Source organism: Vulpes lagopus, chromosome 10, assembly GCF_018345385.1.
Source record: "Vulpes lagopus strain Blue_001 chromosome 10, ASM1834538v1, whole genome shotgun sequence".
Taxonomy (NCBI): domain Eukaryota; kingdom Metazoa; phylum Chordata; class Mammalia; order Carnivora; family Canidae; genus Vulpes; species Vulpes lagopus.
Window position 1 is genome coordinate 94,259,623 of NC_054833.1, and position 142,461 is coordinate 94,402,083.

General features: G+C 45.8%; 2 protein-coding genes and 1 pseudogene across 5 annotated transcripts; 1 reads left to right on the forward strand and 2 right to left on the reverse strand.

The window, feature by feature from the left end:
• Positions 1-6,932: 6,932 nt before the first annotated feature.
• On the reverse strand, positions 6,933-80,404 carry USP10 (ubiquitin specific peptidase 10). Of its 2 annotated transcripts, XM_041770566.1 has the most exons (15): positions 80,285-80,372; positions 46,265-46,333; positions 45,560-45,640; positions 38,949-39,009; positions 33,794-34,834; positions 23,275-23,366; positions 22,656-22,765; positions 22,206-22,261; positions 21,882-21,985; positions 19,239-19,338; positions 18,304-18,481; positions 15,495-15,660; positions 12,071-12,215; positions 10,274-10,339; positions 6,933-7,960 (listed from the first exon to the last, which is right to left on the reverse strand). In XM_041770566.1, the coding sequence occupies exons 3-15, from the start codon at positions 45,596-45,598 to the stop codon at positions 7,773-7,775; spliced, it is 2,346 nt and encodes a 781-aa protein (XP_041626500.1). In that variant the 5' UTR covers positions 45,599-45,640; positions 46,265-46,333; positions 80,285-80,372; the 3' UTR covers positions 6,933-7,772. The 2 variants fall into 2 exon arrangements, with proteins under 2 accessions (XP_041626500.1, XP_041626498.1); XM_041770564.1 differs by lacking the exon at positions 45,560-45,640 and having other exon boundaries at positions 80,285-80,404.
• LOC121499663 lies at positions 67,531-68,807 on the forward strand (annotated as a pseudogene).
• Positions 80,405-100,202: 19,798 nt separating the features above from the next.
• Positions 100,203-117,903, reverse strand: KLHL36 (kelch like family member 36). Of its 3 annotated transcripts, none has more exons than XM_041771689.1 (5): positions 117,753-117,903; positions 115,108-115,186; positions 109,383-110,456; positions 107,756-107,913; positions 100,203-105,627 (listed from the first exon to the last, which is right to left on the reverse strand). In XM_041771689.1, the coding sequence occupies exons 2-5, from the start codon at positions 115,168-115,170 to the stop codon at positions 105,072-105,074; spliced, it is 1,851 nt and encodes a 616-aa protein (XP_041627623.1). In that variant the 5' UTR covers positions 115,171-115,186; positions 117,753-117,903; the 3' UTR covers positions 100,203-105,071. The 3 variants fall into 3 exon arrangements, with proteins under 3 accessions (XP_041627623.1, XP_041627622.1, XP_041627625.1); XM_041771688.1 differs by lacking the exon at positions 117,753-117,903 and adding an exon at positions 117,559-117,715; XM_041771691.1 differs by lacking the exons at positions 115,108-115,186; positions 117,753-117,903 and adding an exon at positions 117,559-117,713.
• Between the last annotated feature and the right edge of the window lie 24,558 nt (positions 117,904-142,461).

Here is a 142,461-nt window from a genome sequence, read left to right on the forward strand (position 1 = left end):
AACTCTACATAGTCACATGGGTGTGTAAATTCGCAACAAGCCACCAAGCGGCACATTTCCAAGCGATGCGCTTGCTCCCTTGCTCGCTTGCTTGCTTCCTCGGGTGTTTGTGAGCCCTGCCTCCCTCCCTCTCCAGCGCAGCACAGCCTGGCTGTCGCCCCCACTTAAGTAGGACGGGACATTTCAGTCAATGTATCACTTTTACTCAAGTGAAATTAAAGGGCTGGGTTTTGGGGTATTCCAAGGCAAACACGAACCATATGAACATGCAGACTCACGGTAGCCACTTCGTTCTGTTTCTCAATACTTTCCAAACCACCGCCGTCGCAACAAGTAAAGCACAGAAGCGCCTGGAGTTGACGCTCCCCCCTCCCCCCTCCCCAAGATTTTATTGCTCTGGCACCATTGCCTGAGAGAGCTCATCATTTCCGTGAAAGGAAGGCCTGCCTCTCTCCATTTCTGCTGAAACAGACGCAAACCTGCTCAGGGGTGTCCACGCTTGGGGGGGTGGGTGGTGTTGAAAGACCCAGTGTGGGTCATTTGCTCCATGGGCTGGGGAGGGGTCACTTCAGAAGAGCCAGCTTGCAGCTCGAGTTCTGAGCCAGGACTTAATCCCATCCAGTCCTGGGCAAAAGGGGGCCAGCGATGTGCCTGCCAGACCCGACAAGGAGGTCCTGCTGTGGCCACTGCTCCAGGAAGAGAGTGCTGAGGCGCTGATCCAAAAGGCAGAGGAGCCATTGGTCCCATTTATTCATATTTTTCCCCAATGAATTTTATTTTCCCTTTGATTCATGCTCTACACTTTCACCATTAAGACTAACAGTACCACGCAGAGAAAGGTTTGGTGGTGGGAGAAAAACACTCAGGACTCAAGAGGACACGTGGGTTTCTTTGGGCACCATGGACATAAACCACCCAATGCCCCAATAAGAGAAAACCAGCAACCACTTTCTTGTGAACAAGGAACGTGCTTTCAGGCCAAGTAGATGGCCTCCAAATTGCTAAAATGAGTTTCTAAAATGCAAAGCATACTTCAGATACGGAGATTTTCAGAATTCACAGAAGCTACCTCCAGGAGAAATAGTGATGAGGCTCTTCCCTGCAGAGATTAGGGGGTTAGGGTTAACGAAGCTGGTTTCTGTGGCTGGTGGCAACCATTAACAGGCCAGAGCTCTGACCTGCGGGCCATGGTCAACACTGCCTCACAGAGGACCCGGCCACCCCAGGGCCCCCTGGGCCCATGCCCCTCCCAGCCTCCTTGCTCGTATTCCTCTCCTCTCCTGCATCTCCTCCTCCCCTCCCACAGCCTCAGCCTTTCTGTGCCCATAATTGGTCCCAACACAGAGTTAAAGCACATTTTAAAGTGTGTGCTTTGTTTATAGAGTGAAATGCGTGCTTTCTTCTTGTAAGCATAAGTTGAAGATCTTTGTTTATTTGAAAACAAATCTTTGGTTGCCCCACATCTTAGGTTGGACTAGTCTTTGGTTTATTTTTCCTGTGCTCTAGTGACTTGTTTTTTTTTAAAGTCCCATTAAAACTTTAAAGAAGACTAGACATAAAAAAAGAAAAGAAAAAAAAAAAAAAAAAACACGAGGCGTGTGTGCAGCCAGCCCTTGCCTCTGCATCTGAACCCAAGGAAGGCAGTGGGAACAATAAACTGTCTTCGGAGCTGTTCAGGATGACTTCCCCAAGGCAGCCTGTGATGCGGTTGCCCACCACCCACTCACACTATTTTTTAGTGGAAATCTAGCCAGCAGCAAACGTCTCTCTATCCTGGTGGGCTCTGACCAGGCAGGAGACACTGCCCAGCTGTCTGAGCTGGAACAGAAGCACCCAGAACTGACAAGATAGCAGAACTCAAATGAGGGAACGAGGAAAGAGTCAAAGCTGGAGGCAGGTCAAAGGCAGAAGTTCAAAGGTGAGTTGTGAGCCACAAGATCCTGGCCACAAGCCCTGCAGTGACCCTAGGAGGGCCGCCAGTGTCCCGAGCTCACTGAGCCAAGTGCCACCCCTGGCCATTTCACAGACCAGATGCTGGGCCACCACCCCAAGATCCGGTAAGTGGTTAGTACAGGGGTAGTTTGGAAAGCAGGCTGGGCAGCTTCGGTAATCATTATTCTTTTTTTTTTTTTAATGCTACAAGCATTGAGAGCTCAGGCACGTGTTCCCTTCCATTTCAAGGCCATATATATCCACTGGCCTCTGCCATTCCTGCTTACTCCCCAGGGCTGAGCTCAGTAAAGCAGGGCATGCCGAAGTGGGGAGCACCCGCGCACAGCAGACTCTGGAGCCAGCCCAGCTGGTGCCAACTCCCTGGCTGCATGATATAGATACAAAAAGCACTTGAGGGGTCGCCAGGGGGCCAAAATGTCTGTAAGAGCTCAGAAGCAGGCCTGGTCCCTAACAAGTCTAAGCTACCACGAACATCTTAAAAAGAAACAAAACCAAGCCCTAAGCCATAAGAGAATCAATGCCTGAGAGGGGAGGGGAGGCGGGGTAGCTGCAGAGAGGTGCTGAGGGGGCAGTAAGCAGGAGCACCCCAGGGTGACCACAGAGGACACTCCAGGGATTTGCTAGTCCTGGTACCCAGGGGTCACTATCAGCAGCCCAGGGGGGCGGCTCCATCTGACTGTGCTTCCTGTACTAGGAGGTGTGACCCAGTTGGCAGAGTGGATTTGAAGCCACAGGAAATAGGATATCATCCTAGAAAGCAAATGTCACTCATTTGCCAAGGTAATTTACACCTTTCCAAAATTAGAACACATTTCTTGTCACTGCATCACCTGCTAGGAGGACTCACCTGCTGGCCTCAGATGTAAGGGTGGGTATCTGCTGGGAAGTTAAGCCACCAACTTGTTTACCAGTGCACACAGGAGTATGCCACTTTAAGCTGCATGAGGCAAAATAAGCAGAAAAGCAAGTTCAGCTCTGAAAGTGTCAGAAGCTACTCAGACAGCCATCAAGGACTGATTACCTGTGCAAAGACAGACAAGCAGATCAAATGGTGCGGAGGTCCAGCGCCAGGCTCCATGGATGTAAACGAGGACTGACTGAGGACAGAGTCAATTCTCAGATCAGCAGTGAATCCACATCTTACATGAGAGGCTTTCAATCTTTTTTTTTTTTAAAGAGCAGAGGAATAATCACTAAAAATCCCCAAATTCTCAGAAAATATGTAAAGTGGTTTGCTTTCTTTAAAGGACAAGTAGGAAACCCAAGATCAGTTCACCAGACCCAATCCCATAATCCCTGGGTGACCCCGGACCCTGAAAACCTCACAGAAGGCCGACAGCAGAGACTAAGACACCTTCCAGATGCATTAAAATGCTAAAACAAAACAAAACAAAACACACACACACACACACAAAACCCTTGTTAAAAAAAAAAAAAAAAGGACAAAACAAAAAAACAGTGTTGAGGCTTCTCTAGTTCCCAAATGTGCCGAGAGCAATGTGGGCATTCCTTAAAGTCTGTCCGGGAACTCTTCAGATGCACACACGTTTATTTAGTGTGTTTCATACAGAATAAATGAAGCTCCCCTAATATTTTACTTGTTAGAAAATAAACAGTAAACTTTTCCAACAAATGACAAACAAGACAAAGGGCAAGCACTTAAATGGGAATCTCAGAGAAAAGTGGAGTTTATAAACAAACAAGAATATCTTTAGTACCCTCTGTCGGTGTAGAGTCCTGGTGTGGAGTCCTGGAGTCGACGAAACAAAGGCACTTCACAAATACCACAGCCGCCAAGACTGAGAACATTTCCTTTAATGCAAACACAGGGATTTAAAAGCTTGCATGCCAGTTGTTTCCAAGGAAAGATCACTTGACAAAATGTTCTTGTGTTCAGCAAATCAGCAAATGATCCCAATTATGATCAGTGTACAGCAAGAGACGCAACCAGGTCTGCGAAGCAGAAGGTGTATGCAACTGGGGGAGAACTATGTGTAACAACCTCTGGAAGTGAGGAAGCCCCCCACTCACCACCTACGACAGGGTGCCCTTCCCATGGGGGCAGAGAGCAGACAAGAACATGAAGGGGATGGAGCGCTTGTGAACTGGTTCATTGTTTACTCCTCAAAATTCAGAACAAACATTACCACAGAGTGAAGCCAGGCTAGAAGGTCAATTTCATTTTCCAAGCAAATAAACCTTTCCCCAAAAGATATAAATAAGATGGGAATGGTCAGTCCAGAAGATGAATAGCAACACTTAACACACACACACACACACACACACACACACACACACACACACACACACCCTAGGAAGCAAGAGAAAAAAAAGGCTTGCTGAAGGAAAGCCACACCTGCTTAGCAATGTACTGGACTGGTTTTAAATGAAAAACACGTCACATGTACAGTTGGCTGTAAACAGGTGATCTTGCTGGTCATCAGCTATTTTTAAAAGTCCCATTTTTTTTTAATGTTTTCCAACTCAATGACAGTCAAGAAACTGGTGAAACGGGCATGGTCTTCACTGAGGACAAAGAGCCAGAACAGTTAACAGAAAAGCCTTGGCTCTTCCATCCGTCCCGAGGGACTGAACAGACCATCAGATCGGTGTACCCAAGCTGGCACACCTTACTGATAATGCACATTTGTTTGACGGCGGTGCAGTAGTAAACCCACTGGTTTATTTGCTTAATCCGAAGCATCCCATTTCGATTGCCATCTTAGCTTCCTAACTAGTTGGCTTTGTCAAGTGCAAGCAGCCTATGAGAGCAATAAATAGAAACTTCCACTGAGGGAGGGAAAGACAGAAGATGGCACATCTGCCAATCACAAAGTTTTTGCTTGTGTTGCCCATGAATCAGACCATGAGGATGTGACTGAATGTGCTGAGAAATTAAAGCAGAATGCTTCTGTGAGCCACTCGGGCAACCGAACTGTTTGTTACAAATAGGACAATGAGATGAACGCCATGTCTCATTCTGAATGGAACTCACAGTACATGGTGCACTCTCTTGGCTACTGGGCAAACATACCAACCAGATAAGCTTCATGACATCCTTCCCTGTAGGAGAACTTCCAAGTCTTGTTAGTCATCATTGACACACTAAGGAAAAACCTCCCTGTAATTCACTTTCAACAGTCCCCTAGCATTCGTACTGGTTTCAAAGATGCCTGTAAAGATGTGTCAGGGTCTACTGAAGGGAAATCATTGAATCTGTATCCCCAACACCAAATTTAACGGTCCAAGTGCTCAGTGTAAATGACCCAACTATGAAACTTACAAAAATACTAAATATTGCAGCATAAAATACTGAGTTCAAACCCTCAAGAGCAGATAACACATAAATAACAATTCACTTGGTACCCTAGGAAATGTTGGATTCACTAGAATGACCTTATTCTCTCTCCAGGGGTCCATTACTCACTCCAGGGACAAAATGAGAACTCTTGATTCCAGGCTGGCAGGCTTCCCCTTGCTACACATATCCTGTCCCTTTGCAAGTTTGCCCTTCTGTCTGCGGCTGGGTGTGCTGATCTGAGGAAACACAATAGGGAATCTCCACCTCTGTCACATACACACACGATCGGAGGTAGGTGGTGGAGGGTTCCACACGCCTCCTCTTTCAAGCAAAGCTGCCCTCATCTTCCAAACCAATGACACACACACACAAAGGGTAACAGAGGAGCCCTTCACTGGCAACCAAATGGCTGAAAAGTCCACTGTCCCACAGCAGATAGCAACCTCAAGAGTGGATGCAGTACTGCTATACACTGTACACTGACCAAGACGCCTAAGGCCCCACTGGACTGACTCATCTCTACAACTCGAGAGACTGGAGATCTTTCACAATTTCTCAATACCTCAGTCATTTCCAAGGGATTTTGCCCTAGATGAAATACATACCTTAGGAGCCTAAAGATTACATACCCATGAATGATACCTGAAGGGACATTTTCTCAGCTAAACACACAGGATGTGTTCTGAGACTTGGAAGCAGGTACCAACAAAAATGTTCTTTCACCTCTTGTTCCCGATTCCTGGGAAAAGGCATTCTCAGGTCAGAGGGCCTTATTCTGGAGAGGGCACTAGTCTGCCTTACAGGGGACAGGCCAGCAACAGAGCCTCTTACCTGCTAGGGGTGAATGACCAGCACAGGTTACAGAGGCTAGATGTATTTCTGGACAGCTAAGCCATTCGCACAGCCAGGAACATGCCCTGGATCCCAGTATCACAACCCAGAACTTCATTAAGTACTCTACAACAGGGCTTTCTTCCATTTTCGCAGGTGAGGGGTTGCTTACCCCAGAGTGAATTTGGACTCCACACACCACGTGTTCCTAAGAACTGTACGTTATTTTAATGAGAACCTAACTATAACTTGGCAAGTCAGCCAAGCAAATCAGAGTAGGATGACCAGTAGATGATAGCACTGTGATTTGAGTGATCTCTCAATGTGTGTGGCACAAGGCTATGATTAAGAACACAAGCTACTAAAAGAGCTTAGTGAAAAGGCTCCAAACAGGTAAACTTGCTTCTCTGGGGATCCCAGTACATTACCATGAACTGTCTGCATAGGCTGGAGGCAGGGGCACCATGGCAACCCGCACATGGCCTCTCTCCTCTCTGGGAAGGCTTCCTTTCTACAACCCAAGGGTGGCATCCGAGTCGCTGCTAAGGTGCCCCAGCAGCACAATGTTCAGCTACAATCGAAAGCCACTACTCTGGTGATGCTGACCGCACTGGGAACAGAACAGCACAGGTGCACTTTACCTCCCCTGTTCTGCTACTGGAAGATTAAAAAACCCCATTTCCCCAAATGACTAGTAATTAATGTTAGAGATACTAAACAAGCACACAACCCAAGTCTTGGTTCATGTGGCCGGAGGGCTTGCTGTAATTCTGGAGGTGTCCTGGTGCTTACCGAAACTCCAGTGATTGGAAGAGGCATCTACAGTCAAAGAAACACCACGCACAGCTTTAAACCAACTTTGTGATTTTTATTGATGGGCGACAACTTCTGTACTCCTAGAGATCACTAAACTGTGTACAATTAGAGACGCAGCATTATAGAAGAGTAGACAGCAGAATTAAACAGAGCGACTTAGGGAAATATCAATCTTCATTATTTTGCCCATTTTTCATTACGTGTACACAGAAGCATGAATGCAATTTGAAATCTTTTAATGGCAATAAAGTTTACAATCACCCATCTATGTGGACTAACATCTTAACTCCAAATATCTGATCTGCAATGTGTACGTAAGCAGCTTCTCATCGCACAATTATTAAAATGTATTTTTCCTGTTAGGAACCAGCAACTTATTTTTTGTATTTATGTTTCTTTTGAAGTAAGAACTATTTCTTCTTTGATAACTGGCTCATTTTTATCATTATCAAAAACTAAAGGGTGGGAAGGAAAGTGTGATGGATTAAAAAATTTATTTTTTAAGGAAAGATAAAATTCATTTTCACAAATTTACAAGTGTTGCTGGTGCAGGATTTATTCTACTAAGCAATTAGACTGGGAATCAAATGCAAGTCCCCCTTCTTACTCAGGAATCAGCATTATTTCAGAAACATGGGTTTTGTGTATTTTCTTAAATCAAGCGACAGTCTGTTTGAACCGAATGATTTTGATTTGGAAGGTAGACGTCAATGTGAACTGTTGCGCACAAACCTCGAGGCGTCTGCTTTCCATTCTAGCCCATTTCTGCAAAGGAGAAAGAGTTTCTCTCTAGAGAGCCGCTAAAGAGAGGGAGGAAGTCAGAGGGAGTCAGTGTCTGCAAGCGGGCATTGGGCACACAGCGCACAGGCGGCTACAGCAGGTCCACACGGCGGTAATACAGGAGGTAGGCTGTGCGCTCCGCAGTGGGCTTCACCACTTGGTACTGGTTGATCACCTTGACCGCCTGGTCATCGATGCGCAGCCAGCCGTTGAGGCCAATCTGGAAGACGTCTGTGGTGTAGTGGCCACCCGTCGCACTGCTGCCATGGTGGTAGACCACTGCAAGAGAGGGCCCACAGGCGCCCTGGTGAGAGAACTGCACACCAGCAGCTGGGAGCACCCACCTGACAACCTCCCCTCCACTCCGCCAAAGCCATTGTATGTGACACACTTTATTGAGACAGGTGGGACAGAGATGGCACTACACAAGGGAATGTCATATAATCAAAAATCCTGCACAATTTACAAAAGTCACATGTGTGTATTAATGACATGTTTAAAATGTTTAATGCCTCACAAACAAAAGAGATGCCACTTCATTGGGGCTGTCCTACATGCCAGCCTCTCAAGTGAGGGGCTGCCCACCATTTCATATCCATCGCTAAAGAGAGTACATGGGGACGTAGTGCAAAAGACCCAGAAAGCTGCCAGCAACACACACTGACTAACCTCCAGAAACATCACCCAGAGAGCTAAAAGGCTCATGCCTTTGTTCTAGCCAATCCCACTTCTATACTGCTCTTAAAAGATCATGTAAATCTCAGACAAAGATGTCATACTGGTGAAAAAACAGAAAAACCTAAACACTCGCACTAGAAGGAATAATTAGTGGGTCATATCACAATAAGATGGGCAGAGCAAAAAGAGTAGGGAATGTGGGAATAGGCTTGTGAAAAAAACATGAAAACACAAGAACTCTAGGTTTTCTGTGACTCTCATCACAATGAGTGACCACACTGGCCACAGGAGGGATAAATAGCAGGGCTGTGATGTGGGCAGTGTGTGCAGCAGTCCCACTGACAAGGATCTAGTCATCACCCCTTTTCCTTTTTTTTTTTTTTAAGTTTTTCTTTTTTTTAAATTTTTATTCACTTATGATAGTCACACAGAGAGAGAGAGAGAGAGAGAGGCAGAGACATAGGCAGAGGGAGAAACAGGCTCCATGCACCGGGAGCCCGACGTGGGATTCGATCCCGGGTCTCCAGGATCGCGCCCTGGGCCAAAGGCAGGCGCCAAACCGCTGCGCCACCCAGGGATCCCCCCATCACCCCTTTTCCATTTGAAAAAAGTGCTAATTTTCTATGTTTTAACAAATAATGCCAGAATAATAATAAAAAATGTCACCTGTTATTTACTTAAAAAAAATTCTGGGGCAGCCCGGGTGGCTCATCAGTTTAGCGCCGCCTTCAGCCCAGGGCCTGATCCTGGAAACCCAGGATCGAGTCCCATGTTGGGCTCTCTGCATGGAGCCTGCTTCTCCCTCTGCCTGTGTCTCTGCCTCTCTCCCTCTCTGTCTCTCTCATGAATAAATAAAATCTTTAAGAAACAAATAAATAAAAATTTTAAAAATTCTGTAATTCAATCAAGAAGCCTTAGGCAAAGGCCTAAAACAATCATTGGAAAATCCAGTGAAGTCATCTAAAGACACCAAAGGCTGTGTCTTCCCCTCTGTGAGGAGGAGGGCTGAGAGACGCAGGCAGCAGACAGGAGCTTGGGTGAGGGAAACATCCGGGGGCCGGCAATGTGGCCAGGCAAACTATGGGCCACCACCACAGGCAAAAGAGACAGTTGACTGGAGAGCCACAATACTTGGCTGGTGGGAATGTCACTGGGCTCTGGTGCCTGGGGTAGCCCCTCGGGAGGGGCCAGCCCACTCCAGGCCTGTGGCCACAGCTAGTAGAAAGTTTCAATAAATGTGTGAGGGTCAATAAACGGTAATGTTATTTTAAATTACAAACAGGCTCACCAAAGCCAACACAAAAGAAGCTAGAAAATTCTAAAAGAATAGAAAGCACATGCGATTGTTACAAGCAATGACTACCAAGAGATACAAAACCTCAAAGGCCCAGAAGACTCAGGCTATAAAAGAGGAAGGAGGATGGAGGAAAGGACAGAAGGTGCCAAGAGAAGTGCTGGGCCAAGAGATAAGGGGTGTCAGGGTCCCTGTCCTGGGGCTAGGGGTGCCATCGTCCCCCTCAGAGGGCTCCAAGCCAGTGTGCAGCAGCCCAGGAGTCGGGGCAAGCCAGCGCAGTGTGGAAAGCCATGCGGCGGAGCAACAGCACAGACTCGCTCACCATCCCTCACAGGGAGAATGACTGAGGCAGGAAGGGGTCACACCTCCAACCACCCAGCACAGGGGCCTCACATTCACACGTCTAACTCAAAGACAGTAATGATGCCAAATGAGGACTGGATCCTGAGAGCCAAAAATTCTGTCCTATTCCAAACATCGAATGTCAAGACAAACACATATTTTCCAAAGATTTACTGAATTATCAAGTCCATGGGGACACCAGTAGAGGAGTCTATTCTCTCTGTTAGGTGGTATTTTATCACTACTTTAATAAGGAAATAATATACAAATTTACTTACCTGCAAATAGCCTATAGGTTCTGTGGCATTTAAAATTCTTATTTTTAACCCCTGGAGAAAGCAGTTCTGAAAAACAAAATACCAACAGCTGCAATCTATAAAAGTACTTAAAGAAAGTCTCAGAATGACAGAGCAAAGAGATGACAATGGTCCCCATTCACATCCGCCACCTGGCAGACCAGGAAAACAAACCCCACTGTATCCCCTCACGTGCACAAGCCCTGCCCGTGGTGGTGGGGGGGAACCAGCCTCATGGTACAGCAATGCACATAACCAGCAACCAGTCCGTTCAGAAAGAATATACCGGTCCCAAGGAGCTCATGCTAGAAACCCCTCAAAAGCAGATATTTGGAAAAGAAGAAAGCTGCCCGCTTAGAAATAAAACAGCCCCAGGAAACCTAAGAACGAAATGTTTTACACATAAGACCACAAAACTTGCACTGTGTGACAGTCCGACGATCTCACCAGAGAGGCAATGGCCCATCAGCTGGGCAGGTGGGCAGCCCTGTCCTCGGGGGCCCCCAGTCCCTCTGCAGATGGACCCTTGTCACAAGCCATGAGTGGCTGGTCCCTCCCATCCCCCACCCACAACCCACACCAGGGTCTCTGGTTCTCCCTTAACTCATTTCTCTTTCTAGAAAGCATTTAAGGTAGCAGATGATCTAAAAATACATCTAACAAGCAAGAAAAGATATAAACATAAAATCCGTCTAGTCAGTCCAGACAGGTAATCTGGGCGTGAGGGAAGCTGCAGGAGTACAGGGCACAGGCTGCCCTGCTGGGCTCAGCCTGTGCTCCTCATTCCCTGACAGCCAAGGCACAACAGCATGGACGACCCAGTATATGATTCTCAGCTAGCATTCCTTCTCCTTTGGTTCTCAAATGGGATCAGGAAAATGTGCTACCTTTGAATGAAGCAGTTCAAAGCGTGAAGGTGGATGGGACAATACCCTGGGACAGGAGTCAGAGCTAGCAGCTGAAGACTGGCTATGGAAATGCAGCGCCCCTGTCTGGGATTCTGGTCAGCAGGCTTGGGAAGGAGTGGAATGTGGCCATACTGTGTGGCAGGGATGGAAGACGAGGGGAAGGCAACAGCTTTGTTCCTCTGTAAAACCCAGAGATGACATCCCACAATCTCTTTCCTGTTTCCCAGTTGACTAGAACAAGCCTCTAGCTTGTTCCCAATCAAGCCCAGGACCACACAGCATCTTCTCCACAAATCCTGAAGCTTTCAAGGAAAGTTTTCCTCTTTAAACTGTGCTTTCACCAAGACAACCTGAACTTGAGGCTTTGGTGAAAATCATTGATGCTGCTGAGCCCCCGAGTACCTGACAGATGCTTGTGGCAGAGAGAATGCCACTGATCTGACCCAGTGTCACTGCAATGTGAGGTTGGAGGGACCCCCAGTGGCCTATGGGCAACATTCTCTCACTTCACTGAAAAAGTTCATTTCACCAGGCTGTTCTAGGCAGTTAACACTTAGTAAAAAGAAAATTGTTTTGTACCACTAACCCATAAAACATTTCTAGGAAAATGATGCTCACTTGATGAACAAAAATCTCCTTTTTCTAACTTAGTAGGATTATATGGTTTATTCATTTTTGCCTTTATTTTTCAAGAGCTACTTTGGTGCCGATTTTAATACCAAGGTCTGTTGTAAGTTGAGAAATTTAAAACCAACAAGTCATGACAGAGAACTTCCTTACTCTCGACATTACAGAGAAACGCTAAGAGCCAAGCTCACTGATTCCCAGGAGAACTGTCACCATGAATGCTTTCGTTCCCCACGTGTGTTACCTTTACTGATTTCCAAGTCCACAGGATATTCAATATTTTTTATGAGCTTCTGGCATCCACCAGTCTTCTCGTAAACAAACCGTTTCAGGTGCAGCACAAGAACAGGAGGGAGCTTCTCCAGAGTTACTCGTCGGCTTATCTCCACCTGAGGCACAAGGCAGAGCAGGACAGGACACACCTCACTTTACACTTCATGCAGCAGATGCATGCCTGTCACACAAGGCCCCGCTCTGAGGGCTCATGGCCTGAGGTTCCAGGGCAGCACTGCTCAACCCTTACTGGGTTCAGGGAGCTTCTGATAATCTAACATTCTGCTCAAGGGCCTTTTGAGAGCTACTGACATTCCTCTGAGAAAAAAGGATACATCCCTATAAACACAATTGCAGAAGATCCCATGGATCCCTGAGCCTGTGGGTGAACTCCACGTTCAGAACCTTTGTTCTAGGGATCCCTGGGTGGCACAGCGGTTTGGCGCCTGCCTTTGGCCCAGGGCGCGATCCTGGAGACCCGGGATCGAATCCCACATCGGGCTCCCGGTGCATGGAGCCTGCTTCTCCCTCTGCCTGTGTCTCTGCCTCTCTCTCTCTCTGTGACTATCATAAATAAATAAAAATTAAAAAAAAAAATACTCTTAAAAAAAAAAAAAAGAACCTTTGTTCTATGACATTCATGAACTGGCACAAAATTTAAAAGCGAACTTAGCAGCAGTATTTTGCATTATGTATGTATTAACGTGCTTTCTTTAGTAAGTCCCATAGCATTAATCAAACTAAGGCCAGAGCTCGAAATGGGTGTTCTTAATAACCAAAAAGCTATCAATTCTAGCCATTAGTTTTTATAAGTTTCAGTTTTATCAACTTATATGCTCCTTACATGTTTTCACAGGTCTAATGAATGCTGCTTTTCATTAAAATACATCCTCACAAACAATTCTTATTCCCCTTGTTTACTATCCTACTGTACTTATTTTTTTTTTTTTTAAGATTTTATTTATTTATTCATGACAGACAGACAGAGAGGCTGAGACACAGGCAGAGGGAGAAGCAGGCTCCATGCAGGAAGCCCGACGTGGGACTCGATCTCGGGTCTCCAGGATCACACCCCGGGCTGAAGGTGGTGCTAAACCACTGAGCCATCAGGGCTGCCCGTGCTCCTTGTACTTATAAACACTTTGATGCTTCCTGTATTTATATGAAGGATACTTTTGGTAGAAATATTTGTTTCAGTCACAATCCAAAAGAGATAAGAAACCAAGAAAGCTTTCAGAAGACCACATACACATCTGGATGGAGGGATCTTAATGGGCACCTGGCTTCCCACCCAGATTCCGATCCCAGGGGTGGGACGACCCAACATGCCTCCAGATTCCTATCCTGTGTCTGCATCCTGGGGTCTCCATAGCCAACAAGAACATGTGAACAATGAAGAAGTGTGGCTACAGCTCAACAGTTAAAAACCGGGATTCTGACAAGTGATCTCCAGCTCCCTCATTTGTGAATCAAGAGTTGGACACACGTGTCTCTAGGATGCTTCTCAGGACTGGCAACCCAAGATTCTGACCTCAAGCTTTCAGGCAATTAATTAAGTGGCTAATCTGAAATTCTTCTGTGTGTTTTCGGTTTCCAGACAAACTGAGACACTTCTCTTCGCCCAAGAAAACCAGACCTTTTCTATACAGCAAGTATTTTATATAATCATATTTTCCCATGCACCTTCATCATTCTCCCACAGCAAAAAAAAAAAAAACCTTATTGACCTTAAAATACAGGAACATTAAACTCAGTATTCTAGAAAGTAAATTTAAAAGAAATCACATTCCAGAAAACGTGATACTTGCTCTTTCCAGATATTCCCACCCCATACAAGCTGTCCAAAATCTTCCTCTCTCAAACATCTGCTTTTCTGAGTGTTTTCGCTCTTAATCTGGTAACACACCACCCTCATCATGGAGTGTTTCATTTTCTTCAAGGCTCCACCAAAATGCTTCTTCTCTCCTGCATCCTTCCTCCACCTGCTATCCAAAACGAGCCACTTAATCCACATCCTCATCTTCACACTCTCCCCAGCTATCTGATCTGTGCCCTCCCCAGAGTCCACAGCTAACTGCAGCAGGAGCAAGAAAGAAAAACTGGCATGTGAGCTGGCCTTCTCACAGCCTGGAGAAAGGTGGAGAGCTGCCCTGCAAGGTTAAGTGCTTACCAACCCCTATGAGTGGCCACAGGAGAGCGAGCAAGGAGAGTGGCACAGGGGCCAGGACAACGACTCCACCTTCAGAGCCACTGCTGCCACAGAATGAGCCAAGTACACAACTCAGCCACACCAACCAACCTCCCCGAAAACAAATACCCACTTTCTCGCTCATTAAGTTCCACCACCAGACTGCGCTTATTCCCTTAAGCACAGTGCCAAGAATCTGTCTCTCACTCCTACCACTTTTATGTTTTAAACAAAATTGCCCATGGGGAGCAAGTCAGAAAACACGGTGAAGGACTGGGCGTAATTATGTGTGGATCTCCCAAGAGGGAGATCAGTCCATGCAGGAGGCCCCAGATGAACTGAAAGTCTCCACCTCCTCCTCTGCTCTGCTCTCCTGGCACGAGCTGCCCAACCAGGGTAGCTCACACCATAAGGTGCTGGCACTCTCTACTCCTCGTGCCCCTTCAGCTGCCACACCTGCCTATTCACATCAGGCTCCCCAGGGATGCTAGAACTGTTCAAACAAGTGCTACCCATACCTTAGCCTGCATTCGCCCGCACGGTCTTGACAAAGGAGAAGACCCCTTCGACCATGGAGTGGAAAACGGGTGTCAGTGGGCACGTCTGGATCCCAGGAACCAGGAAGCTCTCCAAAAGCAGTGTTCTCCCTCTCTCCTGACTCAGCTGACAAGCACACCCCATGAAGCTATCTGCTTCCCCTCACTCCTGAACACTAAAAGACTCTAAGACTTTTATCTTTTTCAGATCAAATTAAAGACTAACAGGCATGAAAACAGCTTTCTATTTTTCGATGTCCCTGAAAACCCATAATCAAATGCAAAATAGATATATTTGGAATCTCTTTTCTATCCCAACTAATCTCATCAAACTGTGCTCTGACATCAGGGCTGTAAAGAGAAGCTATGTGGCCTCTGTCAGGGGTAGTACTGATGTTATCACATCATGATTAGACTACCAGAAAATTAAATGCAGCTCAGGATAAATAATCCAAGCGATCGTTGTCTTGGGTTACATGATTTAGAGGTAAAGGAGGTTGGCTGGGAGCATCCGCTTCAACCATTTCATTCTAAAAACATGGAAACCCTCTGTCTAAAACAGGCAACAGGCTTAAGAGGCAGACCAACACACTTCTCGCCCCTGCTTCTGTACGCTTCCCACCAGGCCGTGGTGCATCAGCACAAATGCTCACGATCAGCTATGAGTGTACCTCTTGTTTGGTTTTCGTGGTATAACCCTGGACAGATTCTCTTGCCACCAAGCTCTCCAATGCATCCTGGACCGTACGGATCCTGTCAGACTGGATGTCCAGCTGCAAGGTGAAGAATGGCTGCAAAGTGGCCGACTCCTTTGAACTCTGCTGGTAAACCACAGACCTGAGAGGCAGAGACAAAAACAGACAACCGTCAGAGACCACTCCTTCCCACTCTCCCTTAAGATGATCCAGCAGCAGAAGAGGCATTAACACTGAAAATGAGATTGCTCAGAATCATTTTCAGAAGACCAGAGAGAACAGAAAAGCCAAAAATATACTGAACTTAAAAATAATCCTGCCAAATACCACCTCCTAAGTATTTCTAGCAACTATCCACCAGTTGATAGTTTTCCCAGCACAAGCACACTAGAATAAAACAGACTTCATCTTCCAGATTCCTTCACTTCCACTCCACACTTTTAACACACCAGTTAATAAATGCACCTATCCTGCCATGGCCTCAAAATGCTGACACTCCACTTTCTCAGAGTATCAGAGCCTGTTCTAATAAAACAGAGGAAACCCCAAGGTAAACAGAGTATTTTTAACGGCATTTTCCCCCTACAAAAAATGACTTACAAAAGAAGAGGAGCAGGATGTGTAATAAAAAATAAGTTAACATTCCAGGAAACAAGGCTACCTACCACCCTCAAGAAGAAGGATGCCAATTCAACCTTGTTTTCTTAGCTGGTTTTTCATTTCATTTTTCTTTTTCTAAGTTTTTCTGAGTAAAACTTGTGTGCTCGGCCCATCTTTCATTTAGGCCCAGCAAGGAAACATTCCAGGAGCTCAACAAGGAATTCCATTTCTGCAGTCTGAGTGACCTAGTTTACGAGTGGAATCAATGGACGTGCATCGGTATCCACAGCCTTTATAGAGAAGATGCCGTGAAGAGCAAACTAAAAGCTTTCTGCCTAGGGCTTTGTGTCCACATGCTGCTTTCCTAAAACGTGGTATAAAGACCCATCTTCATGTTCCCTTCCTTTGAGTGTACAAACTTGGGAGCAACGGCCATTCCCCAGGTTCCAAGAATAGCAGTGCCAGCAGCAGTGATTAAAACTGGTAATGGAATCAAGAAGTGTCCTCTTGGCTCCAATAGCCTGACTTTTATTCACCTGGCCTGAGGGGAAAGGTGAAGAAAGGTGCTGGTTTTTCTGGGGGAAGTGAAAACCCAGCCAATGCAATAAGGGTGAATTTTAAAAAGAAAAACCTTCTGGCCGTCTGAATAAGGATATGTGCTTAATGATGGCTACTGCACACAGGAAAGAAGTTTCTTAAATCATAAAAAATAATTCCTATCTTTGCTTTATCATTTCTCAAAAATATCAACAATCAATTTCAAAATAAAAAGCCCACCGAGGCTAGAGGCCTGGCAGAGCCATGCAAGCCAAGCTAGAAATTTCTCCCAAGTGGATTCTGGTTTTCCCCCACTGGTTATTCACAAACTAAGTGTGGACTCTTTGGGAATGCTGGACTCAGGGGCCTTGCAATTTTGATATTCCACCTATGCACAGGTATGGCGCTGCTGTTATACCCATATATATATTCCTTCATCCGCTCTCCTGTCCCTAAGGGGTTGGCTCAAGAATGCTAACATCAGAGGTCTAATGCAGAGCTAAAGGTGTAAGACAGCCTTCTCTCCCTGCTGTCGCCTGACCTAGATCTCTCTTCCCTTCCCAAAACAGCCCAGCCCAAGGAATTGCATCTGGCAAAAACAAGTTACAGAGGCCGCGGTCTGGGGCTGGGTGTTCCCCAGAGCACACCTGACCACAGGGCTGGTGTGGAAAGACTCCAGAATAGAAAGGGGCCCACAGGCTCTAGCTCACAGTGAAGAGCACAGAAATGACTTGTTCAAGGTAGCACGACTGGCTTCTGAATCCTGTCCAACAGAGCAGTGCTGATGGCTTGTGGAGGAGCTAGTGGACGTCCTGAGGTTTATTTACCTACTGAACGGGGACTCAACCTAAGCTGTATCAGAGCAGAGAGGCCGAATTTTCCATGCCTGGAAAAGGGTGTTACTCCTGCACACACAGCACTTGGGATAAGCAAAGGCCGTCTCACCAGAACACCACCTTTGTAGGATACAACGCAAGGCCTTCTGAGAGGAAATCCTGCTCTAATGAGGCCCTCTGGGTGACTGAACATCCTTGGAGACGGCCCCAGGGCTCCTGAGTCCCACATCACAGTGGTCCTGAATAGCGCTAATGCAATAAAATAAAATCCTTCTAGAAGGACATCATGAAGAAGCAATGAGCAGCTGGCTGACAGGAATGAGAGCAGAGAAGAGCTCCAGGAGGCCCCATGTGCCCCTTTATTCAAAAGGATCCACTTCCACACTGCCTTACCTTTCTGGCTCACTCGGTTCTGGCCCCTAATATTTTTCTAGCCAGACACAAGACTTTCTTCTCTTAACAAAACATGGATTTCAATTTAACAAGTCCTTTTCTTCCTACCTAGCTATAAGCTGACCTGAGGGGATGTAGTGCCGATGCAGTGAGGGTGAGATGGGCTGAGGAAGCGGGGTTCACCGTGGCCGCCCAGCCCTGGGGGTGCAGCACCCTGCGCTGAGGGGCCATGCAGGGTGGGCTGGGAGTAGTCAAAGCACTAGGCAGGAGCAACACAGGGAAGCCCAGGGACAAACTGGGCACAAATGCGTGAAGGCTAGCCATCAGGTCTGAAATTTCTCAGACACGCCTTCCCCCTTCTGCAAAACAGCAAAATCCTGAAAAAGGCAAACACTAAAGTATTCCAGAAAAGCATAAACCTGATGTGTCCACCAAAAATGCCAGTGATTGGGGTCTGAACAAACTCCGCCTGGCGAGTGACTGAAGTCTTATTTCTGGGGCCCACTTGCTCCCATTCGTCCTCACTTCCTTCGCCTGGTTCTTCCTGGTCGTCTTCAGTCACCGAGTGACTTTTGGGTCCATTGGAAATAGTGAGTTCTGAAAAGGAGACAGTCTGCTTAGGCTTGCCATTGGCAACAACAGCAGCAAAAGAAATTTTTAAAGAAAGGTTCTACATAAACCACCTGCAGAGTCAGCTTTTAAAACTGAAGTCAGGATGCATCCTGCATTAAGAACAAATGCAACATGTACGTCCACCGGAGCCCTACTTGCATGAACCACCAAAGACGGTGTGTTTGGGGCAATTGAGAAATCTGAAGGTGGACGGCAAAGGGGGCGGTACTGTGCAACCACAGCCAGTTTTCCTAATTCGAGAAAGGGCTCTGGTCCTGCATGACAGCATCTTCATCCTCAGGAAACGCAGGCCTTGGCATTTAGGGGTGAGCTAAACTATTATCTGCAACTTAATTTGTGTCACTCAGGAAACTGCGTGTGGGAACAGAAAGAAACAGCATGGCAACAAGTGAGCTGCTGCAGAATCCAGTACTGATACAGGTTTCACCCAACTATTCTCTCAGCTTTTCAGGATGTTTGATCATTTTTCTAATTAAAAGCTGAAGGGGAAAAAAAAAAGGCAGAGGTTCTGGATATATTTTGATTTATCCAAGTAGAACATTCTCAATGGTCTATAAAATAAGCAATACAAAGATATCCAGAGTCGCCCTAGTGAGGAAGGGACACAAAGAGTCAATGACCTGGGGAAAAAGCAACATACTACGTGAGCAGGTGACATCGGTTCAAAAGTAATTCCGAAGGAAAGGTCCTCACACAGTGTGGCAAATAGAGTACAACCTACTTTCATTGTTCGGTGACAGGAGCTTCTTTAGGCTGAGCATTTCCTCATGAAGTCCATTTAGAATGAAGCCTAAGTACTCCTCAGCATCTTCTTGTCGACCCTGAAAAGGCCAGACGCAAGCATGTTAATTGTAGTGATCACCATGCGAGGCCTGCAGGGAATGAATGCTGTACCTGCATATTCAGACTAGGTCTCCCTTAAACTTTCAACAAGATTTAATGTAAAATGTTTCTGGAAATCACATGAGCTCTCCTTTGATCACTGAAATGGGTGGCTTGAGGCGGGAGGAGTATGGGGGAGGGACCCATTACACCTTTATGTAGGAAGGTAGAGTAGGAATTTTTATTTTTTTCTGGATTTTTGAGATTTTCTACAATATATATACATACATTACTTTTATGATAAAAAAGTTAACAGTTGTTCTCTTGTTGACACGAAAAAGAACAGGAACTAAAGGTCGAGGCCCTCACCGCACAACCCCAGGGGTAATGGTCACCCTGGGAGTTGTGAACAGCAGCCCTGTGTGCCTCCTATTTTGGATGATGGGCAACTATTATAGGGGATGGGGGAAGGACCTAAATTATAAGTGAAAAGCTCTACTGATTCATAGATTTAGCTAACAGTTTGATATACACACACATTAGCAAAATCATTTACAGATCAATTATTTGTCTCATAATCAGTTATTTGTCTCATAATCTCGGGATTAGTTCCTATTTCATTCTTTGGAGAATAACCATATGTTCCAAGGATTTTCAAATTCTTCTTGCAGTCTCCAGGTATGTCTGTTTGCTCCACACAGAACTGCAGCTCCACACAGCAGCTGTTTGGTGCCGAGCATGATCTGCATGTGTGGAAAACAGCAGAAACTGGCTCAAGAAGCATGAAGAGTGCTACTGTTCTTGGAAAGGCCTACTTGCTGGGCTGGTCCCTGGTTGGCATCTGGGAACTTGGCTTTGGGGAGGGTTCCCCCCCCCATTCCAAGAAGTGAAAAGGGACTGTGCCGAAATCATGCAGTGTGGTTTATGGTGCACATCTGCTTTCCCTCTGCAAGTCTGGAATTTTGGTTTGCGCCAGGCAGAGGATGCCTGTATGACCAGCCCTTGGTAAATCCCCTGGGCACTGAGTCTTCAATGTGCTTCTGTAGCAGACAGCATCTTCACATGTGCTGTCACATGCTGATGATACTGAGGAATTAATGTGTTCTCTGTGGTGTACTGGGAGAGGAGCTTCAAGGTTCCCAGTGGACGTCTGACCTCGCTTCGCATCCCTGCACTGTACTAAATCCTAACTGTGAGGATAACAGCTTCTGTGTCCTGTGAGTCCTTCTACTGAATTACCAAACCTGAAGGTGGTGTGGGGGACCCAACACAGCCAATATTCACGTAACTTTGAAAGACACCTCTGTCCATGAACATAACTACTAGGCAGGATCTCAGTGGGGTTCAACCACAGGATGCCCCCTGACCTTCACTCCTTTACCTCTGCCTCCACCTGAGCTGGGTGACCCTTCTCTAGCTTCTAAAGCATCGGTGTACACATCTATTTTAGTACTTCTCTTGCTGTCTGTCTTCTTAGATTACATATCTAATTCCCCTATTGGACAAGTGAGCTTTTTGAGGGCAGAATGCATTCCTAACATTCTCTACATTACTTATTACCTGCGAAATGTAAATTTTGAGCTAAGCACTGACAGCTACAACATGCCCAGTAAAGCATCCCTGGTGGTATCTTACTACACTGCCCTGGCCTTTTACCCTTCTTCAAAACAAGGAGCTTCAATATTACTTTATTTAGCTTCAGCGGGATTGTTTTTATGATTTCTAAATCATTTCTAAGTAATTTCCCTAAGCACCATTCAATTGCTTATACTGACTCATCATAAAGTCTGCAGAAGACCCTCCTTAGCCCTTGGTCCCATGCCTTCAGAAGCAAAATGTATGACCAAAGGTGCATAGAAGAAAGCCAAGGAGGGCAGCCTGGGTGGCTCAGCGATTTAACCTTTCAGCCCAGGTTGTGATCCTGGAGACTCGGGATCGAGTCCCACGTCAGGATCCCTGCATGGAGCCTGCTTCTCCCTCTGCCTGTGTCTCTGTCTCTCTCTCACATGCTCTGTGTCTCTCGTGAATAAATAAATTAAATTAAAAAAGAAAAGAAAAGAAAGCCAAGGAACTGCTAAAACATGTGAGCACAATGAAGACCTAGCTTTCCTGAATGCTGACATGACCCCAGGCCCCATGACCATGCTCTAAGATGCAGTGCAGTGCACTGGTTAGGGGGCTGTCATGCCAGGCCTTGCACTTATGAGCTGTGTGACCTTGGACAAGGATCTCACTTTTCTTAAAGGTAACAAGGAGACAATCATACTTTAATCACAGGGTTAAGTAAACTAATGGATGGAAAGCACTTTTATAAGAGTACTTGCTGTTGCACAGTAAATGAGGAATGAACTGGCTCTGATTATAATTATCATATTTTTAATATTCATTCAAGCAATTGACTCCATAACAAGCCTAGATCTACTGAACGCCCAGCAAATCCCAGGCCTGAAAGTGCAGGATGAGCGCTGATCAAGCAACAGTGCAGGCAGAAATTGGAGCGAGAGGCGAATTTTCTACTGGCTGCATGAGAGCAGTGCCAAACCTTTTCCGACAGGCTCGACTTGATAACTGTCAGAAGTCTGTAAATATACGTAGGTTCAAAAGCAGCTCCAGGGCGGATATCTCTCACGATTTTATCCCCAAGAGCTGCAATGGAAACAGAACACAGATTTTCATAAAATGAAGTCTTAAAACAAAAAGCAGCAGAATTGGGACTCCCCCTCCACCCCCACACAATCTGAGAATAGTGTAGCACCTTGCATTTTAGAAACATTTTTTTCCAACAAGACTGAATTCATGACATTCAGTCACCTGACCCCCTGCTGTCCATATGTAATGGGCATCAGAAGACCTCATTTTCACTCACCTTGTCTGGGTTTTGGAGGTACTGGCATATTAGTAAACTCATTCATTAGCCGAACACTATAAATACGGGGGGAAAAAAAGTTTAGTACATTCTTTTAAAAAGATCTTTTACTAAAGAGCCTTGATAGCTAAGTAGACTGTTAGTATGAGAAGATGGAGAATTTTAAGTAACCGATGCTATAATACTGAGTTCTTAAATCTTTTCTACATAAGGTTTTGGTATATTGTGAGTAATATACACTGGTAAACACTACATTTATGTAACTAAATTTGAAGAATACAAATAAACAATGCTCCAGTTCCATTTCTGGTTAACCTCCAATAAAAACATGAACAGTACGTTTAAAAAAAAAATAAAATTATAGGACCCATTTGCTTAACTATTTGAATTCAAATTATCAGAGGCAAAAAAACCCCAGCCCCCTAATACATTTGGAAGCACCTTACTTACAAGCTATCTATCATGGGTGTCGATGTACAAGGCCTTTGCACTTTTGAATACAGAGGAATGAACTTCATCAGGTGATACATCGGAGGGCAAGCAACCAGTGCCTGCAGCGTCTAAGTATTGGCAGTAAGGAAGTGTAAAGGAAATGAAACACACTCCAAATTTCTGAAAGACGCATTAAACCCAATGCATATAAAACTACATAAACCAAAGACACTGAAAGACTGACAGATGTAAACATAGAAAGGAATAAACCTAACAACCACGAGGATAACTGTCTTGTGATTTCGACATAGGGGTTTACTCTGCAATCAGCATTTACATACGGAAACTTGATTGGACCAAGATAAATCAATTAAAGTATTTCCAACTGTAAATGGACATGCTGCCCTACTAGTCAGGGCCATTCTAATGCAAATAAAAGTCACCTGATTCTGTCACTCACCAGTCAACAATTCATCTTTATTTGGGTCAGGAATAACTCTGTTTATAAGGTAGGCAGACTAAATAAGGAAGCAAGTCTTTGGACTCAAACTCCAGGGCAGCTGAATGAAGTCAAAGGCACTGGAGGAAGGGGAAGGTGCAGCCAGCCGGCCTTGGGGACAGCACTTGAGAAGGATACAGCATTAATGTAGCACCAGTTTCCTTTATTGATCAGCCCACGGGGTTGCAATGACACTGGTTTATGTATTAGGGTTACATTCTCCAGTAACTCTGAAAGAGTGAAGAAGAATATTTAAGAAGTTAATGACATCTAGTGAATAACATGGAAGTAAACTCTTATACTGTGGGAGTGTTAAAAAAAAAAAACAAAACCCTTTGAGCACATATTCAAAGAAAAGGCACACTGTTTTGAAGCTGCGTGCTGTCCAACACTGTGTACAATATTTAAGGATTAAAAATGTTTTAATGTTCTGTCCCCCCACCATCCCCCCAAACATCAACATTTACTTATCTTTCCATAGGAATGTAACTGGGGAGCACAAGAACTACTTTAACAAGAAACAGAAAAGGCTGAGATATGTTGGTAACACAGGTGACAGAGACATGAGAGACACAGGCTTCCCCCCCTGCACACTGCTGGTGAGGCAGGCCTTGCAAACAGCGCAGGTCATCAGACACCAGCTATGGAGGAAGGAGTTCACAGGCAGGACCCGAGCCCTCAACCAGTGCGTACTCCCAGCACCCACCATGGCACCTAACATATCACAGTGATCTCTGTGCAGTGAGGGACAATACACCTTTCTGGGACAACTGTCTCATACTAACTAAATTGTATTTTTCATTAGAATTCCAATTTGTGGAATGTTTTGTGTGCCAGAATGCCCTTACTCCATTGAGAAATACATTTATCCTCAGATGCATCCTCTGACATCCCTCTTCTCTACGGTCTTCTCTACATTCAGATGTGAATGCCATCTTCATATAATGCTTTAATACTTTAATTAGATGCTTTAAATATTTTTGTTCAGAAGTGCTTTAAAACAAGGCAAAGCTTCCCTGTGTCCCATTATGAGTCTTGTACCAGTGACAGCCACAACTTATGAACATCTTCCACATTCAGCAAGTGCTTTACAACTTATACTTGCTATGTGGCTACACCTAATCCCTACTAATCCAGAAGAACTACCATTAAGGAAACAGAATCTCTGAAATGTTAACTAGCTTGCCTGGGATCACTCAGGAGATATGCAGCACAGCCAGCACCTGAAATCTGTGATCTGTGGCCATTCCACACTGCTTCCCTTTACTTTTAAATTGTGTACCAGAAAAGAAAAAGTAAGTGTATATATAATGCCAGCATCCATTCAAGGCACAACTGAAACAAAAGCAGTTTTTCATTTATAAAATACAGCTGGGGGATCCCTGGGTGGCGCAGCGGTTTGGCGCCTGCCTTTGGCCCAGGGCGCGATCCTGGAGACCCGGGATCGAATCCCACGTCGGGCTCCCTGCATGGAGCCTGCTTCTCCCTCTGCCTGTGTCTCTGCCTCTCTGCCTCTCTCTGTGTGACTATCATGAATAAATAAAATCTTTAAAAAATAAATAAATAAATAAATAAATAAATAAATAAATAAATAAATAAATAAATAAAATAAAATAAAATACAGCTGGACTGGCAGGTCTCAGACTTCAGCGTTAACTCAAGGAATTACTTTGCAAAATTCTAATATCCACATGCACACACTCCCTGAGAGTAATGCCCTCTGAGAGTAAATGCCCCCTTTCCTCTAAGGAAGCACAGAAAATAATTTTCCCATTTACAAAGTAAAGCATTACAGGCTCAAGAAAACCCAATGGGATCTATTCCGTCAGTCTGGGCTTATAAAGCTCTTGTCATCTCTCTCCTACTATGGGGCACAGTAGTCGGCCTCAGGGAGGACCACATCACTTACAGAACTGAACTATAAGCTCCATTTGAGAGCCCCCAGTGCAGACAGCACCAGGTATGTGGTGGACACTGTGCTGGGGGCATCATCTGCACTGTTCATAATCATCCTCACAACCCTGTTAAGGAGACACTGTTACCCTCCTCACTTTACAAGAGGTGAGAAAACACAGGTCCAGAGAGTTATGGAACTGGTACAGGTTGTGCACCTGAGCAGACATGTGACCTGGTTTGCTTTTCCTCTCAATAGTTAACAGGCTCCACTCTACAACCCTTTCACTCAAAGGTTTCCGTACTAACATGCCCCGTGGACTTGAGACCTCCTACTTACAATGGAGTGGTACATTTGTCTTTGGGGCATGTTGTCACAACAGTCCATACTCTCCAGTGTGTGCCACAGATTGGTAATTATTCTGAATAAAAAATTCTGTGCATTTTCAAATAAGCACCAATCCCAAAACTCTAGCATGACCCCATGAATCTTTGCCATAGCACTTTTATAGGTACAGACAGCAATATCAAGTTTTCACATAACTGTTAAGACTCAAAATCAACTGCCCTCCTACCACAAGGACATGCTGCCATTCGCTGAGCCCTGCCTGGGCACCAGGTCCTGGAAGCACAGAGGTGGCTAAGAGATGGCCCTGCTGCAGGAGAGCCTATAGAGGGGTGAAGAAGGGTAAACCCAGTGCATGCTAAGCTGAAGGGGGATCAGTGGGGAAGATGCTCTCAGCCAAATGCACAGACTGGAGAAACCCTGAGGCAGCCAGGACCCAATGACAGCAAACCGTAGCTGATACCATAAGGTCCCTGGCTGGGGTGATAGTGTCTTCCACGCAGTGGAGTAGGTTTCTTTTTGTTTTCGTACAATGGTGAGATCACAAGTTCAGTTTGGGAGGCACTGATAAGAGGAACCCAGATTATACACACTCACACACAGAGTCCCACAGCTGGAGGCTGGCAGTGTACATCCTGACAACCCATACACCTCAAGAGGAGTGATGTGTCAGGAGTGGAGCACTAAGCACTACCCGTGTCTAAGTGGCAAGCCACGAAGCAGCTGTAACCATCATCTAGAAGGACAGGGCAGTTTGTGTTCACAGTGGAGGCAGAAGCAGGTTCTCGGGCCCCAAGGAGGGAAGTTGCCACCTGAAGCCTGCCTGAGGCAGGATGGGGTCACTAAGAGGCTCACAGGATTGTGGGAAGGAGAGAGCTAGGGAAAGGCAGACTCACCACAGTTTATGTTGGGGAAAGACAGGAAACAGCAACCTCCATTTCAGATGAAATGGAAGGAGGCAACATCTCTTAAGGTGGGTACAGGGGCAAAGAAAGATGTGGGGGTGGCTTAGTGACAGTAATCCCTGTTCAGTACAGACACTGATGGAAAATGGAAAGAAAATGACCAGGGACTGAAATAAAAGATCGGAAACTTCCGTCTCTTGTTAACTGTCTCAACAGACTCAAAACCATGTTTTTTGACTAACCATAGTTAGTCAAAAGTACTTTGAATCTTGTTAAATTTTTAAAAAAATCACTTATGACAAAAAACCATGTTTTTTGACTAACCATAGTTAGTCAAAAGTACTTTGAATCTTGTTAAATTTTTTAAAAAATCACTTATGACAAGGCCAATTCCACTCTCAAGAGGGAAACAGGTGCAAAAATATCCAGAACTGCTCTAAGCTCCACTGGAAAACTCATGTCCTCTTAGGTTTGTACTGAGCTACATGCCCAGAATAATGTGCACACCTGCAGGCTGAGATACTCGAGCCCTACAGAATCAGAGAAGATACCCAATTTAAAGTTGACTATTAGCTGACTTCTTTCCAACGCTGAACTGAGAAGCAGTGTGTATTGGTTGGACAGAAAGCTTTAGTTTCTACATCGACCCTTCCCTTGAAGCAATGCCAGCTTCTGGCCATTGATTTCGGTTCACTTATTTTAAGGAACAGGCAGGAAAAAAGCCATTTCAGATTAGCTTCTACAATCTTAAACTCAAGTCTCTCAGCATCACCCAGTGGTTTGTTCAGTAACTACAAGTAACAGAACATTCCAAATAGCCATCCATCCACAAAATGAACATAGCAAAAATTCACTTAATGTAGAACAAAAGGACACTCGGGACATTTACTAGAGAATGTACTGAACTAGCTTTAAGTCTTTAACATAAAGAGCCTCTGGTACAGGGGTGCCTGGTGGCACAGTCAGTTGAGCAGCCAACTCGATTTTAGCTCAAGTCATGATCTTGGGGTCCCAGGATCGAGCCCCTCTTGACTTTGCACTTGGTGAGGAGTCTGCTTGAGATGCTCTCTCTCCCTCTGCTCCTTCCCCTGCTCTCTCTCTCTCACATAAATAAATCTTAAAAAAAAAAAAAAAAAGAAGAAGAGTTTCTGGTACAATATTTATAAGTTTGTAGATTAGTATCTTTATAGACTCAGAACATATGAAGAAACACTGAACAATCTAAATTTTCCTTAATCATTATGCTGCTATTCTAGAAAACCTTTCTCTACACTGGCATAAGCTAAAATAGAGATAGAGTATTGCTCTGTCATTAGGGTCTTGCAAGGAGCCTCAACACTACTCTCAAGGTTAAGACGGACTGGCTGGAATGGAACAACCTTCCCTGAAGGCACCTAGAGCAGGACATGGCATCTCTCTGTGGCAGCAGGCACCATGGACTCCACCCTCTATCAGAGGCATCTCCTCCTTCCAAACAACTCCCTCACACTGCTCACTGCTCTGCCGAGTCCTCTCTGTCCAAGTAACAAACTTCCAGGTCTTCTTTGTCCCAGCTTCATCCTGCCATCCCTACTGGTTCTAGTGGCTCTCCTACTGGCCCCTGGCCCACAACTCCCTCTGCAAAAATCACTGCTCTTTCTGCAGACATCTGTTCCTTTTCTATCTTATTCCTTAGACAACACTCATAACAAGGCCAATCATTACTCACTGACTGAGACAGTGGGTGGCCTACACAAAGAATTTATTAAGAGCACTGGGGATGAATTAAACATCTGGAGACTAAAGTTGTTGGTTATGGTAAATGACCCAGTGGACTCTGACGGTCATTCTATCACATTGTTCAGAGAGCCTCCAGGTGCCCCTGTGAAGGAGACTCAAGGCAGGAGCCCAGGAAGACAAACCAGACAATCAGGGTTCAAAGCCTGGCTCTGCCACTTCATTCATTTTGCAACCTGGAACAGAAGATGTGGCTCCTCCCTTGTAACAGAGCCAACAAGCTGTACCATGCATGGCTGCAGCAAAGACACAAGATAATGCAACAAGTGTACAGAGAACACCGAGCAGGATGGCCAGCTTGTTATAGGTGCTGATAATCCTTATTAGAAAATGAAGAACTGGGACACCTGGTGGCTCAGTTAAGTGTCCAGTTCTCGATTTCAGCTCCGGTCTTAATCTCAGGGTCCTAGGATGAAGCCCCACATCAAACCCCCCGTTGGGCATTGCATCAGCACAGAGTCTGCTTAAGGGTTTCTCTCCCTCCCCCTCTACTCCCCCCCCCCCACTACTGCTTGCTGTCTAAACAAATCTTTCTTTTAGAAGATTTTATTTATTCATGAGACACAGAGAGAGGCAGAGACATAGGTAGAAGGCGAAGTAGGTTCCCTACGGGAAGCCCGATGTGGGACTCAATCCCAGGACCCCAGGCATCCCAATAAATAAATTTTTAAAAAAGAACTGATGCAGATAGGAAGAGAAGGAAAAAAAAAATTATGGAAAACTTTGAGTGAATCAACAACTTTCAGTACTCTAAGAAGTTAAATTACTTAAAATTAAGTATTGAACATTTTGTGAATATATACCGTTCCATTTCAAAAGATACAAAAGCTTGAAAGGGACGCCTGGGTGGCTCAGTGGTTGAGCGTCTACCTTGGCTCAGGTCGTGATTCCGGGGTCCTGGGATTGAGTTCTGCATCAGGCTCCCTATAGGGAGCCTGCTTCTCCCTCTGCCTATGTCTCTGCCCCTCTCTCTCACTCATGAATAAATAAATAAAATCTTAAAAAAAAAAAAGATTAAATATCTTGTCTAGGATTTTCTCTTAAGAAACAAATATCCAAACAATGTAAAGTTTTGGTTTTGTAACATAGTATACATTATAGGCCTTTCCTCCTAAAGAATTTCAATAACCATAAACTGAGCCAGACATCAATACTCGACAAAATCTGTCAGCGTGGGGATCCCTGGGTGGCGCAGCGGTTTGGCGCCTGCCTTTGGCCCAGGGCGCGATCCTGGAGACCCGGGATCGAATCCCACATCGGGCTCCCGGTGCATGGAGCCTGCTTCTCCCTCTGCCTGTATCTCTGCCTCTCTCTCTCTCTCTGTGACTATCATAAATAAATAAAAAATAAAATAAAATAAAAAAATAAAAAAAAAATCTGTCAGCGTGTTCCTCTTTTCCCACCTAGTGAAACACGCACACACACAGATAATCCTAATCCTTTTCCATAATCACTTGTCACTATTACTGAACCCTGATAAAATGAATGAATCCTTTTTTTTTTTTTTTTTTTTTTTCAATGAATGAATCCTGATACTATAATTCAAGTTGATCATTCTGGACTTGCAGACAAGCCAATATGAAAACTTAATGTTTTGGTAAACTCTTGCCTCCGGTTCCATCTACCATTGTATTCCTATCTTAAAGTTCCATAAGCATTGTAATTACTGAGGTCAAAAGAATTTAAAGTGAGCAGGGTGATGCCAAAGGAGAAAAGACAAGGTACATCCTGAGCTTGAAGTCTGAAGACAGATCTGTGCTGCAGTCATCACTGCTGGTTCTCTATTTTACTTTCTTTTAGGGCAAATATTCAGAAGTTGATTGCAACAACAGACTTCTCCTCCAGAGACCTTCTTTCCAATTCATTACTGTCAGTGTAATTTACCACTCAGACCCACTGAGACAGCAACCTCAGGAGGATGGCCTCCTCAATCCACCCTTCTCATAACAATATAACTGGAAAGGCACGGTAAGCCAGAATGACTCCATATCACATGAAAGGTACAAAACTGATACTGCTGTCTTCACTTTTGAAACAGCTTACGCATTAAGTGGCTGAGTTAAAATTCAACTTTCTTATGAAATCTGCCAATGTACAAAAAAACCTGAGTTGGTTAACAGTCTTTCTTGTATTTCAAGACATACTCATGTTGCTAACATATATTGCCACAAATCATTCCACTGAAATGATTTACAAACTCAGTGGAACTTTTAAGTCAATATAAGGTAAGAGTATTTTATGCATCAAATTTTGTTTTCCTAAAATTAGGATATAGAGATTGTATTACCATTTAAAATGTATGAAAATACAAGGTACAGAACTTTCCTTAATTCTTAAGGCCCAAGAACTGGTGTGTAATTAACATTCTGATGCTGCTGACTTGCTCTTCCAGCATCTTCCTCAACTATCCACAACATCCTGAGTTTTTGTTTTCCTTGTTATATTACTTTGAAAGAACACATGAAAAAAAAGAAAAAAAAGAAGAAAAAAAAAAAAAAGAAAGAAAGAACACATGCTAGCTTGGTTACCTAGTCAAGTGGAGGACAGCAAAGTGACCAAAATGTACCACTGTCCACTGGCTGTAGATCAACATATGCTCTATAGGTGGAAGGTTCTCAATTAGTTCTAGAAGTAGAGACACTAGAAATACTAACAAGAACATATACACACTGAGTCAGATATGGACTGAACTCCCCACCCACAGGCATGGATTCCTACAAACAGGTGCTGTGTCTTTTCAGCTTACGGTATGCTACACTATCACTACCATTGCTACTTTGGACATTCTGAAAAAAAAGGAAATGCAAAAGATTTAAAAAGTCATCTCCCAAGAAAGAGGGAAGTATAAATATGATTTATAAGCTACCAAAAAGTGATCAATCACAAGGTATATATTTCTTTACATTTAAAATAAATATGGATACGGGAATTCATTTTTCTGAGCAGATCCAACTCGTAATAATTTTGTTGCTCTCTCCAGGAACAAATGTTAGGTATGTAACTACAGTGCAAAATCATGTATCAAATAGGTTTTGACTAAAATCCATCCATAATAAATGGTATGAGCAAGTACTTTAATTTCCTCACAGATTTTCTCAGAGCTGTCAAAGACCTGTTTACTTCATCTCTTTCCACTGGAATTTTAATTCATTTTATTTGGGCTTTTAGCTCAGTCCTTCTCCTTGCCCACCACTGATTAATATTCCTTTAAAACAAAATACATTGATGCAACATATTAAAAGAAAAACATAAAATACAAAACAGCTCTATTTGTAATTCAAAAGCATTTGATAACAATTTAAGTTTGGGATATGACAAATGTTTCTCAGTAAAAACCCAGGAAAAGTTAAACGTTCACCACAAGGATGCAAACGCTGTATTGTGAAGATCACATGGGCCAAAAGAGCGTGGGCACCAATGACCCCCAGGCTATTTGTGTTCATCACACTTGCTCTTGAATGTGGCCACATCTAATCTTTTGCAACCACTTTCAAACATAAGCTACTAAGATTTTCAAATTTCTTTTTCTTACCTCCTGGTCCAGCTGTTCCTACTACAAAGTGGCAAATACTTCCTCTCAGGCTAACAATAACTACTCATTGAAACCCAGACCCCTCCGCACGCCAGGTAGGCTTCTGTGTAGGTGCCCATCTCCTGCATGGCTGTGGAAGGCACACAGTGTGTTGGGATAAGTGCTCTTCCCTTCCAATCCCTTAAATCAGAGTTCACACTTAAGAAGAAACAGCCAAGGGAACGAAATGTTGACAATCTACACCAGGAAGGTGAAAGTAGAACCTGCTAAAGTAACGGATAAAGTTACAAGTTACAAGTAATCATGAGATGGCTTATTTCTGTTCAAAATGCCTTATATGGTGTTCTCATCTTTATTTATAGCTGGTCTGTCCCCCAAATTTGTATTTCACTGGTGGTTATACAAAAATTAGTTGGCATTTATGAAGCACAGACTTAATGATAGGGCAAAGAATCCAGAAATATGGACGTCCAAATTAAATGAACCTGGGCTTCAAAAAAAAAAATGGATCAACTGTGGATACTGACATTATTCTAAAAATTCAAAAAAGAATAAACGCGATCCTGGAGACCCGGGATCGAATCCCACATCAGGCTCCCGGTGCATGGAGCCTGCTTCTTCCTCTGCCTGTGTCTCTGCCTCTCTCTCTCTCTCTCTCTGTGACTATCATAAATAAATTAAAAAGTTAAAAAAAAAATTAAAAAAAAAAAAAGAATAAACGATGTCTAAACTGCCCCCTCTGCCTCTTTCCCCAAAGTTAATAAATGTAATAATAAACATAAAAGTTACTCTTCTAGTAGAACCAGTTAGGTCCTAAGGCTAATTCTAGGATAACAAATGTCAATCAACAGATCTTTTAATGGAACTAGAATCTCACACAGTTAAATGTTGTTTAAAACAAGTGGGCCTATGCTTACAAGCATGCTCATTCAAGGGAAGTTTGTAGTGAATCTTATTTATAACAAACTGAATACTATTCATCACTTTTATAAATTAAACCTCTATGTAGGAGAATATGACAAAGAGGAAAAATCCCAAGCAGTACTACTTCACCTAAGCTGTGTGTGATCCCAAAAGGCATTTAGCCAGGGCCTCTGGTGCGTGGTTTTACAGGAAGCAACACTCAAAACTGTCAGCAGTTACGTTCCATATTCCTAAGCTTCCATAAAAAGGCTCAAAAGAATGAAGTATTTTTTAAAAACTACACTTTTGCTCAGATAATTAAAACATCTTCTTAACTGGACCAATCAAACTAGGATTAAGGAAATCAACCTGCTGGGAGGACCATCTCAATTCAAAAATACTTGAGACTATGCCTGGTGGTGCTCTCCCCCAATACAATTAACTGAGAGCCCTCCAGAGCAGTTTACCTGCACGTTAACAGATTTCAGCAGGTTAGATTTTAACAAACATACAAGATAGTAGACTAGGTGTCAAACCACATTTAAAGTTACAGGACTAAAAATATTTCAAAACATTTTAAATGAATTTTTTCTTACTTTAAATGAAGACTGAGAAAATTTCCCAGAAATCGGAGGTTTTTTTTCCTTTGTGAAATAATTTTTAGGAACAAAAGTATAACACCTTCATAACTTTGACCTTAGAAGGCAAATTTTTAAAGGAATCCCACAAATGCATTTCTCATATTGAGGTTAAAATATTGGCCCAGGTTGTTGCAGTTTTTCTTCTCCTGTCAAGGGCTGACCTTGGTGTTCTACAACTGAGTAATAAAATCCATTAACTCAATCCAAAATAGACAATAATAAGCAAAAAGCCCGAATGCTTTCTTACATCTAAGAAATACAGAAAAGAAACAGTGCAAAAGGAGTCTAAATCAAGGATTACATAGCAAATGCACACGAAGGTGTTAACACAGGACAAGTACATTCAGTCACCTGCTGGAGCAAAATTACTGGACCAAAAGCACTCTGTCAACAGAGAAGGACTGATGGTAATAGACATGGACTGTTCACCTAACATAAAGGTAGGAACTGCACCCCACCCCACCCCAACCCACACTATACTTAGACATCCTTTTCCTTCTAGACAGATAGCATTTAAGATACAGACATTCTTGAGAAATTCCTATGAACACACAGGTCACCGACTGCTGCTCTGGGTAACAATCTAGCACAAGTTTATCAGCCCAGACAGCCTCAGATCTGCGCCCATCTTCACTTCTGACCTGTATCTTTTGAACTATACCTGCAATCTTTATGGCTACAGGATCCTCTGAAACTGGAACAAGCCCTTCTTTGACTTCAATCTGCTTTTCAGAGACCAGGGGAGATGTGGCAGGAGGGGAATACTTAGTTTCCACAGAAGCCACAGGTGAAGAGGAAGAGGGCTTAGAATCGTGAAAAAGGCTGGCCCATGACTTAGGCTGGCTGGTGGGAGCAGTGCCCGCCACAGAGGCCGGGGTGTCGGCAGCAGGGGAAGCGCTCTCGGCCTTAGCTGGGTCCGAGTCCGTGCTCTCCACAGTGTGCAACTCGACTCCGTTGGCAGCTGAGCCCTCACCGGAGGATTCAAGTATTTGTCCGTTAGCAACTCCAAGGTTTTCAGTAGTATGAGTTCCCATGTAAGGCTGAGCCACAGCTGTCCTCAACAGGCTGTCCCTGCCAGCCTCCGTAGAGAGGCAGGACTGTTCCAAGTCAGCCCTGTGGCAGCCCTCAGGCTGCCCTGCAGTCCTGGTATCACCATCGAGGGCTCCAGGGAAAGGCCCACCAGGCACAGCGTCACTGACGAAGTCCGTGGAATCCTGAGGGCTGCTACAAGTCCTGGGCGTCCCCGATGGGGGCACCTCACCCACTAACTCTGCATCCTCTGAGCCTACGATGTTTGGGACTGCCGAATTGGCGTGGCCATTGACCAGGGCTTCCGTGGGAATACTACCCTCACCACCATCTTTCAAGTAACTGTAATATCCTGGGGGACGTTTTTTCTTCTTTTTACGCTCCCTTTGTCCAAGACCACCTGAAACACCATCACTTTCTAAAACTTCAACCTCTGTGCTAGAACTGCCATCCAGGGCAAGGGCAGAGCCTGGGTACTGGCAGTCAACTGAGCTGTAGGTAGCTTCTTTATCTAGGTCATCAGGGGGTTTTTTGGAAGTTGTGCAACTGAGAATAAATTCAGGGGCCTGAGGATTCAATGTGCTTGAAATACTGTAGTTGGGAGTTCTCGGCAAAGTGTCATTGGGTTCAATTACTTCATTAACACCAAATTCAATTCTCTGATATTCTTGTCCTGTTTAGAAAAAAAAATGATCAGTCAATATGCCATTAGTTACAAACACAGCTACACAAACTATAAAAGTCTCAATAATTATTTTCTTTCTGAAACTAAACCCTTAAAGTCTTCTAATTAACACAGCTAGGACAGTTCATTTCTGTGGCAAATAATTTGCCAAAAATAAACAGTAATTATAAAACCATATTTAATTTTAGAGCTAGAAAACCAGAAGACTGTATTCATTTTTCGCTCTTAGAGTGGCTAAAGGAGACTTTCAAGAGGTCAAAACATAAATGAAATAATAAAAAGCACGTCATATTCTGCCTAAAAACACCCCTCAATGAAATCTGATTTTATTGGCTTACTTTCTGACTGAAACTAGGGTATATGTATTTTGGACAATTTAAAAAGAAAATCATTACTAGTACCTTAGGCATTTAAAGCTATTACTCTATTTATGGCTTCCCTAACTAGTGATTGAGTAATGCAGAAAGTATGCATTACACCAAGAATTCCCCTCTCTATAAAGGTGTTCTTCAGAGGCACTCTCTGGAACCCTCCATCTCCTGATCTTCTCCACTGACAACCCTCCCTAAAGTCTGAAGAGGGCCTGACATAAGTGCATGTCAGTGTGCATTAATGAGTTCACAGTGGGTCAATTCCATGGGTAGTGGAAATACTTTCAAAAATACAAAGACAATTAGGACTGCAAACTCTGAAAATTCTCTTTGGAATACTTCGGTACTGGATACTGCTAACTGGCTATTGGGAGTACAGACAATCTACACATTCCACCCGTTACAAAATGTACATTTTTTTCCTAGTTCACATTTCTGAAATTTGATTAAGTTATAGAATCAGCTGCATCTTTCAAGAGACGTCAAGCATCAGTGTCATCAGATATCTGATGAAACAGTTAAAATTCTGAAGCAAAGGACACATGCCTTTTTATTATCTGTAATGCATAACTGAAGATCTCCCTGAGTCTAGCACAAGAGGCTGACTTCTTTTAATGGCAAATACTTAAGAGAAAAAAAAAATTCATACTACCAAAAGAACTGTGCTCTATTACAAATAACTGAGTATTTTTCACTTTGGAAGTCTTTTAAAAAGCAGCCCCCTAGAGGGGACCATTATGTGCAAGGTAGCTGCGGAAGGGATGCCATCAGTCTCCCAATTCTTCATCTGTTTTGTGATCATATGGGGGGGGGGGGGGGCAATAGGACACCTTCCCAACCACAAGAAGTTCCTGAAAAAGGAATACTAATGATGGCTATATCTAAAAGCACATTTTCATATAAAATCACCAATATGACTATTTGAATCCTTTGGCCTCTGAGCACTGTTTTTTTTTTTTTCTTCTTATTTTGAAGAGTCACCAAAGAGAAATGAATTTCTCTATCATTATACCTAAAAGTAAACTGTCCATTGTGCTTTCAGGCATCACCTATCTCACGATGCTTCGAGGGTGCAATGCTTCTACATGGACTACGTGGACGTACTTGAGGAAATGAATAACACTCCACATGGGGAGGCGACCTTCTGGAGACTATGGTGTGCATTGTGAAACCAAAACAGACATTAGTATGCGTTGTGGCATGCAGCTTGTACAAGATTTTAATTATTTCAATAGACACAGTGCCTCCCACATCTCAATCCTTAATCTTATCGTATCACAGAATATTGTAGAACGTGATAGGACATGGTTCCATTTCAATATGCTACAGTTATTACCAAAATATTTACCCTGTATAGAGTGTGACTGTACCACTGAAAGGCAGAGTATCCTACCCAGAACAGTTCTTCTCCACAACACGTTTCATGGACACACGTGTGCACTGCACTGCACGGCAGAGGAGTCAGCACGAAGCCCAATCTGTGTGGGCTGAAGGAGTGGTGAAAGCCTGCAAACCTGGGCTTTAAACAACACAGTCGATGTACGGGGTAAATGGGGACTCCGTGCTCAGGCCACGCAGACAGTGGGTGGTTGGGGGAAGGGAAACCAGCTCAAATAAAATAACACCATCCTTACACATCATTCTGCCAAGTGTGCTCCTTGCGGTGCCCAGAGTGCTGCATGGGCCCCATAGTTTGCAATGCTCAGGGGCCCCCAAAGACTGTGATGCCCACCATGCCTAAGAACTGCTGCTTCAGTGGCTTCCTCAGCTGATTTCTCCAATTAATAGAGTACCTAGCTATATAGTAAAGTGCTTATTACCACAGAGATTAGTAAGGCAAAGTCCCTGCCTCAGGCAGTGACATTCGCTGGTAGAAAAACACCTTGGACTAAAGCTGACAGTGCAGAGGAAGGGCAAGATAAGGCCTCAACAGCTTTACAGAAAGAATGTTTCTAGATACAGGAAGGAGTGACCAAGCTCAATTAGAAGCTATGGAGAAGTCAGGAGAAGTGGCAGGATAGCTGGGTGGGGGGGGTGGGAAGAGTAGAGGCTATTTCCAGCTGTAGGATCAGACTAAAAAAAAGCAGAGGTATAAAAGGCACATGGTGATAAGGAGACCCTGCAAAGAGCTTGCTGTAGCTGCATATGCTGGGAGGTAGAACAAATCATCCTAAATCATTCATCCAGAAACATACTGAAAGTCTACACCATTCCAGATACTACAGTGCATAGCTGCTGAGCACACAGATATGGATGATTATGATCCCTGAGACCCACAGCCTAACTCAGTCTAAAGAAGGAGGCAGATTCATTACTGGACAGCGGGACAGGCATCATAAAACAAATAAATGTCATAAAAGAAATAATGTCAATCTCATGTCACAAGAGAACAGAAAAGACCCCAGAGGAACAGGGGCTGTTAAGCTGTCCTGTCACTAACAGCGTGAGCAGGTGGCAAGATCCCATGTGGTGTTTTTGTCAAATTAAAAGATAGACTTGAGAGAAGAGACAATGGAGAAAAGGAGCCAAGAAGCAGGAACTGAGCAGGGAGGACAGCCTGGAAGCAGGGGTGTGGTGTGAGGGACAAGAGCTGGTGGAGCCTCCTATCTACAGCCTGGGCCCCCCGGGGGCCATGTGCTGATCAGGAAAGGAGTAACACAGAAGGGAAAAGAACGATGAAACACTTGAAAGCACTGAGTAGACATCTGCAGCATGCTTTCTATGTGCATAGTGCGTGGAGACAGAAATCTGACAGATTCAGCAAACAGCCACTCCGGAGGCTGGGCAGGGCATGTCCCCCCAGCTCCACTTCACTCTCATCCTGAGCCGCGACTAGAAGAGCTCTTTCCCTCAGTCTCCCGGATCACAGTTTCTTACAAAACTGCTAAAAATATTAGAAACTAGTGCTCTGATTTTACTGTACATAAAAAATCTAGACAGGCTCTTCAAGGTTTATGTTTAAATTATAACGAAAACCCCATTCACAGGTCTGACCATGCTAAAGAAACAGGGAACTAGACCCCTGGCTCTCAGAGCAAAGGCTCCATGTTCACTTCTCCAAGGCCAGCAAGGGCCTTCGGGGAGTCAAACTGTACACTAGTCCACACAGACTGGACCTACACACTGGGAGCCCACAGCAACCGAACCATCTGCTATTACTCCAGCACACAGAATCACCACCTCTCAAGAAGCACTGTCTCCAGTAATTAGCTCTGTATCTGTGACAGAGACCAAAAAAGGAACAGACCAGGAGGTGCAAAGGTCATCTGAATTCCCAAAGCGTTAAGTGACAAACAGGGATGTAAATGTAACCCACAGAACAGATCTGAGCCATCAGTGAGCCATGCAAAGAGTACATTCTTAGATAATCACCAGATCTGGCCCATCAGCCTCTACAACCAGACGGAAGGCCACCTAAGAACTTTTACAAAAAGCTCTGGCTACAAAGAACATATGTGGGTCACTGAGAATGATCAAGGAAAAACAGAAACAACTATTTCCTTACCTAAACCTTGAACTGCCACTCAGAAGCACAGACTATACTTTACCTCACTAATGAAAATGGTTCAGAGATGAAATATGCTATAGTTTACAACAAACACATCAAGCTGTAAGGGAATGTTTATTTGAAAGTATGAACCTGCAGGAAAACATGATTTCCAAATAGCCTGCCCACCCAGCACAGATGGCCAGAATGCACGTCAGGGAGATAAAAGAGAGAACCAACTTACCATCAGGTAGCTCATCTGTAGCTTGTGTGCCACACAGCACTGCTCCATTGTATGGGGGAAGCTGCAAAGGGAATTGGAAAACAAATTTTAATTCAATGAAATGTTAATACCCAACATATTTTTTTCATTAAAACTCTTTATCTGTTCAACTTCTCATAACATTTTTTCTTTACCAAATAACATACACTGAGACAGTAAAATTAAATCACCTTCATTTAAGAAAAAAAAAATACCGTAGAAATGGTCTTAAATATTGTCATTAAGATCCAGAAATGAGGCAAAAAATAAATAAAAATGGATTCCAATGGACATGAAAGTCGACTATAATAAAATGCCATGACAAACCCTTCATTTCATAGGATGTTAGAGATTACCCACAGATACCACAGCCACTTGTCTTGGGCCACTAGCAAAGATGACTGCTAGTGACCATGTGGCTTTCATGCTCGCCATCCCTGCATGTCCACACAGCCAGGGCAGGTCGGGCCCAGACCCCCAGGCAGAGTCCAGAGAGCCCACAGAGAAGTCTGGGAACCACGGCTCCCTTTTTAACACAGTGTCTTAAGTAACTCAATTAATGACTGGAAACCACATTTCTTGTTTGGAAGACAGCAAAATGGCAAGTATCTGACCTCTTTGTAAAAAAATTCCAAATATTTCTTCTTTTTAGCCATCTCATAATAATAAAGAATTTGAAATGTTTCAAACGGATACATTCAGGATAAGAAAGTTAGGACGGAAGGACTAAGGTAAGTGGACTTATAGAACAAAAGAACAAGGAATGACACCCTAACACAACACCTCTCCAAGTGCACCCCCCCTTCCCCGGGATGCCCAGGGTTCCTGAATGGGCCCCAGAGAGTCTCCTGCCTGCCCCTGCCTGAGAACTGCTGTGCAAGGGTCCTCCTCAGCAGATTTCTCCAATTAACTCTGAGCACGTGGATTCAGTGATCATGGTAACCAAGCTGTCTCCACCAGGGAGTGAATGAATCTAAGGAAACAAAGGAACTGAATTGAACAGAACGCAGGCAGGGCCTGAGAGCTGCATGTACTTCCACTGGGGGGCGCCCGGTGTTCATACGGCCGACACAAGAGAAGAACCCGTTCGGGGACTACCAAGGATGACACTTGGCCTTGGACCTGCAGCACAAAGAGCAGACACTTGCACGCAGTGCTCCAGCATTTACCGCTGGCACGGATACACGGAGCAAGAAAGGTGCATCTAACAAGCAAGCAGGTTCATGTTCCCCTGCAGTCACAAAAGAAGTTTAGCAAAGTCCCAGATGCAGAATGCCTCCCCTTGTTCTAACAGTGACACAAGGGTGCCCCCTGCTGATGGAAACATATACAATTGTGAGGGACTAAGTGCTTGTTTTTTTTTTTAATCATGCTACATTCACACAAAAATATATTAAGTGGTAGACGCCAGACCTGAAAACAGACTCCAGGGTAATACTGAAATTTTCTTTTTAAGATTTTCTTTATTCAGGGGATCCCTGGGTGGCTCAGTGGTTTAGCGCCTGCCTTCGGCCCAGGGTGTGATCCTGAAGTCCCAGGACTGAATCCCGCATCGGGCTCCCTGCATGGAGCCTGCTTCTCTCTCTGCCTGTGTCTCTTGCGGATCACTTGCAGCTTGATCGCAGGACCCAGGATCATGACCTGAACTGAAGGCAGACGCTTCACTGACTGAGCCACTCAGGCATCCCTTGACATTTTGCTAATGTTTACAAGACTTATTCTAAGTTACTAAGCTGGTAAGAGTCCAACTGTGGCAATTGGTGCTGGAATGAGTTCAGGCACAGAAGAGGGGTATGTGTGTGTGTATGTATCTTTTTTACACTATAGGCATATGGTCCCTTTAATTCAACACACCTCTACCATTTATAAGATGCCTTCTAATCTGTGGCAAATGTGTGTTTATCCCAGACAGAATGAAATTTTAAGAATTCCTCAAAGTTCCCTCTTTAACTATATAGCTACTTGTAAGAATATAAAATTATAAAATCAAAGCAAAAATAAAATCACACATATATGCAAAGTGAGCAATGTAAAAAAACTGGAATCTATTTACATCAGATACAAAGTCAAATCAACTGTCTGAAAACACTGCTATCATCTTGTGAAGTCAGTACTAGGGCTCTGATTAGGAAGGTAATGTTTCAAACAAATACTGTATGATATCTCTCTCATCTTTGGAATCTAAAAAAAAACACCCCACAAAACACAAAAACTCAAATCAAGAAAACAAAAGAATCGCATGGCACTAGTAAAGGCTGAAGCAGGGGATGGGAGAGCCACTGTGTCAGGGCTTACACTTGCATCCAGGAGATAAACCATCCTGGGAGTCTAATACATGGTACAGGGATTACAGACAACAAACCTTATTATAAACTTTAAGCCTGTTTAAGAAGCCAGATTTTAATTGTTCCCACCACTAAAAGAAGTGGTAATTATGTGACACGATACAGCTAAGCTACAATAGCAAGCTTGCATTAGAAATGTATCAAATCAACATGGCCTATATCTTAAACTTGCCCAATTTAATATGTCAGTTAGATTTCATAAAATAAAATGTTTTAAAATCTTTTTGGCACTACCAACTATTTATTCTGCTGTCTTAAAGACCCTCATGAACCTTAAATCTCTCCTCTGAAATCCCACAGATACATCAAACCACTGAGAATAATGGGCACCTGCTGCTGAACTATGCTCTCCTGGGCTTGTCATGGTTCAGTAGCACATTCAAGTGTGTATGTGTTGCCTCAAATGTGGAAATGCTGGAAGTCTGAAGAACAATGAGCATGCTGTTCATTTCTGAATACTAATGATGTGATTATGACTAGGGTTCAAATCATGCTTATTCAATAAATTACATTTTTTCCAGTTAGAGAAACTCATTTTTAAAAAAAAATTTTTAAAGATTTTATTTATTTGACAGAGAGAGAGAGAGACAGAGCGCGCGCGAGCGTGTGCGCAGGGGGAATGGGAGAGGCAGAGAGAGAAGCAAGCTCCTGGCTGAGCAAGGAGCCTGATGTAGGTAGGGCTCCATCCCAGGACCCTGAGATCATGACACGAGCTGAAGGCAGACACCTAACTGACTGAGCCACCCAGGCGCCCTGAGAAATTCATTTTTAAATCATGATGGCTTATAAATTAGAGCACAGCTTTAGAAAAGACATGTTACCTTTAAATTTATACTAATATTTAGGATCCCATTACAGAAGTCAGTTGTTTGTGTCTTCAGATTCTATTAAGCTGATGGCCAATGAGTGGCAAGCTTTCAAACAGGCAAACTAAAACAGAGTCCAAAACTCAGCTGAAAGGATCAGTGCTTTAGCAGAAAGGTAGAATGTTTTTACATTTTAACACCTTCTGTTTCTCAAATTTTGTTTTATCGGTTCTTGGCCCCAAGTAGACAGCAATGTTTTATCAAGTTCCTAATAGCCAAAGAAGTATATGAAAACCAGGGCGGGGTTTTAGTTCCCTCCAAAGGCACAGCGCAGGAGCAGTGCTGATAGGGGCTGCAGTGGTTCTCAGCACAAGATAAAAGCCCCAGCCAGCAACATCGCAGTGCCAGGAAGACAACATCACTCCCGCACCCACTAATCCAGCCACACATCACCCCATGAAACAGTCTGTCCCCCATGTGATTATATTATTAGTATACTCCAGACTCCTGAATTATAATTAAAATAGTGAGAAAGATAGCTTGGCCCAGACATGTTAATTAGCCTGCATTTCCCTTTTGCTGGTTACTGGATTGACTACATGTGATTTTGACAGACAACATCTGTTAATGCATACTCAAAAGCAGAAACACAGAAGATCCCCAAATAAGCCAGACTTACTAAGATTTCTGGTTATAATTCATTCTGATAAGACAGAGCCATTATTTCTGCAATTAGAAGTTTGACATAATTTTACCACCAACATCCTTATCTGCTAACATTTGTTACCCACTAGGTATTTCACCACATACTAACGATTTCCCAATATTTTTATGAGGTAAGTAGACATTCTCCATTTCCCCATTTAAGAAAGCACAATGATATGGAAGAAACTGTCCAAGACTGGTCAGCCTGCTTACATAGCAAAGGGAGGGTGGAGCCCAGCTTCTTCAGCCCTGAAATATGGTACAGTTTCCACTTTCACATCACGTGAAAACCCAAGTTTTTATTCTGACCCTTACTTGCAAACAAGCCCTCACAAACCCACATAAATGCACATACTTGAGAAAAGCTTTTGTAAAACACATGTCAGGCTTTATTGTTTTTTAAAACCGTAACTGCAAAGAGCACAGACAGTCCTATTCCTGGCAGGTGCCCCAAATCTTAGCATGATTCAAAGACAAAAAATGACTTAAAATTCAAACCATTAACAAAGTATATAGAGTAGAACCTCAGTTAATACTAATGTTTGGGAAATATGGGATCTGGTTATGTTTTGCCTAATTAACTATTATCTTTTTTGTCAGGAAACACTAAACTTAAGGTCTTATTCTATAGAATCTAAAATGCACAGATACATTTTACTGACTTAGGAAATACAATTTAGTTTCACTAAATTGTATCCTTATGTTCCTTAAAATCCTATTACCATCAATGAACACAAAGCAGACAGAGATGGCAGGGAATTGGATTTATTCATGTTCTAAAATAAAACCTGATATAAGCGTTGTCTTCTTTGATTTCTTCCCTTTTCCTAAAATGAAAGAGGAGAAACCAATAAATCTTTCTCTCATCTGTGCAGCTGAAATAACACTTTCAACATGCTGTCATTTAATCCTTCTCTATAGCTCCAGAAAGAGCTTAGAGTTCCAGAAGCCAAAGTGAAGAAGCGGGAAGGACCAGCCAAGGCCACATGCAACACTGGTCTGTGGCTCCAATTCTAAGGAGTCAGCCTCCCCTGCTGCACTTTGCCAAATAAAAGAACTCCATGCAAAAACACTTCACATGTGTGCAAACCTACCATGGATGTTTATTAAGGAATCTAAGTGGCTGGCTAGGTCTCATTAAAGTTAAGTAGTTCTACTTGACTCCTACCTACTCCCCGCCCCCTCCCTTTCTCCTCTTCAATGGAATTTCAACAGTTTTTATATTTACAATATGAATATGAACAAATGTTCCCAGTAAGCTTTTATTAAACTAAAACAGACACCATTACTCACATTAAGAATGGACATAAAAGACGACCTGAATGGAGAAATACACCAAAAATGTGTTTAGGAAAACTATCATAAAGATGTTAATTCTTATATAAGTTAACCCACAATTTTAACACAATTCCAACAGAAATTTCAATAGGATTTTTTTTTTATGGAGCTTGACATGCTGCTCATAAATTCCTAAGGAAGAGTAAGGATGAAGGAGAATCAAATACTTCTAAATAAATATAAGAGGGTGTGTACCCTCCCAGAATATGGGTTATACAGTCGCAGCAATTAAAACGAATGGTAATGATACAGAGATAAAAGGAATGACATTGGGACAACTCACTACTGCCATGGGAGAAGATGAATTACAGTCCCACTTCACATGCACAGCAAAGTCCATTTCAACTGTAGTATACGCTACAGTGAAAACAAAACCTTAAAACTTTTAGAAGAAAACCAGTATCTTTATTACCTCAGGGAAGGGAAGTATTTTTTGTTTTTTTAAAGATTTTATTCATAAAGACACAGAGAGAGAGGCAGAGACACAGGCAGAGGGAGAAGCAGGCTCCATACAGGAAGCCTGACGTGGGACTCGATCCCAGGTCTCCAGGATCACACCCCAAGCTGCAGGTGGCGCTAAACTGCTGCGACACGGGGGGGGGGGCTGCCCCGGAAGTATTTCTTAAAGACACTTACAAACCATGAGGAAAAAACCCAATACATTCGACATTGGAGTTAAAAACCTACTTCCCCTGTATAACAAAACAAAACAAAACAAAACAGTGCATCATATATGAAGTTTAAAAGCCCTCATGCTAGAAAAGATACCTGTAACATGCAAAGCCAGGGATTCTTAATCCTATAAGCAATAAAAAAAGACAAGCCACTTAACAAAAAACGTGGACAAGGGATATAGGGTTAATTCACAGAAGTGGAAATCTGTGTTGTCAATAGGCACATGAAAATGATGCAGCAGTTTTTGACTGTCATCCGGGAATTATAAATTAAAACAATGAGAATCCATTCATACCCATCAGATTAACAAAAATTTTAAGTATGCCTATACTAAGAATAAGCAAGAATTTTTTCTTTAAATGAGATGGTAAGAATGCTCATGCACTGCTGATGGGGATCCATCCAGACTGCTAAACTACTTCGAAAGCAGATCAGCAGTCTCCAGTAAAAGTACAGCCAATTACTCATTGCAGACTGACCTATTCCATTCCTAGGACCTGTATCCTGGAGAAACCCCACCAAGAAGCATGAGGGGACATGTAAAATATGTTTACTGCAACATTTTTGTAACAATGTAAGAACAGAAGACCTAAATGGTCCTCAAAAGGAAAAAGGTTAGTGAGCTGTGAGAGCTGTTGAATCTATGGTAATTAGCAATTAAAATTTTAAAAAAAAATCCAGCAGATATAAATATAAAGAATATGTTAGTTTAAAATAAACAAACCTCAAAATGATGAATATACAGTCGACCCTTGTACAACATGGGTTTGAACTGTGCAGGTCCACTTTACAGGCAGATTATTTTCTACAAATACAGTACAGTACTATAAATGTATTTTCCTTATTATTTTCCTAACATTTTCTTTTCTCTAGCTTATTTTATTCTAAGAATAAATACGTAATACTTATAACACAAAATGTGTTAATTATTAATGTTAGCATGAAGGTTTCTGTTCATCAGTAGGCTATGAGTAGTTAAGTTTTGGGGGAATCACAAGGTATACACAGATTTTCAAATCAACTAGGGCTGGTGCTCCTAACCCCTGTGTTGTTCAAGAGTCAACTGCAGTATGACACCACTTACCATTTAAACCACATAAATCAATAAGATATTACTATCTGTTGATACCCATGTATGTAGTAAAAGCTGAAAATCAGAGTAAACAATACCAATTCAGCAGAGCTGTTACTTCTGGCGGAGGGGAGGGGGTACAGGGAGACTTCAACTGTATCTGTGTTTTGCTATTTGTAAGTATTAATGTTATTAATATCAGTAAAATCTGGCTGGTGGGTTTGGGCATTTCTCCTACTAGTCTCTGTCCTTTTCTGTACATTGGATTTATCAAAAGAGCATAAATTTAAAAATCAAAACTAAAACATAACCATTAATTAGACTTACATATATAGTCAAGAAAATGTTTGGTCTTACCTCAACTGAAGAGCGAGGAGTCACAAAGAACTGATTGAATTCATCAGGGCTAAAATCTCCAAAAATATACTGGAAAAGAGAAAACAGGCCCTGATCACATAAAATATACAACTTACTTTCAGAAAAAACGCTACATATTATACAATCCTAAGATTGTATAATCATAGTCCAGGAGCCCCAAGATCCTTTCTTGAGCTCTACAAATCAAGGGCCTGCAAAGCAGAGATTTCCAATTAACAAGAAAATATTTAGCCTTTTCCATAAATTGTCAAAGAACACTCTGAAATCGATAAAGCTCATTTAGAAAGAGGCCAACTGTGTACACCAAACGTGGAAGCAGAGTCCTGCCTGAAAGAGAACTTTCTGGCTCACAGACACTTCCAGGTATACCCCCTTCACCTTTCTGCTGACTCATTTCACTACCTCCACGTCAATGTTCTGGGCCATGAGCTAATGAAGAATAGAAAACTTGGTTCTCAGAGGAAGATAAGGAAATTAAAAAAAAAAAAAAGGAAAATGGTAATGATCCTGATGAATGATCTTTAAGATATATATATGTACCTCTTCATCCTGGAATTTCATTTAAATGTGATGAATAAATTACTGAACAGATGCAAGTCTAGTTGTGAACCCTCACTTCACAGAATTCTGAGTGTAACTTTCTGGAAAAACAACTGGTTCAAATGAATGGAAGCAAGTTTGGTAAGTGCCTAGCAGTTCATATTCTCCCTGGAGCTTTAAAACTAAGTCACTGACAAGAATCAGAATGACTTGATTTCTACAACAAAGAACCAATCACTCACTAAATTATTCATTCATCTAATCAATGATTATTTAGAGCCTACTAACGCCATGCATGATGATCAGTATTGGGGATAAAATGGTAAGCAGAATTGTGGTTCCTCTGCTCTAATGGAGCTGAGTAACCTGCAGGGAAATTTCCAAGCATGTGATTCAAAAATAACTAATAACTACATATTATGTAAATGGATAATGCCCATTATTATCATAAATGTGAGTAAATGACAACTAACTCTCATTGCCTGTTAATAAGATTGCACCAAGGTGCACCTGGGTGGTATAGTCAGTTAAATGGCCAGCTCCTGATTTCAGCTCAGGTCATGATCTCAGGTCCTAAGATCCAGCCCCATATAGAGCTCCAAGTTCAGAGGGAAGTCAGCTTGGGAGTCTCAATTCTCCCTCTCCCTCTGCACCTCCTGCTCCTCTGCACACGCAAGCACACATGCTCTCTTTCTCTCAAATAAATAAATCTTTTTTTTTTAAAAAAAAAAAGAATGCTCTGATATTTAAGATTTTTAAAATTTATTTATTTTAGAAAGACTGTGTGTCAGCTGAGTGGAGAAGCAGAGAGGGGAAGGAAAGAATCTCAAGCCAACTCCCCAGTGAGCGCAGAGTTGATGGGTGTAGAGCCTGACAGGGGCTCTATCTCACAACCCTCAGGTCATGAGCCAAAGCCAAGAGTCAGACCCTCAACTGACACAGCTGCCCAGGCGCCCAAGTGTACCGATATTTCTCAGGAGAATACTTCTGGAGGGCTCTTTGGCAATAGCTACCAAAACCATAAATACGTATTAAAAACAAGAACATCATCACATAATATTCACACATACTCAAAAAAGATCCACAAAGAAATTGTGCATTGATAGTTATGGTAAAAATAAGCAGAGTCCCAAAACAATTTAGAAATCATCATCTGCAATACTTTCACTGTGAACTCAGACCCCCTTATCATCTCAAACACCAGGGGAAAAAAGCGTGTATTAATTGCAGCCAGGTGTAAAGCAAGCAATGGATGGGAAAGGTATCTTCCAAGAGAAAAGGAAGTGGCAGAAAGGGTGGAGGTGAAGAAATGACACTGCTGACTGGCATTCCTTTACAGGCCCACTCCAGATAGAGATCTTTAAGTCTAGATATAAAACCTCAAAATTTACTCAGCAGGAAATGAAAAGGCAAGCCATAAACTGGGAAAAGATAGTCCCAAAAATACCAAATGCTGATGAGGATAAGGAATGACTGGAACTTTCTACATGGCTGACACAGACTCAGAATGATACAGCCGCTCTGGAAAAGAGTTTGGAAGTTTCTTACCAAGTTATCCCACACCTACTCACTTACCCCAGGGAAATGAAGACCTCTGTCCACCAAAAAAGAAAAAAATAAAATAAAAAAGTATGCTGATGTTTCCAGCAGCTCTATTCATCATCACTAAAAAAACCCAAATGTCCATCAAGAGGTGAACATGGTACATCTATAAAATGAAAAGCTATTCAAAACAGCTCTCAAAAGCATCATGCTAAGGGAAAGAAGTCCAACTTAAAAAGCTACATGTGATATGATTACATTTATGTAACATTCTAAGGCAAAAGTATAAGGCCAGAAAACAGATCAGTGGCTGTAAAGGGCTGATTACAAAGAGGCACACAGGAACTTTTGGGGGTAAGGAAATTTTCACAGGAGAGCCTGTTGGAAAAGCAGTAACCATCCTAATTGCCAAGGAAACACACAATCCACTAAAACATTAATGATTTCAGTCTCCATACAGAAGTGGACAACAAAGAATCACAGGACATGTGAGGACAATAATGAAGAGAAAGCAAAGAAATTCTCATCTGTATCCTTACAGAGATTCTGACAGATGAAAGAAATCCAGACAGTCATCACAAAGGAGCAAGTAGAGGGGATCCCTGGGTGGCGCAGTGGTTTGGCGCCTGCCTTTGGCCCAGGGTGCGATCCTGGAGACCCGGGATCGAATCCCACATCAGGCTCCCGGTGCATGGAGCCTGCTTCTCCCTCTGCCTGCCTCTCTCTCTCTCTCTCTGTGTGACTATCATAAATAAGTAAAAATTAAAAAAAAAAAAAAAAAAACAAAGGAGCAAGTAGAGGCACCTGGCTGCCTCAGTCAGAAGAGCATGCTACCTTGACCTCAGGGTTGTGAGTTCAGGTCATGAGCCTGTGTTGGGCACAGAGCCTACTTAATTAAAAAGGGGAGAGGGGTGTGCCATCAGAGAACAATGTCGTGTTCATGCACATCAGAAAGTTATTCAACTTAAATTACTACACATTTAAAAACTCAGCAGAAGGTCGTAATATCAGAATCATCAATAAGACTATAAAGCAATGAAGTAATGGTTTTAAATTTCCAAGAAAAAGGTATTATGTCTCTAGAATTCCAAGGCATTTTGTTTTCATAGAATTCTATTCTACAATTTAAGATTACTCTTCAAATGCAAAAAAAGAAAAAAATTATCTTACATCCACACACCCCTCTGTTGAGGAAGGGGTCTTTAAGAATTCCAAAAAATGAATTCAAGAGATACAAGAGTTGTAAACAAAGAAGCAAGACCCAAGAAACTGCTGATACAGCAGCTGTGAAGTCTGATGCAGAAACCGGATTCCTGGTGCTTAATTTAATATAAATAGCAAAAACATCCATTCTATCTTCTCTTACAAGAAAGAAAGAAGGACTCCTATTTTATTTCAGAATGTGGAGAGGACATATAAAGATGAGAACTGAAAGGCTCGACAGGATTGTTAGGTTATTTTCTTGAGTCAGATTTTCTTCCTGGGTCTGCATCAGGAATCACATTTCTAAGCAGGCATTTTTACTTTGGTTTACATACAATCTAAAGTCTTAAAAAGATATGGGTAGTGCAATAAAAGAGCTAAAATCCCGGACAATTTATTAATGCCATGTCAGTAAAGAGGGAGAGGGAGTGACCAGCAAGTGCCATGTTCCTAGGCCAGGCGGCTGGGAGCAGCCTCATTGCCAGCCATGGCAGTGCTTAGAAAGGTTCCAAGGAAAAATTTTCTCTTCTGTTTCTTTCAATTTAACCATTTTTACTGATTTATTTTACAAGAGGGAGAGAGAATCCCAAGCAGGCTCCATGCCCAGCACAAAGCCCAATTAATGCAGGGCTCGATCTGACCTGAGCCAAAATCAAGTCAGACACTCAACGGACTGAGCCACCACCCACGTACCCCTAATTTCTTTATTTTTAAAGTATTATTTGAGGAGCAGCTGGGTGGCTCAGATGTTTAAGCATGTGCTTTCAGCTGAGGTCATGATCTCAAGGGTCCTAGGACAGAGCCTCAGTTTTGGGCTCCCAGCTCAGCGAGGACTCGGCTTCTCCCTCTCCCCCTGCGCTCCCTCTTGCGTGTGCCCACACACTCTCTCTCTGTCTCAAGTAAATACATAAAATCTTAAAATAATAATAATTATTTGAAAAACTTTCTTATAGATTTTTAAACTTTTTTTTCTTAAGATTTATTTATTTTAGAAAGCGCAGGGGGAGGGCAGAGAGAATCCTCAAGCGGACTCCCCACTGTGAGGAGCCTGTCAGAGAGGCTCAATCCTGGGACCCTGAGATCATGACCTGAGCCAAAACCAAGAGCCAGATGCTCAACCAAAAGAGCTACCCAGATGCCCCTAAATGCATTTTTATTACAACTTCATGCTACTAATTTCTCTACCAGATACATACCTTCGACCTGGTCACAAATCTAAATGGGGAGAAATGAGGAAGAGCTTGCTGTACAGGTGGGGAGAAAATCTCCAAGATACTGTTAAAGGAAGAGAACACTGGGAACAAAAGGGAAGAAAAGCCGGAGCCGAGGGAAAGCCATGTACAAGCAGTGCAGCCGCACCAGACTCCTAATGTGTCTTGTGTCAGAATTCTTAGTTCTGAATTCTTTATTCAAAAAATTACTTGCAAAAAGTCAATATGAACAATTCAGAAATCACCAATTAAAGATACACTCATTTTGCAAAGAAATTACAAGTTTGCACCTAAATTTGCGCTTGTGTTCAAGATTTTACTGACAACAGATTAGAACTTGATGAGAACATTTAATCCAAAAAAGCCGTCATAAGCAACTGCTAACTATCAACTATGCAACACTAAAATATCACTTAGCACTCAACAAATGGCTAGCTGGAGCTGTGTGACTCCACTGTGATTTCCTGAACACAGGCTCACATGCGTCAACAAACAACGCCATCAAAGTACCCGTGAATCACATCCTCCTGTCACAATCAGACCAATTTTCAACCTTTCAAATGCACCAGTCTGAAAGTGAGCAGTTACACCTCCACAATATAAAGAATGGTCGTTTCAGTTCTGTGACTGAGATGACAGAGGGGACTGCTAGGAAGCTGGTGCCAAAAATGGCAGCGCTTGTGCACAGTGCTCACCTCCCCAAGGAGTCTGGTTAGGATTCGTTTCCTCCAGAGTGAGTATTCCCCATATGCCCACAGCACATAAACGACACAGATCTTTTTCCTCTGTGCCTGTACACATACTGCTTATGCTTAACCAGAAATGCAAATGTAATGAAGGACTGCAGTAGAGGAGGGAGTTCATTCTCAGATCAGCAGAGTTCAAGCCACTGGGGTCTCAGGCAAGGGAAAGTTTCCCAAAAGAGAATCCCCACCCTTCACAGTGCATGCAACAAAAAGGACAAATCTTCCTTTCTAGGTACAGTAACAAATACCTCTTTGGTAACCATTCAAATGTTCACTTGGAACGATATAACAAAATATCCCATAAAAACTCTGAGGCTATGACATCATTTCAGAGTTTAACAAAATCACCTGCATCATTAAAAACTTACCACAAGAAGCATTACCAAGAATAAGTATTTATTATTCACACTGTTCCAGAAAGGCAAATAGGAGAGTTGCTTATAAAAGTTAGCTTATGGGGATCCCTGGGTGGCTCAGCGGTTTAGCGCCTGCCTTTGGCCCAGGGCGTGATCCTGGAGTCCCGGAATCGAATCCCACGTCGGGTTCTAGCATGGAGCCTGCTTCTCCCTCTGCCTGTGCCTCTGCCTCTCTCTCTCTCTCTCTCTCTCTCTCTCTCTCTCATGAATAAATAAATAAATCTTTAAAAAAAAAAAAAAGCTGTTTATGTACAACAGCTTACATAAATCATTGGGAGGAAGAAAGGTAATTTTTAAATGTCCTGTTAAAATCTACAAAAACAAAGGTCAAATATTTATTCGAGAGCAATCCCAGTGCGTGGACAGAGAACACTGTCCTGCATTTTATTGACAAGTTTTTAACTTAATATGCTTGACAAAAGGTCGAAGCCACACAGCGTTGTGATGCTGAAGAGTCTGTCATAGAAATTCACGATGGCCAAATGCCACTACGTGTTCAGGTTCTGTATCTTCTCCAAAGGCCTTCCTAATTTTCAATCACAAATTATTCTACGTGTTTGGCAAAATGAAGAATGTGGTCAGAGAAGGCAGGATTGTTTTCTTAAAAAAAAAAAAAAATCAGTGTTGTGAAAGGTTGTGGAAAAGTCCTGAATGACAGAAGCTAAAGAGACATGACAAGTAAATGCAGTGCCTGACCCCAGACTGGATCCCATCCTGGAGGGAAATGCTATAAAGATTATTAGGTCAACTGACAAAATTAGAATATGGACAGGTTATAAAAAGTATTGCACCAGTGTAGACTTATGAAAGCAGTAAACTATCTTACTGGTTATGTAAGAGAATATTCCTATTCTTAGGAAACACATTCAAGCATATGGGGGTAAAAGATCATGGTGCATAATCTCTCAAATCTGAGGGTAGAGGGAAAAGTGTGTGTCTGCATGTGTGCATGAGTTTGAGAGTATGTATGTGAAGAGAGAACTCAAGCACATGCCAATGATCGAGCAAAGGGCGTTAAATCTTAACTGGTCAATCTGGGTAAAGGAGTAAATGGGGGGGGGGGGTTCTTCATACTACTTTTAGTTTCACAACTTCTGTAAATCTGAAACTATTTCCGAGTATAAGACATTCTCCTTCCTCTGGAGGGTTTTTTTTTTTTTTTAATTGTTTATTTATTTATTCATGAGAGAGGGAGAGACATAGGCAGAGGGAGAAGCAAGGCTCCCTGTGAGGAGCCTGATGTGGGACTCGATCCTGGGATCCCAGGATCACGACCTGAGCCAAAGGCAGACAGACACTCAACCACTGAGCCACCCAGGCATCCCAAGACTTTACATGTATTAATAATCCTCCAGAGGGGAATGACTGAGTGGCTTGGGATGCCTGGGTGGCCCATTGGTTGAGCATCTGCCTTCGGCTCAGGGCGTGATCCCAGGATCCTAGGATCGAGTCCCACATCAGGCTCTCTGCATGGAGCCTGCTTCTCCCTCTACCTGTGTCTCTGTCTGTGTCTCCCATGAATAAATAAATTGTTTTTAAAAAATGTAAAGTCTTTTTAGGGAAAAAATATTATAGGAGCCTGGGTTAAAAAAGATAAAAATGATTCTGCCTGATTTCACATTATTTATAATTTAGTGGGGAAGAAAATGTCACAGACTGCATGAATTAGTTTTGTCCTATTAGAGCAAAAAAAAAGATAAAACAGGACAACTGAGTCTGCGTGGGAGAAGAAACAGTAGGAACAAGTGCATTATTTCTTGCATTTCCAAAGCCCAGTGCAGGGCCCAGCATAGATGCTCAGTTCACGGGTTTGGGGAGGATAAAACATAAGAAGATGCCTGAAGGCCCTCTTTCGGCCCAAATGCATTACAAAAACATTTATTTATTTATTTTATTTTTTTACAAAAACATTTATATTGTCATTTAGAATTTCACTCTTCTAATAGCTATCACAAATACTATAAGGCAAAACTGGAAACTCCCTCTAGGTTTTAAGCAAACCCCACCAGAGTTGGATGAATAATGGAGTCATAAGGAACAAGAAAGCAAAATGGGATGCTCCCTTCCCAGCTGCCATGATGCCCAGAGGAAAGGCATGTGGTCAGAGGGCACGCCCCAAGGGCTTTTTTAGCCTCTCCATTCCCGTCTTACAGAGACAAGCCTGTGAGGTATAGAGGCTCTTGCCCACTACCAGGGACACAGCTGACTTCCCCTTATTTCCAACTAACCCCAGCTCAGGCTTTCAGAACTCCTAGTGTTCACATGTCTGATTATTTTTTTATCCTTTCAGAGACGATATGATAAAAATAGAAGTTCTGCAAGAAAAGGGGGCAAGCCCACAACACAGGATGAACACAAGACACCTTACTGAAGTGCAGCACCAGGATGTGGCTACTCTGGGTCTCATCATTTGGAGACCCAAAGCCATGGCCCTTAGAGGGTCTTGCTCCGTAAACCCTGGGGAAAGGGTTGGGCAAACCTGGAAACACCATGTTCACGCTACAGGAAAAGCAAAGGTGCAATGTCAGGGCAAGGAAGGCCCCACCGCCGCCCCACCTACAGCTGACTGTGCACAGATCTCCAGAAGCGGCAGCCAGGAGAAACGGGGCACCAGCACTCCAGTGCGGCACTAGGGGGCGCGGGAACACAGCATGTCATTCCTCCAGTCCAACTTTCAAAACCTCATCTCTAAAAGCACAAAGACGTATGTAGGGTGCCACCGAAGCATATTCTCTGCCTTCAAAGGGACTCATGGAAATAGGAGATCGGCCTCAGAGGAAAAATTTCAGATAAAGGCAGCACAGTGAACGTGTGGCTGCACACCCACGGACCCCCTCAGTCTCCCGAGGCCGGCGATGAGGCTGGCAACTGGAGCCCAGCTCCCAGAAGCATCTCCTGCGCCCAGGCATCAGCTGAGCCTCGCAGGGACAGAAGCAGGCACCGCAAACAAGAGGCTAAGAGGCGCAAAGCCTCCTCCTCCCTGATTTCCCAACCCAAGAAAGATGAATTAGGGAGAGATGATGAAACAGGAAGGACTAACAAACTGTTCCGACGGTGAAGTGAGCCTTAAGTTAGTTCATCTTTAACGTGAGGGTGTGCTGAACTAGAAACCTCCAGAGCTCTCCCTGGCTCCAAAAGTAGATCTTGGATCTAAGAAGGACAAAAAAAAAAAACAAGGGTCTGGAAACATCCTCAGCATTCAAATCCATGCTACACATGGATGAAGCCTGAAAACATCATGCTGAGTAAAAGAACGAAGGGCCACAAGTTGTAGCATCCATTCATGTGAAATATCTAGAAGAGGCAAATCTCTAGAGGTGTAAAGTAGATTGTAGTTGTTAGGGGTTCAGGGAAAGGGGAAATGGGAAATCACAGCTATTGGACCTAGGGGTTCTTTTTAGAGTGACGAAATGTTCTAAAATTGACTTGGTGATGGTTGTATAACTCTGTGACCACACTAAAAATCAATGAAATGTACTCTTATCAAATAGGTGAATTCTAAATATGCAAATTTTATCTCAACAAAGTAAAAGAAGAAAAGTGCTTGCATAAAAAGTCTAATTTCTTCACTATACTTTTTTCTTAAGATTTTTTGAGAGAGAGAGAGAAAAAATGGGTGGGGCAAGGGGCAGAGCAAAAGGACTCCCCACTGAGTAGGGAGCCTGACATGAGGCTCAATCCCAGGACGTGGGGATCTCATGACCTGAATTGAAGGCGGATGCTTAACCGACTGAGCCACCCAGGCACCCCTTTACTAAACTTTATTGATCATGCCTGCTACTTGATGGATACTAACTGACATCTACTGAAAGTTCACAGCACACTTTCAACTCTACAAAGTGCTGTAGGTGGTTTGGGGACATGTGGTGGTAACACTGTACAGGCAGTTGATGCACAGCAGGAACTGCGTTGATTTAACCATACGTACTGAGCACCAACTATCCACACTGAGCTGTGCTAGATTATAAGAAAAAACTAAATAAAACAGACACTGGGTTCAGAACACCACGACATTTACAGTTTTGTCACAGCATGAGTGGAGTGCAAGCTGCAGTGAGTTTTACAAAGGGCAAAGCAAAGACGGAGGCAGAGGAAGGCCTGCTCCTCAATGGACTGGGTTGGAGCAGAATTCTGTTTTACTTTCTTGGGGCAGAGAGGTCCTGAGAAGGGGACAGAATGGACAAACTGTGTTACAAAGCCACTCCCAAAGGCATAACCCTCTTCTTACAATTCAACCATCAAAACAGTGCGGTGTACTGTCTAATTTTGTGTATTTTATGTGACTACTAAAGTTCTTTTTTTTTTTTTTTTTTTTTTTTTTTTGTGACTACTAAAGTTCTATCAGAAGATTGCCTCTCACCTTCCTAAGCAGGATCTGTAACAGACTGGCTGTATACGAAGTGCTGTAATGGAGATTCTCAGCTAAAACCTGTCCCCACCAAATGCATTTCCAAATTAGAAAACATGATTCATCTAATAGAAATCCATTTTTTACCAACTTTCCAGTCCTATGTCTACATTGGAATTAGTTACCTTCCACAAAGGCTTAAACTTTAACTTGCTTTGCTCTCAACTAATACTAAACAGCAAGATCAAAGAGTCCTCACTATTCACTAACGTGCTATCTAGAACTTTTATCACATGGAAAAGAGATGATAAATTATTAGGGAATAAATTTAGTGTATATAATCTGGGATAGCTCTAGAGGAAGTTCAAGATTCCACCTACTTTAATATTCCTTACAATCACCTATGTGCTAATCTAGGAAGGAAGGTTTGGTGAGAGAGAGGGAGGGAAGGAAGGAATAAAAAAAGATAAGGGAGGGATCCCTGGGTGGCGCAGTGGTTTGGCGCCTGCCTTTGGCCCAGGGCGCGATCCTGGAGACCTGGGATCGAATCCCACGTCAGGCTCCCGGTGCATGGAGCCTGCTTCTTCCTCCACCTGTGTCTCTGCCTCTCTCTCTCTCTCTCTGTGACTATCATAAATAAATAAATTAATTTAAAAAAAAAAAGATAAGGGAAAACATGCAGAACTCCAATAAACAAAATTAACAGTAGCTCTACTTTTGCTGGGGCCAAGGGTGAATAAGAGTACAGGCTGCAGGAGACATTTGGGGATATTCTGAGAACCACAGGAAGGGCTGAAAGGTATATTACCTATGGAGGTGATTACACAAATGTGTGCATTTGTCAAGATTCATCATATATACTTTAAAAGGGTGAAATTCAGTGCACATATATTATGCCCCCATAAAGGTCTTTTTTAAAAGAACAAAACCAAGTTAAATTCATCTTTGTATCGCCAGCAGTTAATGCAGTACTTGGCATAATAGCAGGTGCTCAAAAAAGCTTTGTTGAACCAAAAGGAAGAGGAAGATAAAGGGAAAACCCTATCACAAATGTAAATTCTAGGGATAAAGAATGAGAGCCTCTCCATCCTCCACATCAGGGAACTTCCCACATGTCAGTGCTAACAAATCATCTTGGCTGCTCTGACTGGTTTTTATTCTCCTGTTTTTAAGATCATCAGAGATGCTCCACCCAGAAGTGCAATTTTCACTTTTAAATATAACCAAGGTGTAACTTTTAATTTTAAAATACATTTTAAAAAAATACAACATTTAAACAACCAAAACAATCTGAATTAAGCTTTAAAGAAAACTTATTAAGAGCATGTATTTTAGGACCCCTGGGTGGCACAGGGGTTGGGCATCTGCCTTTGGCTCAGGGTGTGATCCAGGGATTGAGTCCCGCATCAGGCTCCCTATAGGGACCCTGCTTCTCCTCTGCTTATGTCTCTGTCTCTGCCTCTCTCTCTGTCTGATGAATAAATGAATAAATCTTTTTTTTTTTAAGGCATATATTTTAACCTAGAGGAAAATCATTCACAATTATCATGTGGCCTCTCCAACTAAAGAAAAATGAACGTTCCCATTTTAAATCCAGAAAGAAAAAAAGGGTAAAACACACCAAAACACACCATGGACGTGATCAGAAAGGATTAGGGTAGTATTACACTATCCTTGCCTACCAAATAAATCACCTGTGTCCAGTGTGAACAGGGCACTCTCAGTCTTTACTGTCCCTCTCTCTTTCTGGCTTAAATCCATTCCTCTTAAATTCCTCTCTCTTTCCATGTCCATCAAAGACTTGCATATGACCGAAGACCACAGCTTCAATCTCACAAACACCCAAACAGCAAACATTCATCAAGAGCTAAAGAGAGAACTTGGCACACCCATATAATGAAATACTACTCCGTACCAAAAGGGAGAGAATTCTTTCAGGACGGATGAATCTCAAAATGTTATGCAGAGTGAGAGAAGCCAGAGAGAAGAGTACACCCCGTATAACTGCACCTAAATAAAATTCTAGAAAGGGAGAATAGCCTCGACTGACAGGAAGCAGATCAGTAATGCCTCGGTTCACCCTCAGACAGGGTGAAGACTCCTGGCAGGGGGTACGAGGGAGCTTTCTGGGCAACAGTTTGTGCTGGTAGTTCCCTCAGCAGGTGTTTATCAAAACTTAAAATGAGTACACTTATTGTATTAAACTACACCTCAAAATGATTTTTTAAAATCAATGCACAATCAGCGCACATCTACAACTAAGGAGGATAAGGTAGCTGTACTATAAAAGCAGCTCCTGAAGACCAGGGACCACAGTATTAATCTTTCACTTACATAAGCAGAATTCTTAAACACTCCTTTTGTAAACATCCACACATCAGGATTTTTTTTTAAAGATTTCATGTTCCTTGGTCCAAAGACTCTTACTGGGAGAATATACCATCACCCATGATTTGGTTCAGGACATCTGTATTTTGCTGCCCACTCTTGTAGTTCCTCCATCACTATACCTCAGATTGTTCTGGTCTAGCTTGGCCGTTCTACTGCCTAGATCCCCCAGCCACCTACTCAAACCCCACACCATACACAGACAATTACTGCCAATAACACTGAGTCAAACCTGGAGTGTTTCATTAAACAGAGTGCTACATGGGCAGAAACTTGTAAGTGCATCTGTTCTACAGGATTTTTTTTACTTAATGAAATATGCTGGAACTAAACCAACAGAAGCTCGGCTACTGAAGGCCACCTGCCAGAAAGGAAAGTACATCACTAAACCAGAGCTTCAAGTTTAAACACATTTGGGAAAAAGTAGTGTTACTACATAAATGATTTTCTTCTAATTTGCTAGCCATTGCCAATGGTTTCTTAAGCATTTTGTAAGATCTAGGACTGCCTAACGTATCCCCCTGTATCCCATACATCCAGAGGGAGGAAATACAGAATGCTCCCCTTAATGAGTTGTTTTGGTTGTGTTAATGACAACCAAGTTACTTAGAAGAGTTGGTCCAAGCAGTAAAAGCTGCTAAATTATGATCTGCTGAAAATACAAGAACACAAGAATAGGTGCTGACAGCTAAGGTCAGCCGAGTCCACTGCTTGCTTTTTCGGCTTTACTTCCACCTAATGATCTGCTGAAAACAAGATTGCAACTATGCAGAAATGGTTTACTTTACCAACCGAAACAACAGACCGAATTATGTATTTAAGTTCATGATTTATGATTTATCTTTTTTAAAAGATTTATTTATTTGAGAGAGAGAGACAGAGCACATATGAGTGGGAGTGGAAGAAAAAAATCACAAGCAGACTCTGCACTGAGCATAGTGCCCAAAGTGGGGCTTGATCTCATGACCCTGGAATCACGACCTGAGCCAAAACCAAGAGCTGGACACTTAACTGAACAAGCCACCCAGCAGCCCCTAAAGATCTTTTATTAGAGAAAACTAAACTTGAGGCTTCAGCAGGTTCCCCTTGTTGTAAATATGTGCAGCTTAAAACTTGAGTATCCTGGAAAAGAGGTATTTCACCCAATGAGCTCACAATACTCTGTTCTCCATACAGAAGCAGAAAACCAACCGTTGGTGGGGCTCATCTAACAGGGAAGCAGAGTCAGTGAGGCAGGTTAATGGTCTATGGCAGTGGCTCTCAGCCCCTGCTACCCCTAGAACCACCCGAGGATCCTCAGGCTATACCTGAAAATTTTCAGGGTTCATGGGGGTAAGGGGATCCCAAGGCTTCGGGCAACATTTTAAATGCTTCCTGTGTAATTCTGATGAGCACTTAGGGTTCAGAATCACTGTGTAGGGGTGTTCCCTTGACCTAAGAAAAAGCTCTACCACTACAGGCAATCGAGAGGTGGGAGAGAAAAGCAAACAGGAGGATAGGTGAGCAGAACTGCTTCGTACTCAGTTCTGCTCCCAAGCAAGGCAGAAGCAACTATGAAATCATTTGAGACTATTATTCACTTTATAAAAGGACCTACTGCTTGATGAACAACATTCAGGGCAGATATTTTTAAAGTGGGAACTCTTGGGGAGCCTCGAGGGCTTAGTAGGTTAAGTGTCTCCCTTCTGCTCAGGTCATGATCCCAGGGTCCTGGGATGGAGGCCTGCACCAGGCTCCCTGCTCAGGAGAGTATGCTTCTCTCTCTCCCTCTGCCCACCTCCCTGCTCGTGCTCTCTCACACAAAACATTTTTAAAAATTAAGTAAGCTTTGCGCAGTGGCAGTATCATAGCCAATGAGGTTTATCCGAGCAATTATTGCTAATTAATAAATTAAATAATAAAATGGGGACACTTTTAGTGCTTATAAAGGTTTACTAACCACAGACAACTTAAAGGTAACAAAACTAAATGTCAATCAGAAGAAAACTATCATGCAACTGGAAATAATTTGGTAAAAAAATTCCACTCCCATGCAACTTCCTAAAGATTTTTATTTATTTATCTGAGAGAGAGAGAGAACATGCGCGCACAGAAGTGCACACACGATAAGGGTAAGGGAGGGGGAAGAATCAAGCAGACTCCTTGTCAAGTGCAGTGCCCTACATGGGGCTTGATCTCAAGAACCCGAGATCAAGACCTGAACTGAAACTAAGAGATGAATGCTCAACCAACTGACCCACCCAGGAGCACCCCCCATGCAACTTTTTAGACATGTCTTTTTCACAAAAACAATTCTTCATAACTGAGCTCATTTCCCATTTGCTCTAAACTAACCGAAATCTAACACTCACCTCCAACACCACTCACCTCCAACACTTTTTCAGAAATAACCTCCCATCCAATCCAGCATCCTTTTATACATCCAGCTAGATCAACCATCAATCTGTTAAAATCAAGAGCTCTCTCACACACACGTTTTCTGTCAGTGGATCCTGCACCCTGCAAGAGTGGACTCTGCTTCAAACCCCTTCCTCCTCTCCTTTGGGGTGGCCCATCAATATCCCCCACAAGAAGCTCTCCTGCTCTCTCTGAGCTTCAACTGTTTTGAAGTCCAAATTCACATCTTCAATGTGAATTGTTCAATCATATTCCAGCTCCATTTTTCAGGCTGCTAACCCCACAATACTTTCACTCTTATATTCTTGTTTAACCTTAAACTCAAAAGGTCCATTATTTTCTCAAAACCAGCTTCTATGCTTATGCCAAAAAACACACTTCATTGTTCTGCCAACCTCCTAGATGAGAAACTTTGAAGATTATCTTAAATTACGTACGGTTTCCATCCCAAATTTCTGGGACCCATCAACAAAATATCAAATGTTCAGAAAGCTCTGTTTGGCAAAAACATGGCAACTACATAAAGTGAAAGAAGCATTCTAATTGATGGATGCCTACTGACATCCCACACGACTGAGTCTCAGAGAACAGTATCTCAATGAATCAAACGCAAGAGAACTTTTTAAACATACATTATATCTCAATAATATTATAAAAATAGATTCATCTTTTCAATCCTGCTGTTTCTCTCTCTTTTTTTTTTAAGATTTTATCTATTTATTTGACAGAGAGAGCACGACAGTGTACAAGCAGGGGGAGTAGCAGAAGGAGAGGGAGAAGCAGACTCCCCACAGAGCAGGGAGTCCAATGCAGGGCTTGATCCCAGGACCCCAGGACCATGACTTGACCTGAAGGCAGATGCTTTACTGACTGAGCCACCCTCAATCCTGCCGTTTTCTTTTACTATCCACCCTAAGCCCTGATGACCCTCCCTCCGAGCCTGGCTATCTGCAAGAGTAAACGGCAACCTCTAAATACCTAATAAGGGGATCCCTGGGTGGCGCAGCGGTTTGGCGCCTGCCTTTGGCCCAGGGCGCGATCCTGGAGACCCGGGATCGAGTCCCACATCGGGCTCCCGGTGCATGGAGCCTGCTTCTCCCTCTGCCTGTGTCTCTGCCTCTCTCTTTCTCTCTGTATGACTATCATAAAAAAATAAATAAATAAATAAATAAATAAATACCTAATAAAATACTTGACACATAAGAGGACCCTCAAATGCTGTCAGAATGGCTAACGGTCCTAAAAGAGTTCGTCACCAAACCAAATAGATGTCTCTTGAACGCTAATAGTATAATAAATATCAAAAAGTTGCTTTAAATGTTTAAGCAACATTTCCTGCCTCAAAGAACTTGGCCGGGGGAGAAGTGGGAAGGAAGGAAGAATGCATTCTGAATTACTCTCACGAGGTAGGCACTTCATTAAAGACATCTAATATATAGATGTCATTTCATCATTACATTATTTCTAAAAGGCAGTGACTTCTAACTGTTTTATGGTGGTAGCAGATTCCCTGAGAATCTGATGTAAGCAAATTAGGCCCACAGCCTGAAGAAGGCACACAACCACATCTTGGCGTATGATTCTAAGGACCTCAGAGACCCTCTGACACTCCTAATGTCCTATACTACCCTCCTACTCAAAGGGTGATCCCCAGGCCAGCAACAATGGCACCACTCAAGGGCTTATGCAGCTCTCAAACCCCACCCCAGACCTACTGCAGCTAAATGTGCCATCAAAAAGATCCCCAGCTGATTCTTTCTGTAATTTAGGTTTGAGAAGTATGCTATATTTCATGTAATCCCAGGGAAGTACTGCATCCTGTACACTGCTATCACATGGCTCTGAACAACCGCTTTAAGTCAGGTGACCATTTATCATCCAAACTGGAGGCACAGTTCAAGTAAAACAATCACATTAATTGGGATGCCTGGTGGCTCAGCGGTTGAGCGTCTGCCTTTGGCTCAGGACGTGATCCCAGAGTACTGGGACTGAGTCCCACATCAGGCTTCCTGGATGGAGCCTGATTCTCCCTCTGCCTATGTCTCTACCTCTCTCTGTGTATCTCTTGTGAATAAATAAATAAAATATTTGTTAAAAATCACATTAATTATTCTGGAACAACAGGTGTAAAACCAGGATGTATGGTCAATTTCTAATTGTACAGAATATAGAGATGGAATCTAAACTCTTTAGCCTGGTATAATGGCCATCCTTGCCTAAACAATCTAGCCTCATCTTGTTGTGCATCTAAAACCCCAGTTATTCTCCTGGCCTGATGCCTTCACGCAAGCAGCTTCCTCTTCCCCCACTGCTGTGACTACTGCTTGCCTGTCAAGGGTCAACACAGGCAACACCTCCTCAGGGAAGTACTCCCAACTCCTTATTTCTGTCAAAGCAACATCACATCTCATGGTAATTGCTCATTCACCTCTATGTCTCTGTAAATGAATTGTGATCTCCTTGTGTCTTTCAAGCTCTGGATCCTAACCACTTAAGTGCTTAAGCACAATACTTAGAATCTGGCAAATATATATTGATATTTACCTAAACAGTTATGGTACAATAAAAATTAAAGGAAGACTGAAATACAGTAGAATGCCATTAGACTGTACAGGATGACTTGCCAAGAAAAAAGTCACAGAAGCCCAGAAAGAGGAGGAACTGACAAACCTGGAAAAGGAGAGTGGGAAAGAATGATGCTCCCAGATGGGACTGTAAAGGACTCTGCAGCCATCCTCTGAAAGTTCATTTTCCTCCTCCCCTGTTGGTGAGTGGTTACCCAGCTCAGAAAACTGACACACACCCACTCCCAGCTCTAAAGAGGAGCCCCACCTGGCATGCTACCCACCCCTGACCCCAGTGCTTGGTTCAAGGGTGGATCGAAAGGGCACCAACCCCAAGACACAAAAACTCTGGAACATACACACACTCTCTTGTTCTGGTTGACATGGTGCAGGCTGGACACTACTGTGAAGCCTGCAACTGCTGTGACCATTGTGTCATTTGGAGGAGAACCAGCCTTAGGAAAATGCTGACACAAGTGAGAAGAAACCAGGTCCTCAAAGACACTGATTCAGCAGACCATCCCTAAAGCCTGGCCTCCTTCTGGGATTTCTAGTTCCATGAGCCACTACTTATCTCTCGTGTATGGTATAAGCCAGTCAGGGCTGGCCTTTCTTTTACGTGTTATCAAAAGCATCCTAAGACACGAATGAAGTGAGCAATGAAGGAGATAAAAGTCTTGTTCCAAGTTCAGTAGCTGCAACCAGGGGATTCACAGAAAGTAAGATCACTCCCACTTGCCCCTGATCAAATCAGTATGCAGTTTTAAAATCCAAACATTAGGGATCCCTGGGTGGCGCAGCGGTTTAGCGCCTGTCTTTGGCCCAGGGCGCGATCCTGGAGACCCGGGATCGAATCCCACATCGGGCTCCCGGTGCATGGAGCCTGCTTCTCCCTCTGCCTGTGTCTCTGCCTCTCTCTCTCTCTCTCTCTCTGTGTGACTATCATAAATAAATAAAAATTTAAAAAAAAATAAATAAATAAAATCCAAACATTAGAGGTGCCTGGGTGGCTAAGTTGTGAAGCATCTGCCTTCACCTCAGATCAAGATCCTGGAGCCCTGGGATAGAGCCCTGCCTCGGGCTCTCTGCTCAGCAAGCAATCTGCTTCTCCCTCTTCCTCTGCCACTACCCCCAACTTGGGCGTGTGCACCCACACACTCTCTAATGAATAAATAAAATCTTTTTAAAAATTGAAATTAAAATTAAATGGGAATGTGATTTTGGTCCTTAGGAACAGCCTTCCACAACTCTTCAGAAGAAAAGGCTCCAGCAGAGCATATAAGAGCTCAGGGTTTTGCACTTACCTATCTTTCCAGACTCATCAGCCAAGACCTCCCATCAACAGCCCAGGCCACAGCGCTCTCTGCGCACTTCTGCACAGCTGTGCACACTGGGTCTCTTGCACCAATGGCCTTCTCTTTGGCTGGCTGATTTCTCAAACCCTAGAACTCAATCACTTTACCATTTTCCCAACAAACCTGCAGAATTATTTACTCTGGGATCCCTGGGTGGCGCAGCAGTTTGGCGCCTTCCTTTGGCCCAGGGCGCGATCCTGGAGACCCGGGATCGAATCTCACATCGGGCTCCCGGTGCATGGAGCCTGCTTCTCCCTCTGCCTATGTCTCTGCCTGCCTCTCTCTCTCTCTCTCTCTCTCTCTGTGTGTGTGACTATCATAAATAAATAAAAATTAAAAAAAAAAAAAGAATTATTTACTCTGGATTTTAACAGTTGATTAGTCTCTCCCATGTTCAACTGTGAACTTGCTCAATAAATGGACTGTCCTACATCTTTCACCAATTTTTTCATCAATACATACTTATTGAGCACTGATCATGCTCTAGGCCCTAGGGGTGTATCAGTGAACAAAACAAAGAAATCCCTGTTCTCATCAAACTTATCCTCATCTCTTACATACAATTAGGCTCTACCTGGGAAGGCTGACAGCTCTTTAGCTCTTGAGAATTGGGGGAATTAAAGGCATTTGCTCTGACCAGGTCAACAAGTGATGGCTGCCATGGCCTATTAACAGGGCATGGGAGAGGAAGGCTGAAAGCACTGTATTGGAGTCAATAACTGTCCTCTGATCTCAGGATTACATTTATTGAGAAACAGCCCAGAAAATGAAACCTTATTATCTGATACAAAGGTCAGTTACCTGGATTTAAGAAACTATATACAACAGAGATAAAGAGAACAGAGAACATGAAAAACCTTACAAGAAGCTTAGAGGTCACCCATGCATTCTTTTTTTGTTTTGTTTTAAAGTAAACTCTATACCCAATATGAGGCTTGAATTCACAGCCCTGAGGTTGAGTCAGAGGCTCCACCAATGAGACAGCCAGGTGCTCCACCAACTCATTCGTTTTCTTTCTTTCTTTTTTAAGATTTTATTTACTTGACAGAGAGAGTGTGTGTGTGTGCACACAAGCAGGGGGAGCAACAGAGGCAAAGTCAGGCTCCCTGCTGAGCAAAAAGCTCAATGCAGAGGCACTCGATCCCATGACCCTGGGATCACCTGAACCAAAGGCAGATGCTCAACCGACTGAGCCACCCAGGGGCCCCTCACCCACTCATTCTTAATGAAGAAATTATAATCAATCTGAATACTTCATGGGCAGCCTATCTTTCTTATTCAGATCTCATTACTACAAGGTATTTCTACAGAGGATGAATCTGTCCCTCAGCGTTCTGCATGCTGTGATCCTAATCTTCATTTCCAGAATGAGAAACACCAAAACAAAACCATATGCGAGTCCTGAACAAACTGAATGACAAGTATTTTCTTTATTGTTTCCTCCAACAGGTCCCTCCCTCAAGTAACTTATTCACTGCACACACTGTGGAAGCAAGATGCTGTGCTGACAATGGAGGTGCTGGAGAAGACCAGACCTCAAGAAAGACTTCCTGGGCCACCAGGTCACCCCCAGGGTCCTTATGCTTACTTCAAAAACACCCACCAGGGCTCTAGTTAGACAACCATGGGTGTGGTGTTCACTCCACCAGGCAGGGCCCTCTCTGGGCACAGCACCCATGGAGGGCCCAGAAGGCTACAGGCTTCCTTCCATCAATAGCTGACTCTCAGAGGAAAGACAGGGAGGGCATCTACAGAATCAAAGTTCACAGGGGCCCCAAAGCTCACTGCGCACATTACACACAGGGCATTCCTTTCCTTTTTCATAGGAAAGTGAAGGACTAATTAACAAAACTAATTCAGATCTATGTTGCAGCCAAAAGAATCAATATCAAAGAGATAAAATGACAATGTATTTTACTTTCTGTCTACCTTAGAAAGAAAGCCTATTTGTTCAACATGTGCTATGGGATAAGAGGCCAACTCTTTCCGAACTCAGCTGTGGTAATTCTGCGTCCAAGACTAGTCACTGCTAGGATATTGCTACAGTGTCATTGTTATGAAGTTCAAGTTATAGTCAGCTAAGCTTTCAGCCATAGCTATACAGAATGCTTCTTGATCCAAACAAAACAACACCTTTATCTTATCTCTTTCTCACTGAACACTAGTCAAGTTAAATTTTAAAATTTAAAATTTGTGTTCCTGGCACTTAACCCATAATGTACAGTTGCTGCACAGGAAAACCAAGTGTTCAATAAGAAGGCCGAACCAAGAGTAATTACTTCAGGGATGTCTGGGTGGCTCAGTCGGTTGAGTATCTGTCTTGATTTTGGCCCAGGTCATGATCTTGGGGTCCTGCAATCAAGTCCTGCTTTGGGCTCCAACATCTGTGTGTAGTCTGCTTGAGATGCTCTCCCTTGCTCTCTCTGTCCCTTCCTCAGCCAGTCTGTCTGTCTCTCTCTAAAATAAGTGAATAAATAAAATCTTTTTTTAAAAAAAGTAATTATTGGGACGCCTGGGTGGCTCAGTGGTCGAGCGTCTGCCTCTGGCTCGGGGCATGGTCCTGAGCCCCACATCAGGCTTCCCTCAAAGAGCTCCCCACCCAGGCCGTCTTCTCCTCCATTGTGGGGCGCCCCTAGCACTAGGGCATGATGGTCGGCATGGGCCAGAAGGACTCCTACGTGGGCGATGAGGCCCAGAGCAAGAGGGGCATCCTAACCCTGAGTATCCCATCGAGCACAGCATCGTCACCAACTGGGACGACGACATGGAGAAGATCTGGCACCACACCTTCTATAACGAGCTGCACATGGCCCCCAAGGAGCATCCGGTGCTGCTGACTGAGGCCCCCCTGAACCCTCAGAGCAACTGTGAGAAGATGGCCCAGATCATGTTCAAGACTTTCAACACCCCAGCCATGTACGTGGCCATCCAGACTGTGCTGTCCCTGTATGCCTCTGGCCACACCACTGGCATCATGATGGACTCCAGTGACGGGGTCACCCACACAGTGCCCATCTATGAGGGGTATGCCCTCCCCCATGCCATCTTGCATCTGGACCTGGCTGGCCGGGACCTGACCGACTACCTCATGAAGATCCTCATGGAGTGTGGCTACAGCTTTACCACCACTGCCGAGCGGAAATCATGCGTGACATCAAGGAGAAGCTGTGTTATGTGGCCCTGGACTTTGAGCAGGAGATGGCCACCGCAGCCTCCAGCTCCTCCCTGGAGAAGAGCTATGAGCTGCCCAACAGGCAGGTCATCACTATTGGCAACGAGCGGTTCCGCTGCCCAGAGGCTCTCTTCTAGCCTTCCTTCCTGGGCATGGAATCCTGTGGCATCCATGAAACTACCTTCAACTCCATCATGAAGTGTGACATCGACATCCACAAGGACCTCTATGCCAACACAGTGCTGTCTGGTGGGACCACCATGTACCCCAGCATCGCTGACAGGATGCAGATCACTGCCCTGGCACCCAGCACAACGAAGATCAAGATCATCGCACCCCCTGAGCACAAGTACTCTGTGTGGATTGGGGGCTCCATCCTGGCTCACTGGCCACCTTCCAACAGACGTGGATCAGCAAGCAGGAATACGACGAGTTACTTTAGTTGTGTTACACCCTTTCTTGACAAAACCTAACTTGCGCAGAAACCAAGATGAGATTGGCATGGCTTTTTTTTTTTAATTTTTGTTTTTGGATTTATTTTTATTTTTATTTGTTTTGTTTTGGCACTTGACTCAGGATTTCAAAACTGGAATGGTGAAGGTGACAGCAGTGGGTTGGAGCGAGCATCCCCAAAGTTCTACAATGTGGCAAGGACATTGATTGTACATTGTTCTTTTTTTTTTTTTTTTAATAGTCATTCCAAATATCTGAGATGTTTTGTTACAGGAAGTCCTTTGCCTTCCCAAAAGCCACTCCATTTCTCCCTGCAGGGAATGGCCTGTGCTCACCTGAGTCCACACAGGGGAGGGTGATAGAATTCCTTTTGTGTAAATGATGTAGTCCAATTTTTTTTTTAATTTTCGCCTTAATAGTTGTTCTTTTTGCTTTATTTTGAATGGTCTGCCATCAGGGCCCCGTTTTTTGTCCCCCCAATTTATGAAGGCTTTTGGTCTCCCTGGGAGTGGGGCTGAGGCATGGAGGCATCCAGGGCTTACCAGTACACTGACTTGAGGCCAGTTTAATAAAGTGCACACCTTAAAGGGAGAAAAAAAAAAAAAAAGGAGCCTGCTTCTCCTTCTGCCTATGTCTCTGCCTCTCTCTCTGGGTCTCTCATGAATAAACAAAATCCTTTTAAAAAATAAATTAAATACATAAATAAATAAATAATTATTTGAACATGTTTGTGAAAACTGGGGTCAAGGATTTCCTAAACTGACAAACCTATGACCAGCAACAAAAAAGGGCAAGAATTTTAAAAAACAAATTGATTTAATACTGTACCTCATTTCTCTGACTACATTCAGGCTTCAGGATGAATTAGAAAGTTCATCCCAGGGGCGCCTGGGTGGCTCAGTGAGTTAAGCGTCTGCCTCCAGCTGAGGTCATGATCCCACGGTTCTGGCATCAAGCTCCCTGTTCAACGGGGAGTCTGTTTCTCCCTCTCTCTCTGCCCCTCCACCCACTTTTGTGCACATTCTCTATATACATAAATAAATAAAATCTGTTTTTAAAAAAAGAAAAAAAAAAGTTTCATCCCAGCTCTCTGGGACATCAGATGGTCATGTCACATTCGAATGAGCCATGCTGAAGTCTGGGCCGCTCCCACACTGTCCACCACTAGGTCCTACCTGCAACACAAGAGTAGAGTGGCCACACACAGGGCATCTCTATGGCTCTGGGGAATGTATCTGTACTTAGATATTTTTTGTAATTGTGTTTTATAATGTACAAACCCCAATACAGGCACCGGCATACAGCAAGAGCTGGACAAATGCTGCTGAAATGGAATTAATCAGAAATCTCAGTCTGAACACCCAATGTGACAGATCTTCTAAAGGGCAAAATTTTCAGGCTTCTCATGCTGGTTCTTTTCCCACAACTCATTCCACTCAGTGCTAAAATTAAGTAATAGCACCTCTCACAGCAGGGTACATACATGTATCTTTGTTAATGTTCACATCTAACCTAGACAAGTTAAAAATTTGTATCCAAAATATGATTTAGTTAATCCTCATCATGGTTAAAGTGCTCAACAGGTTAAGTGAAACAAGCTGGAAATAAAGCCATGTGGTGGCTCTGAAACCTGAGGGTAGCTGCAGTATCCAGGAAGAACTGCCTAAAACCCAGATCTAGGGGCCTACCCACAAGAAGCCCTATACCCAGGAGGTCTTGATGGCCATCAAGGTGCAAGATGATTCCCACATGACAAAACTATGATCAAGGGTCACAACCTAAGAAAATACTGTAAAATAAAATGATTCCAAATTTCTAACATCTGTGATAAAAAGGACCAAAGAGAAGCTTTTCAAATTATTAACCTCAGAAGTCACCTCGGGGTTGTGGGACACCATGGGTGACATGTCTTTCTTCTATTTTATTTCCTAGGATTTAACAAAGGAACAAATACTTGTTCTTATAGGTGCCTGCTCCCCCCCCAAAAAAAAAATAAATAAATAAAGGGACTAGTGTCCCCAAATAGCCTTTTCTAACAAATCTATCCAATTATCACTAAGGACAGTCAAGAGCTACTTGCCTTGCATTAATCCACCTCAGATGTCCCCAAAAGAATCCCCTACTTTTTTTCCCCTCAAAGTTTTGGGGTTTAAGATGCCTGGGGTGCTGAAGTGAACAGAGAATACATTCCCATATCTGGAGGACAGCCAAAAGAGTTATATAGTCCTTTGACAGCCCATGAAGTACCTCAACTAGCCCCCTGGAAACCAGCTCCACCAAGCAATGCTAACACAACCTGGTACTACCACTTTTTAAAACCTGTGGTTTTATTACAAAAAAACTGTGGGCTCCCAAAGACCTCCAGCTGCTTACAAGATTAAAGGCAGTCTTCACCTTGGACTCTCTCAGGGCCCTTCACCTCTTCTGACTCCTGCCCCACCACTTCACCCTACACATCACTCCAGCCACAAACCTCTCCTGGGTCCCCAAATGTGCCTCAGATTTTGAGACTTCTTCCTCTGCACACTCACTTTCCCATAGGCCTTTGTCCTCGTGCTTCTCTGCCCAAATGTCACCCTTTAAGAAGAGACATCTTCCCAGCTTCCCCTGACACTCAGTTACATTCTCCTGTTCAATCCATCTTACATCTAAACATCTCTTGAATCATGCACTCTCTCCACTGCACTCTCCCCTAAACCAAAATCCAGAAACCCTCCTACGTGATCTTCCAATGGCCACTGTGACCCCATTACTAACAAATCTCTTCTGCACAGGGCAGTCAAAGAGTGAGCACACACTGCAACGTGATTACATACTGCATGATTCCCTCCTTCTATGTTTTTCTCAAGATAAAGACATTATCACCTAAGAAAGCCTACCAGGCTGGACAGACCCAGGTGTGCCTCTCCTCTCCAGCACTAAGCTCTGCATATATAGGCTTTCTTGGAGTTCTCTTAAGTGCTCTGAACTCCCTGAAGTCACAGGGCCAGTGCACAGGCCGTCTGCACTGTCTCACACTGTCCATCTCTGCTAAGGCACCACTTCCAGGGAAATACTTTCTTGACTTCCCCAGGCCATGCCAACACACCGTGTCCCCTTCCTTTGGGACGTGCTTCTCAGCTTGGAACGACACATGCATTACTGTGATTATCTGATCAGCAACTCTCCCTCGCCAGACAGTAAGCTCCCTGGTAGGAGGGACAATGCCTGTTTTTGCTTGTCACCCCGTCCTCTGTGCCTGGTACACAGAAGCCACTAAATAACTATTTGCTGAATGAATGAAAGTTCTTGACAATGTTCTTCACACTTGTTACAGGAACTACCCCCCTAAATCAGGATTCACCAATTAGCCTGTCTCTCTCCCCTCTACTACTCTGTGAACTTTTTCTAAAGCACAGCAACTCCCTTCAGCTCTATATTCCTAATGCCCAGGCACCAAAAATTTTTGTTTGAACAATCACAAAAGATACAAAGACCTTTATATGTGGTTCTGAATAAAAGTGTCTGATAGCCTACAAATTAATTCCAAATGAAACAGAGTGCTACCCTTGGAAGACCTGATTCTACATTTTATTAGAGTCAGAAGTGGTTGAATGTGGTTGTCTCTGGGGAGAGGGACCTGAGGTGGGCAATGGGAGTGTTTTACTTTCTGCCATTGTAGTGCTTTGATTAAAACAAAGGGAAAGAGAAGAAAACCTGATTTTAGTAGAAGATAGGGGAAAACCCAAGTTAACCAATCCCCCCACTATTCACTCATCCTCTCAATTTACTATATAAAAACTAGATGGCATGGCTGCTGTAACTGAGGGTTTGAATTCTTCAAACTAACTTTTTTTTTTTTTAAGTGTTTGGGGCATCTGGGTGGCTGAGTGGGTTAAGCGTCTGCCTTTGGCTCAGGTCATGATCCCAGAGTCCTGCCCACATCAGACTCCCTATGCAGCAGGGAGCCTGCTTCTCCCTCTCCCTCTGTTGTTCCCCCTGTTTGTGCTCTCTGCCAAACAAACAAACAAGTAAATAATCTTTTTTTTTTTAAGTGGGCATTTTATTACTCAGAAATTTCTAGGGCACTTCCACAGTTCTCAGTATATTTTAACCTCCAAAATATGTTTCATTAATCTCAGTATGCTTGAAGGGATGCCTTCAATAATTTTAAAACAAGATTTGCTCCAAAGGTTCAGCTCAGTGACCTGAGCGAGCTGATTAAACAGATCATACAATGGAACAACAACAACAAAAACATACAGCAGAAAAAAGCATGAAACACATGTATCAAACTGAGCATTAAGGGCCATAAAGAATATGACTTCTACTTTTTACTTTCAATACTTCTGGGTTGTTCATATGTTTTAGAAAGAGCACATCTGTAGTTTGTGTCTTTTTTTTTTTTTTAAGATTTTATTTGGGACACCTGGGTGGCTCAGTGATTGAGCGTGTCTTCAGCTCAAGGCACCATCCCAGAGTCACAGGACTGAGTCCCACATCGGGCTTCCTACATGAAGCCTGCGTCTCCCTCTGCCTATGCCTGTGACTCTCTGTCTCTTAAATAAATAAATAAAATAAAATAAAATAAAATAAAATAAAATTAAATAAATAAATAATTAATTAATTAAAATCCTAAAAAAAAAAAAAAGATTATTTACTCAAGAGAGAAATAGAGGCAGAGAGAGAAGCAGGCTCCCTGCAGAGAGCCCGATGCAGGACTCAACCGGAGCTAAAGGCAGATGCTCAACCACTGAGCCCCCTATAGTTTGTGCTTATTTTTATTTATTTATTTGAGAGATAGAGGAAGAGTGCATGAATGAAGATTAAGGCAGAGTGACAGGGAGAGGCAGACTCCATACTGAGTGCAGAGAACAACAAGCAGCTCAAACCCAGGACCCTGGGATCATGACCTGAGCCAAAATCAAGCCATCAGATGCTTACCTGACTTCACCATCCAAACACCCCTGTAGTTTGTGTTTAAAAAAAAAAAAAAAAAAATCAACAAGGCCATGCCACACACACAATTTAGTAATGAGTAACATATTTTTAACTCTTAGTAAGATTACGATCTTTAAATGTTTCAATGGGGGGTGGGGGGGCACGCGTCTGGGTGGCTCAGTCTTTTGAACATCAGCTCTTGATTTCAACTCAGGTCATGATTTCAGGGTCCTGGTATCAAACCTGGCATTGGGCTCCATGCTAAGCATGAAGTCTGTTTCTTCCACTACCACTCGCCCTACTCGTGTGCATACATCCTCTCTCTTTCTCTCAAATTAATAAAGAACATCTTTAAACATTTCAATTTTTATTTCATGCATTCACTCATTCCGTAAACTTTCATTGAGGAAGTGTTACGGCAAAGTCACCATGTGAAGCACTACGCCTTTACCAGTCTCTTGTAGAAAAGCAGTTTGGCAAAGCAGAAAAAAACAAAGCATCCGGCTTGCAAGCCCCTGATCACGCACTTAACAGCCATGGGACTTCAAGTCACAAGCTGCCAGGGTGTCACTTCACTCATTCGTAAAATGGTGATGACAATAACATACTGCATAGTAGCCATAAGGATCAAACAAGCTACGGCAGTTTATAAACCATGAAGCTTATGCACTGCACAACATTTCTCAAATGTTGTCTATTGCAATATTTAATGTTTTATTATTATGTTCTTCCTTGTCCAACTATGGGATCTACTTAGAAAGCTTAATTTCAGGTCTCAAATAAGTATACCCATCTTGGCAGCCATCTAAAGTGGAATTACTACTTAAACTATCAAGAGACATACTTTACAAAACTGGGCAAGATTCTCAAAAAACTCCAGAATAGGGATGCCCGGGTGGCTCAGTCAGTTAAGCAACTGCCTTTGGCTCAGGTCATGAACCGTCCTGGGATCAAACCCCATGTAGCTCCCTGCTCAGCAGGGAGTTTTCTTCTCCCTGCCCCTGCTCTTGTGCTCTCCCACACACACTCGCTCTGGCTTTCTCCCTCTGAAATAAATAAAATCTTTTTTTTTAAGATTTTATTTATTTATTCATGAGAGACATGGAGACAGAGAGAGAGAGAGAGAGAGGCAGAGATACAGGTAGAGGGAGAAGCAGGCTCCATGCAGGGAGCCCGACGTGGGACTCGATCCCGGGTCTCCAGGATCACACCCCGGGCTGAAGGCGGCGCTAAACCGCTAAGCCACCGGGGCTGCCCTGAAATAAATAAAATCTTAAAAAAAAAAAAAAAACTCTAGAATTAATTTTTACCGTCAAATACTCTTCTATTTCCTTTAAAGCTTCAACGTGTCCTATCAAAAGGAAAAAAAAAAGACTTTCAGAAAGAACAAGGAGAGTACTTTAATGACATAAAAGTCTCTCAAGAGAAGCGCTGCTTCACTCCTCCAGTTATAAAATGTCTCAAATAAGAAAACCCCCCCAAAAAACACACTAGAAATCCTAACAGTTATTAGAATACCAAATAAATTCACACGTTATATGGTCCTAACTAAACTTAAATGAATATAATAAAACTTAAAATGCACTCCTTATATCCAGGGCAAAAGACGTCATCATGTTTATGTGAGAACAAGTAAACAATGTAGACTGTAACCCATCAGACCAAAAGGTAAATCAAAATTTTCTACACAGTCATCTTAAATGCTCTTGAGCAGTTTCATTTCACAAGGTCTATGGCTTGCAAATGTAACTTATAAAGATATCTAGCTTTATTTGATACATTTTACAAACCAGTATTTTTGACATGTACTCAGATTAATGCAAAACAACTGTTTTTGTGGATAGTGAGGAGAACTAAATAGAGAAAATGGTCTGGAAAGCTGTCACTACCAATTCTAGCACAACCAGCAGGTTTCATCTCAAAAGGACAGCTCCAGAAGGTGCACCATTCAAGGCATTTCACCCTTCCCACCCCAATCTGCAATTTGTCTGCACACAGTACAGAGAGACGAAAAATTTTTCTTTTTTAAAGATTCTGAAAGACAGAGACAGAGACACAGCATGAGTGGGAGAGGGAGAGAGAGAATTTCCAGCAGACTCCATGCGGAAAGAGGAAATGCAGGACACGCTCTCATGACCCTGAGATCATGACCTGAGCTGAAATCAAAAGTCAGACATCTAACCAACTGCACCAAGCACCCCAAAAAACTTTTTCTCAAAAAACAGGGACAAATGCGGAAACAAAATCTGCTACCATCATAGATGATAAGAAAGAAAGGGAGAAAGAAAGAGGGAGGAAACTGCATGACGGGCACTGAGGAGGGCACTTGATGTTATACTATATGTTGGCAAATCAAACTTAAATAAAAACAAATGTAGAAAGAAAGAAAGAAAGAAAGAAAGAAAGAAAGAAAGAAAGAAAGAAAGCCAAAAAAAAAAAAAAAAAAAGATGGAGGGAGGGGGAAAAGGCAACTAGATGTAAAAACCAAGTACCAAATGTACAAGAGTGGGGTTACCCGGCCTTTCTACTAGGACATACTTTCACCTGTAGCACACCAGTTAAGAGACTCTTGAATCAGACAGGGTAGGTTTAGGCAATGTCCCTCAGGCCGATCCAAAAAAACATAAATTAAGAATCTGAAGAATGACAACCAATAAAACTGCAGACAACCAAAAGTGAGGGGCCAATGGATCACAAGAGTAGTCAGCATGAGAGTGGACACTTGGTGGCAGGCACTGGGTTAACACTATATGCACACTACCATCTAACAATTTTCCAGTAAGACAGAAAAGGAGACTCTGGGAAAATATGCTCTAATCCTCTCTGCACTACATTACTCTCCCCCAGCCTTAACCCATACCTCTATCTTCTCTGCACCTCACCTACTCTATTCCCAGGAGAGGACAACAGGAGAACCGTATGTCAAGACAGAGGGCAGAATGGAGTTACTGGCCAACAGCTTCTGATTTCTAAGGTCTTCTGCTGGAATGGGGTCACGACCGAGGAGCTTCCAAATAGAAAAATCACCAGCTCATGAAAAGTCTACATTTTGAAGATACACATTCAGGTTTATGATAGGCTCTACAATGTCTGATCCTGGAAACAAATATTATGAACATACCCCACGGGCTACCTTTATGTTGCCTATACTAGTTCTTAATCCAGCCTGTAGTGACAGAAATGGTCACATAAAGACCTCTGGGGGAGATCACTTCAATAAACAGGCAAACTGCAATCCAAGCACATGTAAGTCTTTGGAAATGAACATCTACACTGCTGAAGTAGCATGAAAGTGACAAATGACAGTAATCCAATGGCCCAAGGCCAATAAATTCCATTGCAAACAGATTTATCTGTTTTGTGCCACTGTGATTCTTGCATGGGAGGCAGTAAATAGAAATGTAACAGTCTAATTACAAATCCAAAAGCAAGCTCTTCCTACAATTTCTCATATTGTAGTATATTGTCAGTAAGAAGTGTCCTCAGCTACCACCTTTAATAATCCACTTGAAAAACCAGATCCACTAAGAGCAAATACTCACACGTTTGAAATCAGTAAAAACACAAAAATGAACAAAAATGATCTTTGATGTAACTAATAATTCAAGTAGAGATGATACCATCTTTCACATTTACCTGAATATTACACTGTGAACATGGCACAAAGTAAATGTGCCACTAGGTTTGTCCTTAAATAATAACTAAACCTTGTCATCCTTTCCTCCTTTCAGTTTTCGTACATGAACACTATTGAAATCACACAGGTTCCAAATAAAAGTGCACTGGAATGGATGTCCTAACTTTTGCTCTGGAGATGAATTTGGAGTGAGGCAGGTCCGCTCAGCATTCACTGTCATTTCGGTAAACAGTGGTCCCAACAAGATGGGATCAAGAGCATGAGCAGGGCCCTAGATACACCTCATCTGCACTACCCTCTATAAACACTGTGGTGACCATCAACTCAAAACTTTAAATGGCATATCTAGTCTTAGGACATGTTTCGAATTTTGCTGTCACTATGCAAAGGAAAATCAAGATCTCCAAATATCCTGCATTTCAAATAATCTTATTTACTTCAGCTGCTTCCTATGTGAGACTCCGATAAAAATGTATCTTTTGAGAATTACTAATATAGCTGTCAGTTATAAACAGATATTCAACGACACAGTAACACTTTGCCATATGCTGTAAATTGGATCCAAGAAATTCCATAGTATAAAATGTAGGAGCCCCACTACTGCGAGGTAATGAAGACTGAAGTGAGCCGGCTTCAGAGGACCAGGACAGGAGCAGCCACCTGAGAGCCAAATGGCAGGTAGGAGGCGCTGTTGGGGAAATTTCACTATACAAACAACTTCAATGACTACAAAAATCTCTTCTGGTTTAAGGAAGAACCGTTCAGTTCAAACTAATTATCCCAAATCATTTCATCAGACAACATATATTCATAAATTAGAGATGTACTTACTTCAATTGTCAAAGTTCATCCTTTGTTAAAATGTTGAAAGCTATCAGCATTAGAAATGTTTCCAAGTTCTGCACTGGTTCACTTCAATCCAGGGAACCGAGTTCAATCAATAATATGGAAACTGAATATACTCTATATAAATTCTCAAAATTATAACCGTAACAAATCAATTTTAATATAAAATCCTTACTGTTAATTTGTGGTTGTTACTCCCAATTGTAAACAAGTATACCTGTAACACTGTGCTTTAGCAGGTGGTAAGTGATCACTATTTGTTGAATTAATGAATGAATGACTACTTATGCTGCAGGACCCTTAGGACAGAAGGTAACTGAATGACGCAAATTTCTTAAAATGCTCAGCCTGACTCAAGGAGGACACAATCATGAAAGCCTGTCACATGATTTCATTACTTGTTTTCATTACTATTCTTTTAAAAACAAACTTATGAGAAATCAAACTAATCCTCTGCCACGTTCTCCATGCTAAAACTTAAAAGCAGTTAAATCATTCTTAAAAAACAAACCCAACAAAAGAATACACTCAAAGAGTTGCTAACATTTATGTTTGGCTGACTTCTGCCACTGAACTTCTAAAGACTTGTGTAGGCAATATCGTAGTATAAAACGTTAAGTACCAGGACAATGAACAAAAACGAAATTACAAATAAATTTACGTATTATCCGTGCTAATTATCATTTCAATCAATTGGCATTGTTACGGGTGCTTATAACAACGCGCTGAATTGGGGGGCGCCTGGCGGGCTCAGGCAGAGGAGCCTGCAACTCTTGATCCCAGGGTTGTGAGTTCGAGCCCCACGGTGGGTGCAGACGCTACTTACAAAAATAAAATCTTGGGGGGGGGGGGGGCAAAGGACTGAATGAGTTATCCCTAAGCATGCTTTCTCCGTTTCCCAAAATCACTATGAATATATTACACGTTAGTCCACAATGAATCTTGTAGCCGTTCTCACTGATTTTAACAAACTATTCACGTTAATACTTAAACGGCAAATACTAAGTCTCTTAAGAAGAGAACTCGATTATACATGTGTAGAGATCATTCAAACACGAAGCCCCTTTCTGCGTGTGCAAAGAACCATACTAAACACTCACAAAAGTAGATGCACAAGAGCGAACGGAAAGTTAAAGGGGGAAACTTCTGCGGAATGCAGTATCAATATCTCACAAAATTCCAGCCTCCTGTAGAATCTCATTTAAAGAAAAGAAAAAAACAAAAAACAAAAAACGGTTTTCGCGTGTTACCATTTCCCGACACATGAATTACATACAGCAGCTATTTAAAGCGACTTCGTTTCCAAAAGAGCGAGGAAAACCAACAGCTTACGGAGGGTTAGTATGTATCCGCCACCAGGTTTCCCGGGAGCTACTTTGTTTCACTTTGCCATGTTTAACACGAAAGCTCTCCAGGAGAGCAAGAAGTGCAGTCATTTCCAGGGATTAGCGGTCAAAAAAAAAAAAAAAAAAAAAAAAAAACCAGGGGTGTAGTGCAAACTAGAAAGATAATAACCGCCTGAGTAATTGTACCGGGGGGTGGGGGCGGGGGCGGGGGCGGGGGCTCAGGTCCGCACGGACGGCGCTCCCCCCCACGGCGTGATTAGAATCGGCCCCTAAACTTTAGCTGCGGCTGTGACTCGGCGCCTCGGTGTCAGCCGGGCTGAAATGGATTCGTGCAAAAGATGTCAGTCCGACCGAGTCAAAGTACGGTCCCGGGGACTCGATTTCCAGGTCTCTCTGCAGCAGTGACCCAAGGCTGCTGTTCGGCGAGTGGGGCGCACACGCCAGGGCCGCCAGGCAGCCCCCCGCGGCCGCTCGGGCCGAGGAAGCAGCCCCCGGGGGCGCGGGGCGGGGGCCGGGGCGGGGGCCGGGGCCGCCCACGCCTCGGGGTCCCGCCGCGCGCCCGCACGGCCCTGCCGCCCGCCCCCGCCCCCCCCGCCGCCGCCGCCGCCTCCCTGGGGGCGCCCGGGGACCCCTCCGCGCCCCCGGCTCCCGCGCGGTCCCCCGGGGGTCAACCCCTTGGCGCCCCCCGCGGGCGGCCCGGCGCCCAGCCCCGCCGCTCCCCCCGGCCCGGCGCCCGGGGCTCCGCGCGGGGCGGCGGCGGCGGCGGCGGGCGGCCGGGGCCTAGTCCGGGGCAGCGTGTCCCGGCGCCCTCCCCCACTCCCACACGCTCGCTCCGGGCAGGGCGCGCCCGCCCGCCCCCGCGCCGCCCGCCGACGCCCGGGGCTGCTCCCGCCCGGGCCGCGGGCCGCCGGCTACCTGCGGGTTGCGGAGGGCCATGGCGGCCCGTTTCAATGAGCCTCGGCGCTCGTCCGACTCCTCACGCTGCTTCCCCCGCCGCCGCCATCTTCTCGCCCGCACATACACACTCGCATCGGCCGCCGCGCCTGCGCACTGGCCGCGCGCCGCGGGGCGCGGGGAGGCCGGGCGCGCCGGGCGCGTGCTGCGCATGCGCGGCCGACAGGTGGGCGTGCGCGGCGGGAGCCGGCCTGGAGGACCGAGCCCGCGCCCCGCGGCGGAGCGAGCGGGCGGGCGGGGCGCTGGGGGCCTCGGGCCCGGGGCCCCGGGAGGCGGAGGGGCTGGGACGGCGCTGATAACCGCGCAGCGCCCGACCGGCCGGCCCGGGGTTCTCACCTGCCGGGAGGCCCCCCGGGTGCTGGGCGAGACGCGGGACCGTCCGGAGCCCGGAGGCGCGACCTGAGCTCGCCCGGGGCCGGAGCCGCAGGGTCTCTCTGCACCCGGGTCTCCCGGGAGAGCGCCGGAGGCCACCGGGGCGCGCTCCCCTGTGGGCGCCGAACACCCTTCCGTCCATTCATTCCTTTAGTCACTCCTCATTCCACAAACATTGCGCGCCCACTCTGCGCCACGCCTATCGCCAGGCGGTGCAGAAAATTCCAATAAAACACGCGTCGAGCGCTCGGCGTGGGGGGCCTGGCAAATAGCGAGCGCTCAGGAAGGGCCACCTATTGCACACCCACCTGCGCATATGCAGGCAGGTCAACTTTGGGGTCGCTGACCCCAGAAACACGGAGCTCCCTCCTTGACCACGCAGGTTGCCTTCTGATTGGGTGCCCTTTCCTGGTGAGTGACTTCAGACATGTTCCTTCTCTTTCTTCAGCTTTCTTTTCCTCACCTGCGAATGAGACTAATGCGATGTATCAGCTCAAAGGATTGCTGTGGGGATGTTAGATGAGTGTGAACAAATTGGCCAAAAGAGCCAGCCCTCAAGAAAGAAGGAAGAAGGAAGGAAGGAAGGAAGGAAGGAAGGAAGGAAGGAAGGAAGGAAGGAAGGAAAAAATGTAGCTACTGTGATTATTAGTCACACCCCTTATCATTGGTTTCACTTGTTCAAAAAACCTACACAGAGAGCCTACTATTGCCAGACCCTGTGCTAAGCAGCAAAGATCAACAGTAAGATCCATTGCTACATTCTGTAAGACAGAGGGCCTGGTCTTTTCAAAAATAGGGCACCATGAAAAAAATATCAGGGGGAGGGAGGAAATTGCTCTAGAATAAAAGAGCTAAAAACGTAACCAAATACAGTGGCGAATCTTGATGGGATCTTGGTGTGTTTTTGACAATCAGAGAAATCTCCAAGCCATAGGTGAGTTCAGTGAGTTATTGGTCATTGTAATGGTACACAACGGTCATTGTAATGATAGTGTGCACATGTGAGAGAATGTTCTTATTGTTAGAATGTGTCTGAAGAATTTAGGAATGAATGTCATAATGCCTGTGAAACTTTTTTTTAATGGTTCAACAAAAAAGTGTTTAAAGACAGGCAACTCTACATAGAAAGTAAATGAGGCAAATGTTAACAATTGAATCAAAGTGATACTCTCAACTTTTCTGTATGTTTAAAAACTATATAACAAAAAGCTGGGGAAACAGTATAATATTGTATCCATGCTATGGTTACAACAACAGAAAAATTGTATCTGCATGTGGATGAAGACAAAGGCATATGAAAACCCACTGGTGTTGGGGACGCCTGGGTGGCTCAGTGGTTGAGCACCTGCCTTTGGCCCAGGGAGTGACCCTGGAGACCTGGGATCGAGTCTCACATCAGGCTCCCTGCATGGAGCCTGCTTCTCTCTCTGCCTGTGTCTCTGCCCCTCTCTGTGTTTCTCATGAATAAATAAAATCTTAAAAAAAAAAAAGAAAGAAAGAAAAGAAAAGAAAACCCACTGGTGTCTTATGGTGGTTGATGTCTAATTTTTATCATAATGGTGCTTGAACAAAAAATTAAAATTAAATAGGACCTAGTTTTTCAAATTTTCAATCACAGAGATATTTATACATGATTTCAATACAAGAAGATAGATGGTAAAGGGAAAAGATCAGTAAGTACTACAGGCCCCACAGTGCTGAGCAGGCCCTGCTATATTTAGGGGCATTTGAAGAACCCAGAGTCAACATGGGCCTGAATTAAAATCTTGACTCCTTCACACATCGGTTATATAATGTCGGCAGGTTGCTTAACCTTTCGGTGAATCTTTTGTAAAAAGAGGCGTGGCAGGCAGAGTAATGCCAGCCCTCCTCCCATCCCAAAAATATCCATGTCCTAATGCCTGGAATCTATGAATACCTGACCTCATATGACAGGACTTTGCAGAGGGGATTACATTAAAGAACTCAAGATGAAGAGACCATTCTAGATTACCTGGGTGGGCCCATGTAAACACAAGGATCCTTATAAGGGAGAGAGGGAGGAGGTCAGAGAGGCAAACAATCAGACAAGGACATGTGGCAACAGAAGCAGAGTGTGTGTGGGGGGGGGGGGGGTTGACCTGAAGATGCTGTGCTGCTGACTTTGAAAGTGGAGAGTAGATGGGGCCAGGAGCCAAGGAATGCAGGCAGTCTCTAGAAGCTCGAAAACACAAGGAAACAGATTTCCTCCTACTTCTTCCAGAAGGAACATGCCTTGCCCACACTTTGACTTTAGTAAAACTTCTGACATGCAAAGTTGTAAAATAATCACTTGCAAATCAGTAAATTTGAGGTCATTTGTTACAGCAATAATAGGAAATTAACACAGGACATAATATCCCCTATTTTGCAAGCATGCTGTCAGGAAGAAATAAAGTAACGCTTCAGGACATGGAATATGGTGCCTGGCAAATTTTAACTGCCTTTCCTAACCACAAAGCTGGATTTTCTTCATATACCTCAATCAAAGCAACGTATCGCTACAGACTGAATTTAGTGACAGATGTGAGATGTGAGAACCCGGCTGTTTTCCTTTAAGCCAGACATTAGAGAGCTTTATAAAAATCCACCATATGGGGTGTCTGGGTGGTTCAGTCTATTAAGCATCCAACTCTTAATCTCAGCCCTGGTCTTGATCTCAGGGTCACACGTTCAAGCCCTGCATTGGGCTCCATGTTGAGTGTGGAATCTACTTAAGAAAAAAAAAATCTACCATAATGCCACTCTTCTCACCGAAATTACTTGCTTTGGAAAATAGTTATTTTTCATTAAAAAAAATGTTATGGGTCACCTGGGTGGCTCAGGCAGTTAAGCATCTGACTTCGGCTTAGATCATGATCTCGAGGTCCTGGGATTGAGCCCAAGTCAGGCTCCCTGCACAGTGGAGGGTCTGCTTGTCTCTCTGCCTCTCCTATTTCTGCTCTCTCTCTTTCTCAAATAAATAAAAATCTTTTTTTAATGTTATGTTGATGTGCAATGTCTCAAAATCTCTTAAAAATGTTATTTTTATGTTGACATACAATGTGCTTGTGATTAATACATTACTATACTTATTTTTAAATGTCTCAGGGTTCATTCCTAAGTGGTAAATAAGACATAACATACAAAAGAAAGGCTTTCTGAGGTCAGCAATAATTCTGAAGAATGCAAGGAAGTGTGAGAGTGACAGCTCCCAAACACTAGGCAGGCTGCCTCTTTGCTTTGCTCATCTAGCTGGAACTTTCTTTCCTCTTGCTCACTCAGGTCTCTGAAGGCCACCATTTCTGAAAGGAGGTCTCTGGCCACTCTGGCCCTAATAGCCCTCTCTCCACCTTCCCACCTGTTATCCTGCTTTATTTTTCTCCAAAGCACTTACCACTAGCTGCCAGTCTTTGGGATCTTTTCTTTATGTGTGATCGTCTGTTTCTTCCCCTAGGACCCTAAGCTCCAAGAAGCCCAGTGCTTGGTCCCATTCCCTGATATTTTCCCAGCATCTATAACAGTTCCAGACATTTTCCATCCTCTCAATAAATATTTGTTGAACGAATGAATAAATGGTCTCATTTAATTCTCACAAGCCCCAGTGAGGTGGATGCTATTGGCTTCCCCGTGTTAGGGCTGGGGAAACTGAAAAGAAGTGACCTGCCTAAACTTGCACCTCTAAGAAGTGGGGCAGAATGAGATGAAAAACATGGGTGTGTCAAATGCAGAATTGGGATGTTATTTGGAAATTGAGTCAAGCCAAGTACCATAAAGAGACATTTGGGGGGCAATGTGAGAATATAAGGAAAGCCTGGAGGATACCATGGAATTACTTATTGATAAATGTGTTAGATGTGCTAGTGGCATCATGGTTATGTTCGAAAATACCCCTTCTGGGACACCTGGGTGGCTCGGTAGTTGAGGGTCTCCCTTCGACTCAGAGTGTGATCCCCACATCCTGGGATCGAGTCCCACATTAGGCTCCCTACAAGGAGCCTGCTTCTCCCTCTGCCTATGTCTCTGCCTCTCTTTCTGTGTCTCTCGTGAATAAATAAATAAAATCTTAAAGAAAGAAAGAAAGAAAGAAAGAAAGAAAGAAAGAAAGAAAGAAAGAAAGAAGAAAAGAAAAGAAAGAAAGAAAAGAAAGAAAGAAAGAAAGAAAGAAAGAAAGAGAAAGAAATTAAGAAAGAAAGAAAGAAAGAAAGAAAGAAAGAAAGAAAGAAAGAAAGAAAGAAAGAAAATACCCCTTCTGATTTCAAGGGATGTATTCTCAAGTATGTAGAGGTGCAATATGCAATGTATGATGCTTTAAAATATTTGAGGAAAACACAGAAAGAAGAAAGGGAAGGATGAGGCAAACATGCCAAACTTTTGGTAGCTGTTGATTGTGAGACGTGGGAGTGTCCGTTCAGGTCCTCTGAGAAGCTAGAATGAAGATGTGCTGGAGGGAACCTCCTGCCCAGGGAATGGGAGGGAGCTGGCCTAGGCGGGAGAACCATCAGACTGGGCTGTGGGGCTGTCCCCTGGGAGCAGAGGGGGACCAACCAGGACTGGGTAGGAGTAGTCTTTGACTACCTCACCATCTTTGAAAGTTTCTGTGGGGCAATCCAGGAGTCCCTAAGCCACATTTCCCATCAGAGGGGTCCCCTGTCTCTCGGGAAAGGAACCTGCCTAGTAGGAGCATCCTAGGGCTGCTGTAACAAAGTATCACAGACCAGGGGCTTAAGGCATGAATTTGCCCTCTCACAATTCTGGAGGCCAGAGTCTGAAATCAAGGTGTCAGCAGCAGGTGGGGGCTGCTTCTGGAAACTCTGGGAAGAATCTGCCCCAGGCGTCTCTCCGGCCTCTGCTGTTGGCACGCCTCGGCTTGGGGCTGCATGGTGTCTGCCTCTGCTGTCACGTGGCCTTCTGCTCTGGGACTCTGTCTCTGAGTCCCTTAATAAAACCAACAAGGAGGGGCAGCCCTGGTGGCTCAGCAGTTTAGCGCCACTTTCGGCTCTGGGCCTGATCCTGGAGACCCTGGATCAAGTCCCACATCGGGCTCCCTGCATGGAGCCTGCTTCTCTCCCTTGGCCTGTGTCTCTGCCTCTGTGTGTGTGTGTCTCTCATGAACTTAAAAAAAAAAAAAATCTAAACAACAACAACCAGGAGGACTTTTCATCCTGAGCCCCATGAAACCTCAGAGTGTGCACTTGAGCCCGATTGCAGCTTACTCAGCAGGACACATTATGTGAAACCTGCTTGGTGCTAAACAGGCCACACTCGGCCACAGGCCCTGGGAGCACACGGGGACCCAGACTGCCACCTCCCACCCCGTGCACTGGCAGTGACATCCTGATGGAGTCCACTCACCTTTTTATTGCTCCTCATTCTCTTGCTCTCCCTCTTGTGTTTGGTGGCAGGACTCCTAAGTTGAAGTGTCTTAGGTATCCATCCAACGCAGCTCCTCGCTCACACCTTGTCCGTATGTCCTCATCCCTGACCTCCCCGCCGGGGCCTGACACAGCTCCAGACAAGGACGCCCCCACAGCCAGGGGAGTGACAGTGAAGATGGGCTGAGAAGCACCGCTGGTCTCGACTGCATCTTCTGGGCTGAGCACAAGCCACCCTGAGACCGCGGCGGAACCGCTGACTTTCTCGAGCTCGGGTCCCGGGTAAGGAGGGAAGGCCGCGTGTCCAGCGGCCTCAGAGGATGGATCCCATGACCAGCCGAGACACGAACACGACTCCAGCTCGTAAAATGAGTCATTAACTGCAGTGCACTCGCATCAGTAATAAGTTGAAGTGGAGACTTTGCAATTTGATGCCTTTCATTTGTCTCGGTCCAGTCCCCCTTACAAGCTTTCCCTTCCTTTTCCCACTCAGCCAAGAATTGCTTATTTTTCATGGACTTTCAGCTAACTTAGGTTTTTCTTATCTGCCAGACAGCTCAGAGAGAAAAAACTACATTCTTCCAATCTCCCGTAGCCTATAAAAATAAGTATATTTTCTACTCTAAAGGCGAGGTTAATTATTACAGCAAAATCGAGAGATTTGGGGCAGGGGGGAATAATCCATGACCCCAGCACTCTGACACAAAGATATTTTTTCTCTTTTCTTCCTAAATCTGTGGTTAACATGTGTGGAGCAGGATTCTCCAGAGTGGATTTGGAGTCCCCCAAGTCTAAGCTCAGTTCCCAGCTATCTGCTCGGCCAGCCGGCTGCTGGAAGCCTCTATTTCCTTTCTCGCATGGTCAGTGGGATTCAATGAAATCATATAAATTGGCTATAGTAGGGTAAGCTGAGGATCCGAGAGAGGACCACCCAAGCAGCCGATACCAACTGACCCTGTAAGGGTTGTTCTAGGGCGTAAGCAGGTGCGGAGGAGTTCGGGCCAGGAAAAACTAAAGGAGTCTACACAGTACCTGGAAAACAGAGCTGGACTGTCAGAGAGTCTTGGCAGAGGGAATGTCAGAGAAAAACAGGAAGGGGGTGGTATATAATGCCATATGATGACATATACCATGTACTGAGGGCTGTGTGCTAGGCACTCGGATTAAATTTTTTATGTGCATCAGCTCATCATTTATTCATGTATTTATGCATTTGGCAAGAGTGCATTGAGCGGCTACCATTTGCAAGTATTTTTTTTTAATTTTTATTTATTTATGATAGTCACAGAGAGAGAGAGAGACAGAGACACAGGCAGAGGGAGAAGCAGGCTCCATGCACCGGGAGCCCGATGTGGGATTCGATCCCGGGTCTCCAGGATCGCACCCTGGGCCAAAGGCAGGCGCCAAACCGCTGCGCCACCCAGGGATCCCCCATTTGCAAGTATTAATTTAGATGCTAGAGATGGAGGGAAAGTGACAATAATGTATCCATTTACCAACTCTATATACAGGTACATGCAAGTTCTTTTTTTTTTTTAAGACTTTATTTATTTATTCATGAAAGACACAGAGAGAGGCAGAGACATAGGCAGAAGGAGAAGCAGGCTCCCTCCAGGGAGACTGATGTGGGACTCGATCCCTGGGATCACACCCTGAGTCGAAGGCAGACACTCAACCGCTGAGCCGCCCAGATGTCCCAATACACCCATGTTCTCATCTCATATGGTCCCTGTAGGCTGTTCCCAGCGTTTCACTGTCACTAAAAACCCTGCCATGAAATGTGGGTTTCTTAACACATTTCCTTCTGATTTTATTTTTGATTATTAATTGAATAAGCAATCACTTGGTGGCTGGTGAATATATTCCAGCTGGGGATCACCCAAGGGTTTCCTGGCAGGTGTGACACCCTATAAAGGAGGCCACTTCCTGACACTGAGCTGATGACACTGAGCAGGAGCTGGATTGTTTTTGCCCTATTGCACGCTGATCAGCCAAAGCCACAAGGTTTCCCCATTCTGCCCCAATGATTATGAGTCTGCTCTGGGGAAGTGAGATCCACACACACCTTGCTTCCCATTAGAACCCCAACACTAGGCATAATCCCTGACACGTGGTGAGTGTTCCACTAATATTTAGTGAATTAATGAACAAATGGAGCCCTAAGAATATTCGAACCATACATAGCTAGAGTCTCCAGATAGGGAGGCAACAGCTTCGAACTTTCAACCCACCCTCACGTTTTCTCCAGAGTAGAGATTCTCTTTCTTCTGATTCATGATCAACTAGGTCTTCTAAACATAACAAGGTGACCCAGCTAGTTAGAAACAGAAAAATTAGCGCCTCACACCTTGCCTGGATGATAGCAATGCCCGACTAATGCAACATCCTCCCGCTCCACCCTACCACCTCAGTCCACTGTCCACACAGCAGCCATAGAGCCTGTTAAAACTCACACTTAATCCTGTCCCTCCACTGGCCCCCATCACTCTGAGTACAAGTCCATACAGTGACCTACAAGGCCCTCTACGATCTGGTCCTGCCTTCCCCCATCTTCTCCTCCTTTCCCTGAAAACCTCTCTGCTCCAGCACACTGGCCTCCCTTCTGTTCCTCCTGCCCCAGGACATTAGCACTTGCTCAGCCATCTGCCTGGAATATCCTCCCCACATGCCCATGGCTATTCCCTCACTCTCTCACAAGGACTTCTCTGGTTGCCCTCAATAAAGTGGAACCCCCCCCCCAAAAAAAAACTGCTTATTTTCTTTTTTGTTTCTTTTTTCTCTTTAGGTCATATCACTCACATGGCTATATTTAATAGGTTTTCTTTAATGTATGTCTTGACCCCTAAACTGGAAGCTCCATGAATGCAGAGATACTTATATTTTGTTCATTCCAATATCTTTAGAGCCTAGAACAAGCACCTGTCATGTAAGCATTCCGTAAATATGTGCTGATTTAATTAAGTGCTTGATAATGAACCCAAATGGGGTCTCCTGAGAGCTGCAACAAGTCACTTTCTTCATCTGGGGTCTTCTCTAGGGACATATGGAAGATGTCCCCGAAGCTCTAAGATTTTGACTACTCATCTGTTGGTTCCAAGACATTTTTTTTTTTCATTTGAAATGTGCTCCAAAGCATGCTGGCCTTTGGTTCCACCACACTCAAAGTCACCCTGGGGATTTCTTCCTGAGCTAACACCCCCAGAGCCATCTGTGTGGAAGATTACAGACGCCTGCCAATTCTTTGACACTCTGCATTGAGAGATGGAGCCTGCTTCCCTCCCCTTGAATTTTTGACCATGTGACTTGATTTGACCAACAGAATATAGTGGAAGTGACACTGTCTTAGTTCTAAGGCTGAGCCTTTCTCTCCAGTACTTGGAGTGTTACCTCCGGTGGTGTAGAAAGCCCAAGTGACATGGAGAGGCTAAGTGGGGGACGATGAGATGTTCCTGCCCCCACCCTGAGCTGGGCTTCCAGCCGACAGCCACATCTACTGGCAGCCACGTGTGTGAGCCACCTGGGATGTCCCCCAACCTGGTTGAGACCCCAGATGCCTGCAATCCCAGCTGTTGCCACACATAGAAAAGAATGGCCCAGCTGAATCCACAACATTGTGAGAGATAATTTGTGGTGGTTGTTTTAAGCCACTGTATTTCAGATGATCTGTTATGCAGTCATAAATAATAAAATGCCCTGCATTGTTGGGGCTGCTATACCAGAATACCATAATCTGGATGGCTTATAAAAAAATGGAAATGCATTTCTTACAGTGCTGGAGTCTGAGAAGTCCAATATTAAGACACTGACAGATTCAGTATCCCAGGAGGATCTGCTTCCCAGCTCATAGATGGCATCTTTACTCTGGGTCTTCACAGATGGAGCGGGAGGGATCTCTCTTATGGGGGGAGGTCTCTCTGATAAGGGCACTGCTGCCACTCATCAGGCTCCACTCTCATGATGTAATCACCTCCTGAAGGGCCCAACTCCTAGCACCACCCTGTTGGGGGTTAGGATTTCAACATAGAGGTTTGGGGTAGGGAGTGGGACACAATCAGTCCATAGCATCAAATAATCTTTAAAATGCATATAAAGGGGATCCCTGGGTGGCACAGCGGTTTGGCGCCTGCCTTTGGCCCAGGGCGCGATCCTGGAGACCCGGGATCGAATCCCACATCAGGCTCCCGGTGCATGGAGCCTGCTTCTCCCTCCGCCTGTGTCTCTGCCTCTCTCTCTCTCTCTGTGACTATCATAAATAAATAAAAAATTAAAAAAAAATAAAATGCATATAAAAACATATTCCTGGGGTGTTGGGGTGGCTCAGTCAGTTGAGTGTCTGACTTTTGGTTTCTGCTGGGGTCATGATCTTAGTTAGGGTCAGGATCTCAGGGTCCTGAGACAGAGCCCCAAGTTGTGCTCCACACCCAGCTCACAATCTGCTTGAGATTCCCTCCCCACTCATGCTTGCACTCTTTCTCAAATAAATAAATAAATACATAAATACATAAATAAATAAATACATACATACATAAATAGAATCTTAAAAACAAAAACAGGTGCCTGGGTGGTTCAGTTAGGTTAAACGTCCAACTGGCTCAGGTCATGATCTTGATTTCGGCTCAGGTCATGATCTCAGGGTCATGGGATAAAGCCCCATGTCAGGCTTTGCACTCAGCGGGCAATCAATCTGCTTCTCTCCCTCTCCTTCCACCCTTCCCACTCACACACTCTATCTCTCTCTCTCTCTCTAAATAAAACAAATAAATAAAATCTTAAAAAGAAAAACTTCTGAGAAAATAAATAAATAAATAAATAAATAAATAAATAAATAATAAATAACATCCTAAGGAGTTTTGCCTTTTGTTTTTACTTTATTTTTATTTTTAAAACGCTGATGCCAGACTCAATCCTAGATGGATCGAAGTCCCCAGGTATGGGCCTGGGCAGAGGTGTTTTATGAACCCCATCCTACCCCACACTGTGCTAACAGGTAGCCTGAATGGAGAACCACTGCCTGGGCCCTCTGGCCTTGCCATGCTGCCTCACCAGGTGGCTGGGCCCTAGATGCAATGTGATCTCTCACGGCTCTATAGCTTAACAGTGCCCTTCTCTCTGTCTAAAACACCCTTCCCTAATCCCTCCAGGCTAGCAAACTCCTACTGACTCACCACATGCATCCTAGCATCCGCATTGCTGGAAGCCACACAAGCTCTGGATTCAGGTAGATGAGAGTCACAGCCCTGCCACTTATTCACTGCGTGAACTTGGGTAAAGTATTTCACTTTTCCAAACCTCAGTGTCTCCATCCACGAAATGGAGCTAATGCCAGGGGGTATTACGTGGAGCTGTTTGTGTTGAGCATCTGGCACAGTGCTGGGTCCTTAGCATAAGCTCAATCAACACAAGAGAGAAGTAGTGCCAGGGAGGAGTACTTGTCGCTGTGGTAGACATAGTAGTAACATGAGTAATAGTCTGTCACAGCAGAAGGAAGATGCTGGTCTGCCCTGCACCCCATCCCCTTTCCAGAATAATCTTGCTCCTTCCAGTGGGTGGTTTCCACTGGCATGGGCCCCCGCTCATCAGAGGATGATTCTCATCAGCTGGGCTCCATGCTCAGTGCATGGAGGCCCTTGGTCCAAACTGGTCAGTCAAACTCCTCCCAGGATGTACCAGAGCCATTGAGAGAGGTGAGCACTCTAATGGGGTCACATGCTCAATGCCAAGGCTTCTAGTGTGGTCATGTTAGGTACCTGCTTTAGAAGAAGCCAAGCAGGTATCAGCAGAGGCAAAAGATGTGGAGAGGCAGAGAGATAGACGGAAGGGAGGGAGGGAAAGAGAAGGAGGGGAGGGAGGGAAGAGGCCGAGGCAAAGAGAGGCCTGATGATGTTACCAGAGCCCCCGCGTACGCCGGCCTGAAACTGGAGACAACTCACATTCCCATATCAACTGAGACCCTCCCACCCCATATCTTTAAACTTTTGCTACTTTGGATCAGGATCTTGTCACTTGCCACTAAGTGAATGCCCTAAATATGCTGTTACTATTGTGCAAGTATCATTTCTGGAAAGTTAAAGCTGTGACCTCATGCAAATACATGGTGAGCAGGGTCAGAGGTTCATTTAGCCTGTGAGTGAGGGAAGCAGTAGAATGGGATGTGGGTTCAGGGTAGGACACAAGAAAGTGTAGTAGATAAAGTTTATGAAAGGAAGGAAAATGGTAACAGCCAGTGCAAAAGGGTCAGCGCCCCATGAGACAGTAAGATGCAAACAGGTGGGGCTACATATTCTTCCAGATGTAAATCATTCTCATCTCTACGGGACAAAAGTCATTGGTAACCTACTAATGCTCTACAAGTTAACATCTCACCCAAAGAGTCGAGGCCCTAAGAGTAAATAGTAAGTCAAACAGAGTCTAGTGTATTTCCCTAGAGCAATAAACTGCCATCGCTTATATGGACTGAATAGGCCCCTGCTTGTTTTTGTAAATAAACTTTTATTAGAACACAGTCATGCCCACGCATTTGCATATTATATGTGGCTGCTTTCCCATTGGAACAGCAGAATTGAGTAGTTGCAACAGAGACTCTGGCCCACAACATCTAAAATAATAAAATCACTACCTTTTTTTTTTTAAGATTTTACTTATTTGAGAGAGATGCGAGCGAGCATGCATGCCTGTGCAAGAGCAGGAGCAGGAGCCAGGGGCGGGAGCGGGGGACAGAGGGAAAAACAGACTCTTCCCTCTAAGCAGTGAGCCCGATGCGGGGCTCCATCCCAGAATCCTGAGATCATGGCCTGAGCCGAAGGCACTTAACCGACTGAGCCACCCAGGCACCCCAAGTCTAAAGTCATTACTATCTGATCTTTTCCAGGAAAGTTTCCTGACCCTTGGCCTAGAACTATGGTTGTCAAAGTGTGGTCCCTGAACTACTAGCAACAATAGTGGGGTACTATTAGAAATGTAAATACTCGAGCTTCATCCAGATCCAGACCCACTGAGTCAAAAACTCTAGAAGCAGACACTCCAGATTTTTTTTTAAAGATTTTATTTATTTATTCATGAGAGACACAGAGAGAGAGAGGGGCAGAAACACAGGCAGAGGGAGAAGCAGGCTCTCGGCAGGGAGCCCGACATGGGACTCGATCCCAGGACTCCAGGATCACGCCCTGGGCCGAAGGCAGGTGCCAAACCGCTGAGCCACCCAGGGATCCCTGACTCTCCAGATTCTAATACCTTTGAGAATCAGGTGACCTTTGGGTAGAACTAAGGATGTTGCTTTAGTAGTCTGACATGACATCTAAAGGGCATTCAGTGTTCCAAGTTTAGAATAATATTTTTTAAGATTTAGGCTTATTTATTTATGTATTTAAGAGAGAAAGAACAATAGCACAAAGTGGGAGGATCAGAAGGAGAGGGAGAGAGAATCTCAAGCAGACTCTGCTGAGCCCAGAGCCTGAGGCAGGGCTCAATCCCAGGACCCTGAGATCATGACCTGAGCTGATGCCAAGAGTCAGACATTTAACTGACTGTGCCACCCAGGTGCCCCAGGAATAATTTTTCTTTAAATAGCATATGGGGAAAAATGGTGGAAGATAAGATTGGGGAGCTAGGCAGATGGCAGATTGTGCCAAGGTAGGAAGTTAAGCTATTACCCTGCATTGAAGGCTTTTGACATAGGAATAGTGACTAAATTTTCATTTTAGAAACTCAGGCATTAGCATATAAATCAGTGGGGGTAGGGGTGGGAAGGGGGTGAGAGTAGATGAACACAGAAAGGTGAGAGGACTTGTAGCTAGTTAAGAGCCTGTAACTAAATCCCAGGCTGGAGTCACTTTGTGAACTCCTGGAATACAGCCATACCTGAAGCTAGGGAAAATTCATAGACTTCCCAATTAAACCATCTTGGATAGGATGCTGGGGAGAAGCTGGGGAATAGGGGACAGAATTGGAAGATACTGAGGTAATAGTGTCCAACGACTGGTGTGCAAGGTGAGAGTTAGGCACTGGTATCCAAATGCCATATTTTTGATTTGTTGGAGTGGGTATATGGGGCAGCCCAGGAAGAGGTGTTTAACTGCATATAGAACCTCTCTAGTTGCTTTCAAAATGGTGAGAGAGAGAAACATAAGCCAGGGGAATGACAGTGTTCCTCTCAAAGTCACTGTATACACGTCTTGTCTTACTCTTCATTTCCATCAACAAGCTTTGTGAACATTGCAGCAGAAGTTAAGAATACACGGCTACTGGCAACAGCATGGTGGCTGAGAGTGCCTCGCTTCTGAGTTAAATGCTCCTGGGCTTAAATTCTAGCTCTGCCCCCACAACAAGCAATTTGACTTACTCAGGCCCTACTTCTTCATCTATAATCTTGAGGTAACAAGATCAGTCTCCAGCAGTGAGGAACACATATTGAGGCATTGAATGCAAACAGCTTTGCACGGTGCCTGGTATGCAGTAAGTGTCTCCTCAGAGGCTGGGTGTTATGATGATCATTCCAGGAATTGCAGATAGACATTTTAAAAAATATATTTTATTTATTTATTTGAGAGAGAGAGCAAGCATGAGTGAGGTAAGGGGTAGAGGGAGAAGCAGACTCCCCACCGAGCAGGGAGCCTGATGAGGGACTCGATCCCAGGACCCAGGATTGTGACCTGAGCCAAAGGCAGACGCTTAGCCGACCGAGCCACCCAGGCGCTCCAGACAAACATTTTTTGACTAACCGGCTTCTGACATGGATTGTTCCTTTCCAATTTAAGATGCTTTTTTTTTTCTTAAATGGAAGTTTAAAAAATAATAAAAGCATAATTACCATTTATTGGGTAATTACTATGCTGTGCTTGCTAATAGGATTAAATAAAAGTGATTTGCATATAAGATAATATTGCTCCTGTTAGCGCTGATACATTAGTTATACAATAATTTTGATTTAACTTCATAGGTAGATTCTGGGGATGGTAGCCTCCCAGAAGAGGGAGAGGGGTCCCTGCGACTTGCCGTTGCTGTGCTGTGACCTCAAATTAACAGGAAGAAGAACCAGAGCCGAGAGACTGAGACTCCATCCTACCTTTAAAAATCCAGTGTGAAAATAAAAATAAAAACAAAAATAAAAATAAAAATAAAAATAAAAATAAAAATAGTGTGTTCTACTTCTTTCCAATCATAAAGGCAATTCAAGCTCAGTGTGATAAGCAGGGTAAAGCTAAGTAGAAAAATAAACGCTATTGGCTTTTTGGTGTATAACCTCCAAACCTCTTAAAAAATATTTATATTTTTTAACATAATAGTGAGAATTTCATTGAGTTCAAAGGTGTATAGAAAACATCCAAGATAGTGCCTGACACTTAGGACTGTTCAGGAAATAAATGTTAACATTATTATTATTGGATATCTGATTTTGTATCCTGGCTGTTCCCATGCAACTCTTTCCCCATTTTATTAAAAGGGAAAAAAAAACCCATAAACATTAAGTGATTGTACAGTATTATGTCCTGTACTCATTTCCTGTATACGTATTGCTTTAATCGTTCATGCTTATGAATATTAGTGAATGTCTTCACACTTAAGTTCATCTCTATGTTTCAAGTTATCACATTGTATTAGGGTTTTCCAGAGAAAAGGAGACAATAGGGTGTGTATATACAGAGAATTTCTTTTTTTTCTTTCCATGCCCCGAGACAGATATTTATTTGAAGGAATGGGTTCACATGATTATGGAGGCTGGCAAGTCCCAAATCCGCAGGATGGCTGGCAGGCTGGGAACCCTGGGGATGGGCTGGTGTCACACAATTCAAGCCTGAAGACAATCTCCTGGAGAATTCCTTCTTGCTCTAGGAAGTTCAGTCTTTGTTCTATTAAGGCATTAACTTGATTGGACAAAGACCATGCACACAATGGACAATCTGCTTTACTTACTGCTCACCAATTTAAGTGTTAATCTCATCCAAAAACACACCTGTGGAAACTCTCAGTAGCATTTGACCAAATACGTGGACACCGTGGCTCAGCTGAGTTTACATATAAAAATTAACTGGCACAGATGTGTTAACTAAATCAAGATTCTAGACCTGCAAAATTGAAAGCCAGACCTTAAAACATAGTAATCACACCAAACCCCTGTCCCCCGTGGAGGAATATGTCTTACAAAGTCAGCTGACCATCTCTTTGATATCTTTGTGGCATCTTTCCAACGTGGGTGACGAAACAATCACTTGATCTTTGACTGTCAGAGTTAATGGGACACAGAAATCTTTCAGTTTCCCATTTCCCAAACGGTGACGTGCTGACACACAGTCCCTGCCATTATTAGTAGAGGGGGCCAGGGGCAACCAAGCTTGGAAAATACTGGTTTGAGCAAAGCTAGATGGGCATCTGATGGGACTTTCAGAGGCTGTGATATACAAATGCAGACCCTGGTGTGAATCTCCAAGAGGTGGGTATCATCTCCAGGATTTCCCAAACTTTTCCTTTCCAGAACTCATTCATTCATTCATTCATTTTAAAAACCCATGAGTAACTTTAGTCACCTTCATATATCTGACCTTTTCATGGAGCATTAGCAAAATTCAAAATTGTGCAAACAGAGCTCCTTTAGGGAGTTGCAGGTCACACCAGAGAGACACAAATTGCCTCCAACCATCTCCTCTCATGGCCCAAGAAGATTTAAGATGAGGTGCCTTGTCCGGGGGCTATGTGACAAACCTAAGGCTCAAATCCTTGTTCCTGACTCATAGCCCATGCTCTGTGGACATCAAGGAGATGTGATCTAGTCCCCATTTTACAAACAGGAGATTCTGAGCAGAGCCTTGGTTGAGGTGCGTTTGTTATGGACACTGGAGTAGAATCCAGACTTCTTGAACCTTGGCCTGAGACAAAAAGGCCTAGAGCTTAGAAGTTTGGAGCTGCGTATGCGAGTTCTGTATTTTTAGTGCCTTTAGATGGCTGCAGGAGTGAGACCGTGGCCCCCGGGGAGGATGAGTCACTCCTGTGGCGTGCCTGGTCAAATGATTCCGTTGAGCCAGAAGAGGCTGGAGATCATTCAAAGGGTTGGGCCACAGCAGAGCTTCCTGCCCACGTCAGCAGGAAGCCCAAAGACGAGGTCCCCTTCTCTGGGATGCAGCAGGTGTGGGACCCTGCAGAAAGTTTGCTCTAAGATCTTTCCCAGGCTTTGAAGCTGGAAGCTCAGCTACCCCTAGACAGGGTTGTGCTTAACCGGAGAGAAGCCCCATGGTTCGGGTTTTGGCCAGAGCCAACTGATTTGGCAGGGCGTCACAGCCAAGGAAGGCCTGGGGCAGGAGACAGGAGACAGGAGACAGGAGACAGGCACCTCTAGAGAGCAGTGATCCTCAAAGTAGCACGCATTACACTAACTAGGAGGGCTTGCAAGAACATGTATCGCCAGGCCCCATGCCCGAAGTAGCTGATTCAGCAGATCTGGGGTGGGGCCTCAGAATCTGAATGCTGAGCAAGTGTCCTGGGATGGTGATGGAGATCACAGTCTGAGGACTATGCTCTAGGGTACTTTTGGAGGCTGCCCTGAGGCCCCCCTCCCATGCAGAGTGGCTGTCCCACAGGCCTAGAATGAATGCTGCCTCTATTCTCATCATTTTGTCCCCTATTTTAGAACCCAAGGAGGGAAAAGCTCTCAGCCTGTAGCTATCTTGGAGATAAAACTCAGTCTCAGAAAATGGGCTGAATTATTGCTTTAACATTTTAACCAGCTCTATCAAGATATAATTCACATTCCATACAATTTGCCCCATTAAAGTGTACAATTCAATGATTTTTCATGGTCATAGGTATGCACAGCCATGATCACAATCGATTTTAGGACATTTTCATCATGCAAAGAGAAAGCCAGTACCTGTTAGCTACAGCTCCCTATCCCTGTCATCCCCACCCCAGCCCTAAGCAACCTTAAATCTACCTCCTGGCTCTCTAAATTTGCCTATTCTGGCCCTTGTGTGTAAATGGGACCCTACAGGATGGGGTCCCTTGTGTCTGCCTTCTGTGACTCAGTGGGGTGGTGGCCAGGTTCATCTGTGTTGTGGCCTGGATCAGAGCTTCATTCCTGCATACAGCCAAGTAACATTTCATCGCATGGTTAGAGCCCATTTTGTTTATTGCTGCATCCAGGGCTGGGCTTTCATTTCTGCAGGAAATAATTGATTGGTTTTAAAGTTCATGGAACTGTATACACAGAGTACATCTTACTGTATGTTAGTTTTTACTTTTTTTTTTTTTTTTAAGATTTATTTATGTATTCATTCAGAGAGTGCGAGAGAGAGGCAGAGACACAGGCAGAGGGAGAAGCAGGCTCCATGCAGGAAGCCCGATGTGGGACTCGATCCTGGGTCTCCAGGATCACACCCCGGGCTGCAGGCGGCGCTAAACCGCTGCGCCACTGGGGCTGCCCTGTATGTTAGTTTTTAGAAAACAGAGGCACCTTCCACTCCCCGTCTCAGAACAGGGTTGGCCTGAGCCACCAGGTGAAACCTCTGAGTGGGAAAGGGCAGGGGTGAGGTAGGCAGGCCCCACAGAGGCCAGCCTCCCATCCAGAGCAGGTGTGGAGTGAGGCCGTGTCCCCAAGAGTCCCTGGCCAAGGCCACGCAGCTGCAGGGAGCAGTAGAACCTCCTCGGTGGGCCTTGGCCACCCTCCTGCCCTGCGGGGCTGTAGGGTACAACTAAGTTGTCCTCATGAGCCACCACGTCTATGTGCCGTTTGTTTCAGGGTGTGAGGTGACAGGGCAGCCGCAGTGCTTCCCTAGGGCGGACTGGGGTGGAGGTAAGGGGGGCAGGTCTGTCAGGGAAGTCTCCCCAGCCAGCACTGCCCACACACAGGCAGACAGCTGGCTCCTCCTCCTCCCCTTCCCCCTGTGGCCCTGCTCTCCACCACATCCAGGCTTTGCTTGGAAAACAGAGGGGTCAGGTCACTTCCCTCCTCTGTCCAAGCCCTCTGGACAGGCCCCAGCTCCCAAACCTCACCTCCTACCTCACTCAGGGCCTTGGTTTCCGTCGCCGGCCATGCACACTCCCCATGCAGAGCTCAAAACATGCAGAGCTCTGCTGACATAGAATTCGTCTCTCCTAAAACTGACCCCTTTAAAGAGTAGAGTTCAATTAGTACATTCGGATCGTGTGTCCCTACCTGACCCGCGTTTGTTGGTCCTTGTTTCCCCACTAGGATGTAAGCCCTTGGGGGTTGAGCACCACCGTGTTCCCGGCCCCTGCAGTGGTGCCTGGCGGGCTCAGGGCAGAAGCCTCGTGAATGTGTGTCACCTTCATCAACACAGACTTGCTTATTATCGTTTACAGCCACTGCTTGGGAGTGGTTTCTTACTCAGCTGTAGATAAAGCTCCTTCTCATCAGCCTTTCCTCCTTCCTGTCTCACTCCAGCTTCCTGGGGACCACCTCCCCATATAAATCACCTGCCTTGTCTAAAGCCCTGGGTTTGAGAGAACCCAAGGCAAGACAAGCACTGACCAGCTGGGTAGGTAGGTAGGGTAATTCAACTTAGGGAAGATAATGTAACCCAAGCCTTGGATGCCTCACTCAGAAAATGGGAAGACTGCCAATTCTAACACAAGATGCTTCTAGAGTTGAAAGAAAGAATCCTGTTGTATTTAGCATCTGGTAGCCAGGGTCCTGTTTGTGGTAGCTATTGGCTCAGAGGCAAATTCTGGTCCAGGTTCCAGGCACAATGGGCATGCCAGGAACTGCCCATCGTCCTCCCAATGCTGATCTGCTAAAGGTATAGGGAAAAGGTGTCCCAACTGTGACTGGGCTTGTCTGCTGGGGTCGCTGTGAAACCCCTACAGGGCACAGTGGGGCCATATGTACTTCTTTGCCCCCATGGGACATGGAGCCAACCTTGTTCTTATAGAAATGTTATGCTGTTTCTCTGATAAAGATCATAAACTGCTTGTCATAAGCTAAGTTTCCCCTGGTTTCTGTTTTTCTTCTCTAATCAAATTACCCCAACTGACACAAATTTAAGCAAATAGCTTCATTTCAGGTCACAGGACTTTGTGCTGCAATCAAGGATTTGAATGAAATTCCTGGCAAAATATAGTAATTAGAAGCACAATGAAAGCAGCCTCGAAATGTCCCAGCCTCCCACAGCACTAAGAGGCAGTCTGGTTAATTTCCAAAATTATATTTGGGCTCAACATGCAAAGGGTTCTTTTTCATTCGGGCAGAGAAAACAGGCCTGAAGATCATTACAATAACCACACAAGACTAGGAATGTAATTATAAAATAAACCATACCCTAGCAGGCAAATCATTTTAATGTGTTTTGAGGATTGAATATTCTGTATGGAATTAAAAACAAAGAAAAAAAAATCAACGTGCAGAAAATTAATTAAAAAGAGGTAAGACACAGAAAACCTTCGAGTGTCATAAAATTACAAATACAAAAGCAACAAATTAAAACACATACACACACACAATTACAGGTTTTGGTAACATTAGTAGCCAGAACATACTCAGTGAATTGCATACTCGTCAAATATCTTACTGATTTTGAAAGGGGGGTGGGGGACTGGGTGTGATGATTAACTGACCCCAAAGGATCTGAGTCTTCCTTCCGCTGCTAGCAAACCTGTAAAGGTGGCATCAAGTCACTTTGCAAAGTGTTCCTTTGCTCAAAGAAAACTGACCCGGAAGGTTGATTCCCTCAGCCCTGCCCCACCACCACATCTGCACATTCGTTTACCTCTTTTAACTAAGGCAACCAAAAGACAATTTCTTGAGACCCCAACACACCCTCAGAAGCCATAAATTCCATTCCTGTTAAAAAAGAGAGGAATTAACGTCCAAGCTGAGGGCAGGAATTCTGTAAAGTGTGGGATGGTTCACTGTTACAGAGTGTGTGTTGAAATGTCTCTAAAAGGGGTGGATGGCAGTGGATGAAGACCCCGGCAAGCCCTGGGTTGAGCAGTGACCTGGTATGAGAAAGGTGACACACGGGTCAGTGCTCAGGGATGGTTTCACCTCTGTACACACCGCTGAGGTAGGAGCTTCGGGAGAAAAGCAGAGTATCTTAAGGGAATGAGAACGTCATCTTGGCAAATCAGTGGCCTCTTGCTCAGTTGGGGGCCTAAGGCGGTCAGAGTCACAGGCCACGCAGGGCCATGCATGACCTTACAAAATTCAAGAGTTGTATCAGAACACAGCCACAGAAGGGAGTGAGATCCAAGACAAAGCCACTGGAGGTGGGCGAGACCCACAGGGTATCTGCTGTCTAGTGCAAGTTCAAGGGGGTAGAGTGGGGAACAGGGGGGTGAAGTGGAAAACCCTGGCAGCAACCTACAAAACTGTTATTAGCAAATGGTATCAAAAAGTATCAAAACATTTCAAAAAACTTTAAAAACTGCCAGGCTTGGCAGACGTACAGGGAGGGATCTCCAAGTGCCCAGGGAGCTGCCCTGCACTCCAGAGGTTTATTCTGGAGGCCAGAACGCGGCCCCCTCTGCTCCCCACTCCACTGAAGACACTCGGAATCCATGGAGATGCCAAGGATGGAGCTGGCCCTCCAGAGGTGGGGGTGGTGGTCTGAGATTCCAGCCAAAAGCTTTGAGACACAGAAAGCCCGTGAGGTACTCCTTAGGCAGGTGCTGGCTAAGCCACATGCCATGGAGAACCAGAAAAGATGAAGGCTGATAACTCTACAAGGGGGTGGGGGTGGAGGTCTTTCACTTCCCACGTTGCTGCAAACCATTGAAAGGTCACCCTGGCTTTGGGGCCAGGTATTGTGAACCGCAGGTTAATACACCAGAGCTCACAGCGTGGGACCTGGGACCTTGGACCTCAGAGCAGGGACTGGGACCCCATTCCCTTTGGCATTTGGGCTTCCACCCCAAACTGAAAACCCCTTAGGGTTAGCTTCTGGAGTTTCTACTAAGTCACCGTGAGGTCACCTTATCGTTAAAGAGCAAGGGGAAGGGGCATTTAGAACATAATTACACACACAAGCCTTTCTGCTCAGATCAAGATCTGAAAGTCCTACCTGGCAGTCTTTCTAAAATGCTAAAATGTTAACACTCAACATCTAAGATGTTAAAAATGCCGATTGAGCCATACGCACAAACAAGTTGCTAAGACAACCCCTGTATATTTAGCAGGAAGACCACTCTAAGTAACAAGGACTCCCCAGCTTTCTAGTCTCCTCCCTTCTGGTATTACATTTATGTCTTAAGCAAACAGGGCTCCAACTTGGGTGACGATCAAACTCCAAGCATACAATGGATGCGAAGCTACAACTCTAGTTCTTTAAAAGTGAGAGAAAAATAAATCCTGAATGAAAGCCCACTCTGCTTATTCTGAAAGATCAAAAGACACGATTTGGGTGTTCTCAAAGTTCTCAAAGGCAGCAAATGGTGTTGTTGCGTCTCAAGATGATGTCCCGTAAGAACCCAATCTTAGTCACTGGGCTTGGAAACCACTACCAGGATTCTTCAGTTCAAATGGCCACCTCCAAGAGTACACCCCCAAGTTCTGCCCATCTGGGTTAAGAAGCATTTCCTTCCATCCTCAGTTGGACAGCACAGCAGAGTGATTGCCATCTTAACAACATGGGCAGCAGATACCCATCATGGGTCCCATCACGGTGCAAATGCTGCTCACCAGTCACAATGTTCCTTTCCATCAACACAGATAAGCTCAAAAACCTTTCTTAGCATGGGGAAACCACCTCCAATTATGTGAAGCTCATCCATGAGAAGAAACTCATCAACCTTACCTTTAAAAGAGCCCTAACGATATTAGATTCCAAGCCACATAAATGACAAACTGCCTTCACAGTGACACCACAAAATATGAGGAGCAGGACATGGTATGGAATCCACAAGGCACAAGAAAATTTGAATAGCGACCAGCACTGCACCCGTATCTGGGGATAGGTCACGCTAGTCAAAAATACAATGGCTGGCTTCAGCTAAAAACTGAAGGCTCTCCTCTTCCCGAGGTCAAAGCCATCCTGCTCCCCAAAGCACACATGGAATCTGTGTGCTTTTCCCCACCTGCCCCCAGACTCTGATTCAACAACCACCTCTTTGTGACTTAGACCACAGGTACCATGTCTTCTAATGGGTCCTCTAATAATAAAATCTTTCCTGGAATAGGAAGAGGGTAAGCTATACCAAAGTTGGCAGAAGTTCTGCAAAACGTGGTTTGTGGAGGGCTGGACAAGGTATGAGACCAAAAAAAAAAAAGTTGCAGGCTCAATGAAGTTTGGAAATGCTGGATTGATAGAAGGTAAACTGTTAAGTTACCGCAGGACTTCTCAGAGCCTTTAATACTCTCAAGTATTGTAGAGCTCCAAGAGTATTTTTGGTTTGATTGTTGGCATGCCTTGCAGAACCTCTAGGGACTTCCATGTGCACAAGCAGGCTCAGTCAGCAGAACCCTTGCTCCGCTGACAACAGAGGGCAAGGATTTAGGTACTGAAGCTTTCAACACCCCCTCCACTCAAAATCACTGTAATCCCTTAAAGGAAAGAAAAAGAAGTACAGTAAAGAGATAGTTTAAAAAAAAAAAAAAGTAAATAAGTTAACTGGGATTCATAGTCTAACATCAAGGTTAACAAGAGATCTTGAAGTGTTCTCTGCTATGTGATCTTTGTCAAAATGGAGATCACGAACACCTCCCTCGTCCCTGTGTCCACAGCAGCTGGGGCAGGAGTCCCCAGCTGGCCTCTGAGGGCACATGCTACTAGGGGTTCCTACAGAGATCAGCGCACGGTGCTCACACATGGCAAAAGGAGGTGCCAAACACACGTTAATAGCTTATATGTACTGAATTAGCTCGCTGAGCCCTGGGAGGCAGTGGCTTTGACCAACTGCTCGATGAGTGAGGAACAGCTAGGACTTGGTGAAGAATTTGCTCAGCAGACGACAAAACGACTTAGCAGCAGATGGCTGAGTTGGGCGGTGGGGAGGGGTACCTGACATCCTCCTTCAGGAGCACATTGTGTGCTCGGCTTGCTCATGGAGGTGCTCTTGAGGGCTTCGTGGAGCCAAGCCAGAGAAAACAATGGCAAATTCTAGGATGCCCACTTTTTCTTTCCTGAGAAACAAACATAGATTTGGGGGGCTCAGTATGTCGGTAACATAAGGAAGTGAGTTCGGGGGAAAAAAAAAACAACAAAAGGGCACAAATAACAGAAAAATGTAAGAGCTTCATGCCCCCCCCCCCCCCCTTTTAAGTTCCTTGATTACCTAGACCCTTTCAGAACTCAGGAAAATAACCAATCAGGAAAATGGGACTACTCAGAAACAACAGTCACTGTTTCAGGAAATCCTGGTGGGAACATCTTCTGGTGAGAAGTTTCAGGTCTTGCCTGACTGTCCAGGGAGTGGGCAACCCACTCACCTTGCCGGGGTCTCTGTGTCCCCAAACATAAACACAAAAGCACATGACGTTGCCCAGGATTGCCAAAGGTGGCTCATGCTGTCATCCTGGGAACTGGTTATAGTTTCCAGGCACCACCCTCTCTGCCCCTGCTCCTGGTAGTTTTAGGACGGATAATTCTGAGGTGGGGCCCAGGAATCTGTATGTTTAAAAGATCAGCCAAGTTGAGGGAGGTGGGGACTGGGGATGGGAACTGTCCCACCAAGCCCCCTCATTTTACTTACAAAACTTTCTGCATATCCTCTGCCCTTGGAGACTCTCAGGAGGACGGCTGCAGGGGCACCCTCAGGGACTCATAATGAGGGAGGAAGCCTCACACAGATACAAGGGGATATTTCCTGCCTGGGCCCGGGTTTAATTATTCAAGCAAGATGATATGTAAAATTATATAGAATATTTAATCAGTTACTGTGATATCATAGAAAGACCAAGAATCATAAAAGTAAAAAAAAAGCTGCTAAGAAGTCCATCATGGTTCCGGGATGCTGCGAAGTCGTGGCTGGTGGAGACACTCCGGCCAGTGGGGGCAGGGAGCAGAGCCCAGCCAGGCGCAGGTGCAGGCGGGACGGGGTTGTGGGGAAGGGGGGGAGAAGGGCGGTCACTGGCCCCGGTCCTGGTGCCTCTTGCCCTTGCCCTTCTTCTTCTTATCCTCCAGCCGTGGCCTCAGGGCACACACGCAGGCGGACACACCAGCAATGGCCTTGGGCAGGTCGACGCCCTTGCTCCACTTGTCTTTCTCACGGTCGTACACCTGCACCGTCTTGGAGAAGGCTGTGTTCTCCCAGCTGTAGCCGCCCAGGATGTAGATGCGGCCCTCCCACACGGCCACTCCTGACTCGCTGTTGGCATGCAGCAGCGGTGCCACGCGGGTCCACTGGTTGCACTGTGGGCTGTAGGCCTCGACACCCAGCACGTCGAAGCGCTCCATGGACTCGATGCTGTCGTCGCTGCCGCCGATGGAGTAGATGCTGTCTTCCAGGCTGCACATGCTGTGCCAGCCGCGTGCCGTGGTCATGGGCCGCCGCTCCTCCCACACGTCTGTTCGGTGGTCGTAGCATAGCAGGTTCTTGCGGTAGGGGCCAATCTGGTAGTCGTGGCCTCCCGAGATGTACACGAAGTCTTTGTAGATGGTGCCTGCATGGCCGTAAGTGAACCTGCGGGGAGATGGCGGGACAGACAGAGACAGACAGGGAGCTCAAGGCTGTGCCAGGCTGGCACTGAGGCTTTGTGCTTCTCCCCTGTGAAAGAACAACCTGCAATCTTGGGGGCTGTGGGGATCTGATGAGATCACATGCACACTGGTCAACAGCTGTCGCTGGTAAGAATGGCAGAGTCGGGGGTTGGGGTGGGGGGTGCAGTAAACGTGTATGCAGCTCAGCAGTCACACCGCTGGGGCCCAGCCCCACCTCCGCTCTCCTCCAGTTCGGGAGTGGCAGTGACTGTGGGGCTGATCCTTCCTACAAGAGCTGAAAACAAGGACACTGTGGGATTGAGGCACACACAGGCACCTGATCCAATTATAAAGCAAAGGGAAGGAAACAAAGTACAATTCCAACTCTGTGACATTCTGGAAAAGACTACAGGGATGGTGAAATGTTCAAGGGTGCAGGATGGGGGGAGCTTGTGGTGAGGGTGGGATGAACAGGAGGAGTACAAGGGATTCTTAGGGCCGTGGAACTACTCTGACACTGTAAGGAAGGGTGGACGAGCGTCCCCACACATCTGTCCCGAACCACGGAACATACAGCACGGACAGCGAGCCCTCAGCGTGGGCCTCCGTTAGGGCAACGTGGCCACTTGGGTGCATCAGTTGTAACAAACATAGCGTGGCTACGTCGAGATGTTAACAATGGGGGGAAATACCCTCTGAGAAGGTCTACAGGAACAATTTATACTTTCTGCTCGATTTTCAATTTTCTCTGAAAAGTGCAGTTTGTATAAATACAAAAAAGAAAATTACAAAACCTAAGTGCAGAGCAGGTCACGGGGAGGTGGGTAGTGGCTGCAGGTGGGGAATGTCTGGGAGGGCAGCCCCAGGGAGCCAGGAGGCACTGCATAGCGCCTCTGCTCTCAGGTCAGGCTGCAGGCTCATGCACCCACTGGTGATCACAGCATTTCGGGCTATGTTTACTCCAACCTTGTACACCTCAGGCTCGTTGAGAAAGATAAAACCAGGGTTGTTAGGAGTACTTAGGGATGGAAGTCCCACCAGCTGGCCCAGAGAAAGAGCAGCAGATACTCTTACCACTACTGTTAAGGCTCCCTTCTCCATCTGCGAAATGGGAGGATAAAAAACACTACTAAACCCAGGGAAATCAAAGGTCTTGGTCTGCCTATGAAATGGTCAGTATTTACACTGTTAACCTTCCCTGTTCACTGCCATCCGGGTTTGGGAGACAAATTATATGGGCACCTACCTCCACCCCACCAGGTCACCGTGAGCCTCAAGGGACTCGTCACTCCTGGCCCAGGGATGGTGCGTGCCATTTGGGAACCACTATGCCTATTGTCAGAGATGTTACTCCATCCACTTCCTGGAACCTCTACTCGAAGAGGGTAGCAACAGGACCGGAATTCACAATCTAATGCTTATATCACATGCCCTTCTAGCTCCTGGGGACACATGCAAGACAGCTGCCTGCATTCCACCATAAGACTGGTTCACGAAGCGTGCTTGCAGGTTCAACTATCGAGGGACTAGCAAAATAAACAGCGAGCACCTTCTGCTAGATCCAGGATGATGAGCAGTGGTCCCAAGTGCATACCTCAATGCAGGGAGACTGAGGAGCTCCGAGCCCCAGGGCACTCCCCAGGTGCTGGGTGCTGTGGGTGGGAGGGTGCTCCTAAGGAACATATCACACTGACAGCCCTATGGGGCAAGTGTTACCATGTCTGCTATACAGATGAAGTAAGAGAGCAGAGTGAAAATGCTGGCTCGGCTCACAGATCCATCATCTCTTGAACCCAGGCCCACACTCAGAGACATTTCTAGGGAAAGCCTTACTATCTGCTGAATACTCTCTCCCTGAAACTCTGGAAGTAAACAGGCTCAGAAACTGGGGGACATTTGCCTTAGCAGCAGAGCTGACTCTTGTGCCTGGATGGTCTAAAACCAGAGCCCTGACTTGTCACCACCACGCCCTCTGCCCCCACGGTCTACCCTTGGTTATTTAAAAGCCAGGAGATTTTCTTCCCCCTGGAATTGGAGACCAAAATATCTAGAAAATGAGGTGGACAAAGTCATCACATTTGAGGAGTCCATCACAAACCACCCCCAATCACCTTGGCAAGCCGGCCACATAGGACCAGGAGTCGGTCTTGGGGCTGTAAGTCTCCACCGAAGAAAGAGCTCCATTCTCATTCCGGCCACCAACGGCCACCAGCATGTCTTCAATGGAAGCCAGGTAGAAATCCACACGGCGCTGGTTCATGGAGGCCACCTGTGGAGGCGGGACACCTGTACCTTCCCTTCTCAATACTCAGACAACATCAACATCTAGCACTGAGTTCCCAAATGCATCCTCCGAACACACAGCCCAGGAAGGTCAAGCAGCGGCCAAGTGTGTTTGGGAGAAGGAAGTCAAACTCAGAGAAAGAGGGGCTCTTGAGATGAGACTTCTCAGAGCTTGCAAGACCCTTGAGGTGTTGCAAGTCCCCAAGAAGGGGATCAAGAACATAGTTCCCCTAACTTGTTTGGCCACATGGCTGGCCATGTGGCTGACCTCGTGGACTCGAGTTCCACAGTACAGTTCAGAATTGCCAGTTTAGTGGTTTCCCGGAATAAAATCCATCTTCCTTTCGCTCCTCCCCACATCAGACCCTATTAACACTATCGTGTGGACAGCAATCAATGGGAAACTAAAAACCAGAAGACCCGCCAGTTTTTAAAAAATAATTCAGGCAGAACACAGAAATGAACACAGTCCCAGAGGAGACCATACCTTTAGCTGCCACAGCCACAAAGCTCCAAAGCTGGGAGCCTCTTTCTAGTGGTGGGACTTACACTTTAGAGGGCGCTTTTTAGTTTTTGAGAATAAAACAGAAAGGTCATCGGAGTCCATTCTGAGTTTTGTGCTCAAAAAGATAAAGCCTGATCAAGTTAAGTAAAAACACTGAGGTGTGAGTATAAAGACAGACCGGTTTTTTAGGGTGGTGGCCTGGGGAGGCTTTTGTGAGGAAAAGAGCCACTTTGTCTATGCCAGGTGTCGGCCAACCACCATGAGCTATAGCCCCTCACTTCAGAATGTCAATACCCTCCCCACCCCGTTTCTAGAGGCAGGAGCCAAAACTTGGAGAGCGAGGAAGCAGTCTGAAATCCCCAGCTCCAACCTAGCCAAGCTCGGGTGTGGACTCGGGTCTGGCGCCAAGACTCATGCTTCCCAGAATTTGCCACACCTGCCAAAGGGCCACAGCTACCACCAGGTGTGAGCCTTTGTGACCTCCGTAAACGAGCTCCAAACCCTTCCAAAAAAGAGAGCTCCAGGGAGACTCTGAGGCAGGGGAACAGCGTTTGAACCCTGGGTCAAATCTCTAGGCCGGCACCACCCAGCAGCAGCCATTAGCTCATGTGGCCATTTACACTCGGACATAAATTAGTAAAGATGAAATAATATCGAGAACTCAGTGTTTCAGTGCCACTGGCCACATTTCAAGTGCTTGATCACCACACGTGGCTGGAGGCTAGGATGGCGGACAGCACAGGTGTACAACATTTCTACTGCCGTGGAAAGTTCTATTGCACTCACTCCGGTCAGGGTGCAGGCATGAACCACGTGGCTCATAACTTTATTGTCACACCTTGTGCAGAAGCAAGACAGCGGCCGAGGCCTGAGAGAAGGGGGGCAGTCGGGGCTAGGCTAAGAGACCAAAAGTCCTCAAGAATAAAGAAATAATCTGGCTTTAATCTCACCTTGATCCACTGTTTACAGCGGGGGTCATACCTATAAAGAAGATTGGACGCTGCATCCCCTCCATTGTCCCGTGAGAAGCTGCCACCAGCGATGAAGATGAAGCCCCCCAGCACAGCGACACAGTGGTGGCTCCGCCGGGCTGGCAGGGGCGTCTCCTTGACCCACTGCTCGCTCTTGGCGTCCAGGTAGCAGGTGTCATCGCTAAGCTCCAGACACCGTTCGGAGACCTCGCCACCCACGAACAGCAGGCGCTCCTCGTTGGTGCGCAGTGCCGTGCGCTTGGTCTGCATGACTGGCTGGGCTGCCAGGCTGTTGTGGTAGCGCACGGCCTCCTCGATGAAGCCCTCGCAGTTGGCCTCCCGCGGCAGCAGTGAGCACACGGCTGGCTTGACACGGTGCAGCAGGTCATTCTTGGGGATGAGCGGGAAGTGGATGTTCTCCAGCACCTGGTAGGCATGGGCCTCGCGCTCGGGCTGCTGCGTCAGCCACTGCAGAGCCGCCTGCAGAAGGTCATGCTCACATTCCCGCTGCACCTCACTGCTGCTCAGGTAGACGCAGAGCTTCTGCATGGAGATGTTCTGCAGGAAGTCGGGCGTGAAGGACAGCGTGCCAAAGCGGCTCAGGATGAAACCATCGATGAAGGCGTCGAGCCGCTTGAGGCTGTAGATGGAGGCCAGCTCCTGCAGGTACAGGTAGTTGTCCTCGCTCACCTCCTGCTCCAGGTACTCACAGCAGAAGTCCACCGCCGTCCAGATCTGCAGCAGGTGGGCCGTCTCCAGGATGTAGTCGATGTTGCCGCCGTCCAGCGCCAGCTCCCCGCCGTACAGGAAGTCCACCACGGCCTTGAGCCCGATGTAAGAGGCGCCAATTAGCTCCACCTCCTTCTGGAAGGCCTCACGCATGCCGATGGTGAACATGGAGTTGAAGTAGTCGCTGCACACGGCCAGTAGGTTGCGGTGGGCTGGCACGCGCTGCTCGTCTGCCACCAGGACAATGTCACAGAAAAGCCCGCGGAGGCGCTGCTCATTCAGCCGCTGCAGCACCGTAGTAGAGTGGTCGGCCCAGCGGTACACCTGTGGCAGAGAGCACGGCTCAGGGGTTGGCTCACAGAGGGCTGGGGGGGGGGGGCAAGGGCTGCTGAAGCATGCCAACCCCCTCCCCCACCCAGCCCCGTGCCCCACAGCAGGGTCCTGGGGTCAATCTCCTGCCCCAGCACCAGCACATAAATACAATACAACCGAAAGAGAATAGAGGATCGCAGGGGATAGTGGGTCAGATGGCAGTGCAGGAAATAAGGGTATTCCTGTGTGTACTGTGGGCTTCCTTCTTTCTTTTCACATGCAAATCCTAAAGCAGCGCCTGGCTGGCTCAGATGGAGGAGCCTGAGACTCTTGATCTCAGGGTTGTGGGTTCGAGCCCCAAGGTGGGTGTAGAAATTACTTAAAAAAAAAAAAGCCTTTAAAAAGAAAATCTAACCTACCATCTTCCTTCCTACCTACCCCTACTTTCCTTCTTTATAAATACAATTCCTAAAGACTTACTTTCTCTTCCTCTCATCCTTCCTTCCTCTCTTCTTTCTAGAATAGAATTGCTCAAAGTTTTCTTTCTCCTCTCCCTGCTCCCTTTCCTTCTTACTGTGGGTCCTGAGCAAATAGGTTTAAAAACTGACATCCTTTCAGGACGGTGAAGTTGCTCAGGTGCAGCCTCTACACTCACAGGATCTGGTTTGAATCCCAGCTCTGCTACTCACTAGCTGTGTGACCTTGGGAAAGCCACAAGAAGCCTCTCAGCCCCCTTTCTCTGGCCTCATGAATGAGGATGCGGGCATTTACCACTGAGGAAGGGGGTTAAGGAGACAGAATGTGGCACGGAGCTGGCCCCAGGAGAGCTGGAGTTCCAAGGCCTCACACTGCTCTCTCTGGGTCTCAGAAAGTGCTCAGCCCCCAGCCATGCTACAGAGGATCCCATTTCTACCAATGGGTCCAGGGATGTGGCAGGTCCCAGACACTCTGCAATGCATCTAGACAAAGGTGCTCTGGGGCTCCTACTTTCAGAAACAGGGCCTCCCTAGTCATTGCTGAGATTAAGAGAAAGAAATCACGAAATGCGCAGGAACATGATCTTTTTCCCAGGGCAGGGCTTACATGCATGCTGCACTGTGCACTGGATATGCGCTCTCATTCAAGGGTTACAATGACTCTTCAAGGGAAGGTCTGTTACCATGCCCATTTCCCAGATGACAAATACTGAGGTTTGGAGACTAGGAAACTTGCCCAAAGTCCCACAGTGACTGAGTGGCAGGCCTGGAGTTTATTTATTTTTTATTTTGTATTTTTTTAAATATAATGCTTATATATTTTTTAAAAGATTTTATTTATTCATGAGAGGCAGAGAGAGAGAAAGGCAGAGACACAGGCAGAGGGAGAAGCAGGCTCCATGCAGGGAGCCCGATGTGGGACTCGATCCCAGGCCTCCAGGATCACTCCCTGGGCCGAAGACAGGCACTAAACCACTGAGCCACCCAGGGATCCCCAGGCCTGGAATTTAAAGCTAGGTCTGATTCCAGAACTGAAACTTTTAATCGCCATACAGCACTGGAATTAACAAATCAATTAATATGAAAAATTAAAAGGATCAACTCAAGCAATTCAGGCTGGGTGAGACATTTCTTGAGGGCTGTACACCTGTCGTGTGTTTTGGAGAATGCAAAGACCTGCCAGACCAAGACACCAGCTCCTCCATCCTTGGAAGACAGATTAGGCTCTGGGCGTTGAGGATCTGCGTGCTGCTTGATTTATCTGCCTTGGAAACACCACGAAATTCAGCACAGGGAGACAGAGACTGTCCAAACACATCCACGAGGTTGTTGGCCTACTTGAAGACGTCTGAGGAAAGGGCTGGCTGGGCTCTAAGCCTGCAAGGAGAAGTGGTGCAGGTAGGGGGAGATGGGCTGAGGGCCCAGTAGGTCCCCGGGTTCCTGCAGGTCACTTCTCCACCTGTGCCCTATTGCATGGGTTACATCACCTTCTTTGCTTTCTGCCTCCAACACATTTGTGATTGTGGTATTTATTTCCCTCTGGTCCCCCCTGGTCTGGCCACTTCCAACACCAATCACCTCATCTAGATCACAAGTGCAGGCAACGTTCTCACACTCTGATGAGGACACCAGACAGATAGTGCCCAAAGCTTCCTTCCCTTCCAAGTGCCGAGACCCAGGCTCTTCAGCTCTTATGTTACAGGATGGTTTCTCAGAGGTCCCTGACATGGATCTCTCCATCTATTCTGGTTACTGGCAGCAAGAGCCAGGCTGGCCTGGTTTGGGCTTCTAATTAAGCAGAAATGGTCTGGGCTCCAGTACACTCTGGCTTGGGGCCCCTCACTCTGGCATGTGGACTGAAGGGAGGGAGTATAAGAGCACTACGGCAGCCGGCAGCCGGCTACCTTACGATAGCAAAGGTTCAAAGTCCTGAGAAGTGAGGGGCACCTAGTGTGTGATCTGCCCGTCCCGGGCCCCTGGCTGGCTCTAAGCTGGGGGGAATGTGGAACCACCGCACTTAAATGGGTGTACACAGGACCCTCATCTGCAGTGTAAAAAGAGAAACAGACCCCTGGGGGGGGTGAGGGGTGGGGACAGCCCCAGATGACAGCTGCAGAGGGGACCATCTGCTCCAGCGAGCCAGGGCAGGGAGAAGGGCAGCCACTCTTTCTAAAACTGGGTCTCCATGCTAAGTACGCATGCTTCAGTCTTCACCTGGGTCTCTAATTACAACCCTTTGCTGGTTATTTCAGTGTAGCTGCAAAGGTGAAAACTTAGACAAACGTGATTTCTCAAAGGGACATTAGTAACAGTCTCACAGCATTTCCTATAATTTAGAAGCCCCAACCCCAACGTTCTTTGATGGTATTAAACCTATTCATTCATTTATTTCCTACTTTAGTGCCTTCATCAGAGGCGAGGCAAGGTGGGTGAAGGAACACAGGCACTCAGCAGCTAACCTTAGCCAGAATACAGCAGTTATGGCATATTTCATTAAAAAAAAAAAAATCACCATAAAAATGGATGAAGACATTTCAGAGCAGATAAACAAAGAGTGGCCATTACACGATAGAAGACTCTAGTGCACTGAGAAGGAACTACTTCCCACTACACACAACAACAGGAGTGAACACCAACCATACTAATCAGTGAGAGGAGCCAGGCACATGGGTGTATCCACCTCTGGTCCCATTTACATTAAGTTCAAGGGCAGGCAAAACTCCAGTCCTGAAGCTGGAGCCTGGGACCAGGGTTCTGGTAATATTCTTTTGTAATCTTGGTACTGGCTATATGGATGTATTTAACAGCTAGGAAATCGAGGATACGCTTACCATTTTGGGCTTTTAAAAGGTAAAAAAGTGGAAACATAAATACAATCTAACCAAGGGCTAGGTCCAGACAGAAACAAACTCAGAGTGCGGCTGCTGTAAGGGACAAAGATTTCTAGCGCTATCACACTGAGAAAGCTACACTGTCTCTGCAGCCAGGGTCCGAAACAAAGCCTCTTTGAGACAGCCGCTAGACCTCTCTGGGTTTTCACAGCAGATAAAGCTGGGCTTGGCAAGCGCCTTCTCTGTAACTCAGATGGAAACAGGAGCCCGTTTCTCTGGAGAACCAACCTCTCTTGCAAACTATACCCCAGTTTCCTTTATGCACATCTGTAGAACCTCTGTCCCTCCTCTCCCCTCAAATCTACAGGCTGCTCACAACTCCCCTTATCTACAGTGGTATTCCTTAATCTTTTTTTTTTTTTTTCAATCTTCTCTTAAAATATTTTTTCCTAAGAGTTCCCATGAAATTTTAACACCACGTATATTCCGTATATCTGTGCATGAACTGTAGGTATAGCCATGCTCTCATCACAAAAAAGGGCTTTCTGTACCCCCAAGACCAGTTTTGCCCCCAAGGGGGCAATACTGGCTCCATTGAAAATGCATGATCTAAGATAACCATAAAATTTCATCTCCAAAAGGGCCACTTTTAAGGAAAACAGGCTGTTATTAGTATTTATTTACATTTATAGATGGACAGGTGTAAACAGGGCCTGTCCTGCAAATTGGTTCCCCAGTCCTTATTTCCAGTAGCTTGGGTGACTGGCTGCTCTGAGTCCCCTAAAGAGTCTGCTGAAGGTATAGATTCCCAGGTCCTGCTCTCAGATTTTAATTTAGCAGGTCTGGGGCTGGGCGGAGCATATGCATTTCTAATTAGGAACCCCCCTTTCCCCTCGCCAGGGTGATCCCGATGTGACCAGTGAGGCACAGTTTGGCAGCCTAGCCCTGGGGAACCCACCCTCACTTGCTCCTCCGGTCCCAGAAAGTCACGACTAGGGGATGACTCTGGGTCCTTAAACAACCAGGTATGCAACACGTTGCTCCCACCATGAGGTCAGCCACTGGCTTGTCAACGGACGTGTCCCCAAGTGGGGACAGAAATCCCGTGGCTTTTCTTCCATCCTATCCACCTCCTCAAGTTGAGGGCAGAGAACAAATGAGCCAAGGTGTCGCCCCTCCCTCTGAGTTGAGGATGTCTTCCATTCCATGCCTGTGTTACCTCTCCGTTCATCAAGGAGGTTAACACTACCGCCAAGAACAGAAAAGCAGTCTGTACGTTAGGAAAACAACTCATCAGAAAAACAGCACACTCCCAGGCAACCTACACAGGTGGCGAGTGACCGACCACTCACTGACCTTGGATGATTCGCTGATCTTGTACGGCCGTGACACTCGCGTCTGTCGGCTTCCCTCCATCATAAGAGAGACCGCAGCCCTAAGACAAGAACAGGATCTCTGAGTGTGTGAATAATAAACCCTAGACCATTCATGAATCACAGCTCTGCTGGCAGACATCAATGACAACCAGCATGCAAACAGTCACGTGAAGGAAAGAGGGAGAAAAGACTGTATACTGTCAAGAACTCTCGTATGTGGATTTTAAAAATCAGCTTAGAATCAGAACACCTAACGCTGTTCATTTGTGAACTAAAACCTGACATCATGTCTTTCAGTCCACCTCCTATAAATATCTGCCTTTTGATGTTTGATCCCAAGGAAGTCTTCTTCTTTGAAGCCTTTGGCTAGATCAAAATTACAACAGTTATTTCCAAGCCCAGACTATGACCCAGGAGTCTGGCTGAGGGATTCACATATGCGATCTCATCTCAGCCCCGCAACTGCTCAGCCAGGCTAAGGTCACATCCCACTGTACAGATGAGGATGCTGGAATCCAGGTCACAGAGCTAGTTAATGGCTGGGAATCAAACCTGAGCCCATCCAGCTTCAAAGAGGCAGATGCTGGCCCTTTACCAGGAAGCTCTGCTGAATGTAGCTCAGTATGTAAAGGTTTCTTACTTTTAAAATATCATGATGAAGGCAAGGAAGTGATGCAGGGATAAACTGCCACGTATAAAATACAGTACCATTCCAGGCACGGCTTTTCTTTAAGTGCGTTCCTATGTCTTCACTGATTTAGTCTCCACAAAACCCCCAGGAGGCCAGCATTGTCTTTCTGCTCAGTTTATAGAGGAGGAAGCAGATAGAGATGTGGTCACTTGCCCAGCGTCACACAATCAGGAAGGAGCAGCAGAGTTGGGACTGCAACCCAGGAAGGCTTCCTTGCTTTCAACTCCTAAACTACCATGCCTGGTCATTAAAAATAAAAATAAAAATAAAAATAAAAATAATAATAATAATAATAATAATAATAGGAATGTCTGGGTGGCTCAGTGGTTGAGCCTCTGCCTTTGGCTCAGGTTGTGATCCCGGGGTCCTGGGATCGAGTCCTGCATCAGGCTCCCAGCTCTCAGAGAGCCTGCTTATTCTCTGCCTATGTGTCTGCCTCTTTCTCTGTGTCTCTCATGAATAAATAAAATCTTAAAAACAAACAAACAAACAAACGAATGCTTATGTTCACCTCCCTAGACCTTGTAATCACATCTATGGGATGGGCTGGTGTATCAGGCAATGTTAAAGTTTCTTCCAGCTTTGAAATGCCAACTAACTCACTAATAATAGCACAGAGCCAGGCTTTAGGGAACCTGGGAGGATGGGAGCACCGAGGAACCACCACACTAGCTAGCTATGGGGGCACCAGTCACATACTGGGTTTCAGGAGGAACTTTCCTCCCCTGCTGAGTTGAGAAGAGTCAATTTGTTACCCACTGAACAAACAGCCCAGGCTAATAAAGAGCAGTATCATAAGAAATAAGCACTGTGTCAAAGATACCGGGTGTCACACGGGGGTGGGGGGTGCCTCCAATGTTCCCACGGGAGTACCCAGCTGGGCGGATGGGGGAAAGGAAAGAACATCACCGAGATTTCTGACAAACTAGCAACTTTGTGACAAAGACCAGCTGGAGCTACCCCTGTTCCTTCTGACTGTCCTGGGGGCTGCTAGGGGGTTCAGGAGGGAAGGGCAGGAGACCCATATTCATGCAGTGCCTGAGACAGGTGCCACCATCCTCCCTGATGCCCAGGCTCAGGTGGTAGACAGGCCTGCCCAAGGTCACACTCCAGAAACAGCATGTCCCCCTCTCTCCACCATCCCTGCAGCCAGTCAGGGCTCAGGTCTGCTCTCAGCGCTGAAAAGCTTTCTTTTCTAGGCCAAGATTTCTTGAGAGAGTTTCCCCCTGGTGGAAGCTCCCTTTTGTCTCAGGGCAAGTGGTCTGTGGCCAAGGTGCACAGGAGCGCTGGGTGTCAGCCGCCTCCTGTGCTTCCTGGGGGCGGACGCAGGGGTCAGGCCCATCTCTGCACGGGCAGGGGCGATCCCCAGCCCTGCGTTAAGGGTCTTTTAGTAAACAGGGGAACAGAGGAGACGTCCGGACGGAGGGTCCCCAGGGAGCCTGTTCCCGGAGCTGCTTCCCGATTTCTACCCTGAACCCAGGGGACCTCAGCGGCCGGGAAAGGGACTCGGACGCCCGCCGCCACTCACCAGCCGCGGGTCTCGCGGCCGCCGCGCCCGCCCGCACCCGCACCCGCACCCGCGCCCGCGCCCGCACCCCGGGCCGAACCGCCCGCACAACGGCCGCCGGGCAGGCTCGAGCCGGCAGCGAGGAGGCGGAGGGAGGCGGAGGCGGAGGCGGAGGGAGGCGGAGGCGGGTGGCTGCCGGGCCGGCGTCCGCGGCGGGACGCGGGGACACTCACCTGGGCCGCGCGGGCCGGGCCGCGCAGGCCGCACCTGGCTCACCTGCGGTCCCCCGCCCGCCGCGCGCCCCCAGCACCCAGGGGCGCGGAGGGGGTACGGGTGGCGCGGCCGGGGTCGCCGCTCGCGGGGTTCGGGGCCCCCCCGGGCGCCCGCCCAGCCCCCGGCCCCGACCCGACGGCGCGCGGAGGCCCACCTGCAGGGCGCGCTACGGGAGCGGCGCGGGGAGCCCCGGCGGCGGCGGCGGCACCGGGCGGGCGCGGCGGCGGGGCCGGGTCGCCGGAGCCCCGGGACCGGCCGGCTGCGCAGCCATGGCTTCGCCAGGAAGTGCGAGGCCGAGGGCGGAGGCGGCGCGCGCGGCCAATGGCGGCTGCCGCGAGGAGGTGGGCTCAAGGCGGCGCCGAGGCGGGGCCTGCGCTCCCGAGGTGGGGGCCGCGCAGGGGGAGGCGGCGGGGAGTCGGCCGGGAGCCGGCGCGGGGGGAGGGGCGGGGGCGGCGGGAGGGCGCCGGGGGCGGGCCCGGGGAGCGGGGGGAGGGGGGGGAGGGCGCAGGGGGTGGGGGCCCGGAGCGGTGCGTGCGAGGGAGGGGAGTGCGCGGTGGGAGGGGGCCTGGAGCGGTGCGTGGGAGGGGAGTGCGTGGGGAGGGGAGTGCGCGGGGAGGGTGCGCGGTGGGAGAGGGCCGGGGAGCCGTGCGTGGGGAGGGGAGTGCGCGGTGGGAGGAGGCCGGGGAGCCGTGCGTGGGGAGGGGAGTGCGTGGGGAGGGGAGTGCGCGGTGGGAGGAGGCCGGGGAGCCGTGCGTGGGGAGGGGAGTGCGTGGGGAGGGGAGTGCGCGGTGGGAGAGGGCCGGGGAGCCGTGCGTGGGGAGGGGAGTGCGTGGGGAGGGGAGTGCGCGGTGGGAGAGGGCCGGGGAGCCGTGCGTGGGGAGGGGAGTGCGCGGTGGGAGAGGGCCGGGGAGCAGTGCGTGGGGAGGGAGGGAGGGGAGTGCGCGGTGGGAGGGGGCGGCGCGCGCGGCCGGGAGCGGGGAGCGGCGAGCCGGCCCGAAGCTGGGGATCGGCGCGCGGTGGTGGGGGGCGGCGCGCGGGGGTGAGAGGCAGCGCGGGAGGGGGCCGTGCGCGGGGTCGGCAGGACTCCCACCCTGGGCCGCAGCCCCCCTCTGTCACCCAGCTGGCTCCCCGGCACGCGGGGCCCCCCAGGCTTGCACCTGGAAACGCCCGCTGGTACTGACCCGAGTGCTGAGAGGGGTCTCGCGGCGGCCTCCCGGCTCCCTCCCGCTCCCAGTCTTAGCCCAGCCGAACGCTGCGCTCACGCTCAGGTGAGGCGTCCGCAGACCCCTCCAGGTAGGGTCACGCCACCCCCCCTCCCGCTCTGCCCACCTCCAGCTTTGCGCTTCTGTACCTCTTACTCTTAGCACCCTCGAATATTACAAACCACTTTCTTTTTCATTTGGCTTATTGTCTGTCTCCCCCGCTAGAAACCCTCCAGGACAGAGTTTGCAGTCGGTTTAATTCCCGGCTGGGCCCAGGACTGGCACATAGTAGGTGCTCAGTATTGAGTAAATATTTGTGGAACAAATGAATTTAATCCCCTGGCAATCTGTGAATTGTCAGATTTATCTCATGCTACAGCATGGATGAACCTGGGAAGCATTAGGCTAAGTGAAAGTAGTCAGACACAAAAAGGACACATATTGTATGACTTTAGGTATACAAAGTGTCCAAAACGGGCAGGTCCACGGAGACAAAGTAGACTGGTGGTTGCCTAGGTCTGGGGAGTTGGGGGGATACAGGGTGACTCTTAAAGTATAAGGGTTTTCTTCTTGGGTGATAAAAATGGTCTGAAATTAGATGATATTGCTGGTTGCACCACTCAGTACACCAAAAACCACTGGATTTTATAATTTAATAGGGCAAATTTACGGTATGTGAATTATATCTCAATAAAACTGTTACAAAAAACAAAACCAACCAAAAAGGGGGGGAAAAAAAACCCTGTCCTTGTTTTTCTATTCCTTGCCTTCTCTGGAAAGGATTCAGAGCATCTTTTGGGGCCGCATAAAGCATGGGTACATACAGCCACTGAAGGTGGGCCAGGAAAGAAAAGAAAAATAGGGATGGGGAGTGTGACCAGGCAAATACTCAGGGCTTGTCTTTGTTCTTTTTGTGCTAGACGCAACAATGACTGGGGCCCCTTCCATCAGATAATTCCCAGCAAGGTATCCTGTGGCCCCTGAGCAGCCTGGGCCAGGGTGCTGTCCCACCCTCATCATGCACCTTTCCCCAGAGGCTACCTGCCCTTGGGTGGGGGTGTGTGGCCCTCACTCACCTCTGGTGCAAAGTAAGGGTGCAGCAGTGATAGGAGCACTGCAGGAATCATGCCTACAGGAGGGGCAGAATGGACTGGGTAAACTCTCACTTTCTCCTGAGTCTGTTTCCTCACCTGTGAATGGGGTCAAGTGAGAGCAGAGCCAGCCTGCCCTTCCCTCTCTGGTTCAGCCCACTGCACATTCACACCCTGCTTCTTTCTGAAAAGCTTTAAATATGGGACTTTTAAAAAAATTGCTTTTGGATGCGCCTGGGTGGCTCAATTGGTTGAGCATCTGACTTCTACTCAGGTCATGATCTCCTCCGGGTCCTGGGATGAATCCCTAGTCCTGCATTGGGCTCCCTGCTCAGTGGGGAGCCTGCTTCTCCCTCTCCTCTCCCATTCCTGCTCTATGTAGCTGTCTCTGTCTCAATCAAAGAAATAAATACAATCTTTTTAAAAATTACTTTTGGTAATTGGGATTTGTATTAAATGTCACTAGTTTGTTAAGAAACAAAAGTACAGAAAGTATCTTTTTTAATTTAAAGAGAATGAGGGTAAAACTAACCCTGGAACCACCTGGAGGATCCTTTGAGTGCTATGCTCACTGTCTCTTCACCTTTCTCCCCTCTTCTGTGGGGACAAGCACCGGTCACCTTTCAATACTTTATTCAGGCATCATCTTTACTCTAGAGCCTTCCTTGCTCATTTTTGATCCTCCCTTGACCCATCTCCACCCCCCAAAAAGCTAATCCCAAATCTCATTCTATGTCTGTATCTTGACTTGTGAATCTCTGTTATTACTTGAACTCATTCATTCAACAGACTTTTAGGGAACTTCTACTATGTGCCAGACACCATGGTATGTGCTATGGAGAGAAAGAAGACATTTTCAGGAGTTTCAGGGAGGGAGGCAAATAAGTAAATGAGTAATTACCATATGACGGCCAGTCTTGTGTTAGGGTTATATTTGGGGACTGTGAGTGGGAACTACTCTTTTTTTATAGCTGTAAAGATTCCTTCTCTATATATACACATAAATATAGTAGATGGATGGACAGATATAATACAGATAGTGAACAACATCGTACGTATCTCTATGTGTATATGGATATATTTCTGAGAGATTTAGCCATAACTATTTCATTGTGAGAGCCTATACTTTGGCATTGACATCTGTCCATCAGGTGTTGGATCCTTTATGAATGAGAAGGTACACAACCTGATGGTAGGCCTGGAATAAGGGCCTGGAACAAGCCCTGGAATCCACCTTTGACCTTGGCCTGAAAAGTATGCAGATATGGCTCACCTGACTTCATCCTGTTTTCCCCAACACTTAGTATACCACCTTTTCAGGTTTTTTCCCCCTCTAATATTTCCTCTCAAATCATAAACGTTCATGCTTCACTTGGGAAAGACAGAAAAGTCTGAAAGGAAAAACAAGCCACTCATTTCAGCATCATCCCACAATAATCACTGTTAATATTGTTGTGTCTCCAGATTTTTCTCATTTAATTTCTTTACAATGCTAACAACACCACATACAGCTTGCTGTGTGCTAGGCATTGCTGAGCTCTCTGCACTAATTCATCTCCCTTCCTTGTCTCTTTGAGGGAGGCAGTATTACTTTCTCTGCTTACAGATGGGGAAGCTGAGGCCCAGGGAAGATACATCACTTGCCCAAGGTCACAGAGCTTGTAGGGAGCAGAGCTGGGTTTTGAACCCAGGCAGTCAGGTTCCATGGTCTGGTCCATAGGCCTAAACTAACTTTGCCCTCTGCACCCTCATGCCTCTGTGCAATGGTAAAAATGAATTGGAAGTTGGAGACACAGACACCCACGAAAGGGAAAAAAATTGCCCACCCAAGGAGAACAGCTGTCAGTACTTAAGTGTAAATCGGCCCAGTATGTTCCCCATGTATATATTCCCCACGCTTCTATGCAAATGAAGTCACATGGTACAGGCCCTTCCCTAACTGCCTTTTTCCCTCTTTTGCAAATATCATGAGTTCTCATGCCAGTGAATTTTCTATGATATGCTCCTCCAGTGGCATCTGATCCCTCCATCCTGATTGTGTGCTTGACCCTCCCTCACTGCTGGGCGTCTGCCTGTTTCTGCTGTTATAAATAATGCCAGGTGAACATTCTTGCGCACACACTTTTGTGCACGTCTCTAACAATAAAGCAGAGTTGCTGCACCAGAGAAGTACGTATTTGTTAGGCTCTAATCAACCCCTCAAAGGCTGTCCTAGTGGGTGCCCCCTGGCAGTGACTCGGCACCCTGACACTTCTGAGACTTGGGCACCAGATGGAATCTTGGCCAGCTACATCATTTGCAGGGTCTAGGGCAGAATGAAAACATGGGGCTCCCTGTTCAAAAAGGAAAAAAAAACAATTTCCTTTCTTTGCAGTTTCTCTTGATCTGTCCTGGTGCTTTTTATGTGCTGTGTGCCCTGAGCCCTTCTGGGGCATGTGTAGAGCCTCGCTGCCCCTGGGATCATGTAATTTGGTGGGCAGAGCCCAGAGGTTTGGCTCTAAGCCTTCCTGCACCTGTGCCCAGGCCCCTACTGAGTAAAAGTGATGTAAACCTGTGAACCAAGCCCACTAGCACGTGCTCCATTGTCCCACTCAGGCTTGCTTGCATAATCCAAATCCAAAAAATAGTTATTAAGGATTTTAAGACAACCATCTCAGGGCATTAAACCCCCAAGTGGGAGGCCTGAGCATGGAGCTCTGTGAGACTGCTGGCCAGATGGGGCAGGTGGAATTGTCACCGAGGAGGGACATGCAAGACCCATGTTATTTCTATTCTCAATGCTTCATTACAAAAACACGTCACAGCAGAGTGCCCTTGTAAAGAACATGTCATCTGAATACACAAAATGGCAAAAAATGGGGTGGGGGTGGGTGAGTGGGGAGGGGCATAGGTAAGTGAGGCACAAGTGAATGGCAGGTGATGCACAGGCCCTGCACCACACACTCGCAGTGGACTGTGTAATCCTCATGGTAGCCTTCAGGGTCCGTGCTAGTGTTATGCCCACTTTACAGATGAGGAAGCAGAGGCTCTGAAGGAGCTCATGCTCATCTCACACTATGTGGATAGTAAGTGCACGACGTAGGTCGAGGCACCTGTGCCTCCCGTGTGCCAGCGCCTGACGTTAACCAGCACATTAGAAGGTTCGCTGGAAGGGCTGCAAGCTGCTTTCCTTTTGAGCTGCTGAGTTGGCTCTGACCTTCTGGTGCCCAGGAGCTCACAGCGAGTAAGAAGGAGAGGCAGGGAAAGGTGTCCGTGAGGTACCAGCCAGGCTCCCCAAGAACAGCTGCACTTGGCAGTGGCAGACTGGGGGAGGGGGCGATGCTGGTTGCCACCAGGCCTGCCCCCTGCAGGGGGTTTGCAAGGCTTCTGGCCTCCTGGAGGAGGAGAGAGGCGGGAGGAGGTGGGCCTGTTCCCTAAACAGTCTGTTCTTCTCACCAAGGGTTTGTCCTTGGCCCAGCTTCCCTCCCAAAGGCTGAGTAATCTCAAAAAATCGCAGGCCAGCATAAAAGAGCAGGCCCAGGGGCCGACCTGGATCACATCCTCAAGCAGAATTCTTGGCTAGATCACTCTTGTAAGTTTGTAACTATTTAGACCAGAGAGAAGACCAGAAGCAACAGATGCCTCTGGAGGATCAGGCCAGCCAATGGGTAGAGTGCAGCAGGAGCCTGGGCCCAGCCCATGGGTCGTCACAACCTAATCTCAGATTGCAGAAAAAAAGGCCTCCCTACAATTGGTGCTTGCTGCTTCCTCCTTCCCTCTCATTCCCAGTGCTTTTCTCCCCAGCTCTGCCTGGGTCTGAACCTGGCCTGGCTATTCCCCCTCGCCTTCCCCACCACCCGCCAGCTGTGAACTGGACAGCTACTTAACTTCAGCGTGCCTCAGTTTCCCCATCTACAAATGGGGTGGCACATGTTCCTTTCGCATGGCGAAGCAGAGTTAAACGACTTCATACATGACCACCACTTCCTCTGCTGCCTGCCACATAAAGCTGCATACTTAGAGCTTTTGCTGATGATGCCGGACACTCTGCTGGCCCCTGCTTCCTGTCAAAATAGAAATTGTCGGGAAGTGGACACTTCCTATTAGTCATGTACACTTTAGTGTTCATCAGCTTCGGGCACTTTCTCAAGATCATGCTGTGACTACAGGGGAAGAAAGATACGAGCCCCTGGACAGAGGTAGGGACAAGGCCACAGGGGAAGCAGGTGCCACGGGTAAGATGGACAGGAAGCTCCCCCTGTGTCACGGTTTTACCTAGAGCCAACTGTCGTGGGTCTTGTCGCTGACCACTGAGGCCACTAACTAAGCTGACTGCCCACAGCCTGACTCCTCGATGGCATGCCAGACTGACCATGTCCTTCTCATTCTGCCAACCATTGAAATGAAATGCTAGGGATTTGGGGTTTGTGAACCTGGTTTGGGTCCAAGGCCAGCAGGTAACCCTGAGTGTGCCGTGTCCTCCTCTGGAATCTTCAGACTTTTCTCATGTGTAAAACTGGACAACACAGGAAAAAAAGCCTTCCCGGAATTGTTGTTGCTGGTAGAGCACAAATGTAGCTGCTTGGAGGTCCACTCATTGGTTACACTCCTGCCCTCCCTGATGGAATTATAGCTGAAACTGTCCCAGTGTATTTCTGCACATCTGTGGAGAACCTGGACCGTGTTCTGAATATGGCATCTGGTATCATTCCAGGGCAGTCGAGCAAGCCCTCAAGCTCTAGAGCAATGTTGTGCAAAAATGGTCACCGACAGCCACATGTGGCCATTTCGATTTCAATTAGCTATGATTACATAAAATTAAAAATTCCGTTTCTTAGTTGCTTGAGCCTCATTTGAAGTACCTCGCAGCCACACACCCTTGTGGCTGTTGTTTCAGACCGCAGAGGTTATAGGACATTTCCATCATCGCAGAAAGTTCTACAAGAGACGCACACTGTCCTAGCCACATGACTAACTAGGTTATACTTACTAGCTGCATGACTTTGAGCAAGTTACTTACCACTCTGGCCTCAGTCTTCTCATCTGCAAAGAGAGTTAATCCACTTAACAGCAAATGCTTAATTGAGTGCCTGCCTGGTACTCTTCGAGAGGCTGGGGATACAGCACTAAACAACACAGATAAATAAAATTATGGCCCTCATGGAACTTTTTTTTTTTTTTTTTTTTTTTTTGAGAGAGAGAAAGAGGAAGAGAGTGGGGGAGAGGCAGAGGGAGAGAGACTCTCAAGCAGACTCCATGCCCAGCAGCAAAGCCTGATGTAGATGTGGCACTCAATCCCATGACCCCAAGATCATGACCTGAGCAGAAACCAAGAGTCGGACGCCCAACCAACTGAGCCTCCCAGGTGCCCCTTGCAACTGACCGTCTAAAAGAAGAGCAAAACAACACTTACCTCCTGGAGTTCGTTTGAGAGTCAGCAGGAAAAACACTTTCCCTGGTTCCTGGCATATTCTAAGCACTTAATAGATGGAAGTTGCTCCTATTACTAGTAATCTGCTCAGCTCCCTTCTCCCACAGCCCTGCTAACAGGGATGGTAAATACATAGCAGTCACACCTCCACCTCCTATCCTATACCCATGGCAGACATTGCTAATCGATCGCAGCACACTTTCCACTGAGCCCAGACTTTCCTACGGGATTCCTAGGAATAGGAATCAGGGAGTACTCTCAGACACATTCTCTCCGAACTAACATCACCCTGTTCAAAAATCGTCTCTGCATTTTTCTACAGGCCTTTTGGCCTCCCACAATCCTGGGACCCCTTATGTCCTGTGGAAGCTTAGACTCCAGGCCCAGGCCTGCCCCTACTTAGGAGAAAGAGCAGGTGCCCGGTTGTTACCTTGTCAGCTGAGCAGCTGGTCCTCTGACCTCCTGCCAGTAATGGGCCTCTTGCTTCACTGCCTCCCCGAATGGGGTCTGGCCTTGTTCTCACAGGGCTCCTGGGGTCTCGAATCCTGTTCCTCTTTATTGTTCAAGAAAAGTGGATTGTTTCTAGGCAAGGCAAATAAGTCCTGGCCAAAAAAGGTCTGAATGAAACCCAGTCCGCATCTGAAGTGGGAGAGACAGACATGTGAGCGAGCAACTGCAATGTGGATAAGATAAGGGGAGGGTGGAGGTGGCCCTGTGCTGTGGGACCCAGGGGAGGAAGGAATGCTGGGTTCCTTCATGGCAGGGATGCACATCCTGGACTGCAGCCTCCAGCCAGACCCTCTGAACAGCATGTCCTTGTCCCTCCGTCCTCCCCTGCATGTACTGACCTGGATGGTCCTGCCTGCGTCAGCAGGGCTGTTCTCTCTCTGGATCTTATGCCGTTTTGGTTTTGTTGATCCATTCAATCATTCGTTCAGCATAGCATGTAGTAATGATACCTGGCATAAGCCTTGGAGTTCAACTCTTGTGTCTACCATTTGCCAGCTGTGTGACCTTGGGCAAATTACCAAGACTCTCTGTGCCTTGCTTTTCTCCTCTGTGAAATGGGGTTGACAACAGAGCCTAGGATTTAGTGGGTTATTGCATGCAGAGGGCTGAGCATGGTGCCTGGGGTGCTGTAGTAAGTGTGTGACACTGGTTCACAGCTACTGTCACTCACACGTACATCATCAAAGGATCCCCGGAGATTTTTCTTTTTCACTCTGTTGGCATGGTAAATTTCAGGAACTAAAAAAAAAGTTTTTTTCAAATACTAAGTACAAATACAAAAACTTTCCTGGCCCCCTGAGATAAAACTTACCTGCTCAGGACGCATAGCAATTGGGGATTGACACATAGCAAACTGAGGTATTTGCAAGGATAAGTGGGGGCTCAGTAGGCAGGTGATGGAGGAGAGGGGACCCCAGGCAGGGGAAACAGCTGGTACAAAGGCTGGGGGTGAGGAGGGAGCGGGTGAGTCCAGGAAGAACCCAACCTGGTTTGAACAATGGGCTTCTAATGGAGAACACAGTAACCCGTGAGCATTGAGCTGAGTGTCTGGCACCAGGTGACTGAGGCAGCTTTATTTTAAATTCTACACATGCACCATAAACTTTGAGAAGGCAAACTCATGTATCCTATTTTTTGGGTCACACTCAGTATATATTTGTTATCTGTGTCAAGTTTTAGCAATGTTGAGGCTCCTTTTCCTTTTAGCCGAGATCCACAATAGAAGATGCTTCCCCGGGGCGGCCCGGGTGGCTCAGCGGTTTGCTGTTGCCTTTGGCCCAAGGTGTGATCCTGGAGACTCGGGATCGAATCCCATGTCGGGCTCCCTGCATGGAGCCTGCTTCTGTCTCTGCCTGTGCCTCTGCCTCTCTCTCTCTGTCTCTCATGAATAAATAAATAAAATCTTTCAAAAAAACAAAAACAAGAAGATGCTTCCCCATCCTGCCCGTTGTGAGTATCTGAGGGCTCCCACCCTAGAATGCCTGGAGCCTTTTAACTTCTCTCCTTGAGGGCAGCCTGCAGCCCCTGGCTGACTGGTATCAGTGTACAGAGGTGTGGCCCTCTTGCTTCCAGGTGGAAGGGACAAGTCTGTGGTTCTATTCAAGCTCCAGAGCTCTTTCTGGGATTGAGCCGAGATCACCCTTTGCTGGGCTTTCTTCTGCCCTGTCTTACTTCCTCTGTTCCCTATAGATTTCTCCTGGGAGCTCTCCCTTCATACACCACTACAGAGAATCCAGATCTCAAGATCTGCTTGTTAGATGCCTGACCAGATGCACAAGTGAATGAGGGAGTGGGGCTGTAGGTGACAACTGTTGTTTTGTCCTTCCTGGAGAGTGACAGACCTGCCCCTACCAATCCTTTCCCCCTCAGTCTGGGTTTCCTCAGATGCAGACCTTGAGGCTAGGATTCAAGTTCAAATCGGTAATTTGGAAAGAGCAGAAATAATGATTGGGCAGAGGAAGCAAGGCAGCACAGGGAAGGGGTCCTGATGACACAAATGAAGCCAGCCGCTTCCCAGGGTGGCCGGAGCTTCATACAAAGGGAACTCTCTGAAATAGGGGAGAACACACCCTTTAGAGCTTTCCCACCCCAGGGGTGGGGCAGACAGGGTGCTTACACAACATTCCTGGCGTGTATTGGCTGACAGCTGCTTGCAGGGCTAATCAGCACGCACTTCCAGCCTGCTGAGCCGCGGACAGAACACCTCCTGTCAATCTAAGGCAAAACCCTCAGACCCAAGGCTGCAGAGACCAGCAGCTGGAGAAGTGAGGCCTGAGGAATATGGATGGGACCCCAACAGCAAGGGCTGCACCTTCCTTTAGGAAGCTATTCCTCCCCAAAGTCCTTTCCAGAAGCTTCTACTGAAATTGCCAGTCTGAGAAACCCACCCACCTGCATAGGCAGCTAACCCATATTTAGCCAATCATGTAGCTGATGGCTTGGCTCCAGTGATTGGCTGAAAGGGTGGGCGTGTCTTCCCAGCAGGGCCAATCAGATTCGTTCCCTGGCATTTTTATACTGTTGTGAGGAGCGGGAAGTCCTCTCTTTGTTGCTAACTGAGGGAGGATGTAAACTCAAAGTTCTCTGCGTGAGGTGGTTACACTGTGCCAGTATATTCCCCATCTTTTTTCTTCCCAAACTATTGGCTTAAGTCAATGTGATTTCTGTTTCTCTCACTTGTAATAACTGAGTCCTAACTAATATGGAGTCTATCCTGATTTTAATCCCTCAGATTCAAGAGCAGCATCAATAAAGACATATTTGTTGATGGAGAATCTTGGATTATGAAGTCTGTGCACTCAAGGCCACGCCATTCCCATGTGGTTGGTTCCCGAAAGGCTGAGCTCAACTGGAAAGCTTGGTGTTTTTCTCTTCCAAGTTACATAATACATGTGATTCCAGGAAGCAAGAATGCAGGATGGGGTGTGGAACAGGGAATCAGAGGGATAATACCCTCATGTTGTCCAACGCTGGGGTGACTGCGTGGTTGATCCTGTGGGACCTCTGGGGAGCCCATGTAATGCATCTCAGAACTATTCACCCAGGAGACAAAAGGGGGACACATTTTTGCATGGGTTCCTGCACCCCACTGGTCAAGGGTAGCCCAGGGGGGTTAACCCCTTTGCCAACTTCTGGGTGGTGCATGTGTGAGTTCCCCAAGGGCTCTGCAGTATTGTACACCATGGTGTCTGAGAAGTCTGGGGGCTGAACGCAAGCAGCCATGGCCTGTGCAGAACTGCCAGTGACATGATAAAAAGTAGGGAGAGAGGATGTGAAGAGTGCGTACCTCCCCAAGTGACCTTTCCTCATCTAGTACATTGAGGGCCAGAGTCGACCCTTGCTGGGATTTTCTTGAATGAGGGAATGAGAGCAGTAGAGTCATGTCTGTTTGCCACACCTCTCAGCTGCCTTGTTGACCTTCAATCTCATGCAAAGTCCTTCTGCTCACCTCCTGGGCATCAAGAGATTTGGTGGGCCTGGTCTGTGTGTCGATTCCCTGTCCCCTGCCCACCTTTGGCGGGCTGGCACCAATACTGCCCTGGCTGCTATGTCCTCCTCCTACCCCTGCCACTTCCTCTTGCATTAATCCTGGAGATTTCTTTCTTTTAATAACTTTTAAAAAAACTTTTAAGAATATTTTGTTTATTCATTTGAGATAGAAAGCATGAGTGGGGTGGGGGGCAGGAGACTGAGGGAGAAGCAGGCTTTCACCTGAGCAGGGAGCCTGACTCAGGGCTTGATCCCAGGACCATGGGATCATGACCTGAGCCAAAGGCAGACGTTTCACTGACTGAGCCACCCAGGTGCCCCACATTTATGTCAGAGATTTCTTAACCTTGTAAAGGAAAAAAGAATTCTAACCTCATCAATTATACCACCCCTTGGCAAGCAGGGTGGGCTGATTATTCCCCATTTGCTCACCCCCCAGGTCCATTCTGCAGGCTCTCTAGATCCCAGAAGTTTGACATCAGCAGCCATCACCTGGGCTCCCTCCCCTAGGACTTCTTGCAGGCTTCAGCCAATGTGAGACACCAGGAGATTGGAGGGTGGGAGTCTAGAGGTTGAGACATTTCTTCTCCTCCACACTCTGTGCTCTGGGGGGGACAGTTGTCAGTGGCTGCTCCCTTCCATGACCACAGCTCATGCCAGGCCATCCTATTAAAAATTTATTCTGACACTAGTTAAAGATGCAAGGTAAGCTTGTTTAAAGACTCTGGCCATAGGAGAGGTGCTTGGGCGACTCAGTCAAGCGTCTGATTCTTGCTTTTGGTTCAGGTCATGATCTCGGGGTGGTGAGACTCAGCCCTGTGTGAGAGCCTGTTTAGGATTCTCTCTCTCCCTCTGCCCCTCCCCTGCCACTCTCTCTCTCTAAAATAATAATAATAATAATTTAAAATACAAATCACAACTTTACCCAATGTCTAAAAAAAAAAAAAAAAGACTGGGTGCCTGAGTGGTTCAGTTGACCATCTGACTGTGGCTCAGGTCATGCTCAGCGGGAAGTCTGCTTCTCCCTCTACCCTTCTCCCCTGCTTGTGCTCTCTCTCTCACTCGTGCACTCTCTCTTTCTCTGTCTCAAATAAAATCTTTATTAAAAAAAAAAATAAAAGACTATGGCAATAGCAAAGAGACCGTGAGCTCACCTCCAAATATAGCAGAGACAGCTGGGTGTGTAGACCTGGATGGGGGCAGGGCACTGGATGGAAACTTATCAGAGGAGACTTCAGGGTGGGAGGTTCTGGCTGCAGAACTCAAGGTGTGGGATGAACTTGATCAGACACCAAGGATCATGGGATTCTCCCCAAACTGACTTAGCAGGTCTCTTTGCTAAAACTGGGCTTGCCAAAGACAGGATGGGAGCCAAGGTCAAGGCCACATCAAGAAGAGGGCTCCAAGAAGTGTGACTACCATTGGGTCAAGGAGGAGCATTAGCAATGCCTACTCCTGCCTGCATCCCCATCTCCAGGCTGGGGTTAGGGGGCAGGTGACAGCTCCATTCTTGTTAGCTCTGGGTGCCTCAAGAGCCTTGTTGGTTCTAACATAGTTCCCCCTGATTGAAATTCTCTTCAGAATTCCACCTGATGTGCCTTCTGCTTGGTGTCATCACTCTGGCTCCCTACCCTGGGCAAATTTCCTTTCTGTCCATTTATCTGTCATTTGCTCAAGTGGCTTGCAGAGTTGTCCGTTTGCTGCCTCATACCATCAACACCCCTGGTCTAAGGGGAAGATGATCTGAACCCACAGCATTACATAGCAGGAAGCCCATGGGGATCTGGGTTCAAGGCCTGGCCTGGCACTTTGTACTGGCCGTGGGTGTGACCAAGGATAAATGGCAGCTGACCCTGCCAATCAGCCTGTGGTAAGTACTGGGTCTGGTATCATCAACTCACAGAAGGAATATGTTTTGTATGAAAAGAAATGAATGGATGACCAAAAAAAAAAAAAAAAAAGAGCTAATGCATAAAAAGCACCCCCTCGTTTCTTATGTCTAATCAAATTTTAATTTTTAATCATTTATCTTATTTTAAGATACTCTCCCAACCAGCGTCCACACACCTGACTCACTAGGTGAGCAGATGTGCCCTGTTTTGGGTGTGGAACATGTTAGCACCCACCGCCCTGCACCTATGCCCTCTGTCCCCCACAGCTGGCCTACATGCTTATCTAGGGCCTGGTGTCTTTGTGCCTAGACTTGCTCCTGACGGTTGTGTTTATTATTGTCATTAATTGATTGAATTACGTGTCACATGCACTGTGTGAATATGAGGGGAACCAGAGGGAATGGATGATGTCTCTATGAAATCTGGGACGGCCCGGACTCCGAGGCTGGGTTGGTAGTGAACTAGCTGTGGAACCCCAGATGCCCAGGTTGGAGGGACTGTGAGCCCCAGGAAGAAGGAATGATTCTCGAACAGGTTGCCCAGAATGCATCCTTAGTTTCTCCAGCCGCAGCAGAGAACAGGAAACCTAAAACTGTAGTGGACGGATGGTGATGTGGTCTGTGCTGGGAGAAGGGGAAAACCACACAGGTCTGGGGACCAGCCCGTGGCCCAGGAAAGGATGTCCACTCACACATCTGGAGGTGCGTGAAATCCACGCGGAAGGGATGCCTTGAAGGGCACTCCTGTTAGCTTCCAACTGGCTGATTGACCAGAGTCCTTATTTACAGGAGCAGGAAGTCGCTTTGTCTTCCTGAAGTTCTCTATCTTCTCTTTTTCCTATTCTCTTTTGTTTCTTTTAAAGATTTAAAAAATTTATTCATGAGAGACACAGAAAGAGGCAGAGAGAGAAGCAGGTTCCATGCAGGGAGCCTGATGCAGGACTCGATCCTGGGACCCTGGGCTCCTGACCTGAGCCAAAGGCAGATGCCCAATTGCTGAGCCACCCGGGCGTCCCTCCTTTTTCTCTTTTCTCTGCTATTTTGTCTGCCTTTTTCTCTGTTTACTAAGTGTCCACACAGGGAACTGGTTTTTAAATGTATTTAATTTTAATCCTATTTAATATTTAACTTTTGACATATTATACCTGTTGAATACAATGGGATATTTGCTGCTAATTAACTTACACAATATTTCTTTACTTGCCACAGGCTGCTGTGACAGGCTGCTTCATGCCAAAGGGAGGCTCACTTAAGCTGCATGAGGCAGACAATTGTGGCTTTTTATTTGCATATTGTCCACATTAATTTCTTCCTCCCTGTGGGCCCCCTCAGTGTAATGGTTTCCCTCTCCAGCCCGAAATAAATGGTTCAGAAAACAGCTTATATGATCCTGAAAGTAATCAAAGTTCCAGAGAAAATTATTGCTTGAAAAACCTCTGTGGTAGATATGTTTGCTTATTTTTAGTAAAACCAAAACCCAAGATTTTCATATATTGCGTTGCCTTAAAGTCAGGCAGCTCTATCTACAAACATGCTTCTGCCTCTGAGGGATTTATGCCCTGTTTCTGGGAGAGAAGACAGAAAATGCAAAAATTTAGCCGATGACATAAGATCCTCTGCGTTACTGAAACTTCTTTGATGTGGCAAAAGTAGTAACTAGTCTGAATAGCAACAGTCACCAGATCAAGAATGAACTCTCGTGATTATTTTGCTGTGACGGGGAATTCACTACCTCACAGAGGAGCCCATTCCATTTGCATTGGAAAGAACTTCTTTATGCTGACTTCAAATCTGTCTTACTATAACTGATTTTGATCTGCTTTCAGGAGGTTCGATCATCTGCTGAATGGAGAGGTAGATCTCATGTCGTCCACAGGGCTGTTCTCCTGCAGGATAAACTGCATCTGTGGCTCCTCATCCCCTCCATCCTAAGCATTGAGCACTGCCCTGTGGCAGCCTGGGTCCTCCTTTAAGCCCAAATCAGAACACGATTCTCCAAGTGTGGTCTGACAGCTCACAGAAAAGCATATCTTCCCTGGGTCTGGGCACTGGCGCTGCTGCAGAACCAGTGTCTGCCCCTCCCTCTTGCCCTGCTCTGCTCTGCACCACTCTGGCGGGGGGGGGGGGGGGGGGGGGGGGGAGGGCCTCCCTGACAGCCTGCATTACACAAGCTCCCTGGTCAGTGGCTTCCCACTGGGTCTGGCCATGGGTGGGAGGCAGGAGAGACTGGAGGGTAGGAGGGAAGAAAAGGCTGGGGTATTTCTACTCCTCTCTGGAGCAAATCTCCAGTAGCTACACCTCCTCTATGCTCCAGCTTTCCCTGGGTGACCCCAGCCCCAGAACCCTGGTATCCTTCTGCCCCTCTCTGTCCCTTCAGCTCATGGCTGGATGCCAGTCTCTGTGCTGTGCTTGATCTCTGGGGTGCTTAAACCTGCCTGACTTCTCAGCTACCCCTGGTGTACCAATACCTTGCATTCAATTCTTCATGCTTATATACTTGATATTTATATGGAAAGAGAGAATGTATATGCGCTTGAGCCTTGAGCAATGAGGGCTGCTGAACCCACGCACAGTTGAAAATCTGCAGGTACCTTTTGACTCCCCCAAATCTTAACTAATAGCCAACTGTTGGCTGGATAATACTTACTAATGATATAAACAGTCCATTAGCACATATTTTGTATGATACACTGTATTCCTGCAATAGAATAAGCTAGAGAAAAGAAAATGTTATTAAGAAAATCACAAGGAGGGCAGCCCCGGTGGCTCAGCGGTTTAGTGCCGCCTTCAGCCCAGGGCCTGATCCTGGAGACCCAGAATCGAGTCCCACGTCGGGCTTCCTGCATGGAGCCTGCTTCTCCCTCTGCCTGTGTCTCTGCCTCTCTCTCTCTGTCTCTCTGTCTCTGTCTCTCTCTCTCTCTGTGTCTCTCATGAATAAATAAATAAAAATCTTTAAATAAAAAAAAAGAAAGAAATCACAAGGAGGAACGCCTGGGGGTGTAAGTTGGTTAAGCGTCTGCCTTTGGCTCAGGTCATGATCCTGGGGCCCTGGGATGGAGCCCTGCACCAGGCTGGGGAGTCTGCTTTTCCCTCTCCCTCTGCCCCTCCCCCCCTGCTCATGCTCTCTCTCTCTCTCTCAAATAAATAAAATCTCAAAGAAAGAAAATCATAAGGAAGAGAAAATACATTTCTAGTACTGCACTGTAAAAAAAAACCCCACACGGCCTCACACAGTTTAAACCCACGTTGTTGAAGGGTCAGCTGTATGTATATATATAGTTTATGTTTCCCTGTGGACTCCAGTGCGGTGTCCTGCTTCTAGTAATGCAGTTTAAGATTACAAACAGATGTAGGGGCTGGCACTTAAAATACCAGCTGCTCTTATATCTTATTACATGTATTGTCCACTTGTGATGCTCAGGCAATTCCTCTGTGGGAGGTGCCCATTTTGTGCAAGAGGAAACTGAGGCTGAGGAGGGATTTGGTAGAGCCCAGATTTGGGTGAACGGCTGCCCTAACCCTTGACCATTAGACCCCTGGCCTACTCCCCGGCAGCTAAGACCCCAGGTCACGTTGCCTTTCCAGCATTTTCCTGCTGGGCTTCTGGGACCTGAGTGGAGTTCTCTCTGAGCGACTCCTAGTTCCTGAAAAAGAGCCATTCAGGAGCTTCGTTTTTTACACCCAGTCACTGGCTCAGCATCTTTATTTTTTTCAAACGTTCCTGGGAACCTCTTTTCAGAGATTTGACAATGGATGAGCTCAGCACTGATTCCATAAATATCATTTTCTATAAATACACATTCTGTGAAGGCACCTGCTTCAGAATGACAAGCACCTTGCTGAGAACAGCAAGTTTCAGGGTTATGTTTTATTCCTGGCTCTAATTACAGCTGAGGTGGGGTTTCTTTCTTTCTTTTCCTTTATATTTGTAGCCCCAAGGAAAACGTGGAAACCAGAATGCTGACCCTACAAAGTCTGCAAGGTTTTTGCAGTGAAAGAAATAAAACCCATGCAAAAGCGATGGTCTTAAAAAGCCCTCACAGATTTTTCTAGTTGTCCCAGGACACATGCAGCTGAGCTACCCTGGGGTCAATGTCAAGGTCCCCAAACCCTGCTTCTTGATGGGGAGGCTCAGACCCCTGAGGTCAGACTGCCTGGGTTCAACTGGTATCTCTGCAATATTGTAGCTGTGCAACTGTGGGGATGAATTCAGTTCCCTCGTTCATGTTGCGGGGTTAGTGACAGTGTCGCTCTGGCTGACGTGAGAATTAGCTGAGAAAATCATTATATGGGCACCTGGGTGGCTCAGTGGTAGAGCGTCTGCCTTCGACTTAGGGCGTGATCCTGGCGTCCTGGAATCAAGTCCTGCATCAGGCTCCCCGCAGGGAGCCTGCTTCTCCCTCTGCCTGTGTCTCTCTCTCTGTCTCTCTGTGTCTCTCATGAAATAAATAAATAAAATCTTTAAAAAAAAAAAAGAAACCTCATTAAACATTTTTTAAATGTATAATTCAGTGATTTTTTTGTATAGTCACAGATTGTGCAACCAAGAAGTGAATGTCCATGAACTGGTTGGCAGATACCCGAAATGTGGTCTTTCCATACAGTGAAATAGTATTCGGCCATAAAAAGGAATGAGGTACAGATTCATTCTACAACACGGAGGAGCCTTGAAAATATCACACGAGATGAAAGAAGCCAGCCAGGATCTGTAGGAAACATCCAGAAGAGGTCAAATCCATTAGACACAGGAGTTAGATTCGTGACTGCTAGGGGCTGCGGAAGGTGACAGAGGTTGGAGAGAGTGACTGCTGGTGAAAATTCTGGAACATTGGCTGTTAGGACCAATATGCTGTGATCATTCATGCTAGTTTTTATGTAGACGTAAGTTTTCATTTCCCTTGGGTGTATTCCCAGGAGTGGAACTGCTGGGTCATGTGCCAACTCTATGTTTAACATTTTAAGGAAGTGCCAAATTGTTTCTCCAGGTAGATACAGTATTTCACATTCCCACCAGCAGGGTATGACAGTTCCAGTGTCTCCATAGCCTCAGCAGCACTTGTGACCGCTATTTTACTGAATGTGGAGTGGTATCTCCTTGCGGTTTTGATTTGCATTTCCACAATGATTAATCTTATTGAACATCTTTTCATGTGTTATTGGTCATTTGTATATCTTCTTTAAAAGATGTGTATTCAGGGGATCCTTGGGTGGCTCAGTGGTTTAGCGCCTGCCTTCAGCCCAGGGTGTGATCCTGGAGTCCAGGGATCGAATCCCACATCAGGCTCCCTGCCTGGAGCCTGCTTCTCCCTCTGCCTGTGCCTCTGCCTCTCTCTCTCTGTGAGTCTCTCATGAATAAATAAATAAAATCTTCGGAAAAAAAATCATTAAAAAAAAAGAAAGATGTGTATTCAAATGCTTTGCCTATTTTTAAATTGGGCTAAGGGCGCCTGGGTGGCTCAGTAAGTTAAGTGTCCGACTCTTGATTTTAGTTCAGATCATAATCTCAGGGTCATGAGATCAAGCCCTGTGTCTAGCCCCACGTGGAGCTCCCTGCTGAGCCCAGGCTTAGGCTCCGTGCTGAGCAGGGAGCCTGCTTGGGATTCTCTCTCTCCTTCTCCCTCTGCCTTCTCCCTGATGGGGTGGAGGCTTTCCCCCAAAAAATAAAAAAAATAAATTGGTTTACCTGCTTTTTTTTTTTTTAAATTGTAAAAGTTCTTTATATATCCTGGATACTAGATCCTTATCTGATATATGATTTGCAAGTACTTTGTCCCACTCTGTGCATTGTCTTCTCACTTTTTTAAAAAAACATTTTATTTATTTATTTGAGATCGAGAGCCAACATGAGCGGGAGGATGGGAGGGTGCAGAGGGAGAGGGAGAAGCAGACTCCCCACTGAGCAGGGAGCCTGATGCGGGGCTCCCATCCCAGGGCTGCAGGATCATGACCTGAGGCAAAGATGCTTAACTCACTGAGCTGCCCCTGTCTTTTCACTTTCTTGATGGTGCCTCTGAATCACAAAGTTTTTTAATTTGGCAAATCTAATTTGTCTAATTTTTTCTTTTGTTGCTTCAGCTTTTTGCATCAAAGCTAAGAAATAATTGCTTAATCCAAGGTCATGAGGATTTATTTCTATGTTTCTTTCCAAGAGCAGTTCTTAGAAGATCCATTTTAAGTCATTTTTTTTTCTTAAAGATTTTATTTATTCATAAGAGACACAGAGAAAGAGGCAGAGACATAGGCAGAGAAGAAGCAGGCCCCCTACAGGGGGCCTGATAGGAGACTTAATCCCAGGACCCTGGGATCATGACCTGAGCCAAAGGCAGACATTCAACCACTGAGCCACCACTTAGGTGGTGCCCCTTGAGTCAATTTTTGTATATGGGGTGAGGTAGGGGTCTGACTTCATTCTTTCGCATCTGCTCTTCAGTCATTCCAGCACCAGTTGTTCAAAGGGCCATTCTCTCCCCATGGAAGCTGTTGGCAGTTGAAAATCAATTGACCATAAATGTAAGAGTTTATTTCTGGACTCAGTGGTATTCTCTTGATCTGTATCTTTATCTTTCTGCAAGTATCCCCTTCCTTGACCCTTCTCTCTCCTTCATCCTACATCCATCCACTCAACGACAGTAAACTCTGAGTCTGCCTGGGATTGGCACTGTGCTTGGACCCAACCCTACAATGATGTCCCTGCCCTCACAGACCCGACATTCTTCTAGGAGCAGATATATAGTATGCAGGTAAAGAGAGAGATGAAAAAGATGATTTTGGATAGTGATTAGTGCCATGGAAACCAAAAGGGGGTTACATGATAGTGACTGGGGGACATTACAGAGGGGGCTCTTTATATCAGGGTGCTGGGGAAAGCTTCTCTGAGGGTAACCCTGGAGGTCTGAAGCCGAGGTCGGCTCTGCAGGGCTTGGGTAGGCTGTGCCAGGCAGAGGGACGGAATTCACCTGAAGCTGAAACTGATGCACATAGAAGGCTAAACAGAAACATTCAGAAAGAGATAACACCTTGATCATGACACACCTGAAGCCCCCTTGGCTGTGGGTTTCTCAGTCTCTGAGCCATTACCTGCCCTCCACCTTGGAAGCCTATCTGAACAGAATTTTCTGTTGTTAACAAACAACAACAGTGTTCACCCTGCTTGCTCTACTCCTAGACTGTAAGTCCCGTGAGGGCCACAGGAGTCTTGTCTAGCTTGAATTTGCACAAAGGTAGCTCTTGTACGTAACATCTTTATTGCCAAAATTTAAGAATCAAGAGCTTTCTTTTTTAAAAATTTTTAAAAAATTTATTTATGATAGTCACAATGAGAGAGAGAGAGAGAGAGAGAGAGAGAGAGGCAGAGACACAGGCAGAGGGGGAAGCAGGCTCCGTGCACCGGAAGCCCAATGTGGGATTCAATCCTGGGTCTCCAGATCACGCCCTGGGCCAAAGGCAGGCGCCAAACCGCTGCGCCACCCAGGGATCCTGAATCAAGAGCTTTCACAAAGAGGTCCAGATGTTTTTCTTTTCTTTTAAAAATATTTACTTATTTATTTGAGAGTGACAGCAACCATGAGCAGGGGTAGGGACAGAGGCAGAGGGAGAGACAGTGTCTCAAGCCGACTCTGTGCTGACCATGGAGCCCCACACAGGGCTCCATCCCACAACCCTGAGATCACAACTCCGGACAAAAATCAAGAGTCCAACACCCAACCCACTGTGCCACCTAGGCACCTTGTTTTGCTTTTCTGAGACAACCAGAGGGCTTGGCACTGCCGAGCTAGGATTCCTGCCTGGCAATGAGGGCAGAGCTGAGGACCAGTCTGTTCTGAAGATGAAACTCACAGCCTGGGGGTGGGGGGTGGGGGGTGCCGAATGGATGGGATCACCTCCAGAAAAATTTTTCCGTATTGATTGCGTCTTATCTCACATAAATTACGTGTCTGCCCTCTACAGGCAAGTGAGTTTGTGATTCCCCTTGGACACATAATAGGCCCAGTGCCAGGAATAAATGAATGAATGGATACCATTTCCTCAATTCTTGACACAGTTCATTACACAAAGTGTCAAATGTTTTTATTGATTGCTAAGGAAACTTGAATTAGATTGCTTTACGTATTGTGTGGATTTCGATTTAAACCAATATTGACACTGCATTTAGTTCCGGTGTCTTTTTCTGCCTTAGCTGGGCAAGTTGACCTCAGGGTGCTCAGAATCACCCTTCCCTTGAAAACCAGCCCTTTACATTTTCTGTCCAGTAGGGGGCGAGAGCAGCAACGAATAGAAAGAACAGCCGCTAGAGGCGAAATCCAGGCAAGGTGCTCCCTCCAGTGATGCTGAGCTGTGGAGTCGTATTCAGGATGGGAGCCACTTTCCTGGGGCGTTGGGGGGTGGCGGTGGTGGTTTACTCAATATGTTCTGAATAGATAATGCATTCACATGGTTCAGGAACGGGATGGAATAAATAGGATGGCATTTGGTGAAATCTCCCTTCTATCCCCTTCCTTGTGCCTGGTTTCCAGCCTCACCTCCATCACAGGTGTGGCTGTTACTTTTGTGTGCATTTCCAAAGGTTTTTATGCATGTATAAACACATAGAAATATCTATTCACACCCCCAATTTTACCCAAAAGGTAGCAACATCAAAAGGTATGCTGAACATTTTGTTCTGTGCGTTGCTTTGCGTGCTCATGATGTATTTGATAGAATGTTCCACATTAGTCCACAGAAAAGCCACCCCCAGCCTCCCCTCCCCCATCTCTCTTTCACAGGTACCTTGGTTCTCCTTGGCAGGCCTGTGTCATCATCTATTTCTCTAGTCCTCCTATTGATGGGCACTCAGGTTGCTCCTAATCTCCTGCTACTGGAAATAAAGCTCAGTGAATAACCTTGAAAAGAATTACACACATGTGAGCCTGAGTATAGCAGTGGTTGCAGCCCCAGCTGGCAGCAGAACCACCTAGGGGGACCTTTAAATATTCCAACCCCCAGGCCACACCTCAGCTCAATTACATCAGAATCTCTGAGTGTGAGGCCAGGGCATCGAGGTAACTCCAGTGTTCAGCCAGCCTGGGCACCACTGACCTCCAGGGGAACTTGACAGGTCAAGAGCACAGAGACTCATAAATTCACTGGATATCACCACCTCCACTTGGCGGTGTTGCCCACCTGCACTCTCCCACCGGCATGAGAGACCCTGGTCTTCCTAATCTCACTGTAAAGTAGGCTTGTCAAACTTTGATCTTTGCCGACCTACTAATTTATTTTGAAGGTATCTCAGTCCTGCCTTATTTTGGGCTGAGAGTGAACATATGTTTAAGAGCCATTTGGTCTGTCAGGTGGTGGCCCTTGCCCATTTTGTTTTTGTTTTTGTTTCAGATTGGCTTCTTTATATATAGGCAACATGAATTCTTTGTGATTTGGGTTACAAATACTTTGTACTGCTTAGTGTTTTGTTTTTATACTTTGCATGAGATCCTTTTTAAATTTTTTCTTGGGATCCCTGGGTGGCGCAGCGGTTTGGCGCCTGCCTTTGGCCCAGGGCGCGATCCTGGAGACCCGGGATCGAATCCCACATCAGGCTCCCGGTGCATGGAGCCTGCTTCTCCCTCTGCCTGTGTCTCTGCCTCTCTCTTTCTCTCTGTATGACTATCATAAAAAAAAAAAAAATAAAAATTAAAAAAAATTTTTTTTCTTAAAGAAGACTTCTTACATGTTGGAATGTATCCATTTCTTGTTCTAACTTCTGGACTTTGAGTCATGGCTAAAGGACCTTTCCCACTCCAGACTTGTGAAAAGAGCTTCCCATGTTTTTCTTCCATAACTTCTGTGGTTTCCTTTATTCCCATTTAAATCTTTGATGCTTTTTTTTTTTTTGATGCTTTTGGATTTATCCTGATTAATGGGTGTGAGGTACGAATCCATTCTTGCTTTTCATTCCAATGGCCAGTTGTATCATTACCTTTATCAAGGGGTAAGATAAGAGCTGCTTTGGGCTGCTTCAAACCAGAATTTGTTTTTGTGTTTTTATTTATAGCAACACCTGCTCCTATTTTTCTCAGAATGTGATCGAATCCACCTACCCATTTACGCACCCACTGGTTGATTGATTCTTTGTTTGCCACTGCGAATTTTATTATTAATTGAACAGCGTTCCTGACTTTTTGGATTTCTGTTTAGGATTTATCTTAATTACTTAATAACCAACAATGATCTTTTACTGAATATCCAATATATTTTTTCTATGTATGTTTCAGTTAAACCATAGATAAACCCATGATGATAGTACTAGTTTTATCACATTTGAGGAAAGTAGTGTCAGAGTATTTGAGGCTTGCTCAAGGGCTCACAGTTAGGAATTGGTGGGGCTGGGTGTAGTTCCGGTCTAGCCTTTTTACCTGCCTTAACACTGTAAGTGGTCTTTGTGGAATGGCAGGATAAAGAATGAAGAAGTGAGTCAGTGAGGGAGGAAGACAGTGAGTCAGCCCTTGCACTCAGAGGAACCCAAAGGGGGAGATAAGACGTGAATGCAAATAACCAGAATACAAAGTAAACAGTGATCCCACCAGCCTTTTGGAAGCCATCCACTTTGTATCCCCTCCTATTTGAAATGCTTAATTCTTTCCAATTCCTCCCCACCTAGAAACCAGAGTCAAACGCTGGGGTGGGGGCAGTCTCCTTTGGTTGACTGCATGAAGTCACCCACTTGGAGGTCCCCCCTCTTCTGTTGGAGGCATAGAGCTCTGCAGTTCCACAGATTGGGCTGTGGGGGGAGGGAGGAGGAGGAATAAGGAGGATGGAGAGGCAAGGAGGGAGGAGGGGGAAAAGAAGAGGGGGAGAGGAGGAGGGGGAGGGAAGGAGAGGAAGGAAGAGGAAAAGAAGAGGGGGAGAGGAGGAGGAAGGGGGAGACAAGAAGGGGGAGGGAAGAGGGGGAGGGAGGAGGAGTAAGGAGGAGGGAGAGGCAAGGAGGGAAGAGGGGGAAAAGAAGACGGGGAGAGGAGGAGGGGGAGGGAAGGAGAGGAAGGGAGGAAGAGGAAAAGAGGAAGGGGAGAGGAGGAGGGGGAGGGAGACAATGAAAGGAAGGAAGGAGGGGGAGGGAAGAGGAGGGAGGGAGGAGGGGGAAGGGAGGAGGAATAAGGAGAAAGGAGAGGCAAGGAGTGGGAGAGAAGTGGAGGGGGAAGAAGGGAGGAAGGGGGAGAAAGGGAGGAGGGGAGGAGGGGGAAGGGATGCTCAAGAACTGAGCTTGAGGAGGAAGGGACAGGAAGGAAGGAGATGCGGTT

Bases quoted from the DNA above. Each gene is read 5' to 3' on its own strand.
- USP10 (XM_041770564.1), bottom strand. From the start codon at position 80,305: ATGGCCCTCCGCAACCCGCAG. The intron at 22,262-22,655 runs GTAAGTAAGGTG...CCGTATTTATAG, and splicing joins ACACCCATGATAGATAGCTT to TGTTCGGCTAATGAATGAGT. The intron at 15,661-18,303 runs GTTTATGCTTTT...TCTGCCTCTCAG, and splicing joins ATTTTTGGTGGACACATCAG to GTCTGTGGTTTACCAGCAGA.
- KLHL36 (XM_041771689.1), bottom strand. From the start codon at position 115,170: ATGATGGAGGGAAGCCGACAGACGCGAGTGTCACGGCCGTACAAGATC. The intron at 107,914-109,382 runs GTGAGATTAAAG...CCGCCTCCACAG, and splicing joins GCTGTAAACAGTGGATCAAG to GTGGCCTCCATGAACCAGCG. The intron at 105,628-107,755 runs GTGATTGGGGGT...ATCTCCCCGCAG, and splicing joins TATGTGGCCGGCTTGCCAAG to GTTCACTTACGGCCATGCAG.